This window comes from Tetrahymena thermophila (genome assembly GCF_000189635.1).
Source record: "Tetrahymena thermophila SB210 genomic scaffold scf_8254369, whole genome shotgun sequence".
NCBI lineage: Eukaryota > Ciliophora > Oligohymenophorea > Hymenostomatida > Tetrahymenidae > Tetrahymena > Tetrahymena thermophila.
Genome location: NW_002476153.1, coordinates 1 through 144,179, shown reverse-complemented (window position 1 = coordinate 144,179; position 144,179 = coordinate 1). Strand labels below are relative to the sequence as shown.

General features: G+C 22.7%; 36 protein-coding genes across 36 annotated transcripts; 10 read left to right on the top strand and 26 right to left on the bottom strand. All coding sequences in view use genetic code 6, as the record gives it.

Moving 5' to 3' along the window:
• Positions 1-2,874: 2,874 nt before the first annotated feature.
• On the bottom strand, positions 2,875-3,372 carry TTHERM_000993029 (hypothetical protein; the record flags this gene model as incomplete). The annotated part of the gene is made up of 1 exon (XM_012800285.1): positions 2,875-3,372. The coding sequence occupies one exon, from the start codon at positions 3,370-3,372 to the stop codon at positions 2,875-2,877; it is 498 nt and encodes a 165-aa protein (XP_012655739.1).
• A 1,567-nt stretch (positions 3,373-4,939) lies between these two features.
• On the top strand, positions 4,940-9,144 carry TTHERM_00993000 (cyclic nucleotide-binding domain protein; the record flags this gene model as incomplete). The annotated part of the gene is made up of 4 exons (XM_001030962.2): positions 4,940-5,521; positions 6,553-7,390; positions 7,513-8,066; positions 8,218-9,144. 4 exons carry the CDS (start codon positions 4,940-4,942, stop codon positions 9,142-9,144), a joined length of 2,901 nt encoding a protein of 966 aa, XP_001030962.2.
• Positions 9,145-9,711: 567 nt separating this feature from the next.
• Positions 9,712-21,287, bottom strand: TTHERM_00992990 (MIR domain protein; the record flags this gene model as incomplete). The annotated part of the gene is made up of 12 exons (XM_001030961.2): positions 9,712-10,977; positions 11,033-12,031; positions 12,082-12,235; positions 12,293-12,748; positions 12,804-13,799; positions 13,870-15,848; positions 15,910-17,592; positions 17,649-17,792; positions 17,846-18,356; positions 18,438-18,817; positions 18,905-19,210; positions 19,260-21,287. The coding sequence occupies 12 exons, from the start codon at positions 21,285-21,287 to the stop codon at positions 9,712-9,714; spliced, it is 10,902 nt and encodes a 3,633-aa protein (XP_001030961.2).
• A 1,928-nt stretch (positions 21,288-23,215) lies between these two features.
• On the bottom strand, positions 23,216-25,844 carry TTHERM_00992980 (Serine/Threonine kinase; the record flags this gene model as incomplete). Its single annotated transcript, XM_001030960.3, has 2 exons — positions 23,216-24,121; positions 24,180-25,844. 2 exons carry the CDS (start codon positions 25,842-25,844, stop codon positions 23,216-23,218), a joined length of 2,571 nt encoding a protein of 856 aa, XP_001030960.2.
• Positions 25,845-26,939: 1,095 nt separating this feature from the next.
• TTHERM_00992960 (polo kinase) lies at positions 26,940-31,690 on the bottom strand (the record flags this gene model as incomplete). Its single annotated transcript, XM_001030958.2, has 9 exons — positions 26,940-27,187; positions 27,241-27,309; positions 27,370-28,175; positions 28,246-29,776; positions 29,890-30,226; positions 30,710-30,826; positions 31,221-31,328; positions 31,451-31,539; positions 31,657-31,690. The coding sequence occupies 9 exons, from the start codon at positions 31,688-31,690 to the stop codon at positions 26,940-26,942; spliced, it is 3,339 nt and encodes a 1,112-aa protein (XP_001030958.2).
• Positions 31,691-33,715: 2,025 nt separating this feature from the next.
• On the bottom strand, positions 33,716-34,509 carry TTHERM_00992950 (hypothetical protein; the record flags this gene model as incomplete). Its single annotated transcript, XM_001030957.2, has 4 exons — positions 33,716-33,886; positions 33,941-34,149; positions 34,273-34,446; positions 34,503-34,509. 4 exons carry the CDS (start codon positions 34,507-34,509, stop codon positions 33,716-33,718), a joined length of 561 nt encoding a protein of 186 aa, XP_001030957.2.
• Positions 34,510-34,960: 451 nt separating this feature from the next.
• Positions 34,961-39,259, bottom strand: TTHERM_00992940 (hypothetical protein; the record flags this gene model as incomplete). The annotated part of the gene is made up of 8 exons (XM_001030956.2): positions 34,961-35,198; positions 35,254-35,327; positions 35,532-35,834; positions 35,889-36,181; positions 36,420-37,164; positions 37,219-37,677; positions 37,759-39,143; positions 39,208-39,259. The coding sequence occupies 8 exons, from the start codon at positions 39,257-39,259 to the stop codon at positions 34,961-34,963; spliced, it is 3,549 nt and encodes a 1,182-aa protein (XP_001030956.2).
• A 508-nt stretch (positions 39,260-39,767) lies between these two features.
• TTHERM_00992930 (transmembrane protein, putative) lies at positions 39,768-41,411 on the bottom strand (the record flags this gene model as incomplete). The annotated part of the gene is made up of 2 exons (XM_001030955.2): positions 39,768-41,322; positions 41,404-41,411. The coding sequence occupies 2 exons, from the start codon at positions 41,409-41,411 to the stop codon at positions 39,768-39,770; spliced, it is 1,563 nt and encodes a 520-aa protein (XP_001030955.2).
• A 788-nt stretch (positions 41,412-42,199) lies between these two features.
• TTHERM_00992920 (START domain protein) lies at positions 42,200-44,545 on the bottom strand (the record flags this gene model as incomplete). Its single annotated transcript, XM_001030954.3, has 1 exon — positions 42,200-44,545. One exon carries the CDS (start codon positions 44,543-44,545, stop codon positions 42,200-42,202), a length of 2,346 nt encoding a protein of 781 aa, XP_001030954.1.
• A 1,628-nt stretch (positions 44,546-46,173) lies between these two features.
• On the bottom strand, positions 46,174-46,521 carry TTHERM_000992891 (hypothetical protein; the record flags this gene model as incomplete). The annotated part of the gene is made up of 1 exon (XM_012800284.1): positions 46,174-46,521. The coding sequence occupies one exon, from the start codon at positions 46,519-46,521 to the stop codon at positions 46,174-46,176; it is 348 nt and encodes a 115-aa protein (XP_012655738.1).
• A 1,695-nt stretch (positions 46,522-48,216) lies between these two features.
• On the bottom strand, positions 48,217-51,346 carry TTHERM_00992890 (ATP-dependent metalloprotease ftsh protein; the record flags this gene model as incomplete). The annotated part of the gene is made up of 12 exons (XM_001030952.3): positions 48,217-48,363; positions 48,421-48,581; positions 48,641-48,767; positions 48,824-49,032; positions 49,093-49,231; positions 49,293-50,032; positions 50,129-50,331; positions 50,393-50,525; positions 50,643-50,700; positions 50,880-51,106; positions 51,197-51,257; positions 51,326-51,346. The coding sequence occupies 12 exons, from the start codon at positions 51,344-51,346 to the stop codon at positions 48,217-48,219; spliced, it is 2,226 nt and encodes a 741-aa protein (XP_001030952.2).
• Positions 51,347-52,463: 1,117 nt separating this feature from the next.
• Positions 52,464-53,468, top strand: TTHERM_00992880 (hypothetical protein; the record flags this gene model as incomplete). The annotated part of the gene is made up of 1 exon (XM_001030951.2): positions 52,464-53,468. Exon 1 carries the CDS (start codon positions 52,542-52,544, stop codon positions 53,466-53,468), a length of 927 nt encoding a protein of 308 aa, XP_001030951.1. The 5' UTR covers positions 52,464-52,541.
• A 1,048-nt stretch (positions 53,469-54,516) lies between these two features.
• TTHERM_000992843 (hypothetical protein) lies at positions 54,517-54,936 on the top strand (the record flags this gene model as incomplete). Its single annotated transcript, XM_012800283.1, has 1 exon — positions 54,517-54,936. The coding sequence occupies one exon, from the start codon at positions 54,517-54,519 to the stop codon at positions 54,934-54,936; it is 420 nt and encodes a 139-aa protein (XP_012655737.1).
• An 878-nt stretch (positions 54,937-55,814) lies between these two features.
• On the top strand, positions 55,815-56,821 carry TTHERM_000992841 (transmembrane protein, putative; the record flags this gene model as incomplete). The annotated part of the gene is made up of 3 exons (XM_012800282.1): positions 55,815-55,968; positions 56,269-56,289; positions 56,352-56,821. 3 exons carry the CDS (start codon positions 55,815-55,817, stop codon positions 56,819-56,821), a joined length of 645 nt encoding a protein of 214 aa, XP_012655736.1.
• Positions 56,822-65,524: 8,703 nt separating this feature from the next.
• Positions 65,525-66,904, bottom strand: TTHERM_00992840 (hypothetical protein; the record flags this gene model as incomplete). The annotated part of the gene is made up of 1 exon (XM_001030947.4): positions 65,525-66,904. The coding sequence occupies exon 1, from the start codon at positions 66,782-66,784 to the stop codon at positions 65,525-65,527; it is 1,260 nt and encodes a 419-aa protein (XP_001030947.3). The 5' UTR covers positions 66,785-66,904.
• A 9,208-nt stretch (positions 66,905-76,112) lies between these two features.
• On the bottom strand, positions 76,113-79,049 carry TTHERM_00992830 (histone deacetylation protein RXT3; the record flags this gene model as incomplete). The annotated part of the gene is made up of 4 exons (XM_001030946.2): positions 76,113-76,577; positions 77,331-77,749; positions 77,920-78,618; positions 78,734-79,049. The coding sequence occupies 4 exons, from the start codon at positions 79,047-79,049 to the stop codon at positions 76,113-76,115; spliced, it is 1,899 nt and encodes a 632-aa protein (XP_001030946.2).
• Positions 79,050-79,532: 483 nt separating this feature from the next.
• TTHERM_00992820 (Sec23/Sec24 zinc finger protein) lies at positions 79,533-83,536 on the bottom strand (the record flags this gene model as incomplete). The annotated part of the gene is made up of 13 exons (XM_001030945.2): positions 79,533-79,635; positions 79,693-79,761; positions 79,815-79,882; positions 79,945-80,017; positions 80,070-80,322; positions 80,375-80,450; positions 80,512-80,604; positions 80,661-80,810; positions 80,967-81,036; positions 81,087-81,949; positions 82,010-82,163; positions 82,300-82,565; positions 82,676-83,536. The coding sequence occupies 13 exons, from the start codon at positions 83,534-83,536 to the stop codon at positions 79,533-79,535; spliced, it is 3,099 nt and encodes a 1,032-aa protein (XP_001030945.2).
• A 678-nt stretch (positions 83,537-84,214) lies between these two features.
• Positions 84,215-85,766, bottom strand: TTHERM_000992819 (Sec23/Sec24 zinc finger protein; the record flags this gene model as incomplete). Its single annotated transcript, XM_012800281.1, has 3 exons — positions 84,215-84,978; positions 85,040-85,165; positions 85,256-85,766. 3 exons carry the CDS (start codon positions 85,764-85,766, stop codon positions 84,215-84,217), a joined length of 1,401 nt encoding a protein of 466 aa, XP_012655735.1.
• A 652-nt stretch (positions 85,767-86,418) lies between these two features.
• On the bottom strand, positions 86,419-93,917 carry TTHERM_00992810 (hypothetical protein; the record flags this gene model as incomplete). Its single annotated transcript, XM_001030944.2, has 9 exons — positions 86,419-89,465; positions 89,521-89,937; positions 89,993-91,729; positions 91,863-92,477; positions 92,539-92,834; positions 92,894-93,134; positions 93,328-93,651; positions 93,717-93,761; positions 93,821-93,917. 9 exons carry the CDS (start codon positions 93,915-93,917, stop codon positions 86,419-86,421), a joined length of 6,819 nt encoding a protein of 2,272 aa, XP_001030944.2.
• Positions 93,918-94,510: 593 nt separating this feature from the next.
• On the top strand, positions 94,511-94,953 carry TTHERM_00992800 (transmembrane protein, putative; the record flags this gene model as incomplete). Its single annotated transcript, XM_001030943.1, has 3 exons — positions 94,511-94,583; positions 94,748-94,807; positions 94,865-94,953. The coding sequence occupies 3 exons, from the start codon at positions 94,511-94,513 to the stop codon at positions 94,951-94,953; spliced, it is 222 nt and encodes a 73-aa protein (XP_001030943.1).
• Positions 94,954-95,612: 659 nt separating this feature from the next.
• TTHERM_00992790 (hypothetical protein) lies at positions 95,613-97,992 on the bottom strand (the record flags this gene model as incomplete). Its single annotated transcript, XM_001030942.2, has 3 exons — positions 96,317-97,992; positions 95,794-96,261; positions 95,613-95,733 (listed from the first exon to the last, which is right to left on the bottom strand). The coding sequence occupies exons 1-3, from the start codon at positions 97,909-97,911 to the stop codon at positions 95,613-95,615; spliced, it is 2,184 nt and encodes a 727-aa protein (XP_001030942.1). The 5' UTR covers positions 97,912-97,992.
• A 1,761-nt stretch (positions 97,993-99,753) lies between these two features.
• On the bottom strand, positions 99,754-102,463 carry TTHERM_00992780 (hypothetical protein; the record flags this gene model as incomplete). The annotated part of the gene is made up of 4 exons (XM_001030941.4): positions 99,754-99,858; positions 99,954-100,064; positions 100,678-100,881; positions 102,047-102,463. 4 exons carry the CDS (start codon positions 102,461-102,463, stop codon positions 99,754-99,756), a joined length of 837 nt encoding a protein of 278 aa, XP_001030941.4.
• Positions 102,464-103,688: 1,225 nt separating this feature from the next.
• TTHERM_00992770 (hypothetical protein) lies at positions 103,689-106,550 on the bottom strand. Its single transcript, XM_001030940.2, has 7 exons — positions 106,502-106,550; positions 106,142-106,427; positions 105,456-105,985; positions 105,137-105,358; positions 104,894-105,081; positions 104,169-104,597; positions 103,689-104,083 (listed from the first exon to the last, which is right to left on the bottom strand). The coding sequence occupies exons 2-7, from the start codon at positions 106,419-106,421 to the stop codon at positions 103,909-103,911; spliced, it is 1,824 nt and encodes a 607-aa protein (XP_001030940.2). The 5' UTR covers positions 106,422-106,427; positions 106,502-106,550; the 3' UTR covers positions 103,689-103,908.
• A 1,453-nt stretch (positions 106,551-108,003) lies between these two features.
• TTHERM_00992760 (40S ribosomal protein S20) lies at positions 108,004-108,516 on the bottom strand (the record flags this gene model as incomplete). The annotated part of the gene is made up of 1 exon (XM_001030939.3): positions 108,004-108,516. One exon carries the CDS (start codon positions 108,514-108,516, stop codon positions 108,004-108,006), a length of 513 nt encoding a protein of 170 aa, XP_001030939.2.
• A 988-nt stretch (positions 108,517-109,504) lies between these two features.
• On the bottom strand, positions 109,505-112,219 carry TTHERM_00992750 (hypothetical protein; the record flags this gene model as incomplete). The annotated part of the gene is made up of 1 exon (XM_001030938.1): positions 109,505-112,219. One exon carries the CDS (start codon positions 112,217-112,219, stop codon positions 109,505-109,507), a length of 2,715 nt encoding a protein of 904 aa, XP_001030938.1.
• A 1,168-nt stretch (positions 112,220-113,387) lies between these two features.
• On the top strand, positions 113,388-114,032 carry TTHERM_00992740 (Rpb7p/Rpc25p/MJ0397 family SHS2 protein; the record flags this gene model as incomplete). The annotated part of the gene is made up of 1 exon (XM_001030937.3): positions 113,388-114,032. The coding sequence occupies one exon, from the start codon at positions 113,388-113,390 to the stop codon at positions 114,030-114,032; it is 645 nt and encodes a 214-aa protein (XP_001030937.1).
• Positions 114,033-115,013: 981 nt separating this feature from the next.
• On the top strand, positions 115,014-116,203 carry TTHERM_00992730 (hypothetical protein; the record flags this gene model as incomplete). The annotated part of the gene is made up of 2 exons (XM_001030936.3): positions 115,014-115,677; positions 115,728-116,203. 2 exons carry the CDS (start codon positions 115,014-115,016, stop codon positions 116,201-116,203), a joined length of 1,140 nt encoding a protein of 379 aa, XP_001030936.3.
• A 298-nt stretch (positions 116,204-116,501) lies between these two features.
• Positions 116,502-118,279, top strand: TTHERM_000992712 (hypothetical protein; the record flags this gene model as incomplete). Its single annotated transcript, XM_012800280.1, has 4 exons — positions 116,502-116,763; positions 116,851-116,886; positions 117,243-117,381; positions 118,111-118,279. 4 exons carry the CDS (start codon positions 116,502-116,504, stop codon positions 118,277-118,279), a joined length of 606 nt encoding a protein of 201 aa, XP_012655734.1.
• An 830-nt stretch (positions 118,280-119,109) lies between these two features.
• On the bottom strand, positions 119,110-120,956 carry TTHERM_00992710 (Serine/Threonine kinase domain protein; the record flags this gene model as incomplete). The annotated part of the gene is made up of 5 exons (XM_001030934.2): positions 119,110-119,307; positions 119,369-119,522; positions 119,585-119,977; positions 120,076-120,247; positions 120,305-120,956. The coding sequence occupies 5 exons, from the start codon at positions 120,954-120,956 to the stop codon at positions 119,110-119,112; spliced, it is 1,569 nt and encodes a 522-aa protein (XP_001030934.2).
• A 624-nt stretch (positions 120,957-121,580) lies between these two features.
• Positions 121,581-123,198, top strand: TTHERM_00992690 (transmembrane protein, putative). Its single transcript, XM_001030932.2, has 7 exons — positions 121,581-121,874; positions 122,062-122,140; positions 122,197-122,275; positions 122,346-122,399; positions 122,527-122,636; positions 122,717-122,807; positions 122,869-123,198. The coding sequence occupies exons 1-7, from the start codon at positions 121,756-121,758 to the stop codon at positions 123,093-123,095; spliced, it is 759 nt and encodes a 252-aa protein (XP_001030932.2). The 5' UTR covers positions 121,581-121,755; the 3' UTR covers positions 123,096-123,198.
• Positions 123,199-123,886: 688 nt separating this feature from the next.
• TTHERM_00992680 (hypothetical protein) lies at positions 123,887-127,699 on the top strand (the record flags this gene model as incomplete). Its single annotated transcript, XM_001030931.2, has 1 exon — positions 123,887-127,699. The coding sequence occupies exon 1, from the start codon at positions 124,004-124,006 to the stop codon at positions 127,697-127,699; it is 3,696 nt and encodes a 1,231-aa protein (XP_001030931.1). The 5' UTR covers positions 123,887-124,003.
• Positions 127,700-128,801: 1,102 nt separating this feature from the next.
• Positions 128,802-129,944, bottom strand: TTHERM_000992671 (hypothetical protein; the record flags this gene model as incomplete). Its single annotated transcript, XM_012800279.1, has 1 exon — positions 128,802-129,944. The coding sequence occupies one exon, from the start codon at positions 129,942-129,944 to the stop codon at positions 128,802-128,804; it is 1,143 nt and encodes a 380-aa protein (XP_012655733.1).
• A 420-nt stretch (positions 129,945-130,364) lies between these two features.
• TTHERM_00992670 (ABC transporter family protein) lies at positions 130,365-132,800 on the bottom strand (the record flags this gene model as incomplete). Its single annotated transcript, XM_001030930.2, has 2 exons — positions 130,365-131,852; positions 131,982-132,800. 2 exons carry the CDS (start codon positions 132,798-132,800, stop codon positions 130,365-130,367), a joined length of 2,307 nt encoding a protein of 768 aa, XP_001030930.2.
• Positions 132,801-133,815: 1,015 nt separating this feature from the next.
• On the bottom strand, positions 133,816-136,303 carry TTHERM_00992660 (ABC transporter family protein; the record flags this gene model as incomplete). Its single annotated transcript, XM_001030929.2, has 2 exons — positions 135,449-136,303; positions 133,816-135,297 (listed from the first exon to the last, which is right to left on the bottom strand). The coding sequence occupies exons 1-2, from the start codon at positions 136,265-136,267 to the stop codon at positions 133,816-133,818; spliced, it is 2,301 nt and encodes a 766-aa protein (XP_001030929.2). The 5' UTR covers positions 136,268-136,303.
• A 1,114-nt stretch (positions 136,304-137,417) lies between these two features.
• TTHERM_00992650 (ABC transporter family protein) lies at positions 137,418-139,866 on the bottom strand (the record flags this gene model as incomplete). The annotated part of the gene is made up of 2 exons (XM_001030928.2): positions 137,418-138,899; positions 139,189-139,866. 2 exons carry the CDS (start codon positions 139,864-139,866, stop codon positions 137,418-137,420), a joined length of 2,160 nt encoding a protein of 719 aa, XP_001030928.2.
• A 1,644-nt stretch (positions 139,867-141,510) lies between these two features.
• On the bottom strand, positions 141,511-143,980 carry TTHERM_00992640 (ABC transporter family protein; the record flags this gene model as incomplete). The annotated part of the gene is made up of 2 exons (XM_001030927.3): positions 141,511-143,007; positions 143,303-143,980. The coding sequence occupies 2 exons, from the start codon at positions 143,978-143,980 to the stop codon at positions 141,511-141,513; spliced, it is 2,175 nt and encodes a 724-aa protein (XP_001030927.3).
• Between the last annotated feature and the right edge of the window lie 199 nt (positions 143,981-144,179).

The following is a 144,179-nucleotide window of genomic DNA, read 5'->3' as shown; positions in this document are numbered from 1 at the left end:
ATATCAAAAGTGAAGAGCAAATATTATGGCTAACAATATTTTTAAGTTGTTTCTTTAACAAATTTAAATGGTTAGTTAATCTTCTTTTTATTGATAATTTAAAATCAAAAATTTTAAATAAACCTTATTTACAAGCAATATTTTATTATTTCTATCATACAATATCATTTATTTTCTATGCTAAATTTATGTAAATTTTCAAGCTTTACAAGTACTATTTTTAACAAAAAATTAAAAAAAAATAATTTCCTAAATTAATAAAGTATTAATATTTTATATTTAGAAAATTAGAAATTTTTCATCAAATTTAAATGGAAATTTAGAATAATTAAAATTATTTAATAAATAAAATATAATCAAAATTAAATTAGAAAAATTTATCAAATGATAAAATTATTTAAAGTGTTTTTTTGTTGAACAGCATTTTTATTTATCAATTTTCTAATTTTTTTTAGTTATTATTAAAATTTAAATTTTCTTTTCTATTAATCTCATCAATATTTTAACAAAGATATCTAACAATTTTATTAAGATTATTCTAAAAATTATTTTATTAAATTTTTTTGATATATTATAAGAGTACTTAATTTAATGCTTTTTTTAATTATGATGAAATTAATTTAGATTTGTTTAAAAATTTTTGATGGTTTGGATTGATAAAGTTGAGGTAATTACTGTTTTAAACGTAGGATGCTATTAATGAACCAACTTTTAGGTAAATAAAATAAATTATTAAAGGAAGAAAATATAAGAATTTTTGATGTAAAAAATAATTTTAAAGTATTTGATATATTATTTGATGAAAATTAAAAGTATATCATATAATTTGATTGCTATTAATATACATAAATTGAGCATATTATTTAAAAATCTATTAAGTATACTAAACAATTCATATATTTTGTTTGGTAGGTGAGTAGGAATAGGGAAAGCTAAATAAATTAAGTATTTTTTTTATATGAATTATAATTAGGTTTAATACCTGAATTAATTATGATTTATATTTGATAATTCATACTACCCAAAACAATTTGAAGCCAGAAATTAAAAAGTATTTACAAATTACCATGAATGTTAAATCTTATTTAAACTTTTCTAATCATTAATGAAAATTGGAATTCATTAAATGCCAGATAATTAGATTAAATTATGGTTGAAATTTGAGCCTATTTTTATTTTCCCCAATCACCTTATAATTTTTTTTAATTACAATGTTATTTCTATAAGATTTAAGCTTTAGTTGTGAATAATTTTAGGCTCCTTCTCTATTAAAAGTTTGTTTATTATTAAATATTTTAATATAGAAAAGAATAAATTTATAAACTAATTACCTTTTAATTCAATTTACTAAACTAGGTAAATAAGAGAAAGTAATATTTTATGAGTAGACATTTTAATTGTTTTTGTTTATATTTTAAAAAATAGATTGGAGATTGTTTGATTGAAGCAAACGATTTTGTAGCTTAACTTATTTATTTTAATTTTGTGTCTGCCTTATTGGTATAATCATATTTTATATTTTCAAATGAAAGAAAAAGTTAACATTTTTTAGATTGAATAACTTTATTTTAGATGATTATTCCTAATAAAAATTGTGTAAGGAAAAAAAAATTTACACTTCTCCTATAAAATTCTGACAAGAAATATAATTAATTACCTGCAATTTTTTAGGTCTTAAAAACAAACTATTTTTTTTAAAAATGAATCCAGTTTATTTCTTTAATCATTAGAAAATTTTTATAAAAATAATAGAATATAAAACAAGCTATTAAAATTTATAAATTTTTAAAAGTAACTCTCATACTTTATGGAGGAAATTTGTTTGGCTTAGAAATAAAAAATTTATATTAAAAATATATGAAGGTAATTCTATCATTTTTTTGCCATGGTTAATTGAAATGAAATATTATCAAATGTTGTATTCACTTTTTGGAAGAAATCTAGAACATATAAATAAACAATTTTCAATTTAATAATGATTTCTTAATTTATTTATTTATTAATAATGAAAAGTGGTTTTTTGCTATATTTTAAACATTTTATTTATCATAAATGTTGCAAGTAAACTTTGATTTACTTATCAAACAAAATGGAAAAAAAAGTAAATTTTAAGCAAATTTATTAATATTTATTTCATGTATTTAAAAATTAATAGATGCCTGAGTAAATTTGCTTTTAACTAAACTTAGTCAATTTACTTTTTAATCAGTGATTTTAATCATTCGTGAGTATCATAATAAATTTAATCGTGCATTAATGCATTAAATAAATGGAAAGAAAAATACAAATTAACTTAAACACACTCAATTAAAATTAGAAGCAAATATTATTCTCATAAAAATGTGATTTGATTTGATTTGTTTAGATTCCATAAAATCAGCAAATAAGCGTGAATGCTTATTAAGATTATTAGCCTTAGAAACCAAGACAGATAGATAATTAAACAAAATTTTAATTTATAAGCAAAATGATTGAATCAGTGATAATATAAAATAAAAACAACAAAAAAAAATAATAATTATTACAAAAATAAACAATAAGAAAATCTCTTAGGATTAAAAGCTAAAAAAACATTCAAATCGCTCTCTCATACATAAAAAAATTCTTAATTAATTAGACTAGTTTAATATTTATTTGTTAAAGTGACAAACTATTTGAAGATGTATCAATGTAACTTATCATAAACCAAATAATATTATTCATCTGATGATTGTTCAGTTTCGCGTGATGAAATAAACTCCAACAATTCATTAGCCAACAGCTCGTTAAGTTCACTCAACACGTTATAATTTCATTTAGTTTTTGAAGGATAAAATAAAAGTCTAGTAGTATTACCTTAAGAGAAAAAGAAATAAATAAGAAAACCAAACAACATCATATCAACTAAAAAATAGCAAAAAGCGCAAACCAATAAATATCAAAATGAAAATCCATCTAAATACTTAAAGCATAAAGAAGATTCCTAAAAAAATAGTAAGGTTAGCAATGATCAAGAAGGTATTTTTGATATACAAGCTTCGAACTAAGAGTATTAAGATCAGCAATTTAAGGTGTCTAACCAACTAAAAAAAAGTGTATCTATAGCCTTAATACCTTACCAAATAAGGTCTAAACAGAAATTTTAACTTTCATCTTGTTAAATAATTAATATGGATTGGTTTACATATGATCCTTATTAAATATTCGATCTAGAACATTATTCTGAATTTAATCCTATTGAAAAAGTAATTTATCATAAGAAGTAAGGTGTCTTTGAAATGTGTTAAAATTTCTTGTAGAGTCAGCCAGATAACTTAGAGTATATAACTAAAATCTTAGATTCAGTGAGTTCTTAGGATGCTCATATTTTGGCATCATTGATTAGATAGTCATTATAAAAAGGTATTTAGTATAACAAAGATATGAAATTTGATATCAAGCATTTAGAATAGTCAAAGTCAAGGACCCTTGAATATATAGAGTAATTAGACAGCTAAAAAATCTTTACATACTAATTATTGTATTTAAATCCTTCAGATAATTAGCTTATAAAAATAGTTTAAGGGTATTCAGATGGGTTTATTAAAATGATGGGAGCTACAAAATCTACTTTCTCTAGTTATGTGATGAAGCATAGAGGTTTTGAGCCATTTAGCGGGAAATCGCGATTAGATACTGTAATTATGGTACTAGCAAAAGAATTAGGAATTAATCCAAATTATGAGTTTTAAAATTAAGCAAATATAAAAACCTTTGATGATTATATCATATCTTTAACTCCAACCATCAATATTTAATATTTAGGATTAAGCTTTGCAGTTGTCGTTAGTAATTTTGATATAAATGTTAACCAGCTACTAAAACTTGAAGGTATTAGGAAAAAAAACAATTAATAACTCCTTTTCTAGTAGGATTTTCGTTATCAATGTTAAGCATAAAATTTTATGGAAAAATTTTATTAAGAATCAAATTGACTATGAAAAAATCCAACAATCTTAAAAATAAACAAACTATTTTAAATTTTGCTTTTCAATTTATAGTCTACTTACTAACTAAATATCTAAGCTTTAAATACTAATTTTCAATTTTTACACATTAAATCAATAACGATTAACTTAAATTTTAAAATAAAAACACCTTTATAGTCCTTAAACTAAAAAATATACTGCCAATACAATCTAGATTATATATTTTCATTTTATTCCAATATATTCTAGAATTTAATTTACTTTAATCCTACCTCTCCGCACAAATATATAAAAATATGGTATGATAAACAAAAATTAATTAACTAATATACAAAATTAGAATATTTATTTTTATATATCAACTGCATTCATACTCTATAAAATAATTTAATTACGTTTAATAAAAGATATCAATTTATTTTTATAAATAAGTCATTGATTTAAAAAATACTTAAATTAACACAAATACAATTTAGTTTTCGCTTTTTTTGACAATTGATTTTTATGATTCTAATAAAGCATAGATACCCTTCTTATATAAAAATATAAAATTTAATTTATCATCTTCATCATATTACAAAATTAAAATAAAATTATTAATTTATGATAAAATAAATTATAACTACACCAGTTATTAGGTTAGCAGAGTTTTTTTAAAAATTATGTGAAGTAATTATCAATATATATTTATTTATGATTGTATATAGAAATATATGTATGGATATAAATATACATGTTTGAATCACAAATTTTTTTGATAAATTTTTACTTCTTTTTAATAATAATAAACAAAGTATAGAGTTATTTAGTAGAATTAAAAATCAAGTGATAAATTACTAATAATTTCATTCATAAATATAAACATCCGTTTTTAAATTTTGAAAATGCTAAAAAAACAAATTTAAAATAACTAAGGCTCTTTAAGAAGTGGAGCTGAAAATATGCGAAGTAATTTTATGAAGTGCAATTACGATTAAGAGGATATATTATAGATGCCTTATAAACAAGAAGATACAATTTATCAGCTAACAAAAACTAATAAAAATTCTACTTAAAGGTAAAGAAGTGTACAAGAAGAACGTTATGATAATTACATTGAAAATGATGTTGAATCTTTTGTTGCTTACTAAGATGAATTAGGTAAAACTTAAGAAAGTAAAGTATTCAGCAAATATCATAGATAAGATGGAAATGATAACTCACATATTTATAATGATGATGCTTCGATATCACCAAATATAAGTTGTGTTTAATCATTTAAATAATCTAAAAAATAAAAATAAAGTGATTAATAAGATGATAAATCTGTTTTAAGTTAAACTTATAATTCAAATTGCAACTCAAACGAAATGAATGAAGCCATTAAAATAAAATTTCCTTCATAAAAAGAACACAACAAGAGCGATTTTATATTTTCTCCAAATCTCCCTCAAGCAGACAGTCCTATTACACTGTAACAAAGCAACAGCATAAATGCAGCAAGCTTTAGAAAATGTGATGACACTGAACTCGAGAGAGACTCAGCTGGATTCATTGGAGCATGGAAAAAAAAACCATTAATAATAATAACATAAGTAAAATAGTTCATTATACAAATTAAAAAATACAGTTAAGCTCTCAAATTCTAGCAAATGAAAATAAATCAATTTAAGCTACTTAAAGATAATGCATCAGATTTTCAATATTATTAAATGAATGAATATATTTTAAGTAAAAAAAATAAATACTCTACTTGGGATTTTAAAATGTATTTTTATTCCAAGAGATGGAATTAATTCTTACAAAAAAGAGACAAATTAAGGTAATTTATTCAAATATTTAAATCTGGAGTTATTGAACCTTCATCACTAAAAAAATTAATTTGGGAGATTTTCCTATTTATATCCATCTTGTGGTAAATAATATATATACCCTTTTAGATTTCTTTTTAAAACAACTAAGAAACAAATTTCTTCAGCACTCTTTTATAGCTTTAATTACCAGTAATCTTATATTTAGATATACTATTTAATTCTTTACAAGCATACTACTCAAAAGGAAAGCTTATATTTAACAGGACTAAAATTTTTTAGCATTACATAAAGAAAGGTATTGTTTTATAATTTTAAAAAAGACTTTTTAGAATAAAATCTATTTTATATAAAAATAAGCAGTGTTTTTAAATAATTTATTATAAATTAAAAAATAGGCAATTTTTTTATTGATTTAGTTGTGGCAACTATATTTTTAATTAACTCTTTTATTAAAATTCAATATCTGAACTATTTTATATTTGCTAAAATATTTCGTCTCAAGTCTATACTACGAAGCTTTGAAGAAAGAGTGAATTTAAGATATAAATACTCGAGCTTGGTAGATCTTTCAAATCTAATATTTTATGTATTATTTATAGCTCATTATTGTGGTTGCTTTTTTTTCTTAATTGCTGTAATAGAAAATATTTATGATATTTAACAAACATGGGTAGATTTTTATAATTTAAGTAAATAATTCTATTAAAAATTAAATATCTTTTAACACAACTAAATTATATTATGATTATGAAATTCCTTTTTTAAAGTTTAATTTGATTTGATTTATAATTAAATAATAATGGTTTCTTAAGGTTTACTTTGATTTTATTTTTTTAGGAACAGCAACTATTTAAGAACAGTATATTACATCAATTTATTGGGCAGTTATAACTATGATAACATTGGGTTATGGAGATTACGTACCCAAAACTAGTTATGAAAGAGTTTTTGTAATTTTTATCACTCTTATTAGTTGTGGTGTGTTTGCTTACAGTATAAATCAAATAGGTACTATTGTAACCAATATAACAAAGAAAAAATCTTAGTTTTAGTAAAAAATGGCATAAATTAGTGGCTATTTAAATGAAAGAGGTATTAAAAATAACATGATAATGAAAATCAAAGAAAACTTTGCTTATTTGCAGAGAGAAACAGAAAAAGATATGGAAGTTCACAATATTATTTAGACTTAGTTATGTAAATCTTTAAGAAAAGAAGTATTTAGAGAAATGTATATTTAGATCCTAAAAGGGTGTAAAGCTTTCAATCTTAATTATAGTGAATAGTTTTTGCTAAATTTGGCGCCTTTACTCAAAGAAAAAAAATTTTCTCCTGAAGAAATAATTTATGAATAAGACAACCCAAATTTAAATCTGTATTTTATAGTCAAGGGAGAGGTTTAACTCTTTTTGGATATGGGTGGGAAAAAAAGATAAATTAAAATACTATCAAAAAATGATGTATTTGGAGAATAACCTTTCTTTAGTTAAGCAACTTCTAATCATTCAGCCTCTTCAGTTAATGTAGTTAAAGTAGTTTATGTCAACTTATAGGACTTTTTAAGTGTCATCAAGTCCTATTAAAAAGATTTTGAAACATATTGCATGATGAAAGATAAGCTAAATTTATATTCTACTTCGAAAAGATTAGGTAACTAACTAACTAAATAACTAAATAACTATCTAATTATAACTTATTTTTTGACTAAATATTTATTGAAATTAAAATTTATCATTACAACTTTAAAATATAATAAATATAAAAATTATTAGGTTTAAAATGCTATAGCTGTGGCTAGTTTTAGCATCTTATAAAAGACTGCCCTTTCGTAAATTACATTCCAAATAAGGATAAAATTCTAATCAACTACAAAGCTGAAACAATATAAGAAAGGAATTCATAAAATCAAGAATTTAGAAAAAAAATAATGAAACATGATAAAGCTACATAAATTTAAAAATAAATTCAAGAAGAAATTGTTAATTTTTTGATAGAAAAAAATCTATATGAAAATTTAAATGAGTTGTTACAAATACTCAAAAATCAGGAAATTGTATTTGATCAAAAAAATGAAGATAAAGAATAAAAGACTTAGTCTTCTCATAAATCTCTTTAGGTATTATATCCAAAAATGAATAATGAATTTGGAACAGAAAATATTATTTAGGAAAATAACTCTCCAAATAAACCTCATATTTCACCTACTATACAGGGATCTTAATATGTAATATAGTAATAGTAGTAGAGAAAAATTAAAAGGACATAAACTTCTCAAATTGGTAGATCAGATTCTTTGGCTTTCTTAGGAGCCTCTTCATCAAAATTAGTAATTTTATTGAAATAATTTTTTGCAATATTAATGAAAAATTATATAAATGTTTATTTACAACCAAATCATAGACTATTATAAAAAATTTTACTTTTTAAAAAACTTTATAAATCGTTTAAATAAAATTTTTTTAATTAATATGGTTTAGCTCTCTGATTATATTCGTTACCCTACTTTAGAAAAAGGAGAAAGTAGAAAAAGCAATAAACACACTTCATTTCTTAATAGTTAGATGTTAAGAGAATCAAGCAGAAAAATAATTTTAGAAGAAATAAAGGAAAGTTAAAAATTGATATAATTAAGTGTATAATCTAACCAAAATAGCTAAAATACAAATAGTAATATTTCAAATAGCATATTAAATAATCAATCTTTATAAAGTCCTTATAACAGCAATATATAATATAACTAATAATCTTAATAGTTAACCTTTACTCAACAGAGTTAAAATAACTCAATATATGCTTATGGACCAAACTCAAATAGTATTTCTGTTAATAATTCCTAAAGCTATAATCAAATATAGTTCTAACCATAGCTTGATTAAATAAATAAAAATGTTTAAAATGACAGCAAATAAAAAAATGACTCTTAATCGATTAAAAATTATAAAAAAATATCCAGCATCACATCTTTGAGTCAAAAAAACAAGTAACAAAACAGTTTTTAAAACGAAAAAATAAAATAAAAAGAAAAAAAAGAAGATCAAATGCTAAAAGCAGTTAATTAACTAAGCTAGATATCAAATCCTTTTAACGTTTAAAGCCTACTGTATAATTAAGCGATTTAATTAACTTAATGGTCTAGCTTAGAGCTAAATAATTTTGAAAAAATGAATATCTATTAAGTTTTTTTCCCACATAATAACTACTCGATTACAATAGAAAACTATAACTATTATATAAAAAAGTACAAGTTTTTATAAAGAATGAACAGCTCTGTAATAAAAAAAGAAAAAATTAAATAACTAAGATTATCTATCTTTTTAAGCAAAGGAAATTAGAAGTTATTAACTCAAAATTCTTAAAAAACTAGAACAAAGAGCAAAAGCTAATATTATTCAAAAAATAACTGAAAAAAAATAATTTTTTTAAATATAAAATCAATAATTTATTTACTTATAAATTTTTATTTACATTTTTATTAAGAAGAAATATATTTATTTAAGGGTATCTATCTGTCTTAATGTCTAATTAATTACTAATATTCTCTTTTTACTTTTTAAAAATTTTTTTGATAAAAATTTTGTCCTAAATAAATTTCCGAATTAATAACTAAGATGTAACAATTTCTTTAAGGATAATAGTTAATTAAAACTGAGAAAGTTCAATCAAAAAAAAAACTAAATTATTAAAAAAATTAATAAATAAATTAAAAAACCTCACTTTGTATCACATAATTAGTAAATTTCTAAAATAACATTAAATTCTGTTAACAATAAATAAATTATTAATTTATAAAAAATGCAAATTTAAGGATTGTAAATTTAATAAATAAATTTTATTTTTTAATTTAGTTTGATAAAATAGTTTGTGATATAAAAAAAATAATAAATTTAAATTTTTGATTATAAGAAATTTATTACAAAATAAATAATTTTGAAAGACTATCTTTAATTATTAAAATAAATTGTATAATTTATTCATTATTCATCTTCACTTTCGCATCTATTCATTAAATTAGTTAGTTTTTATGCTACTTAACTAGTATTTTGATTAATAGATGGTTTTTAAATTTCTTAACTAGCTTCAACTGATTAACTTGACAATAAGCTTGTGTTTAATTATTTTTTTTGGTCTTCTTCTTCTATAATTTCAGCACTTTACTCTTTTTATGGTACCCATAGAGAATGGGATCTTTTAGGCGTCCTAATTGGCTATGGTAGTTTCTTTGATGTGCTTTGAAGCATTTTAGTACTGAAAAGCATAGAATTACTTTCCTGTGTATTTTAAAATAGATTAAGCTACTTCAAGTCTTGTTATTATTCCATTTTTAAAATTCTTTTGTTACTTACTTTGGTATTTTTTAATATCTCTTGTAAAATTATACTCAATTTAGATTCCATATTTACTATTTTTTTATTGAGGTTATCAATTTCTTCATTTGTTTCTTAATTTTAGTTAACAGATAGTGATCTATTTAATGGGAACCAGGAAATATCTTTGATTTTAACTTTTTAGTATATCTCTGATTCTGCTCCTAGCATATAGTTACGATTCTTTTCTTTTAAATAAGAAATATAGAATATATAATTCCATAAGTTATGTTCAACATCGATATGATGCTAGAACCCTTAATTATGTGGAGAAACTTTATCTATAATTGCACGATCTATGCTACAAATTAAACATGAGTCTTTTTTATTTCTCTTTTTTTAATCTTCTTCATCTCTTAATAAACCAAAAGTATCTATGATAATACCAGTAACTATACTAAATAAGAGTGTAATTATAATAAAAAAGTAGAGGAAATTCCATAAACTAAGCCAGTCTAAACTATAATTTGCTCCATAATATTCTAGGAAATCATCAGGACCATTAGGCGCAAAGAAAGAAGTTATACCTCCATCATTTTTGTACATATAATCAAAAATTACACTATAGCATGTTAATAAATTATCACAAAGAGTATTAAATTGATCCACAAAGAAGTAAAAGGCCGTTAAGCTGAACATATAAGTGCAGATAAAAAATAAGAACATAGTTAATAAAATGGACTCGCGAGGTCTCCATACAGCATGCAAAACGCTCCTAAGCATGGGAAATCTCCAAAAAACATCAAAAAGCAGGAGTGCAAGGAAAAACTCATTAAATAACCCAAGCAGAGCTAATGCGAAATAAATCGAAAAATATAAAAGTTCAGTATCCTTAAATATATAGCCTACTCTTATTTTCAAGTTTCTTAATTTCTAAATAAAAATTTTTAATTTATGAGAAAAATATAAAAATTAAAATAAATTTTACTGTTTTGTAATCAGTTCTAATCACATTTTAATGAAGAGTATGTTCGTTGATAGAAAATTTTTTAAGATCCATTTATTAAATTTTCTCAATACTTTTTTTATGGGTTAGAGGGATCTTCTTGAGGAGGAAAAAGAATAGCACAAGAGAAGCAAGAGTAATTTAAAATAGCTAAAGGAATAACTAAAAATCTCGATCCTATCCAATAAATCTGAAATAGAAATCATGTTCTCCAGGTATATGCTTTAATGTAAGGATTATGTAAATATTCTAAGCTATACATATAAAATAAGATAAATTTTTCCACAAATCAAGGTTATTCGAAAGAATAGTAATAGATTAATTTTTTTCTAATTTAGCTTTGAATAGATGCTCAAATTTTAGACGTTCTATCAAGCGATCAGCATATTTCACTATTGATTCTACTTTTGTATGAGGAGAATAAAAATTTAAATGTCTTGTAACTTTCGATTTTAGTGCATTAGTCAAACTAAAGCAGTGAGGGTATTTGGGGAACGATATTTTACATAATTTATTTTCTTATACTATTTCAATTTAGCCTGTATATTTTGAAAAAAACTCAAGTGACTTTTGTTTTAATTTATCAACACCGGAGCTTATTTTTTCTTAATTCATTTTATTTGAGAGGACTTTTCTTCTAAAAATAAAACTATAAATTTTGGTAAAGAGCTTAGCAAAATCTTGCAATAAATTCTATAATTATGAAAAAATGTTTTTCTTAGACTGTATTTAAAAAACCAATGCTTCTCTTTTTGCAATTTCATTGTAAATATTTTCTATTTCATTATTTCCAGCTTAATTCAAAATAAAACGAAGTATCCTAAAAATTTTAAATCCACTATCGATGATAAAAGAATCCTTTAAACTTTCTCTTAATTTTAGTTCTTTGTTTGTTGTTTTATCTAGCTCATTTCTAATTTATTTTACATCTTTGATCTAAAATAAATCAAAGTCATAATACTTATCTTCACCATAAAGAATCTAAAAAAGACAGTAAGTTCAAATAAATATAATAAAATTAAAAAATTTACCTCATATTTTTCATAGATCCAAGCTAAGTTTACTTTAAGCAAATTGGGAGGTATATCAGACATAATTCTTCTTGTGATAATTTTATTTTCACCATCCATAAGAGACTCTAAACAACTTATGCATTTGTTTTTTATCATCGACAACATCCAAACACTATATTTAATTTACCATTTTTAAAAAATTCTCAAAACAATAATCTTTAATTTTTACCCATAGTTAGATGGATGATCTTCTCTGAATATTTATGATAGCTACTGAGAATATAATGGACAGAATTCATATGCACTTTGAATAAGTTATTTTTATCTCTCTGTAAGCTTTTCCTTAAAGAGCGAAATATTATTTTGAATTACATTTACCTCTTAGGTGCTTTGATTAATTATCTAAATGATACTTTATTCCTAATTCAAGAAAATCTCACTAGAGTTTTACTTTTTATAAACTTTAGTAAACTATTCATAGCTGTCATTAAGTTTTAGAATATAGGTTGCAATCTCAAGGAACTTACTTTCTGCTAATTCTATTTAATTTTCTATACAGGGTCCTTGAATTAGCAGGATGAGAGTTTCTAAAGCCATAACAGCTTTATCGCAAGTGACTGCATCCGTGTAGTAAGATTATCCATCTTTGAATTTTGATTAAGAAAAACTTCTTCCACCCATATATCTTTTTTATTAAAATACGCATTTATATTTAAATTTTATTAAATGAATATTCTTACGCTTCGACTAGATCAACAATATGGTTCAGTATGTTATGATTTGTTTTTGATCTGTACTAATTCAGTAGATATCTCTACATTTTAGTATAACAGTTTGCTATTAGCAGTTGTAAGAACCTCAATATTTTTTAAATAGAAAATTTTCTGTGCTTGTTATAGGAGAATTTCAAAGATTTGCATTCTGCTTCAATCTTTTAAGAGATACTCAGATTCTCAAAGGCTTAAAAGTGAATTTCTTGCCTAATAATTTCAATTATTTTAGCTAAAAATATTTCTATATTAGGTTCTGATGTCATTTACTGGTAAATACTCTCTTGAATAGCAAAATTAGCACAATTAATACCTTGGATCATTCTTATTCCTAAACTGATAAAGCTCTTAAATAATTTACCGATTTCATTTTTTTAGCAAAAGAATTAAATCATGGCTTTGATAATACCATTCTAATTTAAGAAGTTCTACATATAAATTAATTCCTCATTTGTTGTACAGCTATCTAGTATATCACAAAGTAATTAAATAGTATCAATCAATACATCATCTTCAGGTAATATTATACTGTCATCATCTTCCAAATTATCAATAGCATTTTTCACAAAATTGACTAATTTTTTGAGAAAATTTTGCAAAGACAAATTATTAGATCTATGACTATCTCTTAGTGCATGGACTAAGTGATTTCTTTCTTAAATAATAAGATTTTAGTTTACAAAGTCAGAAGTTAATAAATGCAAGATAATATTAGCGACTTCTTGTCTAATTCTTTATTCTTCCCCTTAATAAATAAATTATCCATCTAAAGGTTAGATAATTCCTTGTATCCTACTATCTTATATTATGCGAGACTTGAACTCTAGTTTGGATTATTTTTCAAATTAGTTTTATTTCTTTGAATTTCTTTCTTTCTAGTACCTTTAAATTTCTTGCTTACAATCGAACTAAAAGTCTATGTTTACCTTAAATATCTCTTGGAATTCAATCAAAACAGGTAAAATCCTTCAATTAAAAAATAAAAATTTTATATCAAATAAATAAAATTTATTTATAAAAAAATTAAAAACTTTACATTTCTTTTTATTTTTTGTAAATTTCTTCTGTTATTTCGTACTCACAAAAAACTGCAACTTCTTTAGCAAAGGAGGCAAATGCCTCATAATCTTATCTATTATTAACATTCGCTTATTATGAATCATATCCTAAAAAACACTTGAATGTATCCATAACAAATGGTATCAAACACTAAAATAGATATCTTATATAATCTGTTTAAACGAGCATAATTATTTCCTCAATCATCTATGTTTAGGGATCTAAGTAATAGATTTCACTTTCTTTTCTTTCTTCATATATAGCTTAAACGTTAATTTCCTTTTTCTCTAAGTCTTTTTATGATATTTAAAATTTATTGCTTGATTAAGAAGAAAATATTTAAGCGTCATGTTTTCCTTCTTCTTCTGAATTAGTATCACAAGCGTAATTTATATTGAATTTCATTTAGCTTGTCCTGTGGAAAGTTTTAATAATGTCATTTTCTTGGTTTTAATCATCTTTCTTGTTTTCCCCAAATTCAGATATCACTTCAATTTTTTCATCCTTTTTGTCATCCGACGATTACTGGTTTATATTATTTTATTCGCTTTGGTCTTTGTCTTCCACTAATAAAGAATTGGATGGACGTATAATGTTTTTGCTCAAAAAGCTATTATTTCTTGAGTTCGATTAAAAGGAAGAATTTTACTTTTAAACATTCTAAAGATACAAAATTTTTTCTTTGCCAGTTCTAGCATTCATAGCTTCACTGTAGCTTACTAGCATACTGTCTTTAATTTAAAAGAGCTTTTTAGTTTCTTTCTTCAAAAATTATATCAAAAATTCATTTTTATTTAATTTGGCTGAATTTTTTTCATTTGATAACCAAACTTACTTAACGAATTCCATTAATGTAGTCTTAAAATAAGTAAAGAGTATCGTTTGATCAATTACCTTATCAAATATATCATCTAAAGAAAGCAATTTATAAATATAATTTATATTGATTAATTTGTTGAATATGTAACGAGTCTTTGTAGGATTAAGACTATATTTTAATATTTAATTAGCTATTTCAATACTCTTTTAGTTATATAAAAAAGGGAGATCATCTACTTTATATGACTTCTCAATATACTGTGTGTTATCGCCTGAAAGTAGATCTATAACATTTTAATCTATGTTAAATTCATACTGGCCAGGTAATGATTGTACTTAAATATTTGATTATGAATACCCTTACTACTTGTTAACAATGCTTTGTTAAATTGAATTCTCTTGTTATATGTTTATTATGGTCTTTTAACCATTAAAATCCATTAAATTCTCTGCATTTGTTTTTTTGAGAGGAGATTGCTCTAAATTACTATTCTTAGTTATTAATTTAAGACCAAAGAAATTAGTAAATTCTTCACTCTCCAATAAACACTTAACAAGTTTATCAATATTTTAATAAGCAGGTTCATCGTGATCTTAAATTAAATATTCAAAAAATTTAATAATTTCTAAGTTATTATTTAATCCATTTTTGTAAATTTTAGTGATATATTTCTAAATTTGCTCAGGTGTTATGCTATTGCAGATCTTTTTATTATCCTTCATAATTTCTCTTAATAGCTTATACTAACCGATATCAAATTAACCAACATTTTATAGAAACAGCTCAAAGTATTTGAATAGTACTTTCTAGTTAAATTTATTTCCCTTTACAAACAAGAACAAAAAATTATAACAACTTTCATACATTTTAATAATCATTTATTGATCTTCTAATTAATTAGCTGAGTCTTTATCAATTTAATTTATATTTTAAATCATTATATTTCCTTCTCTTATTATACTTAGAATATTTTTATGCATTTTTAAATTTCTTAGCATCTGCTGCCTACAAAAGAAGATTTAGTCTTCTTTAATTAGATCGCTAAGTTGCTTTTTTGAAACTAAGCATTTTTCTTTCTAATCATATTCTGCAGCCTCATAAAAAGCTAAATTAATTTATTACATTAACATATTTATCTATTTTTATATAAAAATTAGTAAATTAATCAAATCTAAATTAAATAAAATAAATAAAAACCTCTCCAAATGCAGTTTTCTAAGAAACAATAGCTTTCATATCGTTTCTAAACCAGAGTTCCTGCATTTCTGATATGAATTAGGTCTTTATATTTAAAAATTTTAGGTACTTAAATACATAATATTCCTTTTCATTCATGATTATTTGTAGTTTCTTGAGCTATCTAATAATATTTTTTCTTTAAGAAAAATTTGCAAACAAATTCTTTAAAATTAAGTGGCTTGTTTCAATATTTGAAGAACCCAAACTAACAAAATTTTGTAAAATAATATTAAAGAATGAGTTATTTTTAAGCATATCATCAAACGTTATGTATTTTGATAATACCTCAACATCTTTTTTTGAAGAATCTCTTAAATTGCTCATTTACTTAAGCATGCTTAAGTAATACTTAGGACTGTTATTAAAATTCATAACACTTTTATTTCTATCTTATTTTTAACTACTTTATGCAGGGTTTTGCTAATTTGAATTATTATCGATAGTATATGATTATACATTTTATAATTTTGGCAAATAATTAGATAATCGATTTTATATCATATTTTTAATGTAAAGATCGAAATCCATTTTGCTTGTGCATTCAGATGGGCGCTAAAACTTTTAGAAAACTAAAGTTATGAATTCAACTATTTATCTCAAATTGCTGTCAATTTATATTGATTAGTAAAATAAAAGAGTTTAAAGAACTTCTTAAATGATCATAAGCTTCCACTTCTCTTGATCATGCAAAGCTTTCTTGTGTTCTTTATTTCTAATGTAAACATTTCTTAATTTCTCAAGTATTGGAACCTTTGTTTAAGTCTATAAAATAAATAATAGTGACTAAATAATTTGAAAAAATTCCTCTTCTTCCTTCTCAAAATAATCAAAAATAATCATCATTCTCGCCAATTTTACAACATAATAGCTTAGCATATCACTCTTTAGTTATCCATGCTCATTATAAATCTAACATCTTAGGTAGTTAACTACAAATTACTTCATTTCCTATTAGTTGGTCATAGAATCTTTTTATATAAAGTTGTTGAGAGAAAACTCGTGAAATACAGCAGAATTACTATTATCTTATTCGTTATTGAAAATGGATTTATATTACGGTCTGATGTTTTTAGTTAAATTATTTTGATTTTAATCTTTTATCTAACTTGGTTTTTTAATTTCATTTTCATCCACTTCTTCAATTTACACACTTTCTTCATTCATTTTTTATGACTAGAATCGCTTTCTACCTCCTAAAAGGCTCTTTTATAAATCCTATTTGGTTTCATTAATTTAACTTTTATTTTAAAAAAGATCACTTTAGAACCTTTAGCTTCGACTTAATACTCTTTTGCTGCCTTGTTCATCTAAATCATACTAAATAAACTCAGAACCAATAGATATATTTAAATTTTGGTTTTGATTGTTTTCATTTTGTTAAGGCTCTTAGTTTACATCAATGTTGTAGCATATACTATTATTAATATTTGGATTACTTTATTTTTTGGGTTTAGTTTTATTGTGTTTGATTGAATTTAAAGTCTTTGTGTAACAAGGTCTTTAAACCTTATTTCGAGGACAACTATCAAAATGAAGATTAATCAGCAAATTAAGCAATATAGCTCTCAGTTCTGTTTTAATGTTTTAATTTGTTATATAATGGGTTAAAGCTTAAGCAGTTATTTAATCTTGTAAAAGGAGCTTTATATTTTATGTGTTATTTTAATATACAATTAAATGATAAAATAGTTGCTTACTTTATTTTGGTAGTTTCTTCCCTTACATAAATTAGCATAAAGCCCTAGTTATTTAACTAAAAACTTATACTCATTAGACTGAACTTTACTTTTTTCAAAGTAAATCTATTCTTTATCTAAAAATTCCTTAAGCTCATAAGTTTTCTATTTTTAAAATTAAAATTTCTTTACTAGCTTAATAAAAAATGTGAATTTACTTTGTAGATTTAAATAAAAATTTTCTTTTCTTTGCATTAAATTTGAATGATCATTTTTTATAAATTTTTAGAAGAAACGGGGTCCTCATTTGCCAATAATTCCTAACCTATAATAAGCTGGTTAATGTTGAGAGCTTCTCCTTTACAGATGCACATGATATTCATAACATCCATAAAGTTTGCCCAATAATTATTGCTATTTTAGAAAACTTGTTCATATTTCTTGAAAAAAACATTCACTAAAGTATTCTTTTTTTTATTCACTTATTAAATTTACTAGTTATTATTATCCAACCCATTTTGTGATTTCCAATCAGCTGATAAAAATCTATTATGATTACCTTTTTAAAATTGTTTTAAATTGAGCTTTTGCAATGTTCTTGATATAGTATTTTTCACTTCAGATAGAGTATGATAATTCTTAGTGTGAATCATATTTAAAAGTTTTTCGTTATTTTTTAAGATAGATATAATTGCATTTGTTGCACCAATTGAATATCCAACGTGGTTTCTAGAAAAAAAAAATAATAAATTATTTTTGAAACAAAATATTTTTAATATTTGATAATTCAAAATTAAAAAGTAATTTTACTTGAAAAATGTAAAATAATTAAAAGTGTTTATTGAAATCCCACTGTTGTTTTTGCAAAGAGTTATTATGAGAAAGTAAATCAGTTTAGAAAGCTTTTTAAAGGTTTCATAGAGCTAAATCTATTCATCTTTTTAATCTATTTTGGACTTAAATTATTTAATTTGTGTACCTCTTCTTCCACTGCAAACAGAAAGAAATGATTATTGGTTTGACTACGCTTTTGATTCTAAATTATTAAAATCATCTTCACTTTTTTTCATAGACTAGAGGATATCTTAAATTTTTTTGTCTGATTAGTATCCCCACATTGCTTTCAATAAATTAACAGAATACTCTAATATACCTCTTTTGCTTGATAAGTTCTACTTTTCACTATTAGGCTATTAATAAATAAATAAAATTAATTTGATAGCATTTTTTTTGGTAAATAATTTGATAGCATTTTTTTTGGTAAATAATTTGCTTACTTTGTATTTTCGGAAAATCGAATTATCAAATGTTACATCTTAGCTGAATTCAATGTCTAAAAGATATTTAATTTAATGCTAAATAGAGAGGCTGAGTAAGCTAGTAAATTCAATGAAGTAAGGGTTTGTAAATTAAAATATGTTTTTCTATGAAGTTTCATCCTTTTTATCACTTATAAGAGCATAGTATTTGATGAGAGGAATTGCTGATGAAATAAGTTCAAAAGTACTTGTTAAATAATTGCTCTCAATTAATTCTAACTCTTCAATTTACTAAAATCTTAACACATCTCCTTCACAATAATTCTGTTAAATAATTTATTTAAATATATTTTAAATCAAATAAAAATTGTACCTCTTTCAGGACTATTTATTTCATATCAATCTTTTCATTTTCTTCAGAGGTTATTTCAGTTTTTTTTTTATCCTAACTGAGTTACTTTATTGAACTTATCTGAATTTTAGGTAAAAAATTTTAATCAATTATGCTTTAAGTCATTGAGCTATAAAAAGAGTTTCTTTTTGGAGTTTCTAAAACTGGCTAAGCATCATTATATTGCCTATTCTAATCATATTACTGTTTATTTATATCTATTTCGTTATAAAGTTAAGCTGAAAGAGTTTAATTGGTTTCACTGTGTACTATCCTAAATAGGGAATTTATTTTGATTAAATTAAAATTTTCTAAGTTTTAATACACCTAGCCTTCTTCTCCTTATAATTCTACATGCTAATATTCCTAACAAAAGTGAAAATGACATTCTGATTCATCACTTATAGATGTTTTTAGCTTAATCTATCTTGTTTTTTTTTTACCAATAGTTTACTCTTTAATATGGAGGAAAACATTTTTATTTAAACATTTTAAAACTACTTTCTCCTCCCATCTTATGAAACCGCCATCAAGAGGATTCAGAGGATTAATAATCTTCCAAAGCGTATTAGACTTATTGAAGTTTTAATCATCTGTAGGTTTACACAATATAACTTCATCTTTTTTTTGTCTCATTTAATTATTTATTATTTGATTATTTTTTTAAAACATTTGATTTGACCTAAATCCAGTAGAGCTTATTTTATTATCATTTTAATGGATTTCATTATCATCTTCATCATCTATTTCTTAAACTATATTAGATTCCTCATTGATCTCAGTTGATTTGAACTTAATAAGCTAATTATCCTCATACTAGAAGAATGATTCAGTTTCAATATGAAAAATCTTCACAACATCACCATATCTTAAAAATAATTATTCATTCTCATTATTCATATTACTTATTCCTTTTTATGTTCCCTTTATTTTTTGGAAGTAACTTAAATTTTATCTATAAGGCTCAATATGTAAACAAGTTTTTTAGTTAGGGGAAAAAAAGAAATCTCCAAAAAAGCATGTGTAGTTTGTGAATTTAGGACTAACAAAAGATCCTCCTCCAGGAGCTATATAGTTTGAAGAATTAACATATTACATGGCTTCATCAATAACAAGATAGATATCTTTATTACTGGCAGTTGCAAAAGGGACAGCTTAAATATATATAAATGAATTGTAGTAAACAGTTTTAGTTTAAACTACTTAGCTTTTAAATGACGGCGAAATTTTAAAGAGAGAGGGTTTTGAACTCAGAATAAGAGAATAATATTCTAAGTCTTCTTCTACTAGGTACAAAAATTTGTTAGATCTTTTATGTCTAAGAATGAAATTTTGATTAAAGCCTAGTGTTACCTAATTTTCGTAATGCTCTTCACCACTATTTAAGTATGTCTACTCATCACTACCCCTATTTTTATTTGTTTTAGCTTTAAGTTAAAAATATTCATCACTTTACATATTTTATTGATTCATTTTTAGCACTCCATCTTTACTTTAATTAGAGTCATATTACATGTAAGAGTCAGCGCCAACTCTATTTTAAGAATAGCTTTCAAATTACTAAGCTTATAAATTCTTATTTAAGCTATCTTAAGTATCATAATTATTCTTCTAATTGAACAGGGAGGGACTAGTTATGCTTTAAGTATTTACTAGAGTTTTATTTTTGTTGAAATTTTAATTTTTATCAGATAGGTCAGATTGATTATCCTAGTATCTGTTTTATTTGCTAAAATATTATATTGGATTACAAATTTCAAATATTGAACCATCAATATCAGTTAAATTATCTCCTGTATCTTCATAGTCTATACACTTAATGCAAGATGGATAAAATCCTTCTGAATGCATATACTTTTTACTTCCTATTCCTTCTACTTTAATGCAAATAAGATCACCAAAATATATAGGTTGCTACTACAAAGTTTATAGCTATAATACACCTTCTTAGAGCTATTAATTCAAAAAAGGGTCATTTTAATTAATTTGTGGATCCCTATTTTGTTGCATATTGAATTAGCCTTTAAAAAAGTTATGTTTAATAATGAGTTTTTGTACTACTATATTTTGTCTTAATCTTTATCTTTGTGTAATACTTTTTTTATAAAAATTAATGTTAAAGTTAGTGTTATTGTCAATGATATTATATTAGATAAAGAATTTCTAATGAAATAAGTAAATGAGTGATTAACTTAATTTGTCATCATCTGGTAGAGAGAGTAAGAAGATAACAAATTAAATCTTAATTTATGTAATTTTTACAAAAATCGATTCCTTTCATTATAATAAAATAATATTGATCATAAACATACAATATTATCCAAGAAAGGGAAGTAAGCCGAAATTATTAAAAAAAAGAAATTATATAAATTATTTACACATTTTGGAACAAAAATAAATAAAACAGATAAAATTATAAAATTTTTCAATAGGTTTTATAAATATTTGAATTTATTAGATTTACCATAAATTTATATAATTATTTTAATTTTAATTAAGGAATATTAAATATTTTACACAGATATTTTATATTTATCATCTTAGTTACAAAAAAAAATTTGTTAGCAATTAATGGTTTGTGTGAAAAACAACTAAGCTTCTAAATATATTTTTAATTTTCATATATTTTGAAATATAAATTTGTATTCTTCTTTAGATTACACTTTATTAAAGGAATTTAAGAAAGAAAAAATTGTTTCTAAATATTTTTAATTTACTTTTTCTTGATAAGGTAATTGAATAATAAATAAATAAATAAATAGACTTACAAATGTAAAACTAAATTTAAAGTATTTTACAATAATCAAAAATATAAAACAAATTTATTTTGAAATAAAATTAAAATTATTACTCATTTTTAGTTGATTAATACATCATAAGTGAAGGTAGATATTCGGATATTTATTTATTTATTTATGAAAAATAAGTTGTTGTTTAAAATTGGTTTTTTTAAAAATATGATAATTTTATTAATCTAAACCAATTAATATTTATTAAAATATTTTTATTTATTTTAAAATTAAATGAAAATGAATTTTAAATTTTGAAGAAAATTAAGTTACAGATTGAAAGTAACTTGACAGAATTATTTAAAATACTATTCAAAATATTATAGATGTATCTTTCCTTATTAATAATATAATAAAAGATTTATTTCTTGGGAAGTATCAAATTTACTGCAATAATATATAAGATATATAGAGAAAATTTGAAGTTTGCAAAAATATTGAATCTTCTTTTTAATTTTATTTTTAATAAATAAAAAACATTTATTTAACTCACTAATTTAGTTAAAATCTAAATTATATTTGATAAATTTTTTCAAGAAATGAGAAAATAATTATAATCAATTTTAGAATTTATTTTATCATAATCTATTTCATAAATCATATCTAAAAGTTAAATTAAATTGATTTTTTTTAAATTTAAAAAAATCATTAATAAATAATGCTAATTTTAAGGAATTATTATTATTAAATTAAAAAAGATAAAGAAATTGACAAACTCTAAATTAAAAAGATTAACTAATTTTTTCTGTTTAGCTATAAGATTTAATCTTTTTAATATATCTCAAAATATAGTATTTGAACTTTTTATTTTTGTGTTGTAAAGATAAACAAATATTTCTATTAAATTATATATGCAATAGTTTGCCATTTTAGTGTTATTTAAAGAGTTTAAACTTAAATTATAGAGTATGTATATATACGATTAAAATTCAATTTTTTAGATAGATAATCATAATATTTAAAATTTAGTATTTAATTGTTTATTCTTATTTTTATAAGATTTATAAATGGTACCATAAGTTTTTGATTCATCGTTCTTCAAATTATGTCATATCCCAATACCAAATTTTTGAAAATAATGAATTTTTTTTATGGATTCCTCGATTTTCGTTTAGACTTTTGAAACAAGACTTTACAGTAATTGAATGCTCATACAACTAATAAAGCAGTAGTGTGATTACACCCTATAGAGGCTTACAATATATCCTCACAAGGAGAAATGGCTGCCATTTGGAAATTTTTAATTTCTTTATCTCTTACACCTAGACTGTAAAATATATTTTACCCATTTACATACAATTTTATATTATTATTATTGTTTTAAATTAATAGACTTGAATAAGTGTTTGTGTAAAATTTATCAAATTTGGTAACTAATTAAGGTTTTTAAGTTAGGCTGCTTAGTTCTTCGTTTTGATCTTTAGGTAGGCTTAAATTAATTTTACAGGCTTGAACATCAAAGGGTAAAGTAGTATTCCCACCCCATTTTATTAAAATCTACTCTCCTGAAGTTTTATTCTGCATGATTGCACAATTTTAAGTATCTGAGCAGAAGATTTTCTTAAAAGAATAATTTGAACTATTATTTGGAATAACAGGAATGGGATTAGCAAAGTTACGAACCTCTTTATAATATGTACTTGAACATATTTTAGACCCATAGTTATCACCCCATCCGTAACAGGTATTCTTTTCTGTAATAAATAAACAATGGTCCTTTCCACACGAGAATGAAATAATTTTTTCATCAAAATCTATTTTCCTTGGAATAAGTTAATTTACTCCTAAGTTGCACATATTAATAGTGTTATTATATAGGTCTTTGATAGGTTCACCTTGTAAGGCTTACTTTTAGCCAAATGTGTAGATGGTTCCATCACAACTTTGACAAACAGTAAAGTTATCACCACATTGCACATTTACAATAAATATTTTGTCAGAATGCAAATGGTCAATTCTCTTTGGTTCTACATATGATATGTAATTTTAGTGACCAAGTTAACCATATTTATTTTTTCCCCATGAGTAAACTTTGCCATCTATAGTGACTCCTACCTATTTAATAAATAAATAAATAATTATATATTCAATATATATAATAAGTATTAATTACGTAATGAGATTTCCCTTGAGCTATTTTTGTGAACACTAGAGGATGCTAAACAGGCATAAATGGTTAATTAATTAACTCCTTACTTGTTTCTTCTTTGAGTTTATCAATATTGCATTCGCTTATTCCTTCATTGAAACATAAAATGTTGCCCCATTAAATGACTTATCCATTTTTTAAAAGGATCAATGCAGATTTACCAAAATCAATTGATTAGATTTCAATTTATTTAAACAATTCGCTATCAGGAGAAAGGAATTTTTTAAGAGCTTGCTAACTTTAACTATAATTAGATTAGAATAAATCACAATCAGAAAAATAGTCAGTGTAAATAAGCTCACAAGAGCCAGTCAGTAGCAAACGTGTTTTCTTCTAAATGATTTTTGGCATATTTAATCTGAAAATGTGGGTTATTTAGCTTTCTAAATAGTCATCTGGTGATTCATTCTTCCAAGACAAAGCAGTTATAGCAATTTAAAAGTAAGATGTTTCTTCGTCAAATCCTAAAATGTATGACTAACATACTTGTTTTAAGTCTATCTCAATAGTACTCGATTTAGAGGAGCATAAAAATTGCTTTTCAATAGTTTAATAGATTTCTCCTAAACAAATTTTATTTTTAAGTTGCTCATCTGAAATTTCAATATCAGTATTTTTCTTTTTCTCTTTAATTAAGTAAACCTTGTAAGTTTATATTGGAAAACTATTCTAATCTGGCTCATGAACTTTTAATTCTAAGACATAATTATTAGACATTTTTATAATTTCATACCCTTTTACACTTTCTGCAGGGAGGTATAGAGACTACATAATTTCTTCTTTTGTCATATCTTTTTGCTCTTCTTCTACTTCTTATAGTATTTCTTTTTTATCTTTCTTAATTTCTTTAGTTTCAAATTATTTCTTTATGATATCAGCTAAATCTTCTTCTTCTTCTTACTTATTTGCTGCTACTTTGTTTTTATTTTTTTTATTATTAGTGTTACTACTAGATTTATTGCTATCTGTATTTTTAGCTTTAGTGTTATTACTTTTGTTACTACTTTCTTAAACTTTTTAGGATGAGCTTTTGTTCTTTTGTTAGTTTTTCTAAGAATCAACAGCTTCAGGATTTTCATTATTAGGTGCTATTTGTATTTATTGTGAATTTTAATTTTATGCCAAAAGATTTAATTCTTATTAATTATTTGGCTAATTTGAAGTTTTGCTCTCATTTCTAGAAATTTCAATCAATTCAGCAATAGTTTTTCCATGGGATTCAGGACGGGCAATGATGATATCTTTTGTATTATCTTTGTACTGAAGTTCTAATTCTTTTGAAGCATTGATAAAAATATCTTTTGAAAATGAAGATATCTTATCCTTGTAGCATTATAGTAGCCATTTATTTTTACTATTTTTAAGCTCATTTAACAATTTTTTAATATAACTTTCTAAATCATTGTCTACTTAATTAGCTTCATTCTCCTTTTAGGATTTTTAGTCTTGAAATAATTTTTTGTCTTCTAAATTTTAGTATGTTATAGCCTTATTAATTTTTCTCCTCAGCGAAGAAATTTCATCCTCTATTTCAGTTTTCTTCTTTTCTAAGTCAAAAAACTCTTTTGTTAAATTGAATTTAATGCTTGAATTCTATGCTTAAGCTTCAACCTATACCTATTGCGACATTTCTTTTTTATTTTTTACTTAACTAAGAATTATAAAATTGTTTAATTTTTTAACTTTAATAAAAATAAAGGAGCTATTAGGATATTATTTAAAGACAAATTTTTATCAAAAATATGAGACATTGAATTAATAAATAAAAATATTTTTATTTTTAATTAATTAAATAAATAAATAAAATACTTTTATTTTATATATTCCTAATCATAAATAAACATAAAGTCCATAAAATAAATTTTATTATTTGGAAATTTTGTTCTATCATATATTATTCAATAATATAACAATAATAATAATAATAATAATCTATTATAAAAAACACTCTAATCAAATTAAATAATACAAAAAACCATTCATATTTTCATTTGATTAGAAAATTAATAAAATTAATAAAAAATCTTGATAAAGAAATAGTAGAAAGAAAGTTAATCTAATTTCTAAGTGTTTTTTTATATTTTTGCCATTAAAAACTCTTTATTTTCAATACTAAAGGAATAATTAAAAGAATTTTACATATCTATTATTTCTTAAGTAAATCTAAATAAATATTTTGAGATGGAGACACATTTAAGCATTAAAATATCTTATCTATCTTAATAATAAACTTTATTAACACCAAAATAAAACAATTCAAAATACTTTTATTAAAATTTGCAAAGTCAAATAAAAATTAAAATATATTTTTGAATTTGATAATATAGTTAACAGAGAGAAAGCTATTATTAATTATAAAAGATCAGATGAATTGGTTTATGCCATAAGAATTGAGAATGAATAATTATAACAATAGACATATGAGTAAAATATAATTACATTTATTAATATATATATTATTTATTAATTATTAGGGCAAGTAATAAAAACCATTTAGGTATAATCTATACATTCTTTAACCATAATTTAGTATCTTTTTAAGTAATATTATAAAACTTAAAATCGATAGATATATTTATTTATTTTTTGTTTGATTGATTGATGATTTTTTTCTTTATTATGATTTCATTTAATCTACTTTATATAATAAAATCTATTATGTACAATTAATTTTTCTTTAATTAAAGAAATTTTTATATTGGATTTCTATTAATGTTTTTTTGCTCAATTTTCAGTTTTACGTGAACTCATTACATAGTTATTAAAATTATTTAGATTAGAAAGAGAGCTGGTAGCAGTAGGATTCATAGAATTCATTCTACCAATAGTAGAGTTACTCTTTAATAGGTTTTAAATATTTGAAGGCTGTCCAAGGCATTTACCTTCAGTGCTATTTATAATATTAGAATTAGTAGCTAAAGATTCCTTCTTGTTTGCACTATTGCTACTTGCGAATCCATTTAACTCATAACCTAAATTAATTAAATTTAAAATAAGTTAGAAATTTTATTGTATAAAGAATTACCATTAATTGAAGGCTTTTAATTTTACAAGCTCTGCTGTTTGTTAAGTAGCAATACATTAACATTTTCATCTATTTAAAATACAAAATTTGTTAAAAATTTATTTTATTTATAGTTTTTAATTTATTTACTCTAGGTGTAATTATTATAAATAGGATTAGACTATTGATTTTGCATATATATAGAGTTAGTTACAGAAGAGAGTGGCACATTTTTAGAGTAGTGGAGATTCTCTCTAGTCGAAGGCTTTTAAGAAGGTTAAATTTAAGAAGAACTATTATTATTTGCATATTAAGTTGTAGTTGCAGTTGGGTAAAGACTTGCACTAGAGCAAGAATTTGGATTAATTGATTAGTTCTTAGAATGGTTTTTCTCTTTACCATCTTAATTTTAATTTATTAATCCAATTGGATTAGTAATAGTAGAAGTAGGATCTTAAACAGAAATATTTTCATTATTCTATTGTTCACCTTTGCTTTACACATTACCACTAAGCATATGAGTTAATATATCTTTGGTGTATGTAAGACGCTTTGACATTTCTTTGTTTTATGACTCCATAGCAGTGCTAAGAGGAAAGGTTTCTCTTTATTTCTTCCTATTAACATAAGTTACAGCACGAAGCTCACTACTCAAGATAATTTCAGAGCTGTCCTAAAAAATAACTTAAACTACTTTATTGCTCAAACGGAAAAGGATAGCATTTTTTGTACGTAGCCATTTCTTAACATATATTTTAGAAGATTTAGGTTCACCACTAGCCTCATTCTATGGCATTTTTATAGAATCTGCTTTCTTGTCTTCTCCTTCTAAAAAACTACGGAAATGCTATAACAAAGTCAATTTCTTTTAAAGAGATTCAGGATAATCCTTAAGTGTATATTCTGCCCCAAAGTCTTATTTGGAAGAAGAATTTCTCTCGATGTAATCAAATTATCTTTATTTTAAAAGGAAATGTAAGTAAGTCTATGAATTTAAATTTATTTAAAAAAAAAATAATTAATTACTCTGTTTTTGGATTAAGAATAATCTTAGTTGAGTCGTTAAAGAAAACACCTGCTTAGCCATTATTTAATAGATAGCCTAAACCGTATTTTGAAGAGTAGTCTACCCATTTTGAAACCCAAATATCAGGACCTTAGATTTGAACTTCATTAGAGCTTACTGGAGCTTAGAAGTAAGAGCCACTATTATTAAAGTTAAGGGCAGTAGTTCCACTAGAAGGAGCTTATTCAACTTTTGTGAAACCATATGCTTAAAGGAGACTTGAAGTAGGTTATGTATGCATTTTTTCAGATTTAGCACGAGTATAGTTAGAATTTCCAGATCTAATATTGTTTGAGCTAGAATATTTTTCAATTGAGTTTCTGTTAAATACTGCATTTGTAGATTATTATGAAGGATAATTTTTATTTTGAGATAAGTAATTCTGATTACTGATAGAGCTAGCTCCTCCGCTGAGATTATTTAAGTTAGTAGAAATCAAATTAGTATTTGAGTTAATTGCGGCAGAACTTTAATTATAAGCAAAATTAGCTATGCTTGTACTATTATTAATATTCTTAATATTAGCTTGGCTTTAAACAGAATTTAAAGCTGCTTAACTTTGAGGATGACTAGCTTGAGAAGTATATTTTTAATTTGTTAAGCAACTATTCTTACTATAATCTTCTGATTTGTGTTAATTAGAATTTTGTACCTATGGCTAGGCTTTTTGGCTGCATTCATCCATTTTTTGAATATAATTATCTGTTTTCTAACTGTTGAGGTTACTGTTTTCGACTAATTAAGTGTTTGTACTTTGACTTTTAGCAAAATTGAGTATTCCCAAATTTAAATTATTTGTGATAGTGGTACCTTCACTTTATGGATTTAAACTAGAACTTTTTTGGAAGCATTATTCTTTTGCTACACTTCCATTTAACCCATAGGTGTTCTTATTTGTTTACAAAAAGTTGTCTATTTTTTAGTTATTAACGTTATTAGTATCAAAATTCTTTTAGCCATACTAACTATTACATAAACCTGAACTGCTACTTGTTTAAGCTCCACCTGTACGGTAAGTATTAATATAGTCTTTTCTCTCTTTTAAACCCATCTACTATTAAGATTTTACATTTTAAGGATTATAGGAAGTTTGGGTTGCAAAACGTGTAAAACCATTTCCATTAATAGGAGTTGTGTTGTCAAATTTTTTAGGTGAGCTATTCTTATTCTCTACTTAATAATTTGTAGATTTTTGATTGGTAGATAAAGAAATTTGTGTTGAAGGTAAGAATTAGCGAGTATATGAGGCACTTGGAGGGCAAGCAAGAGTGCTTACAGGTAGCAGTTTAGGAATTGATCCACCTGTTTTGAAAAAATCGTCATTAAATAATTCATTAATAGTGGGTCTCTTCGAAGGATCAGTCGTGAGAATCTTTTTTATCATATTTTTGGCAGCAGATGAAATTTGAATTTATTCTGGGAAGGAGTATTCATTTGTTCTGATTTTCTTGTAGGTAGATTTTACGTCGTTTGTTTCAAAAGGTGGTTTACCTAATAAATAAAAATATTTCATAATTTAGATTTGAAAACTCTTGAAAAAAACATTAAGATTGATCTTTAAATATTAAAATTGTAATTTGCTTTTTATATAAAATACTTTTTACCTATTAGTAAAGTATATGCAATAACACCGAAAGACCAAACGTCGACTTCATATGAGTGACCTGTTTCTTTCGCTTCTAAAATTTCAGGAGCTATATAATTAGGAGTACCGCAAATAGTGCGTTTTCTTTCTCCATCATATTCTAGTTTTGTAGCCAATCCAAAATCTCCTAGTTTAATTTCCATCTTATCAGATAAAAATAAATTTCCTAATTTGAGATCACGATGTATCACTCTGTTATCATGTAAGTATTTGATTGAATAAAGAATCTGCAATAAATAGCATTAAACTTCTAATTCAGTCAATCTCTTTCTTCTCCTGATAAGTTCATTCATTGTCTTTTAATACATATTATTATAATTAGTTAATTAATTAATCAACTGTGTTTGATTTCAATCATTTTTTATAATTTATAGATTAAATGATTCATAAATATCCTTCAAATATTCTTTTATATATAAGTTGATTATTCGTTTATAAACTATCTTAGTTTATTTTTTATAAACAATTCGACTAATTTAAAATAAAAACTATTTCTGTGTTTAGCAAGTTTTTTCTTATTTTTTAATGAAAATCAGATAAATTCTTTTTTTTTTTCTTGCGCTTTTATCACTATTGTGTAATTTAATAACTTGAGACTTAATTATGTTTGTTAACTGATTATTTTATTGATGTAGTAAAATTCAAAAATTAATATTAAAAAATTTGAAGAAATTGAAATACAAAATAATAGTAATAAAAATATTTCCTGTGTAAAAAGAAATAATAAAAATAATTTTTTTCATATAATCATTATGAAATTGAGAAATGTAAACATTTACCTGATTTGTACACATCTCTAACAATATGTAGACATTTTCTTAGTCCTCAAAAAAATGTTAAAATTTCACTATATTTCTATGGTTTAAAGACTTGTGGATTCTTATTTCGCTCATTAACTTTATAAATTAAAAAATAATATTAAAAGATATCATAAAATCAAAATCATTTTAAAAGAATTGAAATTTTTAATGTTTGGGAATATTATTTTAAAGCGAATATAAAATTTAGTCTAAGCTAGCTTGAATAAACTATGATTTAATGCTATCAAATAAATCAAGTGATCTATTCAATTTAATTTTGATTGATTGATTGATTGACTTTATTATTTATGAGAATGTTTTTTTCTGTGTTTCTGTCTGTTTATTTGATTTTTAATTTCAAAATTCAATAAGAAATAACAACGTAATTTTAATTAATTGGTAAGTATTAATAGATCATAAATAGACTAGCAATCCCTACTAAATTTCATTCTGATTTGTAAATTATCAATAAAATAAAATAATTTATCACTTTTTAGCGAGCACGGCTCTTAGTTAAAGAGCTCTTAGGAATAACCTTAGCAGCTAATACTTATTTTCTTTCTAAATTTGTAAATTCATAGCACTTTGCAAAACCACCCTTTTTATTTTATGAATTTATTAATAGTAAAAATTTACAAACATTTAAACAAAGGAATTATAAGCTGTAATTTAGATTAAAGTTGAATCATATTGAATTAATAGATAGTATATATGCTTTACTTTTCCCAAAAAGCGACCCTTTGAGTATCTTCTGATTACTCCTTAATCCTTAATAACTTCTTCTACTATTACCATGCTCTCAGTGTGGCCTAATTTTCAAAATATTTTAATTTTAAATAACAAGTAAACTAATAATCCTTGCAAATATAAATTAAATATGCATTAGTTTTGAATGAAAAAATATATAATAAATGCTAGTAGCTTACCTGGCTCAGCTGAACTTCTACGATTACTTGCCATTTCTATATAGATATTTCTTTTTTGCTGCTTTTAAGCTAATAGATTGTTAAACGTGCACTTGCTCTGCTATACTTTTATTTATCTTTGCAGAATAACAACACTTATCTCTCTGCAATGCTTTCTTTTATTTTTCTTTCTTTTTTAATACTTTCAAAAAAGAGTTATTATTTAATATTGATTGTTAATAAATTATTTATATTTTCCTTTTTCTTATTTCATTTGTTTTTTTTACATAGAGTGTTTAATCCTGATTTGGTTGTTATGGTTAACCAAATTAAATAGTATTATGGATTTTTTAATCAAATTAGTATTAAGCAGCCATTTAATATTTTAACGATATAGCAAATTTAATTCAAAAAAAAAACTTTGTAAATTATATAAAACATGAAAAATAAGAAAATGTTAACGATCCGCAATTTATATCTTTTGCAAATCTATCTATAGTCATAAAGACAGACACATTATAAATTCAAATTATTTTAATAAATAGTCCTGATGTATTCATTTAATAATTAGGCTAATTAACAATTACTTACTTTAAATTTTAGATAAATTATTTGATTATATTATTTAAGAGATTTTTTATATCAAATAAGTCAATTGATTTTTAAAGAAAGATAAATTATTTTTATATTTGATTTCAAGTTTTTTTTATAAAATCTAAAATTAATTCTATAAACTATTTACTATTTTTCAAAAGCAATTTATTGAGTAAATATTTAAATAATTTTATCAATAAAAGATTTTCAAAATTTATAAATAAATTTAACCTATTTTTTATTTTATTTGTTTTAATTTTTTAGTTTTATAAAATGTTTAATATTTTATCGAAAGCAAATAAAACTATAATAATAATAAAACAGAACTTAGCTTATTTCAATTATATAACAAAAATTCAATACATTAATAATACTTAAATTAAATTACAAAGAAGTTATAATTTAGGATAAAATAATCATTATTTAAAGTTAAAGTGTTTTTATAAAATATTATTATTTGAATTTTTATGATTTTAAATCCCTTTATTGTTTATTATATAGTAGAATTCTTAGATATTTCTTGAATATTTGATACTAATTAATAAGTGGAATTTAAAATTAATCTTAATTAAACCATATTAAAAATTTTTTAAAAACCGGCCTTAATATATGAACCTTTACCATATATATAAATCTATTTTAATTCTTTAAAACAAAACTAATATTTAGCATTATTAAGTCCTGATATGAAAAGGATTGATATTCTTTCAAATGATCAAAGGGTAAGAATCATTGAATTTATGAAAATATCTAAAGTTAGCGGCTATAATAATAATAAATTACAAAAATTTTTTATAAGTTTAGATTTAATATAAAATAATTTATTTTCTGATTATAAATTTTTTTATGAGTTTAAATTTCATATTAAAATAAAAGTTAATAAGAAAAAATAAATTAAAAGACAATAAAAACAAAAAAGATTATTAATAATTTTTAAAATTAATATTTAGAAAATTAACAAATCATGGAATAAATTTTACAAAATATTTTTTATTCATTCAAGTTTATTTAATAGAAAAAGATATTTAATTGGTTGATATTTTAATAGTATAAATGATTATTTAATATTGTGCAAAAAGAATAATGAAGATTTGTAGTAATATAAAATACTATGATAAATAAGAACAGAAATTATTTCTTTTATTTTTTTTTTTTAAAATAAAAATATTTTGAACTAAATACAACCATTATAAATAATAAAAAATTACAAATTGAATAAAATCATTAATAATTTATATAAATTGTTTTTATGTAATAAATTTATTTGATTTTATAAAAATTGATTTGTCTATAAATTAATTTGCATACTAAAATTTTTTTATTTTTTTTAAGAACTATTTAGTTGGTTGGTAAAGGAATTTTTTTTAAATTATAAAATTTTTGAAATCTCTTTTGTAATTTAATTATAATTTTGTTAAGGAAGTTATTTTAAAAGTGAGGTTGTTGTTAAATTTTTATGTACATAAATATGAGTTTCTTATTAAAATCAATTCAATTCCTCAGTCTATTTGAGAATTTTTTACTTGAAGTAATTCATGCCTGAACTTTTACTAGTATACATATTTTTAACGCTCTAGTTATAAACTTCTATTAATTCTTTTTACTCTCCTTCAGTAAAAAGTAAATTATCAGCCTTTTTATTACTAACTTACTTTTTCTATTTTAAAAATATAATTATAAATAAAAAAGTTTTTATATTTTCTTTTCTTACATCAAATTTTTAATTTATGGCAGTAACTTATCTATTAATATTAGAGACTAATTATTCAGTTTATTTATGCTCGTCTACAAGTAGTTTTTCTATAGAGTTTATAATATTATTTAATTTAGCACTTTATGGATTAAAGAAATTTCTTGGTGAAACAGTCTAAGAGATTTGAGTTTTGGATTGGCTGCTTTTGAAATCAAGCTAAAAAGTATCTATTTTTAGTCAAGAATAATATATAAATAAATAGAATTTTAATATAAATTAATTTTTAGTAGATTTTGTCAAAAATTATTAAAAAATAAATAAATAGAATCTTTATAATAATTAATTTTTACTTGATTTTGTATAAGCTGGTTTATTATTCGGGCAAAAATTGCTTTTTCCAAGGTTATTTTAATTTTTGGTTTTTAATAGAGACGGAGACTCAGATTTTGCCTATCTTACTTTTTATCTATTTTCTAAAGAAGCCTCAGTGCAAATCGATGAAAAAGAAAGATCGTTCATATTTCCTAATTAGAAAAAGTCAAGTTAGTATATGTATTTGTAAGTAATTTTATATATTTACTTTTCATTTTAGAAAAATAAAAACTCTTGATTTTTTAGTCTTATTTATTTATTATTTATTTATTTTTTATTTTTTTTATTGTTTTTTCAATTTTTTAATTATTATTTGATTATTATTAATCCTTAACATTTAGAAGAAATCAAAAAGGGGATTGAAGCTGTAAATCAAGTTTGACTGAGAAGTTATTTATTTATTTGTTTGTTTGTTTGTTTAAAAATTTATCAATCTAAATTTTGGTAAACAAACAATATAATCATAGTAAAATAGAAAAAATAAATCTAAAGTTAAGAAGAACCTGATTACATTTTTTTATAATAATCATATTGGTATAAAAAGAGATTTTAGACATTAATATATAAATTTTATATAAAATAAACACTATTATTGTATATATATATATAAGTTAGGTTCAAATTTAATTGCATTTCTTAATTAGTTTTCTATCAAAAATAAATTTCTCAGTTTTAGTTTTAAATCTTCAAATTACGCTTCATAATGTCATCAAACATATTTGCCTTTTGCATACTATTCTAAGGCTAATATATTTGACTAATTTAGCTATTTATGAGTCCATTTTAATAGGAAAGCTGGTTTTATGTGTTAAATTAGCTGTAATTATTACTATTAAATAAATGCGGATATTTTTTTCTTATAGGCTGAATTATGTCCCAGCTTACGCTGCTACTACTTTAAGATCTATTTATTATAAAAAAATTAATAAATTCTATTAAATAACTATTTTAAATAAAACCTTGTGTGACCTATTTGTTTCTAAATAAATATCTGACCTCCTGATTAATTCATTCTTTCTACGAGATAACAAATCTAAATTCAAATAAAAAATATTTCAATATTTTTGAAATCATTATTTGATTTCTTCAAAAATAAAAATTTTATTTGAGCTTTGAGCTTTTTTAAATGTGGTTATAATTTAATTTAGTTATAATTTTATCTAAAAGCCACATTCTGGAATTTATTTATTTTTTTAAAACTCACTCAATTTTTAGTTTATAAATTTTTAAAAAATACTTTTTCTATTTCATTTGGTTAAGGATCGGAATAAGGAACTTCAAAAGCGCATAAGGCTATAGCTTCTATAAAGAGATGCTAATCAATTACAGGTTTTTCATTATAATTAGATGAATTTTGTAGTTAGATTTATGCCATTTCAGTGGTATTGTAAATTTATGCCAGCGTGTTAAATATTTTGAGCAACCTAGATTTTGGAATTATATCAGGGAAGATGCCAAAATCTTTGCAAAATTTAACAAATTTATCAAAATCTATCGTGTTTTTATTTTGTGAGTAGTACTTGAAATAAACCATCATTGTCTATTATATTAAATAAATTAATCAAAGATATATATTTTTTTTTTTTTTTTTTACTTTGTGAATCATTCCAAGTAATTCAACAATCTCTTAGTCTTTTAATATCTCCATGAGTATAGAAACGTGTTCGTTTTAAGTTGAAGAGTGAACTGATTTACTTATGCTGCTTGAGTTGTTTTTTTTATTGTCATTTGAATTTACTTCTCTTTCTAACACAGGTAAAATATTATTTTAGAGTAATTAGCTCAATCCTTCTTAAAGGCTTATCTCTTTGTACAATTTTTAGGCTACCATCTCCAAAGAAACTAAAAATTATTCAAAATCTAATCTCTGCTGTTATTTGATGGTATCTATTTTTAAAATAAATGAAAAAGATATTTAATGGAATGTGTATCAAAAGTATTATCTTAACTTCTATTGCTATTAAATAAGCTTAAATTTTAATATAAACTATAACATATGATTATAAAATTAATTATTAAAAAAATTTTTTGATATGTAACCTGTAAAACTTTCAAGATTTCTTTTGTTAAGATGTAAATTTGAAATTTGATTAAAAGTAATCAACATAGATAATTAATTAATTACCTTATTTATTTAAATCTGATTATGAAGCTTAGTTAAAAGTTTAAGCTGAGCGCTTTTTACTCGCCTTAATAAATATCAAATCAATATCACAGCCAGTTAAATATCTATTATTATCTTCAGAGCAAGCTTAAAGCGAGTTTTGATTTTGCATTACACTTCCTTAATTTTAAATAGTATTAATGTTAATGATATTAGCCTCTCTCATTAACTTAGTGTATTTTGAGGATTTCATCCACTAAGTATTCATTGCATCGCCAAAACTGCAATATGACTAAAAGATTGTAAGTAAACGATCTGAAAACTGGTCTATTAGTTAAATATTTTCAACACATTAGATATCTGCTAAACCCAAAGGATTTTTGAATAGCTTGTAATTTTGCATATTTTGAATATGAGCAATCATGACTTATCTTTGTTGTTCATTCAATTTTTAAGAATAATTTGTAAATCCCATAGGAGAATAGTTTCTTACACATTGTTATTACATTTCAGTAAGTCCGTTGGCAGATTATCTTAGACGGAGATCACTTCTACTTCTAGTGACTCTACTAGAAGTTTATGATTGTACTGAACTATTTTCTTAGTTAGTTTGTAAATTAGATAATGTATCTGTCACATTATTTGAGTTGTTTGATGGCTATTACAAATTTAATGAATATTATCCACCAATATTATTGTTAAAAGCTAATTAACTATTTAAGCTTGAAATTTGACAACTTCCAATAATGCTTCCATTACTCAGCATCTATTTATAATAAGATAATAATTATAATAAATTATTTTATTTTTAAATGTTTACTCTATTCAGAACCTTTTTTTTTATTATGAGCGATTAGTGAGATAAATTCTTTTTGTCAAGATTTAAAAAGCCAGCAGATAATTCCATTCTCTCAAGAAGGAAAGCTAATTTTTCTGCAATTGTCCTATTAGCTCCTTCAGCAGGTTATTCAAGCTAGTTGAATAAATTTGAATAGCAAACATTTGCTATTCTTATTAAATATATTGCATATTTCCAAAAAGTAAAGCACTGTCCTTAGTCTTCTGAGAGGAACCCTGATAAATTAGTAAGTTGAGGATTTCTGCATAGATTATCAATTTGCGTATCTAGTATCTCTCTAAAAAGTAAAAATGCAGATGACTTTGTTATCAAATTAGGACAGATATCATATTCCTTTAAAAACTAAAAAATAGCTGTTTCAGATTTCTGTTTAACTTAGGCTTCATTTCCTCTATTTTTCCACTCAAAGGGGAAATAATGCTTTCAATATTATTAAAATAAATTTATTAAACAATTAAATAAAAACTCAAAAATAAAAATATTATTTTTTTTATAAATTACCTGATAAATTAATTGTATAACTGGTGTGATTTCCTTTAAAATAAATAAAGGTCCTTCGTCAATAGGCTCTTTGAATTTTACCTCATCTTCTCCAAGATCAGTTTCTGCCATAATATTGTCATATAAAGGCAAGAAGTGGTTCTGAAGGATCATTTATAAAGCCTGAGCATCTGTATATTAAGGGAATTTTAAGATAGCTATTTTAGCTATGAGTGTTAGAAAAGTATCGAAATCCATATTGTGTTTATTATGATTTTCTTTAACAAACATTAAATCGAGTCTGTTTTGTGTTAGAATAACATTATCTTTCAATTATGCATCTGACATCATTTTGTGGAATTTATTTGACTTGAGGTAATTGACGTTTATTCTATCTCCAAAAGAAACGTAAAATGTAAATACTGTTCTAAGTTTATTTTTTAGCTCTACTAGCTATTTTTCTTCCTGTGACATACTTTTTACTTGCTTTTGAACCTTTGTCGGAGTTTTACTTCTTGATTTATTTTAAATTTTTTGATACTCTCCAATTTTATTTTAATATGAGTTGCGAATAAAATTAGCAGTTGAATTATTAAAATTATTTTCATCGCTTTTCTAAATAATTTTATTTTACTTGAACTATTGTTAATTAGGCCATTGCTACAAGCTTGGTTTAGCATTTTTTAGATTTATATCGTTTTTTTATTAATTTTTGTAAGTTTATTTATTTTATGAATTCCCACCTTCACTTTATCTCTCATTACTAGTTAGTAGAGCAAACTATTAAATTGAATCATCTTTTTGACTGTTAGATATACTAATACTACCTCTTGAAATAGGTTCATTATATATTTATTATTTGCTTGATTAATTTCTCTAAATTTATTCAAATTAGTTTTACTGAATGTTATTTGAAGAAGGCATCTTATTCATTATGTTAGTAAAATTTTTTTCTGCAAGAACTATCCTGCAATTTTCATTGTTGTTTTGTTAATTATATATTTCCTATTCATCTTTTATGTTTTACTTCTAATTATATGAATATTATTATTGCTAAGAAAAGCTTGAGAAAATTGGGGAATAATCCTCATTTTCATCTTATTCAACATGAGGCTAAATAAGATAGTTGTGCTAATCATACTACCTAATACGCTAAAACTCATGTTCAGATGTTAAATGCTAATTAAATTAATTTTCTTTATTATTTTTCATTTATTCTTAATAATAATCTTATTCTTCCTCATTTTACTAATAAGCCTATTGTTAATTAGCATCTAGATTATCTACCTAATTATATTCATTTTTATCACTGAGGAAAGCTTCTTGTTAATCGTTTAGCTCTTACTATATTATTTAGCCAATCTCTTCTTCGTTGTATCCTTGCTATTTTAAAAGCTCACAATATGCTTTACCATAATAATAAATGCAATAAATATAATTAATTTATTTATAAATATTGTAAATTTCTACCTTAAAGATTATCTATGTTATTTGTAATTTAAGAATCTTATTCCATTATCATAGTGTATAGAAACAAACTAGAATATTATTTTTAATGTCTATTATCCTGCTTTGTATTTTTACGTTAAATACTAATTTAAAGGACTTTCTTTGTTTATTTTTAATTAATTTAAATCCGAATTTTGTAGTATTCAAATTTAATTGAAAATTTGATTGTTTGCTTTTTCTTTAATCAATAAATAGCAAGCTAACAACTTTATAAGTAACGATCAAATTATTATTATATAAAAAATGTATGTTTATTTTGCGATTGTGAATCTATTCAAAAATCTATTTAATTTTTTTTTGGCTTTTAAAGAGAAATATTAGAAAATTAAATTTGATACAGATAAATAAAAATATTATTAATATATCATATATCACTTGATAGAATTTAATAAAGTTAGAAACTATTTATTAATTATAATATTTTTTATATATTTTTTTAGAATAATTAATTCAGAAATTTCTTTATATTTTGTTTGCTAATTAGCATTTATTGGGATTTCAAAAATGATTTTTATTTAAACTCATTTAGGATCAAAATCAATTATATTTATAATTAGCTTCTTTGTAGCAAGCATTATGTGTTTAGAGTTTTAAATTTTGGATATATGTAAAAGATTCTGACCTCCTGGTATTTTGAAAAAAGACTTAATGCTTAATTTGTACTAATTATTTTTCCAAAATAATTTTTTTAGTAAGTTTTTATTATTTTAAGTTGAATTTTCCTAAATTTCACAAATATAGTAGTCGTCATTTTTATTAATTATAAAGTAGTCTTAAGTAAGAGGATAAGCAGTTGCAAATAAGTGGAAGATATCTAATTTAAATTTTAGCTCAAGATTGTTGCTATTTAATAAGTAGATATTTAAGTTTGTGCTGACTAACAAAGATTTTTTGTAGTAGAAGAATTCTTAAATCTCATCACATATAAATTCAAAATAATTGTTATTAAAAGTAGAATTTTTTTATTATTGTTATTGATATTTTTTAAAATTCATAAAAATTTCTTCACTATCAGAGATATAATCTTCATTTAATTCATCATTAAGAGTATTTTAATCTTTAATATTTCTAGTAGATTAGACTTAAATTTTTTTATTTACATTTTAATCAAAGTCAACTTGAAATAGCTATAGTTTGTCTGCATATTAAATATAGTTAGTTTTCACTACAAGTTTATTAAAATTGTAGAATATAAATTGGGTGAAGTTATGAATTTAAAGCTTTCCAATATTAAGATAACAGGATGTAATTTAGGAAGAATCCATTATTGAAAATTTTCTTAAGCAAAATGTTTGGATATTTGTTTCTTCGCTGTAACTCTCACATAAATAGAGGATTGACATTGAATGGCTATCGTAAACTACATGCTTTTAGCTTAAATCATCATTAATCAATTAACAACCTATTTATTTAAACCCTCTTAGAGCAAGAGTATAGAGCTTGTATTTGTTGTTATCATCTTACTTTATGTATATTAGAATTTATCTTTAATCATCATTAAAAAGATGTAATATTTATTTCTTTCTTTGCAAACACTAAGGAGGAGTTTGAAATAGCTTTTATCCACTTAGCATGTCAAATATCATGAGATTAGCTTTTTTAGCCATGACTAAATGCCTTCCTTATATTTTACCTATATAAAGCAATTTGTCTGTCTTACTTTTATTACTATTTATGGTGTTAAGCTTGACTTAACATATTTACATATTGTTACTAAATATATATCGCAAATAGCTTATTACAGTGACGTATTAGTAGAGAATAAATTAAAAAGCAAGTCTAAACTAATAATCAGCAGCAAAGTATATGAGGAAGCCTATTATATAAGAAACGCTATAAACGAAAGCAAAAGGTCTATAATCGTGACTTTTTAAATTTGAAAGGTTTAATATCATTATTGGCATAGTAATAAATGCAAAAAATTCGAAGCTTACAACCTTTATAATTATGTTTGTAATTGGACATATCAGGTCAATACAAAAAATCCACATTAAAATGAGCGAAATAAACACAAAATTTGGAAATTTCCTTTCACCTAAAAAATTTCCGACAAAGTGAGGAATAAAAACAGCAAACCTTATATAATCTTAATATGTTGTGACCTCTACCTTATATTTTTTTTGCATCCAAATAAAAATTATGTAGATTATCGTTTACACAATCATTTTTTTTGATGATTAAAATTATGATTTTAAGAAAATGATCTTCTTTAAGAGAATCGATGACTAGATTTTTCTTATGTAACCTAAAGGTTAAATAAATTTTTGATCTTAAATATAGAGTTAATTAATGTTTGCAAAAAAGTATTCTGTTTGTTTATCTTTGGTTAATATTTGGAATGTTTGTTGTTATGTTTTAGTTCTATCTGATATAAATATTATGTATTATATTTGTTAATATTTTTACCTATTAAAAAATTTCAACAAAAAGATAAATCAAAAAAAGTTTTCTAAAATATTTTTTTTTTCAATTTATTATTTTCGTTATCTAAAAAGATAAATTTTATGTTTAGAACTCTTAATGAAACGAACATTTTCCATTCATTATTTAGCTAAGCAAGCCTCTTTTTTTTAAATGCAGAGCTCATATCAAAAATTTGCTTTCCAAGAAAGGTTAAGCAAACACAAATATTATATGATTAATTTATATCTACGTAATATATGACGATGATCTATTAATATAGAGATCAACAAATTTCAATGAAAAATCAAATCAAAATCCTTAAATTACCTAAGAAATTCTTTAATACCTTTGTATAATTTAGAAATATTTTCCAAAAATCTTCAAATTTAAAAACAATTAAAAAAGTAAAGAGTTAGAAAATATTTTGAAAATAATAAATAAGAAACAATAAAAATAATAAATGAAATATCTAATACAGACATCCTTAATAACTAATTTAGCTTTTAGTTTATTGTTTAATGCATATTTTTTTAAACAATTATAATTAAATTCATTTTTTTTCAATAGATTTTTTAAGCTTGACTGAATTCATTGATTATTTTTTAGCAACCATATCTTTTATGCTTTATGCTATACTGCCATTTAAATTACTACAAGTTATGTAGATACATTTGCTTTAAGTAGGTGAAATAGGTTCTACTAACCAGCCACCTATTTTTAAGGTAGCACGAACAGGTTTTGAAACTTCGGGAACAGAGGGATGATCTACAGAAGTAGCCAATAAATAGTGTATATCTCCTATTTTTAAACTAATTTAAAGAAGACAAAAGTCTCTATCAGAGACTGGGAAAATGCCTTTAAAAACATTGTGTTCAATACGACAATTTTCACTTAAAGCTTAAACTTCTTTACCCTCTTTAAACATTTCATCCCAAGATTTTCTTTTACTTGCATCTTAAATGAAATCAACGATTTCTTAAGCTGATTTCATGATTTTAACTTCTCCTCTTGACATAACATTGCCTGTTTCTTCATCTATTTTGGTATGAGTTTAATATTCTGCCTTTATGTCATTATCTTTCCATTTATTTTTTGGGTCCAAAGGAGCTATATTTTTCATCAAATCTATAAGTTCCTTAATCTTTTTGTTATATTTTTATCCAGCTTCACCTTCCAATAATTGAGGTTCTTGATTAGAATTTTATGGAGCATCTACTTTAGATTCCTCTTCATCTTATTATTCTTCTTTCTAAACTTTTTTATTTTCTTAGCCACTCTAACTAGCAATGTTTACATTTTTATTCTAAACAATTTTGTTTTCTTAGGTATTGCTTTTTGGCTATTCTATTTCTACAGGTTATTGTTGTGAGTTATCTCTTTAAGTTCCAAACCCTAAACTCTAGCTATAATAGGCAAACAATGGACTAAAGGGATTTCTCTTGAGTTACTTGAGATAAAAATTGATTCCATAAAGCAAAAGAGGAGAATTAGGATTATTATTCATATCAGAGATTTTTGTATAAGGAGAATAAAAATAATACTTCACATTTGTGCCATCTTCTATTTAAGAATTGCAAGGTATTTAGAATATGCGCAAGAAATTGTGAGTAGTTGATTCTTCAGTTAAGTAAACGACATCCTTATCTCTTATTACATTCTAAATGAATACTTCTGGATCACGTCTGTAAAAGGTTGTTATGTATTCATTTGAGTTTGAAAGAGGTTTTAGTTCGCATTTTTGAACATTCATTTGCCATTCTTTGCGTTTCTCAAAGTTTTTTGTTAAAACAAAGAGTATTTCATTTGGATTGTGAGGGAAAAAGTACTCTGCTATGCATCCCTGTTTAATTTATTTCATCTTCTTTTTTTAGCTTTAATAAGTCATTTCATTCAGCTTTCTTGCAAATAGTGGAACCAAAATAAAGTTAATCATAACTAATATAGTTATAATTAAGTTCTTTGTGTCTAAAATCTGCAAGCTTTGGTAAACAAGCAGAGAAATAATAACTGTAACAAAAGTCAGTAGCATCTTCATTTGAGGTGAATCAAAGTATTAATTCATTAACTAAGTGAAGAACCTTTCCTAATCATTAGGAGAACTGCTTGAATTATTTTTGCTATATTACTGTTTACAAATAGAATTTACTGCTGATTCGCTACAATATAGTCTTATGTTCTTGTCAATATCGCTAAGAATTTTACAATCTTTGAAGTTATCTAAGGCAGTTTGTAAATTTTTTTCTAATGCAATATTTGACCCACTTCCTCCTTGCTTATTTGTTAAAAATTCATTGTCAAAAATATAAGGGTTAGACTTACAAGTGTCATTTTGTATATAAACAAATTTGATATTTTAAGAATCATTAATTAACTAATCGCCTCTGATTCTATCATTTTACCTTTGATTGCCATTATTTAATTTTAGATTAGTAGACGATGATACGACACTGTCTATATCAGATCTTTCATATAAATTAGTATTTTAACTATTTTGCTAATTTTGCTATAACTGCATAGAAGAGAGTATATCGTTTCCATTATTTCTTCCATTAATAATTAAATTTTAAGGATTTTAGCTTTGATTTTATGAATAAAAGTTTAATTTGATTAACCAATTACGATGATCTTAATTATTGTCACACCTTATAAGTAATCTTTGAGATTATTATTGCTTGGAGGTAACGAATTAAATTATGTTTTCATTATCTGAGGTTTACATCTCATTCGATTTCGAACCATATAATGCAAACACTCCTCTAGGTTTTGTGTCTCCTTTGTTGTAGTAATAGTAAAAATTTCCATTAATTATCTCGGCATAACGAATTACCCAAAACATCTTTCGCTTTATCTGCAAATAGCCAGCTATTTCAGGTTCCTACACAGACATTTACCTCATTTTGCTAATTTTTTCCTATTTTATTTATTTTCTCTTGATAGATTGATAAGAATAAATAATTAATCTTTTAAATTGTTGATTAAGATCAAATTGATATTTTTTTTACTGTAAATTAAAAATAATGATAAAATATATCTGAATTTTACTTGGGAGAGATATATATTATATAAAAGATAATCGACGTCAAATATATTTAAATTCTTACATTTATTAATTTATAATTTAGCAATGAATTATTCGATTATATGAACATTCATCTTTTGTAATAAATTAGATCAAATGTACGTATATTGAGTCATATAAATAAGTATTAGAAATTCAAATTGCCATCCATTAAATATAATAATGTCAAAATATCTATAAATAGAAAAAAATATTTTTATTTTCTCATAAATACATTTTGTTAATATTATAAATAGCAAAATTTTAGATTTGCTAAAGTCAATAAAATAATTTAGCACTTAAATTAATTATCTTCATCATCTTATCAAACTTTTTTTTTACTTATTTGTAAATTACTTTAAAAATAATCACTTGTTTTAAGGTAAATTCCACAAAAAATAATAAGTAAATATTTGAGAAATTTTTAATTTTGTTTACAGCTGATTTTAAAATTTATAAAACGAATTAATTAATATTTGGCAAATATCAAATTCCCTTACATCTTGAAAATAATCTACTATTCAAAATTTAAATAATTCCATATTTAAATCTTTGATGGAAATTGAGTTGTTTGGAATTGAAAATCTAAATATAAATTTAATAACAAATACTGTAGATCCTCCTTTATATAATTTTTAATCTTTATCCTTAGTTTTTGAAGTTTATATTTCATTAATTAAATAAAATATTTTCAAAAAAATATTTTTTACTTCAAAATATATAAAATTAAGTAATTATTTTTATTAAAATTCAAATGAAGTTTATAATTAAATAATTTAATTTTATTTTAGTGATAAGTCAATGTAGATATATAAGTTACATGTTTATTTTTAAAATGCAATTTTGAAACTCTATTTGAAATTTTATAATTATTTTATAATTATTTAATAATTTTAATTCAAAAGTATTAAATATACCAATTTTTATTTAACATTAAAATCAATTAAGGTCTGATTATAATTTAAAATCCATAATAAAATAAATTCAATTATAACATAAAAAGTTAAATAATTGATAATATCTTAAATATATCAATAAATAATTTAAGACTTTACAAAATATAAAAATTCATTATTTTTATTAATCAAGCAATATTTAAATATCTATGGGAATACTAAGTGCTTATTGCATTGACTAATAGCTTGTATGATTTACATGTTTACTATTTTATATATCAGATTACTATTGCTTAGAGTCTTTTTCATAACTTGCAATTGCTTATTTCAAATTATCAATAACAATTAATAAGTTATTTGTAAAAGAACATAGCTACTACTATTTGATCTTCAAATTATTGTTTGATGCTTCACTTTCTTTTAATTTATTTTCTAGTTTTTAAATTGTTTGATTTTATTATATTTTCTCTATCTAATGTTTCTCATCTGATTATTTTTTATTTTTATGCATTTGTAGCTACAAAATATTTATTTAGTCAGATTATAACTTAAATTTTTCTTATAAACTATTCAATTCTACCATGAATTAGTTTTTTTAATTTTAATAAATTTAAATCTCTTATTTAAGCTTGGCAATTTCTTTGTTTTCTTAATATGAACCTCTTTTTACTGTAAATTTTTCAAAATTTTGATATGATGTTGATTGTGCCTCAGAAAATAATTAACTTTGTTAACACGAATAAAAAGAACTATTGTTATCAATATTTTATATCTTTTTTGTGAGTAAATTACAGATATCTTAATAGCATAGTGATTTAGAGTCTGAGTGAATGCTACTTACCATTTATTTAATTGAGCTATCATTACAAAATATTAAAGATTTTAAATCTTAAAAAATATCTTATTTTACTCTTTCATACTAATTTTTTATACTTTAAGAGTCTGTCAAAATCAATAGATTAAGAATTTATATTAAGTTTTTTACAAATTCTATAACACTACCTCTTTTTTCTATGCTTTTAATTTTTTAGCCTTCATATATTGAAACAAATTTTTTTATATCAAGACTTATCTGTGTTTAGTCTTAGTATTCATCTACTAGATTACTTTTTTGTTCTCTTGTTTAATCGCTTTCTTGCTCTATGCAATTAAGATATTTTATATTTCTCTTAAATAATTTTGTGTTTATAGTTTTTATTTATCCCAGGTTTGAGTATGAAGTAGAAGTATGAGAATCAAAATCTTTGTTGCTTAATTTCAAAAAATTTTCTGATTGATTTAGTTCAGTTTTACTCAGTGAACATTATTCACTATTTTTCATAGATACTATTGCATTTATTCTACTTTTATTGCAATACTGTTTTAGAGCATCTTGATTTCTTTAAATTAAATTAATATCAGAAATTACATAGGAGTTAGATAATTAATCATTTTAGCCTTTAGGTATTAACAGTGGAGATAACTTTACTTGATTCCTATTCTTTTTAGGACTGTAGCTTCTTGAGATCTAAAATTTAGTAGGTATTTCAATATTTTTAGTTTCAAAATTTTTTAATTCCTATAAGTTCATTTTTTAATTTATCAATGACTTTATATTCTCCTCTAAATTTTATCATAAAATTAAGAATGAAAGTTATTAAACAAATTAAAAATGTAATCAAGGTGGTATAGTAATAAAATCAAACAAAATAGCTTAAAATTATAAATATAAATATTACTTAAGATGAAGTGGCCGAGCGGTCTAAGGCGGTAGATTAAGGCTCTATTCCGAAAGGGCGCGAGTTCGAATCTCGCCTTCATCAGATTTTTTTTTTAATTATAATTCATTTTTTTAAAACTATTGAAACACAATAAAATGCTAAAATAAATATTAATTTAAATATGTTTTGCCTCTAAATATTTAAAAGTGATTATCATTCAAATAATATTTTAGAAATATTTCTTTTAAACTATTTAAAAAAAAGAAGTTTATATTCATCAATTCAAGTGATGGGTGGATGTAAAAATAAAATAAACTGAACTTTAAACTATTAATTGTAAAAAATACTTATTAAATTGTATTAATATAATAATTTAAAAAAAAATAACTTGATAGCAAAATAAAAAAATTAGATTTTAAAGCATCTATTGATGCAGTTTAATAAGCTGAAAGTAAAAATAAAATTCAAAAAATTTATAGCAGAAGATATTTATTTGATAGTAAAATGATTTAAAATTTTTTTAGGATTACTTAATATTAAACTGAAATTCAATAAAGTTATATTTAGTTGCATAAGAACCTTATTTTTTATAAGATTACTTAATGATAAAGTAAAAAACTGTGTTTTAAAGTTGTATGACGAAAACAAAAATAAAATAAACTAAAATTAAAAAAAGTAATTGTAAAAGGCATTTATTTAATTATATAAAATTAATATTTTTATAAAGATTACTTTATTATAAAATACAACTAGCAACAAACAGAATAATTAACTTATTAACTAACAAACCAAACAAGTAAGAGAATAGGTATTTAGACCAATTAAATAATATATTTAAATATTTATAAATTATTTTTAGATTAAAATTTATTATTAACTTTTACATTTAGCCAAAATTTTTCATTATATAAACTCATTTTTTCTCAATTTTTTTTCCTTTAAAAACTATTTCTTTGACTTATTGTGCATCTAAAGTTTCATGCTCAATAAGCTCTTTAGCTAAGTCTTGTAATTATCTTTCATTTTGTTTCAATAATTTTTTAACCCTTTCATAAGAGTCCTAAAAAATAATATATTTAATAAATAAAAACTAAATAGAAATTTGAAATAGATTTACTTTCAAAATTTTTTATACTTCTTTATCCAAAATATAATTGTATTTATCACTTGTTTTAATTCCATTTGTTTAAGAAATCAATGTTAAATTTTCATCCATTCCCAACTCTCTAACATATGCATATGCCATTTCAGTAGCTTTTTACAAATCACTGCTACATCCTTTTAATTTTTCATAAAAATAAAACATTAAATAAATAATAGATATTAAATTTGTAAACCTGTTGTAATTTCTTAATTTCCATAATATATTTCTTCTGCTACTCTTCCTCCCATAGCAACATCAATACTAGCCAACATACCTTTTTTAGTATAGTTCAACTGGTCTGTTTCAGGAACAAAGGATGTCTTATTTTAAATATTTTAATTATAATAACTGCTTAAAATTTCTTAAGGTAACTTACAAATCCCAAAGCACCTCCCCTTGGTAGAATGGTTACTTTATGTAAAGGAGTTGTTTCTTTTGTTAATAGGGCAGTGATGGTGTGTCCTCCTTCGTGATAGGCGGTTTTCAATTTATCTGCATCTGTTACAAACATGTTTTTTCTTCCTATACCCATTGATATTCTATCAAGTGCAAAATCAAAATCAAGCTTATTTGAAACTTACCTATCTATTTTTAGCAAAAGATAATTAATTAACTTAAATCGTAAATAGTCAATAAAAAATATACTATGTTTTATAGCATTTAGTATTGAAATATTAACCATATTTGCAATATCTGCACCAGTAAATCCAGATGTTTACTTAGCTAATTCTTTACTCATGACAGTTTAATCAGTTTTAATTCTTTTTAGATAATAATCGAAGAGCTGTTGATTTTTTTAACAAATAATTAATAAAGTTTCACAAATTAAAAAATTATTTTTTTACTTATTCTCTGCCTCTTATATCAGGATAAGGCACGTTTATAGTTTTATCAAATCTGCCTGGTCTTTTTATAGCAGGATCTATGGATTTTTCAAAATTGGTAGCACCAATAACTATAACATTATCTCTCTCTCTAAAACCATCCATTTCAGCAAGAATCTGATTAACAGTATCTCTGCTATGGGATTAATCAAGAGCACTTCTCTTTCCACAAACAGAATCAATTTCATCAATAAAAATAATTGAAGGAGCTGTCTACCTAGCTTTTTTAAATAATTCCCTAACTCTTGATGCTCCCACTCCAACGAACATTTCATCGAATTCTGAACCTGATTTATAGTAAAAAGAGCAACCGGCTTCACCTGCTAATGCTCTGGCCAAAAGAGTTTTACCAGTACCAGGAGGGCCTACCAATAAAATACCTTTAGGCAATTTGGCTCCAGCATCTTAATATTTTTTAGGGTTTTTGAGGTAATCCACTAATTCAGTAAGTTCTTCTTTAAATTCATCAATACCAATTACGTCTGTGAATCTGGTTGGAATATTCTTTTCTTCTTAAATATCTGAGCTTCTATCAAATATTCTAGACATAAATCCACTATTTTTTTTAGCTTATTGTGCTTTCTTAGAGTCGTCAACAGCTGCAACATTATTTTACTTTGGTTCTACAGTTGGTTCTTTTGGAGGTGGAGTAGGATCAACTCCTTTTTTCTTTAAGTTTGACTCCTTCGTTACTTCTGTGTCTTTTTAGTAAGTAAGTAAGTAAGTAAGTAAGTAAGTAATAATAGAGTGTAAAATAGAAAATACGAGATAGAAAAATCATTAATTTAATAAATTACCATCTCCTAATAAAGCTAAAAAGAGCTTTTTAACTGTTTTTGCAATATCATTTTAATCTTTTTTATCCTTATTTCCTACATCGCTATCATCCTCTAACTCGCTAACCGAAAATTAAAACAACCTGCTGATAGCCATAAATACAGTAAAACCAACAACACAAACAATAAATGTATTTCCACCTTATCTTAATAGCTAAAAGAATCTATTTTTTTTTTTTAATTATTAGTTCCTTCAAGAAAAATCTAATTTAAAAACTTTTTTACCCTGATTTTTTCTAATTTGCATAGAGAATCTTGCTTGGTGAATTAAACCCTACTTAAACTTATGCATATCCATATTATTGAATAATCTTTTAACATATCTCTGAATCTATATTCCAGCTGTGTTATAATGGCTCTATTAATAAAAATAATTGCGATTTGTTTAAAATAACTTGAATGGATACTCATAATTGCTATTTCTAAACTTTACTAGAAAAAATACTCACTATATTATAATATATATATATATTACTTGTATAATTTTCATACAGCTCAACTACTTTATGGTATCTCCCTTATCTGTTTAGTTCCTATTTTATAAAACATAAATACTCATTTTTTAAATTTAAGAAATATTTTTCTGTAAAGCATAATATTATTTTCAAATGAGTTTTAATATAAAATAAAAGATTTATAATCCTTAAAGATTTTTAAGTTTCATCATGAACTAATAATTTTAAATTAATATCTAATATGCTTCTATTCATACCTTGAAGTAATGATAGTGATTTTCAGCCATTAATATGTTATCATAAAATTTTTTTTAAAGAGCCTAAAGGTTAAAATCTTGCTAATACTAAAATGCTTTCTATGGATTTATTCTTAGAAGTTGCTAGTAGGTGTTTTGATCAAAAACTGGATTTGGAATTTTCACTTATGCTTGGAGGATTTCATCATTAGGGAATTAAGTATATTTAGAATAACTAAAGCATTATCCTTTTTAATTAAAATAATTTCATAAATACCGACTGCATATTGAGCAAGAAAAAAGATTAAAAATTTTTCTTTCTTTTAAAGATATTTTACTTGGATTTTTTGCAAAGAAATTTTTGATTCCATAAGAAGCTATTGATTTATTTAAAATCCTCTATTTTAAGTTAAAAGTAACAAAATATTTTTAAAATTGAGATAGTCACAAAAATTTAAGCTGCATACATATTTATATAAACTATTCATGGGAAAAAATGAAACTTGTTTTCTAATTTAAATGTTTGTTATTGGAAGCTTATAGATCTAAATTCTCTTTATATATGTTATTCTTCTACCTAAATTTTTTCTTTTTTATAATTAATCAAAGAATCTTGTTTAAAATATAAGTAAAAAAAATTAATGAATAATTAAAGCAATTTATTTGTTTATTATTTGTTTATCATACTCAAAAAGAATATTTTGCAAATCATTTTCAAAATACGTACTATATTTTCAGTCTTATTTTACTAACCCATAAAGATTCCTACTTAAATTTTAAAATGAAAAAATATTTACAAAAGGTTTAAACTTATAATATATTAATTTAATTGCTTTTATAACAAAAATATTATTATCCTAAAGTTTTTATCCTTCTTAAAATATTCTAAAAAATCAATTAGATTTAAATAAATTACGTAAAATAGATTTTTCAAGAAAAAGAAATCACTAAATTTAATTAAAATCTGTAAAGTTTATTATTTAAATTTTTTATGTCAATAGAGAGCATCTGATATCATTAAAGCATCTAAAATTAATATTCTATCAATGATTAATAAAAGTCATTTCTAGTTTCAATTCATTTTTTTTATTGATAAAAAATTCATTCTATTCTTTTTTTAAATTATTTCCAATAAAAGTTTATTTATCTTTCATCATTTTTATTAAAAAATATTAATTAGACACAAACACAAAATATTTTAAAATTATTTTTTAAAGATCATTCATTATTAATTTAACAAAGATTATAAATTTTCTATTATTCATAAAGATATAGTAAAAATGTAATTTCCCTATTTGATTGAAGAAAATTAAATTAGAAAAAATTTTATTTTACAATATCTAAAGCATTTCAAGAAATTTTAAATATGCTAGTATAAAATTTTAACAAAATTAAATATATTTTTTATTAAAATATATTGCAAGTTAACTCGACATATTAGTAAGATATGAAACAATTATAAAACTAAAAAATAAATATTCTAGAAATTAATTCAAAATAATCAATAATTTACTTATCCCATTCTTTTTTTCTAATCATCAGAAAGATTGAACACAGATTTTTCTTAAAAATAGCATTGAAAATTTTTATTATATTAATAATAAACAACTAAATATTAGCATATAAAAAGCAATTGAGCAAAAAGTTACTAAGTTAATAAAAACAATTAGAATATAATTAAACATGGGATTTTGGACTGATAAAGATAAATAAGAAAACTAAAATAGTTAAGGATAGAACTTTTAATAGGATAGTTAGTTCTTTTCTAACCAATTTAGTACATTTAGACAATGCAAAAATGATCCTAATGATAAGAAGTTTTTGATATGCAAAAATATTACTTAAGAATATAAAGATGGCTAATTTGAAACAAAAGAAAGCGAAGAAGAAAGAATTCCAGCTGATTAATTCTATAATAATATGTCAAATCCATTTTAGGGTATAAGTCCATTTTTTGGAATTATGGATAGTTTACTAAATAACACTTTCAATTCAATCAAGCATGATTTCGAAAGTTTAGAAAATAATATGCAATAGTAAAAAGATGATGGTTTCTTTGGTAGAATCAAATCTTTCTTTAACGATGATACTTTCTAAAAAGACGTATAAAACTATTATAAATCCTTTTAGAGTAATTTACAAAGAGATTCGAACAATAATTAACAGGAAAATAATCCTTAGCAATTGTTTAAGCAAACTTTTTCTAGAAGTTCAAGTTCTAGAAGTTGTAAATAGGATCCTGAAGATGAATAATTTTTAATTTGCACTACAACAACTAAAAAAAATATCGATGGATAAGAATCAACTGAAGTTAATGAAGAACGTGTCCCTAAAAGGTAAAATTTCAACTAAAACAGTGTTGAAGACATTTTTAAAGAAATAAATGTTCCTGGCTTATTCTTTTAATCGCCATTATTTATGCCATTTCCTAATATGGGCCAAAATGTAGATCCTTTCGCAGCAAATTCTAATTTTAATAACTAAAGCTAAGAATAAAGATAAAATGATAATTTTTCTAGAAATTCAAGATAGAATTCTGAGAATAATTATAAATATCCTCAATATGAAGAAAAGAAACCCAAACAACAAAGTGGTATTTATGATCTCTGATAATAAATAAACATACTAATTTTAATTAAAAATAAAATAAATTTTAAAATATAAAGATAAAAAATATACTAAACGAATACCATTATAATTCTTAATTTGTGAATAATTTATATAAATTTGTTTTTGTTTTCATTAAATTAATTTTAAATAATTAACTAGCTAATTCATATGACATATTTTATGTTTTTATCTAAGTTTGATTTTTAAAAATTTCTAAGTATTTGAAATACCTTAAATATTGAATAATATAAATTCATTTTTAAACTTTTAAAAATACGATTTACTTATTAAAATTGGATAAAAATAAATGAATTAAAGCAATGATCTAATAATTAAATTATTATGCATATCAACAAATAAGTAATTAGACATATCATTGGTTTAAATCAATAACTAAAAATAAAATTTTTTTCTATTAAAGTTATATTGAAATAAGTAAGAGGATATAAATTTGAAGTATTTTTAATTTTATTATAATTTCTATCTGATAGTACAATTATATAATAATTTAGAGTCTTTAATGTTGGGATTAATTAATGGTTAGATAAATTATACATATTTTAATGATTACCAAATAATAGATAGCGATTTAAATCTGATATTATTATTTTTAAATGTAAATATCTTTTAATTACTTTAAAAAATAATCTATTTTATATTAATTATCAACATTTTAAAATCTTCTTACAGATTTCAATTTTAAAATGATTAAAATGAATAATATTGTTGTAGGTAGTTATTTATTTGTATTAATAAAATCCATCGTTTAAAAAATTATTTGCTTTCAAATCTCTGAAAAAAATATGTTTAACATAAATTTTTAGAAAAATAATAAACATTAAATTTAATAAAAATTTGTGCTGGTTTTATGGTTAAATTAATAATATTGGATCGCTTTTTTAAAAGAAAAAAAAGTATACTACTATTACATTTTATGGAAAATTTTTATTATTTTTTATTTGATATTTTAAAATAAACAAATTTATTTATAAATATAGTTATTATTAATTTACTAAGACCAATTCCATAATAAAAAAGTAATTTGTGAATGCTTTTAGCACACATCAATCATTAAAAGTGTGGAAGAATATTTCTTTATTGTATTTCTTATTGTGTCAAATATGCGGTTGCAAATGAATGGAAGGAAATATAAACCAGCTAACGAGATATTAATCAGTTAAATGATGCAAATTTAAAGGTCAGTAAATAAAATATCGTGCATACATAGCTAGTTAATATTGTAATTTTGAAGTAATTAAATAAAAAGAATCTTGATTATATGAAAAAACTGACTTTTAAGTTAGATAAAGATTAAATTTCTGAAGTTAATTAAAAAATGAGAATTCCATATTTTTTTAATGCCAAAATTTTTAAAATTTTATAAAAATCTATGTAGGAAAATTAACATAAAAAATATTTTCAATTCGGACTATATAAATAATAGCAAATTCAATAATATTAACTCTGAAATAATGATGTGTTACTAGTAGTTAGAGGAAATAGACGAAATATTAATATATAAATGGTGACAAATAAAATTTATTTTAATTTTATCAAATTTACTAAAGAAGGATTGAAATATAATTTAAGAGCCAGCTCTTTGTGTTTGAGGTTAAACGTAAAAGTAAAGAAATAATAATACATGACATCATATGATAATGAAAATAAATGAATGCTATTGATTTATAACTAAATCTAAAAATGCATCATCTTCCGATGTCTATAAAATTAAATGATTATTATAAAATACTCTTTGAAGGAAGAAAACAAATTATATTTAATTTTTGTATTGGTAAATTACTTATTTTCGTATACAGATATTATAAGTAATTGATTTGGATATTACGTATAAAGTAGCTTCTTCAATTTATGTTGATTATAAGGGAAAAATATAAATTAAGTTATGATAAAAAATTATAACCTATATACATAAATAGATTTAAAATCTATGAGCAATATAATTTCTTAGAATTTTTCATTTTGTTATGTTATCCTAAGTATCAACTTCAAAAAGCTACTCTTACTTTTTTCATATTGAATTTTTAGATTAATAATTATTTTGCTTGAATTGATGAATATAACTAACAAACAAGCTATCTATTTGTTAATATTTTTTCCTAATAGACAAGAGAGGAAAAATCAATAAGGTGTTAAACCCAAAATAAATACAAGGGAAAAAAGCTCATAATACATTTTAAAATCGTTTTTTAACAGTTGCATAAAAAAATGAAAGAGATTTGAATTGAATTTTTACCTTAGAAGGCAGTGATAATAATTATTAATGTTACAATTTATATATATTCAAATACACAAAATAATATAGAAGTAAGAGTACGGACAGAGTTAATGATAAATTAAATAGAAGTAAAATTTAATATAGTGATTTTATTGCTTATGAAAATTTATTTTTTTTGTTTATTAAGTCCTGCAATTTATTTTATTATTGTCTATTCAGGCTTAAATATTGAAACAATAGAAATTTTTATTTCCTATGAGACTTGTATAAGTTTTTTTCAAAATCTTTGTTAATTCGTATGTATTTTAAGAAGCTTTGAGAAGATAATATTTGAGGTCTTTGTTGTAGAGAACTCCTGAATACATTTTAAAAATTTGTTAAATATGAGTTTATGTCTGCTCACATGCTTATATGCAGGCTGATAAGTATATTACTTCATGCTCAGACAAGAAGATTTAATATTTTTATCAATCTCAAAATGCTAATTAATTACATCAACTATTTTAATTAATTTTATTTAAGTGACTCATTATAATAAGTTGAATTTTATTTATTTATAAATAGATTAGATTAGATTGCTTATGGGTAAATAGATTGTCAATTATTTCCTCAATTGTAATCATTATTAAAAACGAAATTATTGCAAGGGAAGTTTTTTCCATAGAATCCCATGAATTAGCCTTAGTATGGCTTTGAGTAGTCATCTTCATAGAAGTATGGCTCTTCTCCTTATCTATGTTCTAATGATTCATTGAAGTCGCTGTTGAGTAGGGCTTGGGGTTCTTAAGCATACTCATCAAATAAATCATCTTCTGAGAAGTAAGGATTGATATTTTCTGAACAATTATAATAATTATAATTATTATTGAAATTAATATTGGAATTATTATATTATATTTCATTATTGTTTTAATTAATTAAGCCTTAATAATTGTTATTGTTATAATTATTATTAATGCTGTTGTTGGCATTATTCATATTGCTATTCATGTTATTATTGTTATTGTTAACATAATAGAACATTTAATTTTAGAATTATTAATTAGGGTTTGGTTCATATTTTTATTATTAAATTGGTTATTTTTATTATTTTACTGGATTGAAAGCAGCTTATTGAGGATAAGATTAAATCTACTAAACTTGTTCAACAGGATTTTAATATCCTTAGTTGTCTTCAATCTTAGCAATATCACTTGATGGCTGAGAACCTTCTTCAGCATATTCTTCATCGTCCTCTTATTCTTCAGAGTTTTCATCTTTTTCTGATGATATTCTTTGATAGTCATATATGTTTTCTTGCATGTATTCTTCCTTTATTTCAACTTTTTCCTTAATGCTCTTGTCTTTAATCTAGCAATTTAAGTTTGCATTGCTGCTATTACTGAAGCTGCTTTGAGAAGATTAGTGGAAGAGAGGATAAGAACCTTAAGAGGATTGATAAGTGGATAAAGAGTTGGATTAGCTAGAGAGCTATTACATTTAGGGATTGCTGTAGAATTGAGGCTTAGCACTGATTTCACAAACAATAGTTTGGTTTGGAGATGATTCAATTAAAGCATTCTAATTATTACCAACAAGCATGTTAATGATAATTTAATTATTCTTTTAGTTCTGTTAATAATCGAATTCAAGCTCCTTTTATTTTAAGACAAGCATACGTTTTTTGTAATAACTTGTATTGTTTTTACTGTATTTGGGTAATTTTATTTTCTTTAAGGGACGTTCAGGGAAAGCACTCTACCACATTCCGTTAAAGTTCTTTATGTTATTGTTAACTGAGTGTTCTAAAAGCAAGAAAGCAACAAGCTTCTTCCACATTTGTGAGTTAAAATTGGATGAGGAGTGAGCTGTATCTTCCTAAATAATTTAGCAGAGCTTACGCTTGTATTCACTGTAACGATTCTTTTCCTTTAATTCACTAGTGTATATGTTCAAAATTCCCATATACTTAGGTAGGATACGATCTTTTTCTAATTTAAGCTTGTTTTTCAATATAACATGAATTTCACGATAGACTTAAAGATTGTAGTCTTACATAAGAAGAGGAGCTATGTAGTCCTCTAAAAAATAGTTCATCACAGTGTCTTAGAAACGTTTGTTTATGTAGTTGTAATCTTTGTTTAAGTTGACGATCCAACTGAGGATAGATTCTTTGATTTCCATTTTGATTGACTGACTAACTGGTTTTTTTTATTTATTTATGTATTTAATTTTTTTTATTTTTTGAAGGAAATGAGTGATAGGAATTAATTAATTAAATAGTTTGTTTGTTTGCTTGTTAGTGAATTATTTTTATGATTTATCTTTTTATTTATTTATTTTTTGATTAATTATTATTTGTTGAATTGCGCTTGTCTTGAAATTATATATAGTTTAAGAAAGTGGGAGCTAATTTATTTATTTTGATAGAAATCCAATATTTTTAGGGTTGTATCTTTTCTTAATTAATTATTGCTTACTGAAAATAAATAAATCAATGAATTCATATAATATATATATATATATATTAATATCTGATATTACTTAACATCTTGTCTAATTATTTTGATTTCATTAATCAAGTCAACCTAAAAATATGATCTGATAGAATGTTTGATCATCTTATACCCAAATTTAATGAATTATAATCAAATTATTTATGTTTTGCTATTTTTTCTATTTTAGCGCTATATTAATAATAAGTATATCAGTTTAACTAACAGAAAAGTCTTAAGCAAAAAAATAGATAAGATATAATTTTGTTTTGAAAGTTGCATTGAAATTTATATTAAATATTCAAAAAAATTTAGCCTTATTCGACTGATCCTCCTAAGCTAAGCCTGATGCCAATCGAAGGTGCCAATTATATTTCATTTTGTTTATGTATTAGTTAGAAACAATTGAGTACCATTTTGTTTATATTAAGTAATTATTTAGGAAATAAACTTACAATTTACAATATACCCTATCAATCAGATTAGAACTACTAAGAAACAAACTATTTGAAATCTCGATATAAATCATATTTAAAAAAAAAATCATATCTTAGTGAGAAACAGGTACTATGTAGATCATATTTGAATATGTAAAAAAAATCATTTTTCAGATAAAGTGAAATAGGCTGCTTATATAAAATGGAAGAAAAAAAAACATTAAAGGCTTTGTAAAAAGCTTTAATCAAGCTATTTATTAATCCTTTGATTAAATTCTATCAGAATCTTAAAAGACAGAGGTAAAATTGAAATTTCAGCCTATTCTCCCCATTGAAAATATTAAATTTTTAAATTTAAAAAAAAATAACCTAAGATAGCCTAACATTACGGTTTCTCTTGATTTAATTGATTAATCATTTATGTACAAATTTAAAATTAAGGGAATTTCATATGATATTTATCAAAATGTTTACCTCAATAATATACTTTTGCATGTTAAAAAAATGATACACTTCTTTATTAATTTAAATATCTCAAAACACTACTTGCTATGTAGCCAAATTAATATGCATGCTCATTAGTTGATTATTAAAAATAGAAAGAAAGCCTAAGTTAATTTAACAATAATATATATTTGTAGATTAAACTAACTTTCTCATCTTATTAGCAATTTTGCATGGATTAATTCAAATTTTTATTACAAAATTATTGCTTTAAGACTAATTTAAAATAAAAATATAAATAGAAATTATACTATTATAAAATATAAGGCTGAGAAGCCATTTTATATTAATTTTGATTGCTCTTTTATTAAATAAAAGCTTTGGAATTAATGTATTCATGGATTTAACTACCCAAATTTTTAATTTTTCATGTAAATAAATGCTAAAGTAAAAATATCAAACAATTTATTAAATTTATCGATACATCATCTTTTTTTAATTTGAAAGTCTTTAATTCATATTATCAATTTTATCAAATGAAAATCAATCATAATCTCTTTATTTCAAAGATGGAATATATCATATTTTATGTTTGAAATAATATTCGAAATAAGTATGCTGAAAAATTTAGAAACATCAAAATATTTAAATTTCTTATTATTCTATTGTAGATTAGTACAGTTTTATTAAAATTTGAATAAAGTAATTCTGAAAGTAAACTTATATTTAAATATAAAACAATTCACCTATTTACATATTTATAATTTAAATATTTAGCCTTAATATGCTCTCATGCAATGTATTGCAACAATCATCTTAACTCCCAATTAACTTTTTAGACCTATTGATTTAATTTATAATTTGTTTGGTCAATTTATATAATGTTACTATAAAAACGACTTGGTGATGCAAAATAGTGAATATGAAACGCTAGTTTTGAGACTATATATTTTTCAAATAAATTTCCTGTGAATAAATAAATACATATTTAAAATGAGATGATACTAATCAACTATCCATATTTGTACTACTTTTAATTGTAATTTTTGTCTAATACCTAAAGTACAAAAATTTTGCATAATAAAAAATGTTGATCCGAAGAGTTTTATTTGCTATATTTTTTATAAAATCTTTGTAAAGCTTAGACATTTTTACTATATTAAATTCTATTTTCGATTGTGAATTTGTTTTAACTATATACAATTTAACTAATTAATTTTAAGAGAATACAAACGTGAAATTATTATTGTTATTATTACTAACCATATTCTTTCTTATCTCAAGTGTTAGGGTAAAATAATTTAATCATAGAATTAGTTTATTCCATGGCTTTAAAACTATTTTATTTGGAATACTTTTAAAATTAAGATTAAAAATTTATTTATATTTGTGATGTTAATAATAAATCTTTAATATTAGGTATAAATTCTATTTTCATCAAATTACAGATTGAGTTTTAGTTATCAAAATTTAATAGATAGATTTTGTTAAACAATTATTTTGTATTTAGATAAAGCTATTTAATTGGTTATAACTTATATTTTTACTAAAATTTTCATTCAGATATTTACTATTTCAATATTAAAAAAGCAAATAAAATCACATAAAAATTATAAATTTTTTTCTAATGTGAATGATGTATTTAACTAAAATATATTTTTAATTAATTTCTGCTATTAATCTAAATCTCATCTATTTGTAATGCAAAATCAATCTTACATATATTTTATTTTATTATACTAATTTTATCATTATATTGAAAAGGTCAGGTCTTTTTTCTTATTTCTTTGATAATAAAATAAATACATATTATTTTTGTGAATTAGCTATTTTTCAAAATCTTAAAATAAAATTCAAATTTAATGCAGAGCAAAAAATATATATTTAATTTATGATAGTTAGCATTTTAAATTCTAAAAAATAACTAATAATAATTAATTTTTATAAATTATTCAAGTTATTTTAGATTTTATATCATCTAAATCTGTGAGTTAAAAGAATCTCCTTTATAACTTATTAGCAAAATTATAAAATTTTTACTACAAATTTTTCTCTAGTTTTCTCAATAATGATAGAAAATTGTTAAGATATAATTTTCTTCATGCATTTATTAATTATGGCGAAATCATCTTCAATTTGAATTTCTGTTTCCATATCTAATACTATTTAATTTGAAAGAATTAAAATCTTAATATTAAATTGATTTTAATTATATAGCATAATTTATAATTATTTTTTACTTATTTTGATATTTTGTTGAAAAAAATTTTAAAACAAATAAGATAATTTTTTTTAACTTTTCTTTTTATATTTAAAATTAAAAGCAAAAAATAAAAATAAACAACATTGTAATTTATTAAATTTATATTGTAAAGCATTTATTTTTTTTTTAAATAGCATGTTTTTGTTGTTCATAAAAAATATGGTAGTTATGTGTTATAACAAATACTAATTTAAACTTTTAAATTTTATATTTTACATTTTTATAAAATTGTTTTTCAAAAAATTAAATTTCACAAATAATATTTTTTATGATTAAATTACTTAATCTTTCTTTCTTTAGAATAATATCACAATTTAGTTTAAAAACTGATTATTAATATGATTTTTTATTTTTTAAATCAAATTAAATGCAAAACAAATTTTTAGTATAATAAAATTAAATTATTTTTATAATGTATTTATTTATCTTAAAATATGTTATGAATGATGAGGTGTATTTCTTTTGTTAACTTTGAAGAGCCCTAAAAAATATTTATTATAGTAATTATGCTAATATAATTAGTTAGTTAACAATTATTGCAATTATAATATTATTATAATAAAAGAAAATAGTATTTGTTATCTTTAACTAATTCAAATTATAATTTAAAATGTGTAGTTATTAACATTTTTATTATTTCAAAATAAATGAAGAGGGTATTTTTATTTATGAAAAATAGCTAAATTAAATAAGTTCTTTAAAAGTATTTAAACTGTTAATTAAGTTATATTTTCACCTATAAAAGCTAAAAGTTAAAAAATAAATATTTAAAAGCTTATTTATATTATACTTTATCATATATGTCTAAAAACTCTCAAAAATATTTATCAAATATTTTAATTAGACAAATTTTTATCTATCTATAAAATAATAATAATATGTTAAGTTTAATTTGAATTTTTTATTTGATAAAATAATTAGTGCAATTAATTTTTTTATTGTTAAAGTAAGAGTAATTAGTTTCAAAATAAATATATGAGTTTATCATTTTTAAAATAAAAATTTTAAAACCATTTGTGTTAAAAAATAAATTCATTAATATATTTAAAATAATATTTTAATTCATTTTGATATGGAATTATTTTTTTGATCATAACTTAAACAATCGTTAATTTTTTAGTAATTTATGAATGAAAGTTAATAAATGCTATTGCAAAAGTAATTAAAGTAAGTTCTTTATTAAATTATTAATAATAATTTTTGTAAAAGTTTCACAGTTTTATAATTTTGAAAAAATTAAAACAGTGTTTTAAAAAATTGTACACTCATTTTTTGAAGTTTATATTTTCTATAATATTAATCAATGATTATTCTAAATTCTAAATATAATTATGTTTAACTAACTAATTTAAAATTCTAGTTTTTCTATTGTTTATTTTAAATAATAAATTTTATTGTATAAATTTTAAGTCAAAATAGTTACAGGTTTTAAAAATATCTATATTATATGTTTATTTATTTATAAAAAAATAATAATTTTCTTAACAAGAAAAATTATACTTAACTGTAAGTCAATTTTTATACAAACAAAAACTAATAGTTTTATATCATAATATAGTGAAACCTCTCTAAACTGGGTAACTAGAGATAAAACTCATCTTATAAGGGTTTCCAGTTTTACAAACTTTATTGTAGTTTTTAATTATTAAATCATGTTTTATTTTGAAATAATCTACTTAACCTATTTAATATAATTTTAAAAAAATTTATAACTAATCACTTAAAAAATTATTAAAATTAGATAATTTTGTTGAAAAAATATAAAATATTTAGTATTAATTTTTATTCAATCAGATAAATACTGATAAAAACACATTTTTTATTACATTTAAGTTTGATACTTATTATATTTCAAGTAATCATTTTTGCTGTTTAAAAACTAATATATACATATTTTTTTAAAAATAAAAGCTAATTAAACTAAATTATTATTAAATTTAACAATAAAATGAGGTATAAAGTTCAAATAAATTGCTTATAGGATATTTATCTTTCTTTTAAAGAAAATATTCTATTTTCTTACTAATAAAAAAATTAATTTTTCTATTTTTATTTTCATATGTTGAAACCTTATTAATGGCTTTTTCAAAAGAAATGTTTTCGAATCAAGGAGCCAAAATTGCAATATCTATGGATTATATTACATGTTTGATATTGCTTAAATCATTTTAAATATAAAAAATAATTTTTTAAGCTTTTAAACATAATTATGAAATTCGTTTGAAAGAAAACTAAATCTAAATATTTTCGCCTGTTTTTTTGTATTTTGATTGCAATTTTAACTTATTCTTCGTGTTACAAAAAATGATACTTTTTTAGACATCTGAAACTCTATTAAAGTTTATTTATAACATTTTTTAATTGGATTTAGCTCTGCGTATATAAAATGAGACAAATAAATGATAGATTTGTCGGAAAATTTATTTGATAAGAAGATATTCATTTTCTTATTTTTAATTAATTAATTTCATTTTTTTACTAGATAATTCTATATTACTCTGCAAATTTCAAATTGTGTATTTTTTAAAATAAACTGATATAAAAAGCAGATTCACTAATTAATCAGAAATTTCATTTCTTTTTTTATAGAAGAATGTTTTTTAGTCAACTAAAAGAGTGTATAAACAAGTAATAAATTTTAAAGAAAAAATTGAAAAAAATTGAAGGAAATTTTGAAAAAAATTGAAGGACATTTAAAAATAAATTAGTTTTTTTTATATTTGAAAAATTTTTTAAAGTTTAGCTACAAAATTAATTTGAATGTTTTTAAATTTTATTATAAATGGATGGAACTTTTATGTAGTTGTATGTAATAAACCAAATATATTTAAATAATTTGTAAAGAATAAATTTAAAAATATAATATAAATATATTCTTTGGATAATAAGTATAATTTTTAAGTTAATACTCATGAGTATCCATTTATTTATAGAAAATAAAGCAACATATTTCAATTTATATGCATTAAAAAGCTCATCCAAATTTAACCCGATTTTTAAATCGATTATTTATTAAAATAAAAAATTAACTTTTATCATCGCAAAAGCAAACTCAGACATACAACTTTTTAAAGTAAAGTCAATTATTTTTATATTTTAAAAATATTTCTTAATCCCAATACATGCTAGCTTGTAAAAGAGCTATTTGAACTTATATATGGTCAATTTTATAATTAAATTTCAAGAATGTGCAAGAGTATTTTTTGTAAATAATTAAATAAGAATATAGAACTTTTGTTTTAAATGTAAATTAAAAACTAATTTGATATTGAGTAGGTAATGATAAAAATAAATAACAAACTTTTCAAGTTATTGTTTTGAAAGCGATCACTTGATTTAACACTACTTTTTCTCTTTGTTTAAAAATACTTAATAAAAAACTTAGTAATGTTATTTTTAATATTTACAATATTTTGATGATTTTGGCGCATTTTAACTCAAAATTTTATGTAAGATTAATTAATTATTTAGTAGCTTGAATTTGGTTTTGCTTTCGGATGGAAAACATTAAGAAATAATGATTGTAAGGTAGAAATAATACTAATGTAAATGTGTGTAATCAAAAATAATCACTTCTATCTGAATATATCAGAAAAGGTGTAAATAGGTCTTTGAAGTCAAATAAAAAATTACTCTGCAAAGCATGAGCTTAGAAACAATAAATTTCAAATATAAGTTAATTAAAAATTTATGATTGTAAACTGAAAGATGTTTGAATGAGTTAATATGAAGAATAAATAAAATGATTGCAATTTTTCTATATTATTGATAGAATTGCGCTTGCAAATTTTACATTTAAATTGGAAAAAAAGAATATAGAAAAAAAACTTAAATTAAATTATCGAAAATTTTAAAAGGAATTAGAGATTTAAATAAATTTTGTTTGATTTTACTGTTAAAATAATACAAATGATTAATTAATATTGATTGATAAAATATACACAAATGCTAATAATTAAGACAATTAAAAATTTATTTACTTAATTAATTGTTTATAAAGTTTGATTAGTTTCGATTAATTATTTTGATTTGAATGAAAAAATTTAAATGAATTAGTTTGTTTGTTTGTTTGTTTGATTGTTTATTAGGTATATTAGTGAGGGAAAAGAATAAGAAGATAAGAAGGAGAATAATTATTATAATAGGCGTGTTTAAATATATATATTTCATTTTTCCTAAGATTATTCATTATTAGATTTAATTCAAACTGTTCCAACAACTTTAGGCAATTGTTATGCTAATAACAAATTAAATTACTTTTACTACTCAACTAACATCATTTGTTGTTAGTACTACTACTGTAATAATTATTGCTATTATTAGTGTTAGAGAGCAATCATTTGTTGTTAGTTGATCATGATGTGTTGGGGATTTATAAATATAGCTTATTATCCAAAAGGAGATACTACTCCTTGGAACAAGTTATTATTTGATTGGTTTATTATTTATACTGGAGGGATGGTAACTATTTTTTATCCTTAAAGCAAGAATTGAGAAGGTTAAGGAGGAATTACTTATTGTAGTGGAATTTAAGGTTGGAAAGCATATATAGAAATATTCTGATTATTAGAAGCGAAGCGCACCTCTTTTGAATCTTACAAATTGTTTGAAGTGTGGGATATTGAATCTGATGCTGTTTCGAAGTTATTAGTGTAAATAGAAGTGCTTTCACAAAAAGATTTTTATTGAGGTTGATTGTTGGCATTGATCATTTTTAAGTTGTTTTTGTTCATATTGGAATTCTTGACTGTAGAATTACAAGTAGTGAGAGAACTGTCAGCAAATTCTTATTTGACTAAGAGCTTTTGCTTCTCCTATTTTTCATTAGTTTAGGAAATAGATGAGTCTTAATCATAAGAACTATCCTACTATTTTAGGCAAGATTTTTATGATTAATTTTGCATATTTTATGCTTTTTAAGAATTTGAATAGGATGTTTTAGAATTAGGTCTTCTCTTTCTAAAAATCTTTTAATCAAGGAAAAGGCTATTCCAAATATCAAAAATAGATGTTAAGCTGCGATCAAAACTATGAGCTAGCACAAACAAGCCAAAAGCTTTCTTCCAAGCGTGGGAGATATATTCTTGTGATTCAGGATCGAACGAATTTTCTTAGAGTGCAACGTTTTTTAAGAGCTGGCGGTATTCATTTATAAGATCGAACCCTTTGTGAACATCAAAGTAGATATTCATCATAATCATGTATTTAGTACCTTTATATCCACGCTCTCCGGCAAGTGAGGTTAAGTAACGACGAACTTCTCTATTGGATTATTTGTCGAATTAATCACGTAAGTAGAATGAACCATAATCTTCCAAAAAATAGTTCATGATAGCATTTTGGAAATGCTTGTTAATGTAGTAACGGTTTTTGATTTTTTCATCAAGGATTTTAAGGATAGAAGTCTTGATTTAGTTAAGGCTTTCTTCAGGTATTAGCTCAAGGACTTAAGAAAGAATCATTTGAAGGGAATTTAATATTTTTGTTAAATAGTGATAATTTATTTATTTATGAGTTAATTAGTTGCTGAAAGTTTTTATTAAATTTTTTTAGCTTAGATTATAATTTTTTTTTTTTAATTAAATTATATCGTTTAGGTTTCAACCCATTAATAGAAACTAGTTCGATAGATAAACAAAGTAAACTATATGATGCATTTATTCCTATTTCTAGATTAATTTGATTTTTTTTAATTACTGTCAAAACTTAGTTTTTGAATAACTTACTTTGTTGAACCTTATATCATAATTTATCTATGCCTTCATAGAAGCATATTTATTTCATGTCGCAGAATTGCTATTCAGAATAAAGCTGACTTATTCATCAGGAACTTTAAAAACCTTAAAATTTTAAGAAGAAATACTTCTAATTTATGTTTTTTTAATGCTTCAAAAACTGACGGGTAAAAGGAAAAAAATAGATTTGCATCAGTCATATTATCTTTATTTAAATTTTTCTAGCTGCTCTTGATTTGAATCCTCAGGATGACTTTGCAATTAATTTCTATCTATCTATTTATTTATTTTACAATATTAAAGTTTTAATAAGATCATAAATCTAAAGGGGTAATTAGAAATAAACAATTCAATCAATCAAAAGAGTTTAATAATTCTATACACACTATTAATTTGTTAAATTTGATAGCAGTTTCAGCTTGTATTATTAAATATCTCAATTAAATAATAAAGCGCCTAAAATACTGAAATAAAATGTTTATATTTTTCACTCGCTATAAAATTTTGCTTAGATGTGAATAAATTGATGAATTTAGAAAGAATTCAAAATATTATATGAATCGAATCATTTGCCATTAAAAGGCCAATGAGACAATTAAGAAAATAAGCTATTTATCTTACCCTTCAAAGTTATCAATAGAAAAATCAAATCAGTTGCTGCTTGCTTTAATATGAACCTATTTAAGTTTTGCATAGAGAAAATAAATAGTATTAATCTTAAATCAATCCAGACAAAGATCTTACAATGTTTTTAATGAAATTTTATCTGATTACAAACAAGATAGAATCTTATAGGCTGGGAAAAGGATTATAGCTTTTAATTAAAATATAAACCTTTAGAATCTTAGAATGTATTTTTCTTCTTAATTATTAAATTTATGTGAGCATTCACTAAGAGAAAGTAGTAATATTACTGTTTTACCATCAATAGATAAATAAATATAAAGATACACATTTTAAATTCCCACCCCTTTTTTATTTGATCATTTCTATAAATATTTTGAGTTCAAAAGCATAAAAAAGGATATCGCTATTAATGCTTACTCATTCACTCTTAAAATTCAGTCTATATCTATTTGTATTTAAATTTGTACCCTAATACCTGAGCAACATAAGAAATTAGCTAGTATATGGCTGTACTTTAGGTATTTAAAAGCTTCTATGCTTTCTTAATAGAACTGTTTAATGAAATAATCACTTATTTATTTATAACTATTCAAAATTAATTACTCCTTTTTGTACAGTGATTCACAAAAATTACACTTAATTAATTTGTTAATGCAATTTTAGGTTTATCTTTATTGGCTTACAATTTAACTGATAATTTAAAAGTTTCATAGAATATAAAGTAAAAAGAATATTATTTTTTCACTGTCGAACAATAATTCATATTTAGTCATTCTTTAGTTAAAATATGAAGATATTTATTTAATTTTTTATTCTTGTAGATATTAGCGCTTTTTCTTATTTTTGGCTTTTGTGTAAATTCTTCAAGAATGGATAGATTACACATAACTGAATTGATTTATTTATTTAGAAGTGTTGCATAAAATTAACTTTAGAAAGAGTTTATTTAGTTTTATTTTTTTATAAATAATACTCAAAATTAAAGGTTAAATATTTTTTATATGCAACTAAATTTATTTTGTTATAAAACTTTTCAATCAACAATCGCATAGAAAATTTATAATTTTATAAATTGATGACTTAAAACTATTATGAAATACAAATAATTATTAATTCTTATCATCCTTATACAGATTTAAAGGGAATTTAATCAAAAATTTTTTTAAACCGCTGTTTGCTTATTATAAAAACAAATTATTAAATTATTGATTTATTTTAGAACAAAATCATAAAAAACTAACCACTTTTTTAAAATTATTTTTAGGTAATATTGTTGAAATATATGAAAATTTATAACCAAATTTCCTTTTATTTGATAACTTTTTAGTTTTTAAATTTGATAATAACTTTTTAAATTATGCATAGCTAGTTAAATAAAATTGATATATTGATAAGATTCGATAATAAAAGTAAATTTTTTTTCAGAAATCAAATTTGATATTTTCGGAAGATCAATTTATAATATTTAAATATTTTTTTTGTTTGTTAAATCCATAGCCAAAATTTAGGATTTCTACTTTGGCAAAAACCGTTTTTTTATTATATTTTCAAAGAATTTAAATTAGCTATCTATGTTAAAATTAAAACATTTCGAACAACATAAAAATAGTAAAAATGAAGCAAAATAAAAGCAATGATAAGTGCTGAACTTCAAGTTGAAAGTATTATAAAGTAATAAAACCTAAAGTTATTTTACTATTTTGCATCAATTCAGCTATTTGATAAGTTTAAATATTTAACTAGATAGTTGCTTAAACTTAAATCAAATCAATTAACAGAGTGATTTTTTTGATAAATATGTAAATGTCCTGAAATTTACATGTAAATTTCTTTATTCTGATAAATTCTCTAGTTTATTGAGCTATTGCCTTTTTTGATTTGTAAAGTCTTTTAATCTTTTGTTTTTTATCCTGAATTAAAAAAGCTGCAATCCCTAACACTTATATAACTAATTAATTAGTTGCTTATTATTTACCTTACCCATTACCCCTTTTAAAATATAATAAATAATAAAACATAAGGTCTTTTCTAATTATTTATTCTGTAAAATAACTGAGCAAATAAACGAGTTTTTTAAATAAAAAATAAAACATATTAATAATAGAAACAAACTAAATAAAACCTTACAAAATAGATTATTTTTTTGTTTATTCATTTAAAAAAATACTTATTCTTGTTTTTTTGTTAAGTTTATTACTAACTCTTGCTTAAGTAATCAAATAATTTCGTATAGAGTAAAATAGTCTATAACTCTGTAAAGAAATTCTATAAATTGAAAGAAAGAAATATCTTCTTGACTATTAATAAAATCAATTATTGATTTCAATATTACTAAATAATTCTATAAAACTTTGATAAAGATTTTAGATAATTTTAATAGTTTCAGTAAGATAAGTATATACAAAAGATTAAACAATTTGTTAATGCTTATAAAAATACAATTTTTTAGGTTTAATAAGCCTCCATTTCGTACCTTCCTTCATTCTCCGTTATGTACTAATTTAAACCTTAAAAATCAAAGATTTTTATCAGTTTATAATTTAAATTAGTATCACTTTATAGATTACATAAATTATTTATAAGTTAAATGTTACATTTCTGATAAAAAATTGGTATTTTCTGAAAATTAAAGATTTAAACAATAAAGTTTAAAATACTTTAAAGAAACAAATTTTGTATTTTATGTTACAATTATTTTTTCATAATGAAAATTAAATTACTTTTCCCCATTAATTAATCACTAAATGAATTAAATATTTTGTAGTATTAAATATAAGTCGCAGTATTATGAGCTTAAATTTACTATTTGAATTCATGAAATATAAAATTAGTGATTCGAGCACGATTTATAATTTATTATCACTTATTTTAGACAATACAATTCATCTTCTTGGTTCATTAAAAACAAATTTAATTATACTTTAAACTAAAATTAATAATATTTTTTTACAATAAAGAATTTGCACTTTTAGAAATAGAGATTATTGACATTACTTTAAAAAAATAAAACTACATATATTATGTAGAACCAAAAGCAAGCTAAAAAATACTGCATGTGAACAAAGATAATTAATAAAGAAAAATCTCGAAGCTTAATTATATTAAAACTAGAAAATTACTTCTATAAAAGAGTAGAACGCTTTTAAATTGGCTATTTTAATTAACTGAGGTGACACTTAAAAAGTAATTTCAGTATAATAAATTCTTACACAGGAAATTTTTACATAACTTAGTAAAATATTAAGCGTAAATTTCAAGAGGGAATTAAAGACGCTTATTTTCTATAAAAGTAAGATAGAAATCAAATATTTGAAAATGGGAAATTATCTTTTTCTTCAAATAGAAAAATTAAAAATTTTTGTGATAACTTTTTTATCAATTATTAATTTGATTTTTACAAAATATGATACATTTGTTATTATTTTACTTATTATATCTCCAAATGATTAAATTTTCTTTTTACATTACATAAATTTATATATAGTATATATCCTTGATCAATCTCAAGAGTCTATTTGATTTTTCAATGTTTTAACTAGTTAATTCCAAAGAATTTTGTAATATTTTGTAATGTAAAAAGTTACGCTTCTTAAGATAGATACCCTCTAAAATACATTTTACTATTTTTCTTTTTTTAAAATGTTTTTGAATATATTTATTTAATCCTTTTAGTGCCATCTTAAAAAAAAAGGTCTAATTATCTAATTTAGCTCACTTATTACATATAAAATTAGGTTTCATTCTCTTTAAGGATTACACAAAATCTTATTATTTATGGTAACACTGTTTTCAAATATTATTTAGAAATATCTATACTCAAATTTACAATAATCAAGAATTAGATTAAATTTTAATCTTATCTTCGTTTATCCCAAAATATGAGTAAGTATCTCATTAATCTATTTTTTATAAAATCAGTCAAATATATTCAAATTATTGCTTTTTAAATGTCCGTGCTCATATCTTTATCTTTAGGTAACATATATTTTGATAGTAAGATATAGAGCAAGGGGAATTTACTAATTTGAAAACATAATCAGAAAAGCTTTTGAAATAAATTAATAATTAGTTAATTAAGAACCATAAATTGAATAAAGTTTTGTAGTCCCCACACAATCAATCTTAATTTGCTTAATAATAATCTAAATCGCATCATATATTTTCAATTAGTTTAGTCTTAACTCAAAAAGATCTAATAAAGCATTTTTTATTTATAGAACTATTATTGTTGTTGTTAAAAATAAACTTTTTAGTCTAAATTTGTAATAGAATACCTTTCATTTAAATAATTTTTTTTAATTGAGCAACTCTGTTGCTAAATTATTGCAAAAATTATAATTTTATTTTCTTCAAGAAATAAGTAATAAAACGCAAGAATTAACTAGCTCGTTAATATAGAAAATTTTATTTAGGAGCAGTAAAAGTAAATATAACACTTGTTTTTTTACATGATTCTCTATATAAAAAATTGAATGTAAAAAGTTAATTTTTAATTTTTTGAATGAATAAAAAAAGAAAGAAAGAAAGAAAGAAGTTTTTTTTCTATCCAAATTTTTTTATTTATATTTTTTTTGACTTTGTTAGAAATATTTGCAAACAATAGCTATAAAAAAAAATTTAAACAAAACTCATGCTTATCTGGAGCAAATTTTTAGATAATCACAATAATACTAATTTAATTTTATATAAATAGATTTATATTTATGTGTAAACTAACTATTCTCAGCGGCTGATAAATTTTTCTATTCTTTGTTTTTCACTGTATTCGAAATCTTCATTTATTCAATAAACACTTTTTATTCTCTATGAAACTATAATTTTGTAGGATGGATTCATCTTCTAAACTATTTGAATATCTCACATCAAAATATTTGCTTCACAAAAACCCAAATTATAATTTTTTCAAATGAAAAACATAAGAAAAAAATGAACATTTAAGAGAAAATAATTCATTAAAAGTGTTATTGAATTAAAATACTTTATAAAATGAGTGCCATATATTTGATATTTTACTTTCACACATTTATTTTGATATATTATTCTTCACTACTTTTTTTTTTGTGCCTATTTAAATTGGGATAATTTTTTCATTTGCTTCTCTTGTACAAAAATTATCTGTGAATATTTTAAACAATATCTCCCTTGCTTTAGCATTCCTTCTAATATCATTATTAGATGATAACACTTCAATCAGTTCAATATTATAGATAAGTGATTTCTCATAATTTTTGTATTTTCGTTTGAAAAATTAAACTAATTTATCATAGCTACTTTTCTTTCTTTTTTCTAAAATATTTTTAAAGAGAATTAAACCTTGTAAAATGTCGATTTATTTATTTAAAATTATAAAATAAGCAAGTTTGTGCAAGAAGGTACTATGTGAATATCTCACTCACTTAGCTTTTTGCTATTCAAAGGTGCAAAATCGAACGTAAAAAGTATTCAAAAAAAATTAGACAGTAAAGAAAAATGAAAGAAAATACAAAACGAAAAAATAGATGTTTATGAAGCCAATTGCACAGATTATTAAAAATATTTTTATTGAATTTAGTGAGTTATCTGTACAAACTTAGAAATTAAAGCTCCTTTTTATTGATATATAGTAGATTATTTAGGTGTAAATTTCTTTTATCAAATGCAAAAGTGTTATCCTTACTAATAATTAGTAAGTTGGAAACTTCTTTTAGCAGTGAATTTAGATAACTGGATTGAATTAATTTGATGGAAAAATATCTTGAATACAAAATATTTAAGTTATTTTTTTTTTCAGTAAAGAAATAGTACTGAGCAGAGTCTTCCACAAGACGCCTGGCTATTGAGAAAAGAGGTAGTGTAAACTAGATGATTTAAAATTCTAATTTAACCTTTATCTTATAAATTTTGTTTCTCTATTTAGTTTTTTTTTAAGTCTACCCAGTATACTTTGTGAATTTTTATGGTAATAATATTAAGACGGCTCTTTCTTTCTTCTAAATTATTATCGTTATCAATCAGTGAATGATAAAATCTATTAAATAAACACAGTAGCTGAGAGTTGAAGTAAAATTTTCACATTGAAAGAGAATATAGCTTCAATAAATATCACAGTCAGTTAGCCAAAGTCGAAGTTATTATTTTGCCTTCAAGTAATCTTTCTTATAAAAATACAAAAAATTCTTAACAACTCAACGAATTTACTATATTATATCAATATTAAAGTAAAATATCTTATCTTCCTCTTAACACATAGCTACCTAACTACCTAAAAATCTATTTATTTATCGATCTTCTCGCATTCTTTCTTTGAATAATATTTCACAAAAAATTCTTTGAATACATAAATTCGATATTCTTTAATCGAAATTCAAAGCAGATGAGTAAAGCTTATCCTAAAGAAGGATTCTTTCAAGATCACAATTATAACTTGGTAATACGATTTCGTTATCGAATAACACAATTATAAATTTTCAATTGAAACTAATCTTAATCTTAATTCAAAATTTCATTTTTAGCTAAAAAAATTTGCGTTTTATATTTATGATGAACTTAAAGGAGGAAAACTAGACATGAAATAATTTTATTAAATAATAAATAGTGGAATTAGGGAAAATAAAAACTTTAAATGAATACTTACTTACATATAACTGATGTAAACTAATTAAAAATTAAATAAATAATGTTTTTTGACAGAATATTTCTTGTGTTTTCTAGGGTATTTAGACGAATATATACAAATTATTTATTAAAGACAGACACAGAGATTGTTAAATAATTTGATCAATTTTCCTTACGAATATTATTTTAAGAAAATTTTGTCTTTAGGTACATAAAATTCACTAATTAGTATAAATAAAAATATTAATATTTTCCCATGATTATTATTATCATCAATTAAACATATTGCATTTTTTTTCTAGTAATAGTTCTATATATGTTTTCTTATTACTATGATCAAGAAAAATGATCTATATAAAAATAATTGATTTACTCCTTCATAGAGGATCATGCATTTGTTTGAGATATTATAAAATCCTCATTTTCTATATTATTCTGTGTCCTTTCAAATTAACATTTTTAGATGGAAAAAGAAAGTAACATATTTATCTTTTATACATTCATGTTTTGTTATTTAACATTCTATTCTTCTTTATTCAGTGGTATTTGAAATCATCGTGCTTATATGATGCACTTTTCAATCAAATTTTGTAACCTTATAAATTAAAAATAAATAATTTAAAAATCCACACTCATTTAAAAGATAGGAGAAACATCTTTATTTTGTATATTATTGCTAGGAAGAAAAATGTAATGCTAAAATATGAATTGATTTCGTACAATATTACCATACAATTTTTTAATTCATTTTAAAAATATGCAAGCTTGTAAAAGTAGTACAAAATTTTTAAGTTTAAAAAAATTTGTGAAAAAATTAACGTAACAAATATAACCAAGTTTTATCATAGAAGAAAATAGTTTTTAATAAAAAGAATAATGTAAAATACAAGGATAATATGGAAAATTGAGTAAAGAAAAAAATAGTACAAAAATTAAGATTTGGCTTTAATCTAAAAATTTATGGAAAACAAATAAAAATTAATTATTAAAAATTCGATCTAACTAATTAAAATCAATCAAATTAATACAATTCAATCTAATCCAATCCAGATAGCAGCGTTCGTTCGTTATTCTCGTCAGAAAATTTAATTGAGTCATTCAAAAGAGAAAAATTTTTAAAAAACCATTCACTTTATCAATATTTTTTTATTTTATTTTATCATTTTTATTTTTTGAGAAGGAAAAGGTTTCAAAGCCCAAAAGCTTTAAAATTTAGTTTTAAATGAAAATATTTAAGTTAATTTATTACATTATCAAATACTAAAACTTGAAACTCTCAAAGACTAAATATGTCAAATTATCTATTTAATTTCCTTTTTTAATGCAAATAAAAGAGGATGATAATGCAGTTTTCGATTTATTAAAAATATCTAACACCGGCTTATAAAAAGTACAAAAATTAATTAAATTTGATGTAACTCAAGTATCGAACGAAATATGGATATGTACATATATAACATAGTAAACAATTTATAAAAAAACAAATAAAATTTGATGCATAAATTCGAATTATCTAAAAAATATATTTGTCAAATATTCACACAAATTTATATAAATTGAGATCCTCATAATTTTGAACATGTAAAAATTAAATAAATTTAAATTTTTTGGCTAGCTAAATTATTTTTTTCTAGTCAATAATATGATGGAAAACTAACTAGCCTTTAGTTTAATTTTCAAATTAACCAGCTCTCTTGGCACACTGTTATAAAAAAATAAAATAAATTAAAGTAAGTGAGCTGTTTGTATATATTTATTTTGTTTTTATTTATTGATTTATCTGTTTATTAAATGTTGATTCTATTTCTCTAATGTAGGAACTTCATTCAATCAATCAATCTACTTAATTCTTTATGTAAAATTTAAAGCATTTTAAATTTTTAATTTCTATGTCTTTAATTATTAAAACATTAGAACCCCATTTAAAATCACTCCAGTCTAAGTCTGTGTGTATGAGCTCAACCATATTTGAAGAAAGAGGAATGCTTTGTTTTTGCATCTCTTCATTATCAAACTGTTGAGGATCTTTCACTCTAGAAAGCTTATAAGCATCGAATTCATTCACTAAATTCATTTCACCTTCAGGCACTCTACTAATTTCGTATCTATCTTAATCATTTTCTATGTAGAGAGCATGTGTTTAAAGTTTATGACTCATCCAATCTTTCGATTCATCACTTTTATCACAAAAGTTGACAATGCTATACTTATATGCTGGGTCATTACTCAAATTGAATATTATATTTACTTCAGGGATAGGCAAAATATTTCTAGGCTAAAGGACGAAGTTTGGTTTAATCTTTTAATAAAAATAGATTTTTAAATTTGTTTGCTGTTTTTTAAAGTAAAAATAATAGACAAGCAGTTTAAAAAGTTAAAATAACTAGCCAATCATATTTTGGTTGCACTAAAAGCTAAAACTAAACACAAAATTAAATTTATAGAGCAAGTAAAGGTCAGCGCTCTTTTTTTTTGCTAGTTAAAAAATAACAAACAGCTCAACTCAAAAATTTAGGTTTAAAATCTAGTTAATCTATTATTGATATGATTAATTCTAATAAGAACAAAAAAATAAGATAGCGTAAAATTCATAAACAGCTTTGAATTAATGGTCAGCTAGGGTTTTAAAAAAATTTTTTAAAAACTTGATAAATTGGTGACATATTTATTTCATTAAAAACCACTGAACTATTTTTATTAGATAAATCAATCAATTTTTCTAAATCAATATTTTTAAATTATTGGATTATCTTGACTTTAATATAGAAACTAAGTTAAAAAATATATTGATAAATTTTAACTAAATATAGCTAAAATGGTTAGTTGTTAGTGATAGTGATAAATGCATAGTAGCATTTTTTAATATAATATGATAAATTTTTTATATTCCTTGTTTGTTTTTCAAAGTTTGTCTTAAAATATTTATTTTTTTTAATTTATAGAAAAATAAAACTCTAATTTTGAAAAAAATTAGAAACTTTTTATCATAATGATGATTCTACAAATGGCTTGTCTATCACAATTATTTTGCAAAAAATTTTCATAATTTTACTTTCTTTCTACCAACAGGGGTACACATCAAAGCAGCGTTTCTATTTAGATCCTCTTACGAACCAAGGGTTGTAATGAAATTGCATGAGTTTGGCTTTATTGTGTATCCTTGATAAGCTTTATTTGAACGAGAGGTGATGTTATTCTTTTCCTGGCTGATATATGTTTTTCTGTTTTTACTAACTGTGAAAGTTACTTATACTCCTGCGTATTTAGAATCCTTCAAAAGTTCAGGTTAATCAAACTTTACAAATCCATGATGTATTAAAATGCAAACAATATCAGAGTCGCTTGTATAATTTTCACTTCCCCATATATTTCTAGAAAGGTACTACTTATTGAAACGATGTATGTACTCTTTAGATACTCTAACTTCTATTGTTTAATTTAATTGCTCACTAAGATCGGGTAACTTAACACCTAATTATTTATAATAGATTTTTAAATAAAATTTTATAAATAATTTAGTAGATCTTTATTATAATTTTGATAATATAGCTTAATTATAATCTTTAATATCTAGTTTATTTATTTATTTACTTATGTATTAATTTATTTATTTATTATTCATAAAGTTATTAATCGTTTACCTTCCTTGTATAAGTAAAATTTAGATGATAGTTTCTTTGTAGGTTTAGGAGCTTGCTATTAAGTTGCTGTGCTTTAAGATGCTTATGGCGTTTGGTTAGTTGGAGTTGTAGCTTGATTTCCGTTTGATAAAGAATTATTTTGGGTAGCTTGTTGTATTTAGCTAGTCTTTGGCTAATCTTCTTCTAGCTATCTTTGTGCCATATTTCTTTTTTAATTTAATTTCTAATTCTATGCTTATGATGGTTCTTAAGACTACTTGTTAGCATTTGAAGTTTACTAGTTTGCAGATTTAGATATATTTTATTTGCTACTACTACTGGTGGGTGCTTAATTGTTATTTTACTTAGATGCATTAAGGTGCTATGAATTACTACTACTATTTGCTTTGCCTTTTTGCTAGGTTTTTTTTTAAGAAGCTGAGTTAGATTACTATTAACCTTTTTTCTTTATATTCGAGTTAGCACCTTAGCTTTTATCATTTTCTTTGCTATCTTTTTAATTATTACCACCTTCTTATCCTTCTTCTTCATCTTCCTTGTCTTCGTCTTCTTTATCTTCATCATTCTCTTCATCACTTTCCTTTTGTTGATTATGAGTATGATTATTATTATTGGCTTCTTCATCAATATTTGCCTCATCAACTTCTTCCTATTCATCTGCTGGCTATTCCTCCTCCATATCTACATTTGGTTCTTCTTCTTTTAGATAATAAAGTCATAAAAAATTATTTTATTTTAAAATTTCTAATATCTCATATTAGGCCGGGAAAAATAAAGAGTAAATAAATTTATGAATAAAAGTTATTATTCTTACTTTTTTTATTATGTTCAGACTCAGCAGCATCTTAAGAAGATTATTTTTCAGTAGGTTTATTTTCAGAAGTTTTTGTTAATTATGGGGTAAGTGATTATTTTTCTTTTTCAGCTGCTTCAGGCTAGCTTCCTTCTTCATTATTTCCCTATTTATTGGAACCCTTATCTTTTGATTCCTTTTACTACTTACTAAAAGCGTTATTTTTTTATGGAGAATTATTATCAGATTTCTTGATTGGCTACTCTTCTAAAAATGATAAGTTGCTTGATACAGAGGATTCGTATTCTATTTCTTCCATTTCACTTTATTTACTCATCTGTATGTAATACTACTTTAAATATTTATGAACACTTTTTACTTTACTTTATTAATCAAAATTACTACAAAATGATATTTTTTTTATAAAATTAATTATTTTCAATCAATTAATTAATTCAAGTTAAATATTATAAATCAAATGATAGATTTGCCAAAATATGAAGTGCTTTTAATATGAATATCTATCAAGCTGCTACTTAAATATTATCTGATTAAATGTACCAAAAACGAGATAACTCTCATAATTTATATAACTAAAACATTTTACATATAAATATTTGATATAAAAGTGATATTTGCATAATAATTTTTTTTAAATAAAATTCATAATTGAAATTTTTTATAAGCCATTTTGTTATTTCAATAAAAACTTATGGTGATAAAAAATAAATTTTTAAGCTGTTAATTTTTCATTTGAGCTTGTTTTTTTTAAATATAATAAAAGATTGTTGATCCACTCATTGAATTAAAGGTAATTCCTTCAATTAATTTATTTTAAAAGCTCGTCAACAAACTCTTCGTAGCTCTTATTATAGCCTTTTTAGAACGATTCGTATTTATCCTCAATTAATTTATAATAAAACCTAAATAAAAATAATATTTTTATTCAAATATTTGTTATTTTATTTATAAATTTATACTCAAATTCTCTTGGGTCACCTTAATCTGTAATTATAATACTGAAATCTACATAAGATCTTGTCTTGATACTTTATTTATTTATATTACATTAATAAATTTACATTCAAATTAATAAATTTACTAAGATAGACTGTTTAAAAGTATCATTACTTTTTCAGATACCGAAGATGTATTTTTATAAAATTCATCCTTTTTATTTTTTTAAATATAAATTAATTTAAATAATTTATTATTTATTTTCAAAAAAATACCTTAGTTTTTTTCTTTATTTCGGTTAAATCTGTAGTATTAAAGACAGATTTTAAGGTATCTTACTGTACATTCCTATTAAGTAAATATAATTTTAGCTATTCAGAAGAAAAAGAAATATTCTTACGCTGAAATAATGAAAATAATAAATTCTTTTCCAAAATCTCCTAATATAATTTCTTTATCATAAATACTTTAATAGCTCAAACTTAGAGATTTAGGAAAGACATATTGTCCTTTTTCATCATATACTTTAGAGTTTTTGATTTCCTCTAAGTCAAATATGATTGGCACAAATTATGAATCTAACTCAGTTGGACTCATTCGTTAATAGGAAATTATCTAATTTAATGCACTATCTAATCCTTAAGGAATATCTTCTATTTTGTAATAAATAAATATTTTACTTGATTTATTATGAATTTAAATTACTTTATAGAAAATTCTTCTGCTTAAACAACCCTAAGATGCTTAAAATAACTATTTCCATACATGGGAGTAAAGCTGCCTTTATAATTAATAAATTAATTTCAATCTAAAAAAACAGAATAAAATAGTTAGTTAGTTACTCTGTTACATTACAATTAAATAGATATTAATAATCTAAGCTACTGAGTTACATATGTTTCAAATTGCTTGCTATCTCCTATCTTGTGAATTATCTGTTTATATTGAATATATCTCATATAACTTTATAATTTAATAAAGTCTTTTTTACTTATTCCAAGTATAGTTTAGAGTAATAAGTCATTAATATCTTTGGGTTTATACTTTAAAATATGTTCAAATGATTATTCGTCAAAGGCAATATAAAATTATGAACTCTCATAATCCTCTGCTGTTTAGTGTTTGTAAAAAGAAGACAACTCTATTTAAATTTATGATAAAATAAACTGAATATTGTATTTAATTTTTTTCAAAAAGTGAATAATTAAGTCTAAGATAATAAAATTTAAATTATATTTTTAGATTTAATTGAAAATTATTCCAAATAAATAATTGATATAATAATGAGCTAATTTACCTAAAAGCAGAAATAATTTATTTTATTTTATTGTATTTCATTTTAAACTTCTAAAATAATATGAGTTTTCCTATAAATAAAAATAAGATTTGATTATTTTAATTTTAAAAATAAAATTACACATCGCAGTTCATATTTAGCAAATTATATGTATCTGTCCTCAAGCTAGTATTACCCATACAATTAGAAATTGACCACCCATTTGAGCATCTAAGTCTTAAAACTGATTCGAAACTTTACTTAATAGTAATTGATTCTGCTAGGTCACTTTGATACTTTTTATTTTAGATGTCAGCTGGGGAAATATCATAAATTTCTCCATTTGTTTCTTTAGTTATTTTATAAACAAAGGATACTATATCCCTAGATAACATAGATTTCTAATAAAATATGCAAGGAGTAATAAAAGTGTCTTCGAACTTATTTTATATTGAAAATATTGTATAATTTTTATTAACTGGAGCTTGAACATTCAGACTAGAATGAAAAATAAATAACTTTCCACCTGTAAATTTAATATGATCTAAACTAAATTCAAGTGCTTTAAAAAATATATTCTAATTTTATTTTGCTGCTTGCTTTTAACTACTAGATTCACTATCAAAATTTTTATATTTCTATTCGTACATTATTTCAATTTAATCTAATAAAGTAAAAAGATGCTTTTCACAATCTGAAAAGCTGTTAACTATGTCATCTGGAAAAGGATATTCGTAATCTAATTTTTAATGTTTAGGCTCTATTGCTTATTTAACAATTGGATCTTACTTGGGTTTTATATTTTCTATAAGTTTAGTAAAGAAACCTTTCTCACCCTTTTCTTCTTAATTTTCTGTAGTTTATTCATTTAAATGAAACAAAGTATCTTTGTTTAAGATATCCATTTATTCCTCTAAATCTTTATACACAAATATTTATGGATTTTTCAATCTACTGCTTATGTTGAACAAGTGTAGTTCATTATCATATCCTATAATTCCTATCTTTTTAAATTATATATTTAAAATAATTAGGAATTAACTAAAATTATATTTTATAAAAACCTTAATATGTGATTTATTTGATTGCATTGTTTTCGACATTAGAGCGCTTCTTATTCCTTCACAAGTACTCCTTAAAAACCCATTGCTAACAGATTACTGACTAACATCTATCATAAACCAATACACTACTTCTAGATCTCTCTTCACTCTATACCTGTTAAAATTAAAATAATAAATTTAGTTTACGATTAAAATGTAAGCTAAGATTTCAATCTTTGATAACTTTTTCATTTAAAACATCATTTTTAATTCAACATTGTTCAAAAATTATAAACAAAATTTAATTTTACTTGCTAGGAAGCAATATATCGTAAGAACCATGTTAGAGTTCTGGCCTGACAGCTCTGATATTAAAAATTTAATCTTTGTATACTTTTGGTACTGGCTGCATATTAAAACACATATTGCATTTCCATTTGCATAAACTTTCTAAAATTTCACAGAAAGGATTAATTATTGTCTAGCATGCTTAACATCTAGGTACATCTTCTTCATTCATGTATGGAGTTAAGTATAATTAATTTTTCTTAAGCTTAAAATTGACTGTATCTAAGCACTGTTTGTTTATTTATTTATTTAAAAATGCTAAATAACAACCCAGATAAAACAACAAATAATAATACTATTTATTTTCCAGTATTAAAAATTTAAATAACTTAAAATTACTTCAGGCTCATGAAAAGGAGCTAGTGATATTGCTAAAGGTATGCGGCACTCGTTCTAAATTTTATTATTTATAGGAAAATAATTGCTACTGCTCTAAATACACTCTGGAGAACTATTATAATCTCTAGAATCTCTTTATTTATTTTTATTTTTAGATTAATCTAATAGTTTTTAATGTTTTAGCTTAGCTTCTTCTTGCTCTCTCCTTTTTTATAAATTATATTATTGTTCTTTCTCTTCCTATTCTTTTGAGATTCCATAAATTTCTCTTTCTATTTCAGAATAATGAACATTTTAAACATTATTGCTGAATTGATTGTTGTCATCGATATCCTCTTAAGAGTCAGACAGATCGTACTCATTTTAATTTCTTATTTGATTGGCTTGCTAATATTGAGGTTTTATTACATTATTGTAATACTATTTGCTTTGCTAAATTTAATTTTGCTAGTTACTGCTTGCTTATTGATAAGATTATTCTTATTGCCTATTATAAACATTTTGCTATTATAAATGATCATAGTTGTATTAACTTTGTGCTTAATTATAATTATTTTTTTAATAGCTGTTATGGCCTCCATTCTATAAATCCTAAATATTGCTTTACATTTAGTTACTATGAGATTAACCATTTAATTCATATTCATTAGAATCGTTCATAATATCCCCAAGCTTTTACTCATCATAAGAATTGTTTACTTGCTATTAATATTAGTCGTAATCGTTTTCCTAATTAAAACCATCATAATCATCGTTTTCATCTCTTAGATAATTGTCAGTTGCACTTGTATTTTAAAGCTATGAGTTTGAAAGATGATTTTTTTCTTCTCCTCTTTTAATTATTTTTTAATGAACACTCATATTGACTTATTTAATATTCGCTAATAATTAATAAAACTCTATTCTTCTCCTACTTTCTTCAAAATCTAATTATATATTATATAAATTATTTTCAATGATTTTTATTAAATTTCAAATCACCTTGCTATAAAAATATAAACTTGATGTGTTTTATCAAAAGTAAGGATTACATATTATTTAAATAATTACGTTAATTAAGAAGATAAATGCATTTTTTTAGTTTAATTCGCTACTCCTTCAACAAATTTTAAAAATATTTATTTATTATCATTTAATGAATAGGATTACTTCTAAAAAATATTTTTATTCTAAAGTTAAATTATAATAAAAAACTGCAACAAAAAAAAAATAAACATTTAAAAAGTAAATAAAAAATTTGCTTAAAAACACCATTAAAATTACAGCTTTTCTAAGCCATTAATAGCAATAATAACTCTTTTTAATTAAAATGGATTATTAATTAATAAATTATAAAATGAAGAAAAGTTAGTTAATTAGACTAAAGATTTAAAAAAGTCTAGTTGGTTTCTATAATAAAAAAAACAAAATTTAATAAATAATTTTGTAAATTAGAGATAGTAGAATTAATCGATTTTCAATAATTACTTATAATTTTTTGAATTGATAAATTTGAAATAAAATTCAAAGATAATATGTAAATAAATATTAATTTTAAAATCAACTTGAGCTGTTTGTTATATGTTTATTAAAAAGTTAATGGTTAAGAGCTTTTAACTTTTGATTTTCAAGAATAATTTCTTAAATTTATTCAGGAGTGTAGCTGACGGAAGATGTGGCTGATGATTTTATAATAGAAGCTGATGCTGCTCCTCCAAGTAAGAATTTAGTGGTTTACAAGAAAGAAGATGCAGTGAGTTTTTCTTTTTTTGATTTTTTAATTGCTTTTTATATCGAAGGCATTATAAATCTATGTTCCTTAGCATTTTCGCTGATGTTGACAGATTCACCTTCTTCGTATCTGTGGAAAGCTTTAAATGAAATCATTTTTTTAGCATGACTAAGTGGGTTCTTTTAATCAAACTCTTTAGGTCTTCTAAATATGCACATATTATTAATGCTTTTATTAAACATATTCATGGTTTTTATGATTTGGCCATCGAAATCCCAAAAAACTAAGAGACCATCTTTACTTGATGATATGATTTATTTGGCTTCTTCGTAGAGCTTAACGTTTGTTACTTCACTGTTATGTCCTTTAAATACAATGTGCTTATTCATTCTTTATCTCTCTATATTAGGGGTTTCAGTGACTTCATCAAGATCGATCTTATAAGCAAAATTATCATTAACTTTAATTTTATAAAGGTTATTATTCTTGCAGCCAATAATGACGTACTCTTCTTAACTATCTATCTCGATACAATTTATTTCACTTTCTACACTAAATTATCCAAGCTTGTTTCCTTTGCTTAAATCCCAGACTATTAATTACCATTAAAATAATATTTAATCATTTTGCTCATTCATAAAATTAAATTGTACCTATAACTGTTTTATCTGATCCTGCTGTGTATAGTTTTCCTAAAACACCTCTGCTTTATCTCATGCAATTAATTTTTTCACTGTGACCAATTAAAGTATATCTAGCCTTTAACTCTACTTTATTATCTATATTATTTAAAAGAGTTTTAAAATTAATATTTAAGTGACAAGTTATAAAGAAATATTTTTGATTTTTATTTAAAATTATATATTTACTGTTTAAGTCAAGCTTCATTTTTGATGATGATGCTAATAGTGAAGATAACAAATATATCTAGCATATTCCATCTTCTCCTGCAGAAATAATCAAACCATCATCATTTGAAAATTGTAAACATGTAATTTTCTTCTAATGGGCTTTGTATTTTTTAATAAGATCTCCTGAAAATGTTTCCCAAATATAAACAAAACCAGTAATGCTGGCTGCAGCAAAATAAAACTCTGAGTTGCTTATTGCAGTTGCAGTAATTTTTTCTGTGCAACTTACACGAAGGAAAACCTTTTTAGAGTTAATGTTCCACATATTTAAAATAGTTTTTTAATTTTAGAATCCAATAATGTGACCCATTTTAGGTGCAACACATAAAGTATTTTTAGCTATTTAAGATGATTCATCAGAGTACTATTCTAAAATTCCCCTAGTTTTAGGATCAATCAAAGTAATCTAATTCATATCTTCGACTGAAACTAATATGACTTCGCTTGATGGTTTAATAACTTCTTCCATTTCTATATATTCTTGTGCAACTTTTCAGAATTATAATAAATATTATCAATTATTTACTTTTTTAATTCGTTCTTATATAAATTTAGATCAATAATTAACTTTTAGCAGGAAATATTAATCAAAAGCAACAATATCCTTGATAGAATTTCACATTTCATTTTGAACCTTATTTGCTATTTATTATTCCTGGTAGATATTCCTCTAAAGTATTTTCTTTTAAAGAATAAATTTGATTTTAAAAGATCTTAAAATATAAATAAAATTTGCTAAGTAGAATCATCTAACAATAAACCATTTCCTAATTTCAATTTATTTTTTTTAAATTATCTTATTATAATATAATTCAGAAGATATTATTAAAATAAAGTGATATTTAAATGGTTTTTCAAGTAAAGTAAAATAAATTATTCGAGTTTTGAGCAACTAGTCTTTGAATATATCCTGTAATAAGAAATATAAGTAAACATTTTGGCTTTGATTTATAAATTTATTTGGAAGCAGACAAACTGATATTAAATTATTATTTATATTTTGAGACAAAACAAGTATATAATTTATATAAAATAGCAAAACATTTTGTAGATTGATTTATTTTATCCTTATGGAATATTTCATATTTAAAACAAACAAAATTGATAAAATAACTAAAAAGTCAATTCATATTACAATTTTTAGTTTAATCCATTTTTTACCTCAGTAGTTAAGCCCTAGTCTATGCATTTAATTAAGGTCTTGCATTGACTGACTATTACAAAGGAGTTTACTGCAAAAATGAAGAAGATTATCCACCAGTATTTTACTAATTTTTGAACTAATTTATCTATTTTTCGAATTCAGACATATTATCAGTCTATTGTTATTAGTTATTGTTGTTATATGAGTTTTGAACATATTTTTATTTATATAATTTATAATATTCATCGTTAGTTAGAGGCTTATTAGATGGTTAGTTTTAATAAATTTCCTAAATAATTTGCTAAGCCTAGTTTGGATCTTAATTATTGTTACCCATTCTAGTGTTTTATTCCCCCATATTATTATTTTAAGTTTCATTGTTGTTATTAATAATTTTAGGAGCAAAAATATTATTTTTTTATACCAAATTTTAATTATTATTTTGGTTATTCAAAGAATTGTTGTTATTCTAATTATTCTAAAAAATATTGTTATTTTAATTATTCTAAAGGATATTGTTTTTATTTTAAAATATGTTGTTGTTATTTTGGTTATTCTAAAAGTTATTATTATTATTGTTTTGATTATTCTGAAACAAATTGTTGTTACTGTTGTTTTAATTACTTTACAAATTACTTTGATTATTCTAAAAAATATTATTATTATTATTATTATTCTAGTTATTTTGCATCATGTTAGAATTTTAATTATTCTATAAATTATTGTTATTTTAGTTGTTTCCCTAATTATTGTTAGAAGTATTCTAAAAAATATTATTGTTTTGATTATTTTAAATAGATACATTGCTCTATCTATTTTAGAAGATGCTACTATTTAAGTTCTAGTTATTTTAGAAAATACCACCACCTTATTAATTTATTTGTTAATTTTATTGTTAAGACTTGTTAAAAATATTATTATTATTATTATCTGCTTGATTTTAAGTGTTTATTTGTTATCCGTTATTTCTATTTTATCCAAAAATGTTAACAACTTATCCTTATTGGTTGTTATTTTATTGTTAAGCACTATTTGTGGTTTATTAATTATTCTTATTTTGAATAAAAATATTGTTTGTTTGATTATTTTATTAGCCTTAAAATATATTATTTGCATTAGAGTTATTTTATTTGTTTTGGAAAATATTATTATTGCTATTGTTATTTCCACTTTCATTATTTTTTTAGAATATGTTAATATTTTGATTGCTTTATTATTAGCTTTAATTTTATTGATTTCCACTTTAACCTTATTGAAGAACATTTTAGTTGTTCTTAGCAAATATGTTAACTTATTTGTTATTCATACTTAAAGGTTGATTTACCTATTATTGTTAAATCACTTGGTTATTCTACTAGTTCATCTGTTAATTTTATTAAAATGTATTTTAATTATTGCTTGAATTATCTGCTTTTTAGAAAATATTTGATTAATTTTAAGTATTTAGACTATTGCTATTTGTATTTTAATTGTTCATGTTAGCAATACTGTTACTTTATAGAGATTAATTATTACTTTTGAAGATATTTATTTGTTAAGTGTTACTATTTGTATTTTCTTGAGTGTTATTGTTGGGTGTATTTTATTTGGCAAATATATTAATAGAGGGTTGTCCTGATTAATTTTAATTTGCTTAATTCATATTATTAGTTATTAATTAAGTTGATATTTGCTTATTTTACTGCTACTAATTTTACAATTAAATTTATTAGTTAGGTTTCTGATTTTGATTTATTTGGTTATTTTAGTTCTTCTAAAAGATATTTACTGGTTGCTGTTATTAATTTTAAATGTAAAGTTAAGGCTAACTATTTGATTTGTTTAGAATATTTTAACCTTAAATATTTTATTGTAATTAGTTATTGTTTTAAAATATAGACTAAGAATTGCTTTTTGATTATAAAGCTATCATTGATTAGTTTTTAATCAACTATTACTAAGAAAGCTAACCATATTTTTCTTAATATCTTTGTTCAGCTTCTTTATATCTATTTAATTTGTAATTAAGATACCTATTCATCTTAATTTAAGGATCATCATCCAAGCTTACAAGGATAGATGAAAAATCAGATCTTTAGCTTTATTTAAAGTAATAGAATTCATTTATATCTCTTTCTTACTCACTTTATTGCTGTAAATAACCAGAATCCTAGCTGTTTACTTCCTCTTAATTATCCTATTCGTTCTCTTGGAAGTCTTCATAAAAATTTTATGTTTTGTATTTTAGTTAAATTACAGTTTTCTTTGAGTTCTTCTTGAGAAAGTTAAACATCTACATGCTTTATTTATTTTAAATTCTATCCACTCCAAATTTAGAAATGCTAAGTAATTCTTTTTTCTCGATTAACCTTTTTTTATCTTAGTTTTCTTCTTTCTTTGATTCATTCTTTTCAAATTCTGAAATCTATAATTCTATTCCAAAATCTAATACTTTATTTACTCTTCCTAACGTTGGCAAATCATTTTCTTTAGTAAAAGCTTTAATTTGTTTGGTTTTTTGTAAATAATCTATTTCTTCATCTTCTGATACTTCATCAAATTTAAGATTTCTAAAATCTAAGTTCGGTTTTTTATCTCCTTAAATATTTTTTTATGGAGTGTTGTCCTCTTTTTTTATTTCGGTTTCTCCTTCGTATTCCTACTTCAATTCTGAACATTTTTCTTATTTTATAGACGAAATTCCATGATCAAATGCATTTTCCCTTTTTTAAACACTTTTTGCATTACTTTTTATAGAGCTTAAAAAATCTTTGTAAATAGAGCTTTGATTTTCAAAAAGAGAAAAATGCTATTGGTTTTTTTTCTTTACAGTTGTTTAAAATAAAGTTTCTTCATCATCAAAATTATAGCCTTTCTTAATAGCACTAAGACATAAAAAATCAATCTATTTTAGTAATTCATTAGGCTTAATTTGATTGATTTCATCAAAACTTATTCTCTTGATATCTTGATCAATAACTTTTATCTCTTCAATTTTATTAATAATTTTATTTTTCAAAAACTCAACAAAAAGCTTCTCTCGGTCTATTTTTGTTTAATTAAATTTAAGAAAACTAAAATAAATAATTATGTAATTTACATTAGTATGGAAGCTTTAAATACATTTTTATTTGCAAGGAATCTAATTTCTGTGCTTCTTACTAATTATAATCTCCTGTTTTCAAACCTTTACTACTTGTTTCCAGAATTTGCTCTAGCCTATTTAGAAAGCAGCTCATTAAATAAATTTTTTTATCAAATATATCTGTTTTAAAATTGTAATTGTTTCTAAAATATTTAATTTAATTTAAGTCCAACTTATACTATCCCTACTATTACTTTATTACATGTCTAATGCTTTGAGGATACTCAAATATCTTTTAAAAATAGTTTATTGGCAAATTTAAATTTTGAACTGTGTTAATTAAAATAATTTCTAGCTTTTGAATTCCACTTTCAAATAATAATTTAATATCTGAGTCAATAAAACAGTAGTTTTTGTTTATTTCACTCACAGCTAATTTAATAAAATTGAATTAATATAAAAATTAAATTACTTAATAGAAAATTACTTTGCAACAAAGGGCCAGTCACAGGAAATATCTTGGTGTTATCAATATTTTTGAGATGTTCAAGTTTTTTTTCTAACCACCTTACAATCTTAAACTTTTATATTGTAATTTAGTCATATTAAGATAAAATCTATTATTAAAGTTAGTTTTTCTACTTAATTGTGTTATTCTATAGAGAAATAGTAGGATTTTAGTTATTTAGAAGAGATATCTTCGTTTAAGTTTCAAAAATTGATTATTAGCCTAAATTATTTGAATTACTATTTTAAAAAATGCTACTTTTGTTGTTGTTGTTGTTGTTATTATTTTATTATAAAATTTGTTAATTCTAATTTTAAAATATATTATTTGAATTTCCTTATTGTTGTTATTATTATTATTATTGTAAACTTATCTATTTCTATTGCTGTTACTATTAAATCTATTGATTTTACTATTATTAAGCTTATTGGTTTTGCTGTTATAGTTGCAATTGATTACCTAATTATTGTATAGAATTTTACTTAGGACCATTTTTTAAATCTTAGTTTGTTGAATTTCTTTAAGTTTATTGTTAGGTATTAACTTATTGCTATTGATTATTAGTGTTCTCTATTTATTATTCGTTTGTATTATTTATGCCGAATGTTATCTATTTTTATAATTTCAAATCTGGTAAGGCAATTTAATTGTTATTTGATCCCTATATCTATTAATTTTAATTTTCGAATATATTTAATTTATTTTTTTATCCTGTGCTATTCGCTTCTTAACTTTAAGAAAGCTAGGTCTCTTCTTTGATAGGAATTAGAGGATTTTATCTAACAATGTTTATTGTTTTTTAATTTAATATATTTATCTAAGTTTAATGTATCTATTATTAATTTTCTTCTGTGTACTCTTCATAATATTAGGTTTGATAATTATTATTTTGACTTTGCTATTCTTTCTAATTATTTTTGATTTACTAGTTATTCTATATATCTTAGAATAACGAGGATTTACTGCTATTTTAAGTTTATTTTTGCATTTAAGGATTTTACTTTGAACTATTGCCAAATAAATTAATAGCACTCTAGGATTAACTTTGTAAGCTTTACTTTTAAGGAGGTGCAAATAAGGAAGTAACATTTATTTACTGTTGTTTCTCTTGGTTATTAGAAGAATTATTTTGCAGAGACTATTAATTTTATTGTTATAAACTACTCTGCTATTAATTATTTTGATTAAATATTTATGATGGAGGTTGATTTAATTTTTATTAATCTACTATATTTTGCTAACTTTAGTTGTTAGTTTTATTACCAAAAATATTAACGCCTCCATTATTTTATTGGCTTTACAAAGATTTATTTTAAAAAATATTATCTGTATTTTAATTGCTCTTAATCTAGCCTTATTAGTTATTTGATTATTAATTTTTGTTGCCAAATATGTTAACTTATACTGTATTTTATGGTTAATTCTATTAAACTCTTGTTTGTTACATTTACTGCTCTTACATATATTTTTACTTTAGCTCGTTTTGTTAAAATATATTCAAATTATTATTTAAATTCTTTGGCTAAGGCAAATTACCCATATTATTTGCTATCTCTGAATTTTCTTATCCTTAATTAATCTTTATTCCAGGCAAACCATTCTATTAAATCTTTTAAAAGATGTTTAAAGGAGTTTATTATTAGCTTTAAGGTTGTTATTAATTTTATCTATTAGCAAATATGTTTTAACTCATTTAATTTGAAATATTCTAGCTTTCTTTTAAAAAAAAATATTTAGTAAATCTTTTAATAATTTAATAATAATGAAAATTCATTAGAAAACAAAATCTCCCCACAATTCAAAATGCTTATATTAATAATTTGCTCATTTAATTAATTAAATAAATTACCTTTTTATTAAATATTTTGATTTGACGAAAACCCGCTGAAATTTGAAATTTATTAGCCAGGCTACATCTGATTTTAGCCTATTACAAATTCTTAATTATTGTTATTATTCTATAAACCAACTTAATAGTTATTTGTGATTTGATCTTCTACAATAGCATTCATGCTATTATTATTATTACTATCATTGGTATTTTGCTTGCCTTTTAGGCTGTTTTTAATGTTAAACATTTTTCGATTATGGTCTTGTGTTTTACTAAAATTTCTCTAATTTTATGTCATATCGAAGCTATCTCTATCATTTGCTTTTCTCCTTTCTTCTTCAGCATTGCTATATAAATCATCTCCCTCATTGAACTAAAGCTTCTTTTATAAAGTATTTTGTTTCAATAATTAATTTTTTGCTAAAACTCTACCCAAAGAATACATATTAGTAAATACAATAAAAGAAGGTTCTATTTCAGTATTATTATAATAAGGTTCTTCATCGATTCTAGTCTCTATGAGGCATACACCTTTTATTGTGGCATCTTATTTTCTTAAGGATTATGAGCATGGTAGTGTAAATTAATATTGAGTATCATATGGATTTTTAGCTAAATTAAACTCTAATTTATCTGCATAAATATAATAATATAATTATCATTAAGTACATTTTTGAATTAAAACGCAATATACATTAATCAATAGCATATATTAAATCTACAGACGAAGAATAATTATCTGTGATATAGTGAAACATTCCATCTCTAGAACTTGTGATGGTAAAAGCAAATTCTTTAAGCTAATTAGCATCTTATGGGAGTCTGCTGTTTTATAAAATTTAAAACTCACCAATAACTCTTTCACCACCTATCTATTTAAAAAATCTAATGATCCTAACCCATTTGTAATTTGACTAAAAATTTAATCCTGCAACAAGAAAAACAGATTCACTCAACTATTTTAAGAATTTTATGTATTCTTGATCTTTGCTGTATATAAAAATTAACTATTTTACTATTAAGAAACAATATTTAATAAAAATAATTACAGAAATCCACGAAATGAGTATTTTTAAGAGTAGGACCAACTCACTGCTCCATTTTCATTAATGTCAATATCTAAAGTGTTAAAATTATTGTGACAGTCTATATAAAACAGTTAGCTACTATTTTCTAAACAACTAAAGCAGGCTGTTAAAACACCTTCTTTTTAAATTAGCTTTTGGGCTTCTAAAATTACTATGCATAACCATAATGCCCCTTTATCGTCTATGTAAATTAACATTGTATCTAGATTTTAAAGTTAAGATAAATTTTACCATCCATTAAATTTATAGCTGTTTATTCAATTTTTTTTTTTTTGATTTATTAAAATTCAAATTTTTAAGTAGAAATAAGTGAGCAAGGCTTTTTTGAAAATACCATTTGTTTAACTTAAATAGACACAAAGACAAATATTATTATTTCTATTAAATTTTTTTACTTTTTGAAGGACTAAATGCTGTATCTTAAAAGCTAGAAAACTCCATATATAAAATACTGTTGCTGTTGGTCACTGTTTCGAACTCTGAGAAATATGTTTGATTATCTGATATCAAAGTTTTTACTTCAAATATTTTTATGGAGTTATCATTACAAACTGCCAATAACCTTTCATTTGGTGAGAACTTTACAAAGTTTATTACCTCAGATCCTCTTTTGTTCTCATCGCTGCTTATATCTATTTTAAAACACTTACCCTTTTTTTATTTCTATCCGTTTACTCCTAGTTTATGGCTTATCCAAGTTGAATCAGCTAAATATAAATCTAATATTTATATTTATTTTTAAAGTTATAAGTATTTAAGTTAATCAAAATAAGCATAATTTTACTTTTGTTGCGGGCATATGCTAAAAAGCAAAAGGTTGGTGCAAAGTCTATATCGTTATAAAGATATTTTAAGATTTAAATTCATTTAATATGTTAGAAAATTTACCAACGAGAGAACAAAACTTTGAATTAAAGCATGTCCCCGAATATTCTAAACTATAATATTCTGCAAGAGAAAATAAAATTTAAGGATTATCATTCATTTACATTTTATTAAAAATAAAAAATATTTTCCTTTCTAAAGCTCTATAAAAATTGAATTATTCTAACTTAAATCTTTAAAAATATTTATTTGGTTGATTATTGACAGAAAATCTAATTAATTAATTTATAAATATTATTTATTCTATCTATACAGCAAGGATACTAATTATCAATATTAATCAAACAACATATTTATTTTTATATATAGATTAAAAGATAGTGAGAGCTATATATTTTTTTTATAAATATTTTTCTATTTATTTCTATTATAATTTACAGCAATTTTATAAAAATTTTATTTAAAAGAGGACTTAGAAAATGAAAGAGATGAGTGAATGAATTTTTTCTTTCTTATTTATGTATTCATTATAAGAAAATCAATTGAATGTATGCTAATATATTTTACTTGATTAAATTATATTAAAAAAATTACTAAAATCTTGAATGAAATTTAGTTTGTATATTTATTTGGGAAAAGTAACATTATGAATATCTAGAAATCGGGCAATAAATATATTTAATTAATTAAAATAGATCTGAATAATTAAAAGGCTAAGATATATCCTAAAGCATATATTATAGTAAAATAGAAATGAATCTTCCTTGGTTTGTTAGATGGGGTACTGATGTTGCCCTCTTCTTTATCCCTGCTTATACTTTTGCTAGTAAGGATGATTTTTTCAAAGAAATATTAGCATTATATTATTTTTAGTAAATTGAAAATAGGCTATATTAGGATTTTAAATTGAAAAATATTATCTTTTGACAGATATTGCAATAAATATCTTTTCTGAATTCAAAATTTACTAATGAATTTTTTTAAAAATAGACTACCCAACTACCTTTTTTGTTTTTGCTGCTGAAAAGAGAAGACAAAGAAGAAGAAAAGGTATATAGATATTATTAAAATAATAATTTAGGCAATTTTTCGATTTAAAAAAAATAGATTTCAGTGATGTTAAATTAAGAGATGATGCAGCTTTTAGCGTTGATTAAGTAAAGCAATTATAGACTAAGCTTCACCTTAAATAATGATTAATTTAAGCAAATTAAAGTTTAAAAATACTTGCTTTAATGCTATCAATATTGATGAATGAATTAGTAATAAAAGTTGATGTATAAGTTATGTTAGAATTTTTGTTATTGGATTATTGTTGTATTCGTAGCAAAATTATGCATTCACATCGCTTTGGTTAAAATGAAATTTAAACTAAATAAGATAAGTACATTAGTATTGTTTAAAATACACTTTTGCAATTATGATAGATTTTATAAAATTTTCCTATTCTAAAAAATGGAACAGTTCATTTAAACATTTTATTGTTTTTTTTCTTAGGAAAGTATAGATTTATATAAACATTTTTTTTGCATTTAATTATAAATAAAAGTAATAATAAAATGCACTCAACCATGTTATAAGTAAATTTTAATAATATTAAATATAAATTATTCAATAAAAATCATCATTTTTTCAATAGCTTAAAAAATATTTCTTTAAAAATAAAATAAATTTTTTATTCAAATTTTAAGCTTAGAATAATTTATTTTGAGTATGAAAATGAATTTAAATGATAGGATTATTTTCAAAATAAACTTTTATGATAAATTACATATTTAATTAAGTGGCAAGTATATATATATATATATGTACAATATTAAATTATTTAAAAAAAATGGTTTTTTTATATTAGAGGTCACTTTTGAGCATCATTTGATAGATTGTTAATACGATCATTATCTAAAATTTTTTTCTTTTGATTTTAAATAGAAACAATTACCCTGTCTTATATTTTTTCTATTAAATCATCTATTTTCCTATTTTAAAAATGTTAATTTTTCATTTTCAAGTAAAAAAGAAATCTAACTAAATTTTACTTTTTTTGATTTAAATCAGACTTTTGAATAGAATCAATTTGCTTAAACATAGAATTTATTTTTTCCAGAATCTTTTGTTATTCAATTTATTCTGTCATTTTATTTTCTACATTTAGTTTTGGATTATAAAACGAGTTTCTTTAACTTATGTTCAGATCTTCTGTTTTAAGTATTTTATTACCTGATTAAAAATTATCGACATGTATTTTTTGGTTGTTTAAAGTGTTCTTGAAATTATTTAATTTGGCAGATCCTATTTTTGTAAATTATTTTTCTCTTTTTTCGATTCTTGATGAGAATTGAGACACTTTTGAGTTTTCGTTTTTTTTCATTTAGCTTAAAAAATTAGTGGAATTTAAATCTGAAGTATTTATAAGTTTGTTATTTGGACTAAAAAGTTAATTGTATGAGTTATTCTAGACTTAGCCTAATTTATTTTGTTAAGGTTCCGAATTGAATAAAATATTCCTGATTTATAAAAAACCATAGATTAAAAAAATGGATTAAAATGTAAAGAATTTACTTAGAGATTTGTTTATTTGGAGACTCAAAATTCATAGAAGGCACTTGTAAAAACTGAGACTTAATATCACTTAATTATGTAAAGTCCTCATTTCTCTAATTTCCAGCAGATTATTCAAAGACTTAGGATTACAAAGTCTGTGAAGGAAAAAAGTAATTTTAAATATGTTTTTTTTCTTACTTTTATGGAGAAGCAGAAGGAGATGTTTTTATCTTATTATTTTAATATATTTTGTTAGGAGAAAGTAACTAAGATTAAAATTTTTGAGGAGATGATATAGAGGCTTAAGATTATGTTCGTTAGAAGAAGTTTTTGATAAATTCGATGTCATCAAATTGCTTTTCCTAATCTATTTTAGTTTAGCTATTTCGCTTACTTGGTAATATTTGTTAAAAATTTGTTTCAGCTGGTAATATAATAGATTATCTTGAAATTGCTTAGCTTAAACCACTTTTTTATATTTTGATGTCTAATAGCTTTTGGTTTTTAACATACTCTTCATTAATATGTTTGATATAGTTATTCATTGATTCCTTATCTTATAGCTTTCCTTGCAATATAAACTCATCCTTCTTAGTAAATATGGTAGGCACATCTTTTTTTTATTGTAATTGATCTTAGTTAATCTGCTAAGCTATTCCTCTAAGCATATACTTTCCGTCTTTTAAGTTAGAATAATTCAAATATTTTTTTAATGCCTTATCTTCCCATAAATCTATAACATGCATAGAACCTTTAAGCTCTAGATTATTGACTTTCTATATAAGAGGATTCAAGAATGGATTATCATCTCTTTCATAAGATTTAAAACTGAATTTAGTAAATGTTTACTTTCTTGATTCTAATGATTCAATAAAATTTTTATATTGTATTTTTTTTTCTTTATTTTTTTATTTTATAAACTCTTTTTTCTCCTCAGCTTTTTGCTAGTAATAAGGTACTTAAGCTTAGAATGAAGTCCTAGTCATTTATTTTGTTTTAGGTTTTACTTTTAATTCTTCATTTATAGGTGTAGATATACCTTAATTAGAGTTATTTTATTAATCCTAACTATTTTAACTTGAAACGGCAGTTTAAAATCCATAAGCATTAGAAACAGGAGTAACTTGATCTCCTTAATCAGAGATAATTATTTTTAATTTATCTTGAGCTTATTTACCAAGCTGATTTTATAAAATACTTCTATTATAAATTTATTTTTGATCATTAGATTCCTATTATTTCTAATTATATATTCTTTAAGTTAATAATGAATCTAATGACTTTCTTTAGCTAATATCACCATAAGAAAAAAGATTTTAAATATTTTTTATTTTTTGAAATCCTTAACTTGTTTAATTCTAAGAAAATTGTTTTTATTGCGATGTTGATTAATCATTTAATAAGTTTTTTTAAAAATTTTAAGATCTTTTTAGCTTTACTGGTACTCCTTCTTTCTAAATATCAAAATAATTTTAGTCATTTTACCTAACATCTTCTTCAGTATGTAAAGTATCCTACTTAGGATATGTTAGTTAATTCAACGACTATCGTTTTAATTTAGCATATTCCTTCTGGTAATTCTGATTAGCCTTCTAAGCTAGACTATGACTCATCTAATTTCCACTTTTTTTGAGAATAAAGTTGCTTGAATATGAAGTAAATTAATTATATCTTTTTATCTTTTTTTTAATTGCTATTGAAATGAGAATTAAAGAATTCTATTCAATAAACTAATGGCCATAGATTTAATTAACAAGAAAACGAACATTATTACTATGAATTCTAAATCTTTTACTTAAAGAAGAATTTTTTTTTTATAGAATGAAAATATTACATATATGATTTAAAAGATCAAAATGAAATTACTTTAAATTAACAGCAAAAATCTATAATTACAGCAATATCTATTTGTTTTAAACAAAATTATATTAGATATAAATTATTTAATTATTATTATACCGAAAAGATCGAAACTAAATTACTTTTATTAACAAGCAAATCAACAAAAAAATTAAAGTAATAACTATTTATTTTTCATAAAAATAAATAAAATAGATATCGATTTTTAAAATTTTATTACATCAGCTTTCATTTTAAACAAATTTCTTCTAAAATATTTTTTCATTTTTATCGAATAAGTAGCGAAATTTTTTTTAATTTTAAACTAGATTGTAATTTAAATAAAATTAATTAGAGTAAATAAATATTTATTGAATAAAAATTAATTTAATTAAAAAAACAAATTAAATAACTTAATTAAAGTAGGTTCTCTTTTAAATGCAAGAAATAATGTAAATTATACAATTAATAAATTATATTTTTAATTAAATTTCAAATTGTTTGTTAATCTATTTGAGTTAATATTTTATCTATTTCAAGTTATGAAATTGAAAGATATGTAATAGATTCACTTTTAACAAGAAAAAAAAATGGAATGGTAACATAAATTTAAAGGCAGTACATTAATTGACTAAGGTTATTGAATTATAAAGAAGTGATTGAAATGAATACATGATATATAAATATAAAATGAGCTGGTAATAATAGTTATATCAATTAATTTTAATCAAATAATTTTTTGTTTTATTGTTTGCTATTTAATATATATTGTATTTGAATGATTGGTTGACATAATAGAAATTTCGATGAATGCTTACTTGCTTGTATGAAGAAATGGTATATTTAATGAATAACTAAGCAAATTAATAAATAAGAAGGAAGTATTTTGTTTTGAATGAAGCGTGAGCACTTATAAATGTGAAAACAAAATGAAAATTAAAACATGTAATCATAATGCAGTACCTCTAAAGATAGGATAGTAATAAATATTTGTTTTTTAAATCAATAAACATTTATTTTTATTGAGAGTTTGTGTATTTTTTTGTTTTATAAACTATAATTGAGGTAGATCAAAATGACATATACTAATTATTCATTTTCTTTAACTTCTTAGAAATGCTTTATCTAAGAAATTGAGGGCTATAAAAATTAATAGGGTTAATAAATAATAGATTTGTTATTTTTGTTGGTTTGGTTGGTTGGTTGGTTGGTTTTTTGTTGTTTGTTTGTTTGTTTGTTTTATGTATATTGTGTTTTTTATTTGAATAAAGATGTATTTGTTGGTTATTTATTTAATTTGAAAGACATTACTATATTTTAATTGATATAAGTTTTTATTATCACTCATTATTAAGTGAATGTTTGATTGTTTGTTTTTATTATTTGATTGAATTTTATGGTTATGAGAATTTGTTCACATTTTTATATAGAATTGTAATTTATTGATTTATTAGTCTTCTATCAGGGGATTCAATTTAGGAAACATGATAAGATTGATTATTTATTTATTTGTTTGTAATGCTTGCTTGCTTGTTTATAGATTTAAATATTTAACAATTTTAGAGAATCACGAGAAAATAGAAGTCTTTTTTTCAATAATCAGGGAAAATTTATATTCAATAAGCATTTTCTTCTTCTATTGCTTCCAAAAGAGATTTGTGAACATGATTGATTGCGTTATTAACTTGTTCATTATCACTTTCTTTGTCATCATCAGATTCCTTTTAATAAAATTAAATTTTAGTTAATTCTGAATAGCATAATTTTAAACTTGCGAATTTTCTAACTCATAAAAAATTAAATTAAAAAATATTACATTTTATACAATGCTTTCTTAGAATTTTTAGGGTATCTTTAAGTCCTATTCATTGAAGCAGTAAATTCTAAAGGTTTTCTTTCTCTTTAAGTTTTAGAATCTCAAGATATTCTTTTTAAATAAAATAATATTAAATTAAAGTCATTTATATTTTTTGCCAATCAAAGTAAATTGAAATAAAAATCTTCATATCAATATCCACTTTTGCGGCGCCATGATACCACTTGTTAATATTTTATGAGAAGGTATTTGAAAGATGTTTTAAATTTAGTGGTAGAATGACAATGACTATCACTCTTAATTAAGAGTTTACATCATCATATAAAATGAAATTAGCTCAGATAGGTTCAAGTGGGGATGATTAGGTATGGGGGAAAGAAGTTAAAAAATTTAAAGTGCAATAAAAATAATCTAACAAACTCTATTGAAGTTTAAATTATTGAAGAAGACCGCATTTTAAATCAATAGATAGAAAATTGTATACTATTTAAGTTAATTGCTTTTATGAGCGCCAATAAAAAATTTAGAATTGGTAGTCAGCTAATCAAAAGAATTTTAATTAGTCTCTTTTCTTTTGCGTAAATAAATGCAAATAACAAAATCACTTGAAGAAAATAAAGGTTAAAGTTGAGTGATGGGTGAAAAGAAATTCCATGAAGTAAATGAGGAAAGGATATTCCTTTCTATTTTGGCAAATTTAAAAGTATGTGAAATGAATAAGTACATAATCATATGTTGAAACTTCATTAGATTCTTCTTTATCTTCTAAGAACTCAGTAGCAGTTCTAAGAGAGCGGGAAGATCTGAGCTTTCCGCTTTTAGCTTACTTGGAGCTCTTTGAACTCTTTGATATAGACTTGTTGCAATATCTAAATGAGGCAGTGGATTCATTATCAGAGAATAAATAATCATCTTGATCACTGTATCCCTTTAATATTATGTAAAGAAAACAATTTAATACTTAAATAATGTAAAATAAATGAAGATTCTAAAGAAATGAATGTCTATCTATCTATATGAATAGAAGACTAGCCAATGATCTTACTTATATATTCTAAAGTAATAGAAAGAATAATTAAATTTGGGGGCATTCATATTAAATCGGTCAAAATTTTAGAAATAACAAATTCATTTAAATGAAGGGGAAAATTAAACTATGACCCTCTTCTTAATACTAACAGCACTTGGAATCAATTAAAAAAATATCTATCTAAAACATGACAAGTGAAAGAAAAATGTAAGAAGTTAAAAAATATGGAAATTAATTATTGCTTTTTCACAATAAGAATGAAAATCTATTTCTTATTTCGAAAATAGAAAGTACGCCAATCAAAATAAATTAACTTTTAATGCCTTCAATTTTAAAAATCAAATTTATATTATTTAAATTATTTATTTTATTTAAATGTTATATTTAAATAATTTTTAAAGGCAGTTAGGCATGCAAGCTATTCTTGTATTATGATTTTAAACTACAATCTAGCTGCTGTAATACAATATCAAGTTGTCTAAAAAAAATAGATAATTTAAAAGCAGGTTGAGCAGAAAAGTTCATTCAATTTAATTTTTTGAAAAGGGGGAGTTTAATAAAAGAATCTCAAAAAATTTTGATTCTAATTGCTTGCTTATAAATGAAACTTTTAGCTTGAGTTTAGTTTTTCTATTATTTTTTATCAATAAGAGAAATTGAGTATTAGCTGATTTGCGCATGTCTTTCTTAATTTTCACCATATTATTTACTAAAGAGTAAATAAATTCAATGAAGCAGAAATGGCTGCTCGCTCAATCAATTATTGTATACTTAACAAATTAAATGAATAAATAATAGTTGTTATTGATTTCTTATTAAAAACAAGAAATTATTTAAATTATATATATGTGTGAATGGTGAATAAAAGTTCTTTGTAAATTTTCAAAGACTCTTTAAAAAGTAAATAGATGCCCTTATTTGCATAGAAAGTTATTGCAAATATACTAACAAATAAAAAAGTAAGATCAACAAGCCTTCTTGCGCTTGCCAAAATTTAAAGAATAAGGCAATGAAGTATTGGGAAAAGATGAGGAAAAGAGAAAAAAAGAAAGAATGATCGTACCCCATTAGAGGCCTAAATGGATGTTTGATCGAAGTTTTCAAAATTTTCAGATAGGGCTTAGCTCAAAGACTCTTCATAATCCTCAAGATAATTTTGTGATGAGATTTTCTTGTTAGATTATCTTGAAGCCTCTTCTAAGTTGAATATCTGGGATTGGGAGCGGGTGATTCTGGAGCAAGTTTGCACCATGTTTTTTTAGGACAAAGCTTTCTTAACCATTTTAGTTTGATTTTGTTGAGTATATGTAGGGTAAACAGGAAATAAAAAGGAAATGAAGAAATTTAATTTCCCTCTTTCTTTTGGTTTTGTTATTTTTTATTTGTTTTAATAATTATTTGCTTTATACCTTTTTTACTATGCCAGACTCGTCCGCTTTTAAAGACAGACCGCCCATGCTATACATAGCGTGGATTGCATATATCTTAGTAATGTCTATACTTTATTTAATTTGGCTCAAAATTAGTTAATTTACTCATGCTTTGTCTCCATCTATTATGATTATTTTATTTTTTTCGCCATTTTTATTCCTTTAAATACAAACTACAAAACAACATCTCTCATAGTCTAAGCCCTCCAATAATTCTACTTTAATTCCTAATTGAAGGATTTCCAAAAGATTACTTCTACTTAGTCCTAAATCTCATCCTACATCTCAATTACTATTTTATTCAATAAAAATATTTTATTAGTATAATTTTCCAATTTTTATTGCCATGCATTTCTTCATCATATATCTCATTTATGTTAATTGCGCGTTGCTTGATATATTTAAACAGGTTCCCTCCCGCTTAATAGCTGCCCCATTCCTTTCGGCGCCCATATAATAAATATGAAATCTTGTTTCGAAAATTTTCTTTAGAAAAAAAGAATTTTTGAAAACTAAAAGGATAGGATGGAATATGAAAATTCTTTCTATGGAATTCTTCCTTTTTGTAGTTTAGATGGCTTGTAACAATAGAGGTATCAAATTTAAGTAGGGTGGGATCTTTATTTACTAGTCTGCGGTCAGATTTTTGTTTTGATAGCAAATTTATAATTTAATTTAACAAGAAAAGGAGAAAAAGATACGCTTTTATTTCTTTCTATCTAAATGACTTACTACTTCAAATTAATTTTTTACCGCTGCTCTATAAAAGATTAGCTTTCTCAATAAATTTTTTAATTGAATTTAATTAAGTTAAAATTAAAATTTTATAATATCTTCAAAATCTTTTTAAACTAAAATATTCTTTTGCCTTTTTCATTCATTAGTTGCTCTATTTTTTACTTTTAAAATAAAAATTTCAAATTTAAATTTTATTTTATAAATTGAATGATTATAATCATTCTTAATTAAAGCTATCACATAACCTGTTTTAATGGACAGACATGCATTTAAAAATGTTAGATAAAATTTCTAATCTAGTCCATTAATCAAAGGTTCGCTCTTCTATTTCGTATTTGAATAAGCGCTGTTCAGAATTTTAGGTTATTAACCCATTTTTAATTTAACATTTCTTGTCAGTTAGAAATTAATTTATTTTTTGTGTAAAAAATATTAGCTTAAAATAAATTATTTATGCTAACAAAAAAAATTATTTTTGTTATGCTTGTGTTTTAGCATACACTAATTTATATTTTTTAAAGAAAATAAAAAAGAATTGCAAATCTGAAATTTAATTCTAAAAAAATAACGATTACGAAGAATAAGATTGATGACTTATGTTAAAAGTTATTAATTTTTGAATGCTTAATTATAATTATGGCGATATAAATTATTTAGTCTTTTTAAAATGCTCTAACAGATTTATTAATATTATTATAATTTTTAATGGGAGTACTTTATTTTTTTAACAAATTTTAATTTATCACTCTAAGCGAAATCAACATAAGTTTAAGGTCTTAAGAGCAAAGCACCTTTCTTATCCTTTTTACTTAACCCATTATTAGCTGGGGTTTAAAAAGCTATTTGGGTGAAGTTATTATTAATATTGATTTTTAAAGTACTCATAATCGCTTAAATTTTATCTGTTTCTTAGTTCAGTGGGAAGCAACAACCTATGGAAAAGAAAGTTATAAAAATTAAATTAAATTTTAACATTTAAATTTTATAAATAAATGAAAGTGATGATGAATAAATTACCTGTTTGTCTTAAAATAGCTTGAATACAAAGAGAATTTATTTAAAAAGTCTATGTCGCTATCATATTTTGAGTAGTCAATTTTTGGGTTGACTTCACTTAGCTCCAACATTTATTCATGGAAATTAGTGGTTTACTTGCTTCCTTATTTAAAATCTTAGCCGTCATATTCTATGAGGAAATATTTTAGAATATTTAGTAAATGGCCATTACCAACGAACATAACAAATTTATCAGCTTCATTATTTGTTTGCATGAATTTGATAGTCTGCTTAACTATGTGTTTTTCTCTTAATGAAAAATTGTAATCAGTTTCACCGCACGCGTTTATAATATCATAAGGACCTCTTTTTACTCCCTGAGTGCAAGAAGGGCATCCAGATTTATATACTTTAATTGCCCAATCAATCTATTCATTTATGCCTACAATCCTAATAAAATTTAAATTACAATAAAAAATAATTTAAATTAAAAATTTTAATTTTATTTTTAAAAGAAAAATAAAATATAAACAAATATTTCAATTTTAAATTTATTATTTTAATTTTGCTTTTGAATAAAAATGAGGTTGTTTTATTAAAATGTGTAAGAAATAAATTTTAAATTTTTTATTTTTATTTAAACAAAAATAATTTTTTACTATTTTAGAAATATTTTTTATATTTTTAGTTTTAAAAAAAAAAATCAAATTATTAAATTTATTAAAAAATTGCTGAAAACTAATTACTTGAAGATGTCGAATTACTATTTAATTTAATCATTTGTTTATCCTGTAATTTAATAGTAAATTTCGTCTTCAATAGAGAGATCAGCAAGAAGAATTTTGCTCTCATTTTACTTATCCCTCTTGATTTAATTGTAAACGAAAGTAGCAAATTCTTAAGGTTTGGCTAGCCCATCTTCTTAAGCATAAATCTATAAGAATTCCAAAAATTATTTAGTAATTTATATAATACTAAAAAAAAATTACAATTCTCTCAACATCATTTAATCTATAGTAGTTTTTTTACTATAATAAGTAAGAATCTATGTAAAACCTTGAAATATCTCCCATTAAAATAGGAATTTTTTAATAATGCTTAAGTAATTTGTCTGGCTAGTTACTGTCTTTAAAACCAACTGCACCTGTGTAAGTAGGACCTCCGAACAGCATTTATTTCAACTTGACATCTCTGTTTGTTTCTCCTTCGTCCTGTTATAAATAGTTTGTAAAATTAATAAATAAATAGGCTAATCTATTTAGGAATTTTCTATAAAAAAGTAGAAAAAAGAATGTTTAAAATATTTACTAAAGTATCTTGAAATTCAGAATATTGCATAGGTGGTTATTCCAATATAAAATGACGAGCCGATTTATCTTTAAGTAAAAGTTCTTTCATCTTTAAAATTGAATGATAGTCTCCATGCTCTACTCCGTATATGATAAGATTCTTCTTTGAGTCATTTAATGTTATAGAAACACGATCATCCTCTTTACTAAAAACTACACTAATTCCTTTTGGGATTTCTATTTTCATTTACTATATCATGTTTTTTGTATGCAATTAGTTCATAATTTTTAACCTTTGCATTTTATAGTCAACTTCATTTTCGAGTGAACAATTGAAATTTATCGGAATGAATTTTGCAGATTACATAAATATATATTCTATACTCTTTAAATCTTAGTAGTCATATAAGTAGAAGAAGTTTCTAAAGTATTCAGAAAGAAATTTGAGAAGTTGAGTTTCATCTCCTTCTATCTAAGAGCATAATGCAAGTAAAACTTTGTAAGCAACTTATGAATTAACTTCTTTCTCAATTTTTTACATGATAGACTCTATATAAATGATAATAATAACTCATAAGCAAGAAAAAAATTTAATAAATGCAAACATCTTTAATTTTAATATCCAAAAAAAGTAAATTCATTATTTTTTTAAATGCAAACAGCTTGAATTATTTTAAAAACTATATCTTGGTGTCAAAATTTTACTTTTTATTGTTTGGTGTAAATCATAATTTTCAATAGAAAGGTTAGACATATTTTATAAAATTTGTGCATTTGTTTATACACTAGCTTAAGGACTCATTTTGATGAATAAATCAATATTTTATGTAAAAATATTTTTGAAATGGCTGATTATTTTTTTTCTCTCAATACAAGTAGGTAGCTCATCTTTCTTTCTTTTAGAGAAAAACTTCTATGACAAATTTTGAAGTTTATAACTCTATAAAAATAATTTCCTGTATGCTACAGAATGAAGAGATATCATAATATTCTTTTGAAGTAGTATTTTGAAAAATTTGTTAACTTTGAATGACAAGTCAATATAATTTATTAATTAATCTATACTTTGTAGTATTGGTTATTTTTAATTGGTATCAGAAGTAGTAGATGATAATAATAATCAAAATACCAAAATAGTATCAAAATTACTCCTAATTTCATCTTACTAAAATAAATGCATATTTCTTTTTAATTTTAAAAGCTAAACATATTTCAATTAATTTTTATACAATCTAAAATATTTTATATTTTTCAATTGATTTATATAATTAAATACTAATTTTATATTAAAACCCTCCCAAACATAAAATTTCAACTAAAAAATTAGTTATTACAAAAAGTAAAATAATAAAATTCATATTTTTATTTTTAAAATAATCATTAGATTTAAAAAATCCTCCAAATTTTTTATATAAAAAATAATTTAAATTCTTAAAAATAATTAATTTGAAACAAAAAAATGAATCATTTATTTTAAAATATTAATTGAAATTAAAAGCAAACTAAAATAATAATATTTTAAAGAATTATCTCATAAAACATTTAATTTAATTAAAATAAAGTTAAAGGATATATTTGTATCTATCTATCTTTCTATGAAGCATATCTTTTAGGCAATAAATATTGGATTTCAATTATTGTTTGATTTTTATACTTGTAAAAAAAGTGAATTATTTTTAAATTTAGGTTTGAATGAAAGAAGATGATATTAAATTGGTTTAAAGTTTTTAAGATATTTGAATATTTTTAAGGAGATAACAAGTGAATTTTCAATTATGAATTATGCTAAAAAAACCCCTAGAAAATAATTGAAGTAAATAACAGCATGACATTGAAAATATATTTGTTGTTTTTGTGTTTGTTTGTGAGAGTTTGAGCTTAAAGTATTATATGTTAATTAAGTTGACTGCATTTACTGATAGTTTGAAAACCACAACAATTATATTGCCTTTTTAAAATATATTTATTTAGTTTGTTAATACAGTGTTTGCAAAGTATATATCATGCTTATAATATAGAAATAAGCTAAATAATGTTAATGATAAAACACAGTGTTAAAAATAGAATAAATTGAAGTTAGCTGGAAGTTTAAATACTACAAAAACGTTACTTTTATATTAGATAAAAATTTACTCTTCATAATAATAATAATGATGTGAAAACTATGTAATTATAATTTAATGATAATAAGCTTTTTGTTAGGAGCGGAGAGTTGATAGGTGAGTGAGTTATAAGAGGTAACTCTATCTGAAAGAGAAGAACTAACTCTATCTACTTTCAGAAACCAATTATAGCAACCCATTTCTTTTCTTAAAAGATATCTCGCTTTTCTGTTTTGTTTATAAATATTATGCTTTTATGTTCTACACTTATATTTTGCGAGAATTAATTGCATTATTGCATTAATATTCGACCGCTATGCTAAGCTTACTTAAGAAATTGCTATATAAATACTTTTCCACTTGCTTTTCATTATTATTTCTTTACGTACATTTAGCATTAGAATAAATTTTTTAATTTGTTGCTAATATTTATTATAGTGAGTAATTAAGCAATCATCAATCCTCTCATTAGTCGGCAGTCATGGTAAGTTCGATTTCAACACCGGGGTCGATTCTGAAGTTGGTGATGGTCTTAACATCAGGAACGTTGCAAGTAAGATCAATAATTCTCTTGTAGATTCTCATTTCGAATCTGTCCCAGGTCTTAGAACCTTCACCACAAGGAGACTTTCTGACGGTGATGACGAGAGTCTTAGTGGGCATTCTGACGGGTCCCTTAACTTCGACTTATTCAGTCTTCTTGGCTCTGGAGACGATTTCAGAGGTGGCCTTTTCAACAGACTTTAAGTTCTTGCAAGTCAAGGTGATTCTAACTCTAACCTTCTTAACTTCTTCTTCTCCCTTCTTGGTTTCCTTAGTAGCGTCCATCTTTATATTAATTTTTTAGATTTTGTCTTTTATTAATTTAATTTTTTCTTTTTCTTTTTTAATTTAGCTTCTGCCTATTTTTTCTTTTCTTTTTTAGCTTAATTTACCTTTTGTTAATTTCATTATCTTTTCTTCTTTTTCTGTCTTCATCTAATTTTATTTTTCTCTTGTGTTTTATCATTGGCCTTCATCTTAAACTCTTAGTATCAATGAAATTGCATTCATATTCTATTTATACCATTTATTTTATTATTACTAATCCACAAATAAATGCATAAACAAGTGCAATCAATCATTCATAAAATTTACTTTCATTTTTGCATTTTGCAGCTTCAAACAAAAAAAATATTATATCATCAGCTGAAATCTCAAAATATTTCATAGGCTTCATATTTAATGCTGCTGCATAAACATATCCTTTTTTATCTTTACTTCAAATAAATTTCAATTTTAAATACCATTTTTATTTTAGAATAATTATTTATGAGAAAACTTTAATTTAATTTAAAAATTATTTTAATTCATTTTTGAATAACAAACTTCATTAGAATTTAATTTATTTTCTTTTTGTTTCATTTAAAAATTATTTTCCACTTAAGCTAGATAAAATTAAGAAATATCTTTTTATTCCCTAAAATTACTAATTAAATTATCTTAAAAATATAAAATATCTAATATGATAAAAATAAAAAATATATTTTATCTAAAATTCAAAAAATTAGTAAATTATTTGGTTATGTATTTATTTATTTATGCATGAATGAATGAGTTTAAGTAAGTAATTAAGATATATTTATTGATAAACAAAGTAATTTAATCATTATAATATTTTTTGTTTTATTATGGTTTTATTTTAAAAATAATTTATTTTATTTTATTAACTAGATAGATATTTTAATTATTGATAACTTATTTGTATTTCTTAAATGAGTCTTTAATTGATTATTAATTTAGTGCTACTAAAATATTTGTGAAAGTAAATTTATTTTTTATTGGTCTAATTTGAACATGTTTTCGTAGATAAAAATTTGATAATTTTATGTTGAAGTAAATTATTATTGATTCGGTTATTTTCTTTAAATAAATAAATATTTATTTTTTATTAATTATTATTAAAATATTTAAAATTTATTTATAATCAATAGAACTGGCTTAAGTCTAGTAAGAATTAGTTTTAAGAGATATTATTGGTTTGCAAATCTATAGAACATTCTACTCTATTTGTTAGAGAATTTGATTTATAAAATTATTTTAGACTAGGGTGGATGCAGATGTAACACATAGCAAGTCTTTTTTTTACTTATTTTATCAATTTTATGATTATTATATCTTAAAATAATAAATCTTTAACCTATTCCTTATTTGCTTTAGGGTTTAAATATGATAAAAGTTATGTGAAATCAGGTGATTACATGTGTAACAGATTTTTTGCTTACACTATTGTTTTAATAAATAGAGCTACTGTTTAGTTACCTTACCCAACATATTGGCGTATGGATTGCTTAACAGGAGACTAATTGAATACATTTTTGTATTCACAAAATTTAATAAGATTAGGAGCAGAAATCACTTAATAAAATATGGGCTCTTTTGTCTTGTAATTTACTTTAAAAGAAATTAAATTTTACATCTTGCTTATGATGTTAAATAGTTTATGATCATCGTATAAAGAAATTAATATCTTTTTTTCTATCTCTAATTAGAGCTTCTTAATAGTACTTTAATTATATTACATTAAAGATATTAAATTTTGAAATTAGTTTTCTTGAGTTAAAGTGAATTGCAAATTCACCTAAACAAGATTTTAAGCAGCTTTAATTATAGATAAGTTGCTATTAAAATAATTAGCACCAGTTTCGTCTCTCATCATAATCTTACGGATCTTTTTAACTTCAAAGTTTTTCAAAAATCCATTTAGGTAATTCTTTGAAAGCTAAGATCTTAGTTCGTTTTAGCTTCCTAGCATGTATTGATTACTAACGCTTCCATTATTATTATTATTGTTGTTGTTGTTGTTGTTGTTATTTAAATTGAAACTCATTTAAGGGTTGAAACTGCTAAATGACTAATGCATTTCAGCTCCGAATTACGATAATCTATGTGAAGGAATATTTCCTGTTGAAATACTTTGTGTTATTTGATGGTTATTTATAAAGTTTTATATTGTCTCATCATGGTTAAGCTTTTTGTTTTATCCAAGTTTTTTAGGTGATATCTCTTAAACTGATGCATACTAGTTCATATTTGTACTAGCCTTTGTCCCCATTATTTCATCATCGAAATGGTTCGAGGTTGATAACTAGAATCTTGCTGTATTATTTTCTTATGTATTGTGGTCGGATGGAGAAACATGTATTCCAAAATTAATCACTTTAAGCTTGTTCATATTAATAGTTGAATTTGTACCTGATTGGTAGCATGAAGATAAAAAGTAGTTTAGCATTTAAACTTGATAATTTGCAGCATCTTAGCATACATGCATTTTGAATGCCATTTTTTTAAGTTTTGCTAAAGTTATCCCTTTGAAAACTTTATTAAGAAGCGTTTCAAAAATAAGAGTGCAATCAGTGTTAATAAAAGAAAATTTTATTGATTCTAGTTATATAAATTAAGGTACTTGCTATTGTTAGCATAAATTCATTCCAATCGAAGCTAAAGACGTTGCAGAAGCTTGCTGATAATACCTTTCTGCTAGCTGCTTTCCAATTACTGAACATAATAAACGCTCATAAAATAGTTTGCTCTATTCATGATTATCAAAAAGTAAGTTATTAAAAACAAATTTCACTTTATAAAGATTTATCAACGAGCAAATTGCCATCTAAAAGTCATCTGTCAAATTAAAAGTTGTATCAATTCTAAATGAAAGTTCTTGAATGTCCCTAAATCTAACTATTAGCATACCTAAAAAATCTGTGTTTGATGAGCTCTGGATGTGAAGAGATAGCTTTTAAATTTAGCTCCATTGTTCTAAGTTGCTTAGAAAGCTGATGTCGTTTAACAAAATCTCATTCATTACAATAGTAAGTTTTTTAAAGAATAAGGATGTGTTATTATTGCTCGCTTTTTCTTGTAAATTCTATTGATAAAATTAAGAAGCAGAAATTCTTCTTTTAGTGCCTGTGTTAATAATCAAATTGCTGCTAATAATTTTCTAAATATCGTATAAATCTTTTAAATAGTAAATATCCTGAACTTCATTTGCATTTAAAGATGGTACTACTTGCAATTATGGTAGTAAAAACTATGTCCTCGGAAGGCGAAATACTAAAAATTGTCTTTTTTTTTTAGATTTTTATTTTTTGGCAAGAGCACTAGCTTAGTGTTACTGGCTTTATATTTTCAAACTTTATCTTTAAGTTACGCTGGAAGGTGATCCTTCTATACCCCCACTTGCGAAACTTTATATCATATGGGTATAGTAGTTGCCATTACTATTTCTTTTATGCATTATGACTTCATCAGGTGTTTTACTTGTCAATAGTTATTCACTCAAAAAATAGTTATTTGAAAATTCTTAGTCTACATCATGGGGTTTAGAAATTTAAGAGAGCTAAGCCTACTCTATCAACGAAATTGATTATATTTCCATATTATATCTTTAATTTATCAAATTTTGTATATTCTAAGAAATTCCATTAAGCTCCATAATCATTTAAGTTAACTGCATTTCTTCTCCATCACTATCATCATTATCTTGTTAAAGACCATCACCTTTTTATGAGCGAGTTTAGTCCTTCTACCTTATATTACTTTAATTATAAATTTGCTGTGGGGTTTTAGAAGAATCAATAGCTACGCTCAAAATCATTTGATCTTACTGCTGACAAAATTAAGAAACACAAGCTCCCATTTACACAAAAAAATGAAAGTATTCTATTCAGAATAAAATTCAGTTCTCAATCTTATCTGATTATATAAAATAAGCTATGTATTTATTACCCTATCAATCTATCAATGTACTTTATTGGTTTGGTATTCAGTGTTTTAAATTTAGTAAAATATTTTGTATCAATCACTAATAAATAAAGTTTGGACGAATAAATCTTTATTGGAATTTAAATGTATTAAAAATGAGTTATTTGTAATATTAAGTTATAGTCCTGAAGTGTTTCTTCTTATTAATATTTTGACTATTATTGTTTTTTTATAGAAGTAATTAAATAATTATTAAATATGTGATAACTAAACAATTTATTATTTATGTTTTTTTTTGGTTTTTTCAAAACAAAAAGAGTTCTTATTTTTTATTCCTAGCTTATACTAACACTAACGAGATATTTTATCATATTTCATTGATTAAAAATCCTAATTTATTAGCATAAAATGCAATAACTAACAATATATATATTACTTTTTTTGAAAATAAAAATATTTTATCTTAATTTTTTATATAAATAGTTTTTAGTTATGAATATATTTAGCATATTTCTAGATAATTTGATATCCTAATGTAGCTCAATATTATAAAACTTTTAAAATAAATGAAGTAGATAAAAATAAAAATATATTTTAGAATTTTTGTCAATAAATTAAAATTATTATTTTATTTTTTGTAAACAAATTAAAAAAAATATTAATATGCTTTCAAAATTAAATGCTTTGAGAGAATTAATAGCAAGATAAAAATCATAGGTAATTAAAATCTAAAAAAGTTTTTCAAGCTAATAAAGACAAAAAGTGAAGAAATATTTGACAAATATGAATGAATAATGTCTCTTCGCATATAATTTTATATATCAAATTAACATGAAAAGAGATTTCTACTATCTTCATTTATTTTATAAAAAGAAGATTATCAATGAATGAATGAATTCACTAATTGAATAGAATGAATGAGAAGATTTTTTTTCTTATTGGCCAAGAAATGAATGCTTTACTTAAATGATAAATATTTCATTGTATATAAATTAGTTTAGTATATTATATTTTATACTTAAAACCAAAAAAAAATAAAAATAGCTAGATTAGTTATTAGTCGAATTAAAAGATAAAAAAAACTAAATTAAATAGTATTAAAAATGGAAGTAGAAGAAGGTGCTTCATCTCAAGCTTAAATTGAAAAGAAAAAGTGCGAAGAATTGATTCCTCTTTATCCTTGTGATTTGCGTAACTTGAAGAACTCCCTTAAAAATTTTGTGCAAAAGAAGCTATTTAAATGGGATCAAAAGCATCAAGGCATCGTTCTTTAATGCAAAAATATTAAAAAGTCATCTGAAAAGGCTTCCATTCATGATGAATCTCCAGTAATTTTTGTTCCTTGCTCATATCGTTTGAAGGTACTTTAGATTAAATAAGGCGATGTCTTCCTAGGATAAGTTACCCAAACTTTCAACACTCACATCAGTTTATAGCTTTTCGGCCTATTTAATGTATTAATATATGCAGATGATATATCCGATAAGATTTTAAAGTTAAACGATGATAGCGAATGGGTAGATGCCAAAGAAAATACAGTGATTGAAGTCAGTGACGATATTTAATTTGAAGTTAAAACAGTAGATTTATAGGAGTTTGGAGATTTTATGCTTATTGGTTCATTAAAAAATACAAAGAAAAACGGACCATATTCATCTATAAAAGACAAATACAAAGTTATGGACCATACAAAAATCTAGGAACTTGTCGAGAAAAGTCTTAGCAAATACAGCAATTTGAAGGAATGAGGGAAAGTTAAATATACTTTCACTTATCTATTCAAACCTTGCAAATAAATGATTTTAGAAATATATATAAAGAAATATCTTAGTAAACTAGTTATTATAAAGAGCAAGCAGCAGCATTGACATCAACTTAGAAAATAATTAAAACTTTATTAAGAAAATCTTAATTATTGATAATAATTGAGCAAATGATATTAATAAGTAGAAAATAAAAATAAGATTGAAATAAATGCAATAATTTCATACTTCTCCTTTAAAGATTCCTTTAATTTTAATTTATTAATTAATTAATAATATCTACCATCTATAAATATCATCATATACATAACTATTTCTGTACAGTGAGTGAGTGTCTCTTTTAAATTTTTAATGTTCAAAATTTCAAAATATTAATATATCTTATAAACTCAAAACATAAAAATAACATTTCTTAAAAAATAAAGAGCCTTAATAGCTATCAAATTTTATATTTGAAATCATTTAGTATTTTATAAATTTAATTTTAAAAAAATTCTTAATAAAATATATTGCACCATCAAGTTTATCGTTGTTGTTGTTGTTGTTTAAAATTCCCAAATGTTTCCTGTATATATGTTTATATTTCTTTTTTACATTTTAAAACATATATTTTACTATTTTTTCCAATAAATCATGCTCATTTTATCAATTTTTAGCATATAAGTAAGCTTTAAATAATAGGATAATGCAATTTTAGTTATTCATGAAATATTTATGATCAATGTTAAAAACTATTTATTTTTTTGTGTATGTTTATCATAATTCTATCGAAAGGTAAACTGATATTTAATTTAAATTCTATTATTTAGTCAATGTAAAAATTAATTCACAATTCATATCTTTATTTAATAAAAACTAGAGTTTTGATTATTATTTTTTAATACTCTATTGCTTGATTTATCAACTTAAAATTAGGAATAAAATATATTCTAATTTATCTTAATATATTGTTTTATCTCTGCTAAAATGGAAAAAAATGTTAGGATATAGGAAGCTGTTGTTTTAAATTAAAATTATTTATGTTTATTAGTGAATTTTAAAGGAATTTAAATATGGAGATTTAACGAAGAAAGTAATGATGAGCCTTATTATTAATGTGTAAAAACAATCTAAAAGAATGCTTGCTCAGCATTGAGCTATTCGAATATAATTAAAAGATTGCTATTTGTTACATGTTAAATAAAAATTGAATCTTACTATCTGAATTGCGATGATAGTTAAAATATTTCAATTAAGCATTAAAGAAGCGTTTAATTAATTGCAAACTAAAATGAACAAAATTTAAACTAAATTCAAAAGATACAACAAATTAGCTAAAAAGGAAGTAGTTTTATTTTGATAGAATTAGGCTAAAAAATAATTTTGCTCAACAACAATTTTAAAATGATAAGAAGTTTAAACATAAATAAAAAATCAATAATTTCAACTTCAATCCTTTCTTTTGAAGATAGATTTTAATCTTCTTAATATTTAAGGTATTACAATTACTTAAGTAAATCAAGTAAATCTATAGTAATTACTGGTTAGTCAAGGTATTTTATATTATGGGATATTTATAAGGGAACAGAAATCAAAGCTGTCAATGCTCATTAATCGGATGTATGCTAAATAAAATATTTAAGATTAAAAGGTAAATTATTCATCTCAATATACTTTTAAAAACTATATAAAATTATAAAGGAAAATGGGATATGTTAGCTACATCAGCCAGAAGAGATAATGAAATAAAAATTTGGGAACTCACTAGCTTGTAATGTATATCAACCCTAAAATAGAGCACGATAAAATATCTCCTTGACTATAATTCTTAATTAAAATATTTACTTGCATATAGTATTCTCTTTGGTAAAAAGACAAATTATACTACTTTAGAGATATGGAAAATTAACTAAATTTCATAAAAATAACTGATTATTAAGCCTTTAGATAAGCTTATAAAGGTAAAAGATATTTAAGTTGATTAAGAGCAAGGTTTTATATTAAAAAATTAGAATTTAAATGATTATCCTATAAATAAGAATTATACTAACATTTTGAAAGAGTATTTCAATGAAAATATATCTTAAATAATATTTCATGGAGATGATAAAATTTTAGTTGTTTTCTTGACTGGTAATTACATAATCTAAAAAGTATAAATAGAATAAGAAAAGTGACAAAATAAATTTTATTTACCATTCATGTATTTTATTTTTTTGTAAAAATTATTCAATTGTATGCAAAAATAAATAAATTAAATAATTTATTTTAAATTAAAAAATTTTTTGTTTTTTGAAAAAATAATTTTAAAATAGAATAACTGGCTTAAGGTTAATTTAAAAAAAAAAATTTAATAATTCAAAAAAAATAAATTAGCAATGTATGATGAAAAAAAATGGTTGCCTAAAATACAAAGAGAGAGACATAGAATCAAGTATCTTTTGAAGTGTTAAAGATTTTTTGACTAAGTGTTAAATGAATCTGATAGATATGGTACCTATAATAGAATAAAAGTAAATGAATGAAAAAAGGATAAAAGGAAAAAGAAGGGAGGATTAAGATATAAATTCAAAGGCCAAAAAATTAATTAATAGGAATCGAAGGAATCAAAATAAAAAGAGTCAATTAAAGTTAAAATACAAAAAAATTAAAAAAGAAAGAAAACAAAATTTTCATAAAGACATTAATATTTATCAAAAATGGCTAAGACTTCAACTTCTCCTGTTGCTCCCACCAGGTATGAAACATAATAGGATTATTTAAAATATTTCAGCGCAATCACATGACTACAAAGTTAACATTTTTTTATCATAATAATAAATAGACTCTGGGTTAAGGCTGCTTTCACTGGTTTCAGAAGGTAAATTATCATTTTCTTCAATGTTTCTTGCTTCATTTAAAATCAACTTCCTCAAAGCACAAAATTGAGACTCAAAAAAATTTTAAGTCACTACCCAAAACTATTCAAGCAATTAATAAATGATTTAATGCGATCATTAATGAAAGCTAATAGAGCATTTTAACCATAAAAGTATCATTTGCCATCATTTTAAGCAAATAAAATTAGGGAACAGCTGATATATTTTAAATTGGTTAAATATGCACAAACAATATCGATATTATATATCAATATAAATTGCTTTTTGTGGATGAAATGATAAAATGAAGAAAATAAATAATATTTTACTAAATTTTCTTTTTATTTAAATTAAATAGATCCAAGCACACCTAAAACTCCAACCAAGCTCTCCTTAAGCTCTAAAACGTCAACACCAAGGAAGATGTTGCTTTCTATCAAGGAAAGAGAGTTGTTTACATTTACAAGGGTCAAAAGAAGAACGGTTCTAACTACAGAGTAATTAAAAAATATTTTATTGACAAAAAACTCAATTCTCTTGAAACTATTCATAAAATATTTTAATCCAAACCTTCATCTAAAGATTCGCCCTTATGATTAAAGAAACAAATTTAAAGACAGGCAAGTCATATTAAAAAAAAAACTTTATAGGATAAACAAAATTCATTAAATAGGAAAGCCTATAATTACTAAGATAAATATATTTAAAGGTGTTATAATAATTCCAAACTCTTTTAATAAAGTAGCTGATAGAAGCTTAAGATAGCAAATGTGTTTAAATTGAGTAAATAGCGCTTGGAATAAATAGCAAAGGATGAAAATATTTTTCATAAACTAGAAATCATAAGAAATGGGAAGAAAAAAAAAATTAAATTAAAAAAATGTTACAATAAATAATCTAATTTATATGATAAAAAAAATTAACTCTCTATCTACTTCACTTTCCAGTAGCCTGATAGTTCTAACTTGAATAAATAAATACTAATGAAAAATAAAATTTATCAGCAATAAATAAACTCACACTTTGTAAAAGATATTGAAATTTTATCTAAAAAATGAAGATAGTTAATAAATATATCTTTTTATCTATCTATCTAATTATTTTTATATGAATGGATAATATGTAAATCGAATAATTTTAAGAGAAATAAATGGTGTTTAATTTAAACATAAATAAATAAATATTTTTTTTAATTTATATTAATTTCTAAATTCTTAAAATATTAGACCATCTGGGGTAGAATTGGTAAGGCTCACGGTAACAACGGTGTTGCTGTTGCTAGATTTGCTCACAACCTCCCCCCTCAAGCTATTGGTTCCGTCCTTAGAGTTATGCTCTATCCTAACAGAGCTTGAGCTTGATATTAAAAATATAAATTTCCTACTTTAATTATGATAGTAAAAAAAAATAATAAATATATCATATACTATTAATTTGTATTTACGTATATCTTGCATTGAAGAAGCTTATTTAAACTGTTTATAAATCTAATCAAATTAAATTTCATCTAATTCATTTCCTTCAACTATATATTTGTTTATATATATAAATCGCAATACTAAAAAAGTATTTTTAAAAATGAATGAATGCACTTGCTTGCTGACACAAAAAATCAAATTTATTTGTTATTTATTGCAAATCCAAAATGAGGAAATATTGTAAATTTTCGTTTATTTTGATCCTTTAAATTTTATCAAGCAATCATTTAGCCTCATTGAAATACTAATTTATATGCTCAAAGTTACAATTTTCTTTTAAGGAAACTAAAATCTTTGCAATAAGTTAATAAAATTGTTTAAATTACTTTTAAAACTTTTCAAATCAAAGAAAACATTTTTAATTTAATGATGAAGGAAATATTCTTGAATATGATTTTATTTACAACTATGCACTTTTTACTCTAATAATAAATACTAATAATTACTTATGTATATATGTAGCTAGCTAGTATTTAGGTATATTTACATTATAAAACTGGAATATTTGGATTGGTTTATTGATTTCAATCAAATTTAAATTATATTTTTTTAAAATATTTTTAATTAGCAAATTAGTTTTTAATTAGTGAACTGTTTATTTATTTATTTAATTGATTGATTATTTATTTTTCTTTATTTAATTAGGAATATTTATTTTTTATTAAAAGAATTTAATTATTATCAGATTTATTATATTTTATTATAAAGAAGTATTAATTAAAGTTTTTTTTCATTTTTTTACTCAGCTCAAAAATCAGCAAATAGTTTTTAGATTTCTTTTGTAGGGTTTTCTTATTTATCCTTTGATTCTGGGTATTTTTCAAAGTAGCTTACATCATCTATTGATTTTAGCTAAGGTATCCAAGGTGAGGGTATTTGTTTATGATATATTTTATCCCAATTCACTCCCTTAAACCATTTATGATTTTTAATAGAATTTCCATCCTAATCAATAACATTAGATAATATTTACTTTAAATAAAGCTAAAATTAAAATTTATATTACGTCTTAGCATCCTAATCTACTCTCTATGTTTGGATTCAAGAGTTTTCTTACCAAATCTTTGGCTCTTAGAGAAAAGAATTCAGGAAAGTTAATTACAGAATTAACTATTTTTTGATAGATTCCCATCGGATCACAATCGTAAAATGGTGGGTGACTAAATAAAAAAATAAAAAAATATTTATTTTAAAAACTATAAAAAGCAAGAATATTTTTTACCCTGAAAGCATTTCAAAAATTAAAACTCCTAAGGCCCACCAGTCAACTGATTTTCCATAACCTGTCTTAGCACCCTATATGATTTCAGGTGCTAAATACTCTGGCGTACCACAAAGAGTATATGTTCTGGCTGAATCCATAATCTTTGCAAAACCAAAATCAGCTATTTTTACATGTCCTTCCTTATCAATAAGTAAATTTTCTGGTTTTAAATCTCTATAAACAATATTCTAACTATGTAAATACTACAAAGCTAAGTAAATTTCAGTAATGTAAAAGAGTGAAATGTCATTTGAAAATCGCCCTTCTTTTCTCAATCTAGAAAATATTTCCCCTCCACTTACAAATTCAAACAGCATATATATGTATATTTCATCCTAAAATGTTCCTTTCCTAATTATTTTAAATTTAAATCAAAACAAATCTAATAGATAAATTAGTATCACAAAAAAGTAAATAGATTTATTTAATTTTAATCATTTATTTTTTACAATTCTACCAAGAAAGGATGTTTTATTTATGATAGTATTTTTTTTTCAGATTTGATGTGCTCTACTTATTTTAGTTTAACAATTTCTATTTTCTTCATCATTTTTAAAGCAAATACATCCTTCTCATTTCCTTTTAGTTTAGCAAGTTTAACTCTGCCAAAAGAGCCAGTTCCTTTTAATACAAATAATATATATGAACAAATAGCTCTTATAAATATTTTAATTTTACCTAAAGTTGTTTTGATATTAAACTAATTTAAATTTAATGTATCATTCTATTCCTTCTTTATAATTTATGCTTGATTTTGGTTATTTTTTTGTTTTTAAGTATACGCATATTAGATATTCTGCTTTGCCTAAAATTCTATCTACTCCAATGGGTTTTTTTACGTTGGGTAATAGTCGCTGTTTTTTTCAAAGTTTTTATTGAATTCATTTTTATTTAAATCATTACAGTAATCGTTTTCTTTATCATCAAAATCTTCAAAACATTAAAATTGAATTTTGTTCATCTTTTAATTTTAAGCATTTTAATTGTTATTTAATATAGCATTCTCATTCATTTTAATCTAATTAAAGTATTATTCATTTTCTTCTCCATTATCATCTTCATCCTCCTCATCTTCATCATACTAATAATCATCTTCATCACTATCTTATTCGTTTTGCTATGCATCCAAAAAATCAATATTTTCTGAAGAACTACTTTCTTTTTCAAAAGGTACAATGTAATTAAATGGATTTATGCTATCTTAAAATATGTCATTCTTTATTTTAGTTTGATTCTCAGCAATTTTCTAATTTAAGCTTAGATTTTCTATTTAATTGTCTCTTTCTATTTTAAGATAACTTAATTTATAAACAAGCTCTTCCCAATTCATTTTATTATTATTGTGATACTTTGTGTCTTAGAAGCTCTATTTATGTATTTATATATATATATCTTTGCTTTTTTTTAAAAAAAACCAACAACTAACTTTGATTAAACTAATTAATATAGGCAAAATCTTTGAATAAATGAATAAAGCTATCTCAAAAAAAAAAATTCAAAATTGAATAGTTTTTTATGTTTTTTTTATCTAATTCTTAAATGACAACAATTTAAAAAATACTTATTAAAATCAACAAATTATTTTTATAAAGTAGGACTAAAAATATTTAAATAACTTCTTACTGATTAAATATCAACATAGACATGCTAATTTGAGAGGTTAATTTTTTAATCAATTAAGTTTCTAAAATATTTAATAAATTGTTTTAACTAATTAATTACATATTTTAGCATATAATATTAAAAAATTTAACAAATTAAATATTTTAAGGATTTTTTGTATGTAAAAAGCTCTTTATTGGGTAAGACATAAATTATGATATTTATTTAAAAATAAACAAAATTTTTATCTAAAAAAAATAAGTAAATAAAATGATTTTTTTAATTAAAATATATTTAAATTAATAATGAAAATAGAATTTAATATATTAGGATAGGTAAAAATATTAATAAATATAGGAAGAGTAAGATATTATTTTTCTAGAAAGAGTTTTTAAGATATCGATAGATACGAATAGACTTAAATCAATAATTAAATATTGAAATTGTCTTAAGTTAAATATATTTGTAATCATATAATTTTTTAGAGACCAAGCGCAAGACCCATTTAAATATTAAAGCAAACATAAATGATAAGATAAGTAGCTTTTAAGTAAATACAGCTTTTGAATTAAATCAACAAAGCTCATTTTAGCAGATTTGAAAAAGTTGTTTATAAGGAATCTCCAAGCACAGTTATTGACTATAGGTATCTATTATTAGGAACATTATCATATTTATAATAGGTTTAAATAATAACTGATCGAATAAGCAGAATCAATAGTTAAAAAAACATAATAAAAAAGAAAAAGAAGATGAAAAGAATTTATTATTCTAAATATTTATGGAACTAAGATCATAAAGCAAACCATTTATTTTATTTTGTTATAAAACAGCAAATTGATTTACAATCCTACTGAAAAATTAAAATTCTAAAAAGATGGAAAATGTCTCTTATATTTTTATACACCTAGAGTAAAATATAAACAATTTGTTTAAATTTAGGATATGTTATTAATCAATAAGTATAGGTTTACACTCATACATTTCATAGAGCAAAATATTTTGTCCCTTTCTACTATATTTGCACATTGATAGGAAATAATCCTTGTAAATAATGAATTCTTAATTTAAACAACTAAAATGTTTCAAATATTTATGCTTATTTTAATTAAAATAGTGTATTTGACAATGCCTGCATCAATGCCTCTTTATTTTGTTGCTCAGTGTTTCTGTACTCAAAAATTCATTAAATATTAATTTATTTGATAAGCTATTGCTAAAAAGTAGCTTTGCTTATTAAAAACACTTATTATTAATTTAATACAATGCTCACTATTTTTATTGATAATTATATAAAGTGATATCTAGAATGCTTTCTCAACAAGCTAATTTGAGAAGAATTCCCTAAGAAATATACCTTCTTGAAGATGGTGAAACTATAGAAGTTGTTTGGCTTAAGCAATTCTACGTAAATATTTAAAAATAATATTTAATAATTTTTTTAAACATAAATTTAAATAATTATTTTTATTTAATACATATTAAAAGAGAAAACTAAAAGGTGATCCAACCACTCAAAATTTCCATATTACATAATTGTAAAATCCCTAAATTGGAGATTAGTTTAGACCTCTTGGTGGTAAAAAATATATTCTAAAATTAAATATAAATTAAAAATATATATTATAAAAAACCATTAGGTGATTTGTTCCCTAGCACTATGCCCTTTTAAGACATTTATCCTATGAAATATGCTTGGACAAAATATTACTTTACTCCTTAGCAATACTTTTTCATTCCTAAATATTGCAATTATGTTAACATGGAAGTGTTAGTCAACGTTTTTAACGGAAAAATAGTTAATACATCTAAAGATTATGTTGAGCACATTGATTATAAATTAAAAGATAAATATACTAATGTATGAAATTAATTAAATTCCTCATATTTTCTCTGTAATTCTTTTACTTATATTTCCCTTCATCGACTTTTCAAAAATTAAATTTAATTTTGCAGATTTTCAACTTGCACTCGTTTAGTAAATATTAGATTTTACTTTTTCTAATGCCTATTTTGCAAAGTAAAATTCTTGAATTTCCATTATTAAATACTCAACAAAGTTTTTGTTTGCTATAACTTTGATTAATTCTAATTTATTGAAAATATTTTAGTGTATATATTTACTTGTTTTATCTCATATTGTTTACTTTTTATTGAAGTATCTGATACATAAAACAAAAAAAACAACTTTTACTTTATAGAATTCGAAAAAATTCTTGAAACAAAATAATTTTATTAGATTTAAAGATCTAATCTGTTTGCTTATGAAGTAATTTAGCATTAAAATAATTTAAAAGTTGACTTTAAAACCTATTTTTTAACTTAAAAAAAATGCTTCGTTAGATTTCATTTGATATTAACTAATAAATAAGTTTCTGTTTAAAGTTCAAATTTGAATATAAGGTTTCCAGATTTCAATATTATTACAAATGCTTTTGTTAATGAATGCTTCGCTTTGATTTAAATATTTAAATAAATAAAAACAAATAAATAAATACACACATTCTTATTCATTTCACATTGGATGATTTGAAATTTGATTTGTTTTGTGTACAATAAATAAGCTAAAACAAGCATAAAATCAAAAAGTAGTATCTATCACTAATTTAAAAAATTTAGATAATTCAAAAATTTTATTTGTTTTTAACAAATCATCTAATAAATATTAAAAAAAAATCAAAATTAAAAATACCAACAAACATTTAGGAAAATCTAATTACAAAACGTAATAGAATAATATTATAGAGCAATTATTTAAATAGTAACAGTATACAGATGAGGAGAACTAGCAAAGAAAAATAAGAGGTAGATTTACTTAGCTGTTCCTACCTCAAAGTATAACGTAAAAGTAGTGATATGCAACCAAACATTTTAAGTAATTAAATAGAAAACCCTGTTTTGGAAAGTTGCAATTCAACAGAAGACTAATAAAGTTAAAAGCTCAAAGTAAATAAAGAAGCAACAGCCAGCAACAGTGATAATTATAATTAGGAGATTTAAAAATAAAAAAATGTGTTAGGAGTTATTTTATCTTCAAATTCAGATATTTAGGGAGAACTAAATTAAGATTTTCTTGTTGAAACTCCCACTAATTGTGACAGGCCTGTTGATGAAATAGAAAAATAATATAAAATGGAGTCTAAAAAGTATTATACTATGAGCTGTGTCAAGAAGAAAAATAAATTTTAAAAGAAAATCAATAAAAACAAGGAATGCAATACTGATGGTTAAATTAATAATAAAATTTTGGCTGATCAATTGTAGTTTAAAGGTTCTTATTTAGAAAATTACAATATTCAATAATTAAAAACATCATTTGATTAATAGTAATCATAAATAAACAAATCATCTTTTGAAGAATAAGAAGAAGAAGAGGAAGATTAACATGACTTCTCTTCTTCGTATTGTACTTCGAATAGCTCACAAGATGCTCCTTATGTCAGTGCGTTTAACATTCAATTCAGTCCTTAGAAGAAAAGGTTTTTAAATCTAGAAAATAGTGGCAATAAATACTTAGGATAGTATGAGAATGAATAGAGAGATTCTTATTTAGAAGATATTGAAAAATAAAAATAAGTAAATTATGAAATGTTAAATGAAGTTTACTAATAATTAGAAAAAGAAATAGAAATGGAGGAACAATCTTAGTTCAATCAGTAGTTGGAAATGAATGAGTTTGTTCAATAAATGAGAAAACATTTTAGTATGGAAAGAAATAAATAAAATGGAAATAATGCCAGCAGCAGATCATCATGCACTTCAAATTACTCCCAAGCTTCTAGTGTACATTAGATATGGGATAACAGTCCTCTTAGATAAAGAGGTATCGACACTGAGTCATGGGTGGACTTAAAAAGTTTAGATGAAGGATAGTTTAAAAAGTTTACACTTTTTCATTTGTATAAAGCTCGTTGTGCACAATTCGATGGATAAACAATAGCAAATAGTGCTGTAGTAGATATCATGAGAAGATTTATTCGCAACAAAAGAGTTTAAGATATTAGTGGCTATCCATGGTTTTCTTTTGATGATAAGTTTGATTATGTAAACATCGAAGAAGATTTAAAAAAAGATCCTTTGTGCAAGGTATTTTTAGAATATAGCAAACTCTATAAAAACCAAAGAGAAAAAAAAGATAAAGAAATAAATTTTTCACCATAATAATAAAAAGCTAACTAAGAGTAAACTTAGCAATAAAATTTAATGAATAAGTAATTTTAAGAAAGTGATATAAAATCATTTTAAAATTAAAATTCAAATGAAAAATCGAGCATTTAGTAGCAATAATAATAATAGAGGAAGTAGCCTAAAACAGAATTAAGAGACTCTTTATTAAATTCCTCAACTAATAAAAAGTTAAAATAAATTTTCATCACTGAAATGATCTAACCAAACGCCCCTCGCAATTAATACAAAGCTTTGAAGGAAAAAGAGCAAAATTACTAAGCCTGTGAAATACTTTAAACAGAGTATTCTTAGAATACTAATATGAAAGATACATGTGATAAAGTAGATTTAGAAAATATCTAAGCTATAACATAAACATCAGAAGAAAATACGAATGATAAAAATAATATTATTATAAATGGATTTTAAGATCAAAATATGCAATAAATTTTATCTGAAAATAAGAGTCCTTAATTCGCTTAGAACTTTTACCCTAATTTTACAATGGATGGAACTTTGATATCAAATGTTGTCTTAAATACTTAGTAAAATAATTAAAACTGTTCTTCTTTTATAGGTGCCATTTATAACAACCTTAACAAATGTGAAACAACTAATTCATATATAGCAGAGAATAATATTTTGAATCACTAGTAGTAATTGAACTAATCGTAACTTGAATTGAGTCCCGAATAAAACGAGTTAGACTACATATAGAGAAGGTAAAGATAAATTCTTGAAAAAATAACATCAACTCCTCTAAGGATAAACTAGCATTTAAAATCAAGCAAATTGGGTGTTAACGAAAACAATTAGACCATTAAAACAATTAAAAAGAATAACGAAAATCTGAAATAAAATGGCTTAGAATAATTCTACAATTTTAATAAAAAATAAAGTTTATCAAACAAAAAAGAAAGAAACTTGAGCTCTTCATCATCATTTAAAAATAACAAAAATAAACAAATGAAAAAAAAAGAAGAACCAAGGGCATATAGTTAAATGACACCAATCAAAAAAAATAAAAATAAAGAAAAAAACACTCAATATGATTAAAATTCTACTAAATCATAGAAAAAGAAGCAGACAATTTCTTCATCTTTGAATGGGCACTTAATCAAAAATGAAAGAACTTCACATTCCAAAATAAGCACCTAGTAAGAAAACTATTATGACCATAAAAGCAATATTAGTAAGAAGCAATAAAGTAATAGCAGCATGGCAAACGATCTTTCCTTTTCTAAAAATCACTACTTTACTCGTAATTCGGCAGATAGTATTTCAATTAGTAAGTAAAGATCAGTTTCTTAATAATAATCGAATACAAAAAATAAGAATTTGTACGGAAATAAACAACATGAAAATTTCAGAAATAGCAAGACTCCAAACAAAAAAGACTTGGAAAGCTCATACACTCTTGCTAAGAAAGATTTTACGAGCTATTTCAAGAAAGACTATGCTAAATATTATAGTAGACGTAGATTTGTTAGCAGCTCATGTGAAAAGATGCTGAGATTAAATACTAATTAAGCTTAGAATTGCAGTACTGTAAAGAAGAAATAATAAAATCAATCTCCTTAAATTAAAATGTAGAAATAGTAATCATGCTCAACATAGAAAATATCAAAGCAATATAATATTTTGAATTCAATCCTACAGAATTAAAAAATTAATGAAAATGAGCGTTCTAAGCTACTTTCAAATTATTTTTCCAACCACCTTAGATTATCAGCAGATGATTCGCGCTAAAAATTCGAAAATTTCCCAAAAAATATAGTAACATCAGAATTCAACATCGATGGGTATTTAAATTAAAATTTAGATCAAGAAATAATAGACTCTAATTTCACTTAATATAAACCTAACAATAATTTTTAATCATTTGGATCAAAAATAAATTCAAGGGTTCAATAAAACTACTCCTAAAGAAACTAAAACCTCTAGACTGAAAAAAGCTTTGAAAACTAAGAAAATATTTTAACAGAAAAAAACAGAACATAAAATGCTCATGAAAGCAGAAAAAGCTAGCATTAGTTATCATTTATAATTTAACAACTCAACAAAAACTAACAGCAGATGCTGGATTAAACTTTTTTGAACAAATAGAATGTAACAAAGGGTAGTACAATGTAATCAAAAGATTAATATGAATAAATTTTGTAAAAAAGCAACATTAATAATAACTGCTATAGTAATCATCTATCAGTAAACAGCAACAACCAAAAAAATAAGCTATTAGTTTATAAATCTTTAAAAAATAAATAGATTTTGAAACCTTACTAACAAAATTTATAATATATATGAAGTAATTTAAATTTAATTATATTTTGCTCTATAAAATTTACTCTATAATAGATTGATTGATCAATCGAGCAATCTATTAATTATTCTTTTTGAAACTGTGTAATTATATTATCATTATTATTAATAATTTTTCTTTATAGAGGATATAGATTTACAAACTTATATAAAAGAAATTTATCAGTGTATTTATTTATATTAAAGAGAGATTTATTTAATAGGTTTTTTGTTATTTGTATTTAGTATTAATAGGTAAGAGTTACGATTTGTCTATTTTTTATCTACTTTAATTAGCATTTTTGGTTTTATAAATTTCAAATTTAATTATTTTTAAATGTTGCTTTCACTTTTTAATTTACATCAAATTATTATTTTATGAAGCTAAATGATGAGTTGAGGAAAATATATAAAATAATTAATTTTTTATTATTTTTCAATTTTTTCATGCAGTAAAAATCTGATTATTTTTTGATTGACTTAATTAAATTTGTTTACACTTTTTATTTAGAAAAACATTACACTAAATATTATCTCTCTACTATTGAGTTAAAATGAAATTCTGATATTGATTTGAGTGTAACGCATAATTTTTTTTACAAAATAGAATTTACCAAATTTATAATAGACAAATGCCCATACCAATGAAACCTAAACTATATCATTTCAAAAATTAAATTTTTTTTTTTATTCGAATTTAATATTTAATTTGAAACTGCTTTATATTGAGCAATCGCATCTTTTTTTTAGTTTATTTCTAAATAAATTAATAAGAGGGTGAAAAAAAGTTATAAAATTTACAATAGTAATAAAAAAATATATTTTTAACATTTAATTTACAAAAATTTTATATATAATTTTTTGGAATTTGTAGATTCAGAAGGTATGATTAGATATTAAATTGTGAAAGTATTTATATTTTAAGTTATTAATTTATATTTCAAAAGCGAATTTTAATTAACTTTTTTCTTTACTTCTTATTAGAGTTTTAATAAATTTCCTTTGTTAGATGACCCGTTGCGTTAATATAAAGTCTTGTCAACTGTTCAATTTCGATAATTTTTATTAAGTTTAATTGCAGATATTAAATCTTGTTTCTTCATTAATTTCATATATTTTATGTATAATATTTGTTTATAAATTAATTCGCTTGCTCGTTACATTCTTCTAAGTCATATATTAAATACTTTTAATTTTTTTTATAATTTTCAGAAAGTAGAGCATTTATAATATTTGGGTTTATTGTGAATTTTTCAATAATACAAATATCAGGTAAGAAAATGCCTTTACTTATTTCGCAGGATGACAAATAAGCCTTTTTCGTTTCTAATAAGCAAGGGATAATATCCTCGTTTATCGTTAAAAGAGTGCTTTCGTAGACATAGTCATCGTACATAAAGTTTACACATAAATCTAATTATGTTTAAGGATCAATTAAATAGGGTAATCTCTACTTGAGCGCAAGTCTATCTAATAAGTTAATATTATCCAAAGAAGTTAACTTTAATAATTTTAAGGATTTTATAATCATCTATGCTTTGTAAGTCAGAGTCTCTGGGCACATTCTAAGTACAATTAAAACAAAATATTCATTATTATTAGCTATTAATTACTTAGCAATATCCTATGCCATACTAAACGACTTTTCAAAATTAGAATCTAATTTTTCTTTTAGATAGCTCGCTGAAAATATACTTTTAAGTTTTGTATTTAGCATATCAAGTTGTTAAAATTGTTACTAAGTATATTTGAGTGCATTAATCATTTTAAATGCAAATTAATTATTAATTTTTTCAAGTATTTTAATTGGTACACTGTAGTCAGTTATTCCAGTAATAGAATTATTGATATAATATACAGAATACTAATCGAATCTTTAAATTTTACATGTAGGTCTGTAATTCTACAAAAAATTAGATCTTTCTGACCAGTAGTCAGAGTCATCTAATTTACCTTAACCATCTAAATCAAAGATGAAATCAAAGGATAGGAAAAAGATATTGTAATTCTTGACAGTTTTCCATCTGATTTGAGAAACATTTTACATCAAATATTCTTTACAAACTAAGTCAGTGCAATTCATAGCATTCTTCTTTTTCTTTTAAATATTTTTCTTTCTGTGCATTAAAGACGTAGAAGATCCTCTTGATACTTTTTCTTAATTTGATTCAATATTTTCATTCAAAATAATTTGAAGTTCTTCTGAGTTGCTATCGCCATTTTCTTCTGCATCAAATAAAGGGAATTCCATTTTAATCAATAAAGTAGATAATTTATTTTTTTGGAAAGAAAATTACTAATGTCCTTTGTTATTTATTATTTTATTTACTTATTTTTTTGATATTTAATTAATTATAATAATTATTAATTATTCATTTGTATATTAATTTTTAATATTGAAAACTTGCAATATTTCATCAGATTTTTAAAGTATCAAAAATACCACCAATATTCAACCACTTTTCTAATTGAATTGACTTTTAAATCTCTCAAAATACAGAAAATTTTTATTGATAAATTTATGTTGCAGATTTTATTTACACGCACTATTTTATATTTTAAGTGTGATAAAAACTAATCAGATTCATTTATTATTTTTTTGAGAGTTATAATTATAAAATCTAAGAGAGATAAACACAAATTATGTAAATAAACAAATAAATAATTAATTTCATTTTTTATTATTATTATTAAATTAGGCTTTAGAATTACTAAAATACATAGGATTTAAATTTAAATCATGCTTATTTTAACTTTCATTATCTTCAGGAATCTAAAATTCTGATTCTATTTCTTATTAAGAATTGGCGTGAGAGCCTAGAAGTTATTTTTGAGTAACCAATTTTTCATTTCGTTTTTATTGCTCGATTTTGGATTGATTATTATTAATTTCTCCATATGACTGCAACATAGGTGTTTGATTTACCATTTAATTTGTATCACTAATTGATTTGTTTTAAGCACAACTATTTTAATTAAAAATTTTCAAATTTTCCTCTTATCCTTAAAGATTATTTTCTTAAGCAATCTTAAAGATGTTGACTAGATTTTAGTCAATATTCAACATTATCTTTTAATCTATTATATTTAGGCTCTTTTTTTTAGATATTTTAATGTATGCCTCATATGCATCTTAAAGCTTCTGAGATTCTGATCTTGTATCTTAATAAAATATATCTTTAAAGTTATTTTCATCCTATTTATCATTCTGTAACTTTTCGTTCAATACTTCTTAATCTGAGATTGTTGGTTTTGGTAAATACTCAAACAGTTTTATTTAATCATCATCCATCAGAATTCGTTTTAATTTATCTACTTCAATCAATTTTTTGATAACATTAAGTAAATCGATGTGATGATAAAGCTTATTTACACTATAATCAATTATTTTCTTTTTATTTCTTATCTCTTTGTTAAAAGGCCATAGATGCAGTTTTAGGTATTCGAAAAAGCTGATTTACATACAATTTGTTTCTTCATTTAACATTTTTTTTACTTCTTAATCAAATTTGGTAGCATCTATATTATCCTTATTTTTAGAGATATTTTCAGGTTATTTTATATTATTTCCTTTATTATTTGACGCATCTAAATTATTTTACTTTTTAGTTTTCCTCTAAACAATTTGACTTAGCTTAATTTAATTTTAAGTATACTACTTTTTTAATTAAAATGGTTTTTTATTTTTATTACTTTTTTCATCTACTTCTTTTGTTTAATTTCCTTAGAATACATTTTCTTATTATAAATTCGCTTGAATTAATTTAGAATCTTAATTATCACTCATTAGTTTGTCCACAGAAAAAAGTACTTAATTTTTTAACTCAAATTTGTTAGAGTTCTAATTTACAATTTATTGATTATTGTTAGGATCAAACAATTAATCATTATTCAATTTTTAAGTATCATTTTAATTTGATTAGTCCTTTTTTTGATTTTAATTTCTAAAATTAAATGCTTCATTAATAATAGAATTATTAAGGCTTATCTCTGAAAAATAAGAACATAAAAGAAAACCAAATGCTATCAAAGTCTAAGCAAATCCACCTATCTGAGAAATGATATCGCTTATTGTCTAATATTTTCTTTAAAATAAATTTTCTTTTGACTTTTCAAACCTAATAACAACTTGAAAGAAAAAATCACTCGATTAGATAGACTAATATTAAAAATAATAAAGTTAATAAACAATTAATTATTGATTAATATGAATACGTACAAAATCAATCTAGTTAGTGGATCAGAAAAATAATAATAGTTAATTAATTAAATAAATAAATTATATTACACTTATATCTTAAGTTGAGTATTGTGGATATCTAACTGTCTATATATCTGAAGTAATCCATCCAAAATCGCTTTCTACATAATCATTTCTGAAATACATATTTAAAACTTAGGGAGACTTATTTGAAGTTGTCCAATATAAATCACGATTGAAAAACACAAAAGGGTTATCTTTGATTACAGGATCAACTGTAATATCTGTGTAATACAAAGAAAAAAACCCACTTTTTAGATATTAATCAAGTATATCATTACTTTTACATCCAGAAACACATTAACTTACAGTTATTACAGCATAATTAAAAGACTACTAACCGTAATCACCTTCTAAGACTATTTATTCATCAGGATCTATACAATAAAGATTTTAATAATCTATGCTTTGAAATTTCTTCTGAGTGCTAGGATTTTAAAAGTTTTTTTAGTTGCATATTCCAACTTTTAATTACCTTTGAGTGTAATTTGAAGTTGGTAAACCTGTTTTAGGATCATTCACAGTTGTTTATGTGTATTAAGTTACTGAAACAGTATAAATCTATGGATCAATAAATTAATTATATTGGACAGGATCTTACATTCCAAAGGCAAATTGAGTATTTGTTTTATCGAAAACAAATTTTTCAGGAGAGTAAACCTATCTCTCTTTTTAAATAACATTTGGATTAGCTCTATTATAAACCTCCAACCATATAATAAAAAGTCTTATTATTATGATTGCTATTATTCCTAATGTTATGAATCCTCCTATTCTTGTTTGATACTTTTTCGAATTTTAGAAACAAAAAAGAATTTAACTTCCAAAAATGTCAAGGTTTTACATTATTTTTTATCTCAAATTAAAAATATATTTATCTTATTTTTCTTTTTATATTTAATATAAATGTTATTTATTTTATATGTTTTCAATCAAAATTGTGGTATAATTTATTGTTTTACCTTCCTTTGCTTAAAAATTTATTTGTTTCTAGTACCTCATAAATAAATATTTTTTCTTATGTCTTTTGATAATTTTACATTACATTTAATTAAAATCACTTCAAAAATAGAACAAAATAATAATAATTTAAATTAATGTGATTAATAAAAATATATGTTGCTTTTACATATTGCTATTGCTATGATGATGGCTATTTTATTATCAAATATAGAAAATTTAAGCTAACACTTTTTAGATTCAGTAAAATCATTGAAAAAACTAATTTTTATTTCTACAACACTTTATAATTTTTTTAATTAAAAATGTTTAACATCATATGAAAAAAATACTGTAAAAATGAGCAGCTCTACTGGCACTAACTAAATTATTTTTTATCCTAAATTTAGATAGTTTTTTATATTATAGAACTAAGTTTTTAATTTTGTTATTCTTCTGAGATGCTTATTTATTATGTAGCAAACAATAATATGAGTGATATAAAAGAAGGGGATATAATCTAATATTGAATTATTATTTACATTCGTTTTTTAAAAATTTTTAAATAAAACCTGAAGATCATAAATCATTAATAACTTTTCAGAAGAATTACTTACATAACTTTTATTACATAAAATTATACAATTAATAAACGCCTTTTAATCTAATATCTTTACATATGTATTTACTTTTTTATATATCTTCAATATACTAACTCTATTGTTTTTGCTGACAAGTTTTTGAAACATAGTACGTATATTATTTCTAAATTTTTTTGTATTTTAGTGCATCTGAAATCTAATAAAATAGATTTTTTAAATGCAGATTGATTTATTATTAAATCATTTAAAATTGATTAAGTTTTATATAAAAACAATTAAATATAAGTAAGATATATGCCAAATAAAATAAACAAATTGTTTCAGACATGTTAATTTTTTTATGATTTTGAATTAGTAAAATAATTTGAATTTAAATTTAATTCATGTTTTTGTTGATTCTGTTCATCATCTGGTATATAACTTTCTGATTTTATTTCATCTTTAGAGTTAATAATTGAAATGTTAAAAATATTATCCCTAAATGTAAGCTTTTAATTATGATTAATATTTTCTTTTTAATTTTAATTATCGTAATGCTCTGTTTCATTTTTAATCAGAGGATTTTAGCTTAAGATATTTTAAGATTTTTATAAATTAATTTCATTCATCTATTTGTTTTATTCAAAGCTGCTTACTATTTATTCTTTTTATTACATACTTTCTTCTGCAATGTTAAAAATTTAAACTAAATTTATATCTATATTTTACAATATTTTTAAATCTAAACCACTTGGCCGTTTTCTTTTAGATATTTTAACATAAGATTCAAATGCATCTTATAGTTTTTAAGACTCTGATCTTAAATCTTAGTAATAAATATCTTTATTTTGTTACTACTACTACTACTCCTAATCTTAATTTTACTGTTATAAAACATCTTATTCATAAATGGTAGGTTTAGGTAAATATTCAAATAACTTTATTTAGTCATCATCCATTAGCAATTTTTTTAGTTTATCAACTTCTAATAATTTTTATATAATATGTAGTAAATCAATATGATAATAGAGTTTATTGACACTAAAATCAATAATTTTCTTTTTCTTTTATATTTCCTTGTTGAAAGGCCAAAAACGAAATTTTAAATACTCTAAAAAGCTCATTTCCATAGTACCTCTTTCTTAATCCAGCATTTTTTTAATCTAATTTTCTAAATTTTCATTTTTTTTAGCTTACTTACTTTTGCTTGTTTGTTAAGGTAATTTTAATTTCTATTTTTATTCGCTTATATAACTTAACTCTAGACTTTAATTCCCCTTTTTTTACAATACCTTACTTAGTAAAATTTGGTTTTTAGTGTAACTTTTTTTTTATTAAGACTAATTTAATGGTTTAGTGCTCTAATTAGGGTGTAAGCTATTTTCAAAATTTTTTATATTTTGTTAATCTTAAACACATTTTTTAGATTCTTAAAATTATATATCTTAACCTGAAATTACTTGACTTTCGTTTTTTATCTGAGCTTTATTTTAGTTTTCTATATTGTCTTTAACTTCTTGATTTTCTTAATTAGAAAAATTAGCTTTTAAAGTTTTTAATTGCTAATTTTGTTATAAAAATGAATTTTTTTCTCTTAACAGTTTGAAATTAAAAGCATCATTTATTAGAGATTTATTTAAACTTAGTTCTGAGAAGTATGAGCACAAGAGAAATCCAAAACCAATTAAGGATTATGCAAACCCACCAATTTAAGATATTATATCAGTTATAGTCTAATATCTTCTCTAGTACAGATTTTCTTTTGATTTTTCAAATCTTAAAAGGACCTACAAAAAATAGTCAGTACCTTAAGTTTGAGAAGTCTATTAATTTTATTTATTAAAAATGTATAGAAAGAGAGTAAAATTGATACAAATTAAATTAATTTATCTATTCATCCACTCATAATCGAGCTTGTCTTAAAAATACTAAATCTTGAAAAAATACAATTTTTTTTAATAATTAAATAATTACGCTTATATCCTATGTTGAATATTAAGGATATCTATTTGTTTCTATATTTGAAGTAACCCAGCCAAAATCACTCTCAACATAGTCATTTCTAAAATACAAACTCAAATTTTAAGCTGTATTCGAAGAAGTAGCCCAATACAAATCTCTATTAAAGAAGACAAAAGGAAAATCTTTAATAACTGGATCTACTATAATATCTGCAAAGTAAATTGAAAAAGAGCCATTTAGTAAATAATAATCAAGCTTATCATCGCTTAAGCAATCACTTTTGCATTTACTTACTTTTATAACTACATAATTAAAAGTACCTTATCCAAAGTCTCCTTCGATAACAATTTATTCATCAGGATCTATACAGTATAGATTTTAATAATTTAAGCTTCTGAATTATTCTTAAGTATTAGGATTAGAAAAATAATCTGATTAACAAGGTCCTGATTTTATTTCTCTTTAAGAATATTTTGATACAGTTTTTCCAGTTTTTGAATCGACCAAATTCGTTTGAGTAATTTACAAAACTTAAATATTATAAATTTTTGGATCTATATACTAGTTGTATTCAGATGGTTCTTGCATTCCAAATGCAAATTATGTATTTGTTTTATCGAATACAAATTTTTATGGTGACAATACTTATCTCTCTTTTTAGATTACATTAGGGTTTGAACGTTAATAAACTTCCCACCATGTTGTAATTAATCTAATTATTATGATGGAAATTATTGCAAAAGTAATATACCCTCCTATTCTAGTTTAGTATCTCTTTTGCTTTTAAAAGCGAAAAAGAATTTAGCTTCCAAAAATGTCAATTTTATCCATTCTTTAAAATAATATATAAATAAATTATTTAATTATGTTTTTTGATTGCTTATTTAATTATTTAGACAGACTTTAAAAACAAACAAAAGGTTATTTAATTTAATTTTCTTATTGTCCATTTCAGTCTTTATTGAAAATAAAAAAGAGTAATACAAAATTTTAATTCTGGAATATAAAAACTCTACCAAATCTACCTGAAACAAAATTTTTTAGTGATAAGTATTTTAACAAATAGTGAATTTTTTAAAAGAAACTTATTTAATGACAAATATCTAATTATATAGTCTTTCATACATAAATAAATTGGTAATTTGGTTTGCATAATTTACATTTTATATTAAAAAACTGAATTTTCATTTATTTGATCAATAGAAATTTTTTTTAAATATACAAAAATTAGATATTTTAATATTATTTGGTTTTAAAGCTAATTAAATTAAGATGGGTCTTGCAGAAAAAAGCAACTAAGTATTTATTTTATTATTAACAAATTTTTATGGGGTAAAGACAAACACTCATTTTGATTAAAATATGATTGAAATTCAAATGATAAGAGTTTTTAATACTCTAATTATACATAGAAGTTATTTAATGGTTAATATTTTGGTTTTTGAATAAATCTAAATAAACCAAGTTAACCTTGCTCTCTGAAATTTTTACAACATCAGTATCAGTTATTTTCGTGCACATTTGATCTATATTTTATATTTAACAGAAACATTTTATATTTATTTAGAGAAAATATTAATTATGTGAGTAAATTAAAATTATTTCAATTTTAAATTACCATAAATCTTCTTTAAGGAAAACGAGTGGGTTGCGTGGTAAGAGCCTTAAAATTCTTGGATGAAAACCTCGATAAATCGAAAATTTTTTTAATTAGCAGGTTGCGAGTTAATGAGGTTTTAAGGTACATTATGTACAAGAAAGTTTATGTGGTTGACTAAAATTTTTTTCAAAATTTTAAATAAAAATGTTTAAATCAAATAATAAATTAGTATATTGAGATTTATTTTATAATGGGATTAAAATTTTTAAAAATAAAAGTTTTTATCACAAATAAACTTTAGTTTAACATTTTTATGCTTTATTTATGAACATGAAGAGCTAATATATTACTTTTTAATATAAAAGAATTAATTAGTTATTATCAAATAACTTTTTTAACATAGTTTTGAGGTTCACTAGTTTTAACATAGTTTATTTAATTTTAAATTTGGGCCTCTATTGGTATCTATTCTTCAATATCTATATTTTCAAAGTAGTTATCATCTAAATTTCTATCTATTGATATTGGACTGTTCAATTAGTTATAATACTAAGTTTCACTCTTTTATTTTTGTAAATCGTTTAAGTTAGCTTTGCTTTCTTAATTGTTGTTTTAAATTTCTCTCGTATTTTAGGGATTAGCTACTTATTAATCTATTTAAGAAACATCTCTTTGTTCTTAGTAATTGAATATATTTACAAGTTAAGGGTCTAAATGGTTTAGTATTTTCTTATCCATAGCTGATAAATCGCGTTTTAAAATACTCTAGTAAGATTAATAAGCATCTTACACTTTTTAAATCTCTGATCTATTATCTTAATAGAGAATGCTATATTTTTCTTATTATTCCTGTAAATCTTATTCATTTTATTTACCAAAAACTTCTTCATCAGAAATAACAGGTTTTGAGATATATTCAAAAAGTTAAATTTAATCTTTATCCATAATTAGTTATTTTAGTTTATCTACTTCTAACAATTTCTTGACGATATAAATTACATCTAAATGATAGTATAGCTTTTAGATACTGTAATCTATTATTTATTTTTTTCTTTTTACTGATCCAAATGGCCAAAAGAAATACTTGATATATTCCATTATACTCAATTCCATACTATTTTTTTCCTTGCGAAGAAGCTTTTTGAACTAATCGTTAGTTATTTCATCATTCTTTTTAGTTTATACATTTTCAAGTTTCGTATTCTAATAGCTTAACTAATCTTTTTAGTTTTAGCCTTGCCCTTCTGTAGTAGTGTTGGTTCTTTTTTTTATTATTTAACTCAAATAAGCTTGACTATTATTTCTTTTTAATTCATCTCCATTCTTTGGAGTTAACTTTTTGACTTAAATTTAAGAATTTTCTTAAAATTAAAGTTTGTCATTTGAAAAAAAATTTGGATTAAAGTCAATTTTATTAAAACTGGCTTTTTTACTCTTTTTGCTAGGCTATTCAGAAACTTAAAAAGGTTAATTATCTTTTATGTTAACTTTTAACTAACATTAATCTTAATTTTCAAAAACTACTTGCAAAGCCGGAGAATTGTTATTAATTTTTTTCTCATTATTATTATTATTAAGCTAAATTTATTAATTTAAATTTTAATTTACAAATCTCTCTTTTTTATTCTGTTAATTAATTTCTGTAATCTTAAAATCAAATGCATCATTAATAATTGATTTGTTAAGCATTAAATCTGACAAAGTTGTGCACAAAATAAAACCAATAGCTAACATAGATTATGCAAAACCTCCCATTTCAGAAATAACATTAGTAAGATTTTTATATTTTCTACTGTAAACATTTTCTTTCTATTTTTCAAACCTTAAAATGAGCTGTAAAAAGTAATCCACTCCAGATGTAAACTTTTGTTATAATTAACAGTAAAATATTAATAATAATTTTATCATACAGAGCAAATATTTTTATAAATGGTTTGCTCACTTTTAAAATGTCTATAAATTTGATTTTTTTGTCTTAAAATGCTCAATATTTAATATGAATAATTTAATTTTTGAACAATAAGAATAGTGAAAAGATAGAAAGATAGTAATTATTGATTAAAAATCCGAGTAAATTTATTCAAATAATTATTTGTGGTTTTTTTTGAGCAAAAAATTAAAAGAAAGGTACTAGATAAAAAAATAACATTACTGATAAATCTTAATAACTATAGCTGATATATCTTATTGTTTCAATGTCTGAAGTTACCCATCCATAATCGCTTTCTATGTAATTGTTTCTAAAATACATATTTAGATCTCTTGGAGACTATAAAGAAGTAGTCCAAAATAAATCTCTATTGTAAAATCTGAATGGCTCATCTTTAATCTCAGGATCAACAACAACATCTTAAAAATAAATTGCGAAGTACCCTTTCCCTAGAGTGGCTGTATTTCCACAACCTTGACCCACACAAGGATAAACCTAAATTACAAATTATTAAAAATTTGGCTATGAATAATCGCCTTCAATAATTTCTTCAAATTTAGGATCTATACAGTATAAGCTTTCATAGGGTAAACTTAAAAATCCTTCTTTAGTCTTCATATTTTGAAAGTGATCTTCAGTGCATCTTTATACAGTAACATTTGTTTACTAAAATTAGTATTATGGCTACCCTTAATCGTCATAGGTTGTAACCTTCGTAAGCTAATAAGCAACTATATTATATATTGTTGGGTCAATATAGTGATTGTATGTAACTCCATCCTACATTCCGAAAGCAAGAGGTAATGTTTTGGGATTCATTACAAACTTTTCAGGTGAATCTACTTATCTTTCTTTCTAAATCACAGTTGGATTTATTCTATTCTGAATATCATTAACCATAAAAATTAACCTAAAAAGTACAATAGCAGATATGGATACTGTGAAGAATACACCTAAAGAAGTAGAATATGACTTACTTCCTTAGAATCTAAATTATACCTAACTTCCAAAAATATCAAAACTTTTCATCTAAAACAAAAATTGCTGATTCTTTTTTATCTTTTTTAATTAATTTTTTTTTCTTTTTAATTAATAAAATTAAAATGTAATTAATATAAATAAGCGATTATTTTCTATGCATTAAATTTGTTTATCATAATACACCATAAATTTAAATTGCATCAATTTTTGTTATTCTTCTTATTTTCATGAGTAAATAAATTATTAATTATAGAATAAATCACACAAAAAATATGTTTTTCAAAAATTAAATTGTTTATCGATGCTTATTAACTGTTTGTTGAAACAATTAATTTTAATCCTTATCTAAATTATTCATTACCTAATTTTTTACTAAAAATTTGTTTTATTTCATAAATATTTATGTTAATTGATACTAAATATAAGTTAAGATACATATAATAAAGTAAATTCATGAATAAATTAGTTTTAATCTAATAATAAGGTAAATTTCAATGATTTTTTTCTGTAAAATTTTAATTCCTTTTCATCTAATTAATTCAAATTTTCCCTTATAATGCGCCTTCTTTTCTAAAGCAGTCAGTATATTCTTATTTAGTTTTTTATTTTTTGTTTACCTTAATTATTTAATATTGAATATTCGGTTAAAAGGCCAAAGATTACATAGACTAATAATATATTATCAAAATAGTCTACTATTTGCTAATATATTAACCAAGACAAAAATGTTGGACACTTACTCACATACTCTAAATCTTTCAACCATTATTAATATCATATTATATCCATATATACCGAAGCTTATTGTATAATTATAAATATTTAATTCAATGATTCAAATCCTCTTATTGCATTAGATTTATTCAAAACAATTATTATCAAAAACATAAATAAAATTTATTATTATATTTTTTAAAATTCATCAAAGATTTGAGTAAATAAAATAATCGTTAATTATTTATTTTTATAATTTATTAAATAAGAAAAATATACAAATTTTTATATTATTAATTTCTAAAAAAAACTCGAAAATATTGCAATTATAATGGATTTTCGATATAATGGAGGATCTACGGTAAATATAATTATCTATACAAATTATAGTGAGTGATGATATATTATAATTTACATACTGTTTTTATATCATATTAAAATAATTTCACAGCAAGTTTAATGGATCTTATAAAGAACATGGAAACTTTTTTTAACATAAAATATTTTATATTCATTAAGAGAAATCTTTACTGTGTTAATTAATTAAAATGTATTCATTGTTAAATTTATGAAGAAGATATTTTATATGGCATGATTTAAATTTTTTTAAAAAATTATTTATTTTTAAAATAATGATAATATATTAATTTACTATTTTATCTAAAAAATTTTAAATCAAATAATAAATTAGTTTATTGAGATTAGCTTTATAGTGGCTTAAAATTTTTGACGAAAATTTATTAGAATAAAAATTTTAATACAGATAAACTTTAGTTTAACATTTTTATCCTTTTATATACTAACATTTAGAGCTAAAATATTACTTTTTAATATAAAAGAATTTATTAGTCATTATTAAATAGTTTTCTTAATATTGATTTGAGGTTCATAGGCTTTAAAATAGTTTATTTTATTTTAAATTTGGGCCTCTATAGGTATCTATTCTTCAATATCTATATTTTCAAAGAAGTTATCATCTAAATTTCTATCTATTAGCATTGGACTGCTCAATTGGCTATGAAACTAAATTTCACTCTTTTATTTTTGTATATCGTTTAAGATAACTTTACTTTCTTAATTATTATTTTAATTTTCTCTCATATTTTAGGGGACTTATTAATCTATTTAAGAAACATCTCTTTTTTCTTAGTAATTGAATATGTTTACAAGTTAAGGGTCTAAATGGTTAAGTATTTTCTTATCCATAGCTGATAAATCACGTTTTAAAATACTCTAATAAGATTAATAAGCATCTTACACTTTTTAAATCTCTGATCTATTATCTTAATAAAGAATACTGTATTTTTCTTACTATTACTGTAAATTTTATACATTTTATTTACCAAAAACATCTTCATCAGAAATAACAGGTTTTGAGATATATTCAAAAAGCTAAATTTAATCTTTATCCATAATTAGTTATTTTAGTTTATCTACTTCTAACAATTTCTTGACTATGTAAATTACATCTAAATGATAGTATAGCTTTTAGATACTGTAATCTATTATTTATTTTTTTCTTTTTACTTATCCAAATGGCCAAAAGAAATACTTGATATATTCCATTATACTCAATTCCATACTATTTTTTTCCTTGCGAAGAAGCTTTTTGAACTAACCGTTAGTTATTTCATCATTCTTTTTAGTTTATACATTTTCAAGTTTAGCATTCTAATGGCTCAATTAATCTTTTTAGTTTTAGCCTTACCCTTCTGTAGTAGTGTTAGCTCTTTTTTTTATAATTTAACTCAAATATGCTTGGCTATTATTTCTTTTTAATTCATCTCCATTCTTTGTAGTTAACTTTTTGAGTTAAATTTAAGAATTGTCTTAAAATTAAAGTTTGTCATTTGAAAAAGAGTTTGGATTTAAGTCAATCTTACTAAAACTGGCTTTTTTACTCTTTTTACCAGATAATTCAGAAATTTAAAAAGGTTAATTATCTTTTATGTTAGCTTTTAACTAACACTAATCTTATTTTTCAAAAACTGCTGGCAAAGCTGGAGAATTGTTATTAATTTTTTTCTCATTATTATTATTATTAAGCTAAATTTATTAATTTTTATCCGTTTATCTAAAATTTTAATTTACAAATCTCTCTTTTTTATTCTGTTAATTAATTTCTGTAATCTTAAAATCAAATGCATCATTAATAATTGATTTGTTAAGCATTAAGTCTGACAGAGTTGTGCACAAAATAAAACCAATCGCTAACAAAGATTATGCAAAACCTCCCATTTCAGAAATAACATTAGTAAGATTTTTATATTTTCTACTGTAAATATTTTCTTTCTATTTTTCAAACCTTAAAATGAGCTGTAAAAAGTAATCCACTCCAGATGTAAACTTTAGTAATAATTAACAAATAATAATTAATAATTATTTTACCAAATCGAGTAAATATTTTATTAAAATGATTTGATCTCTTTTAAAATGTATATACATTTGATTTTTTTGTTTTAAAATGTTTAATATTTTAATATAGAATAACTTAATTTTTGAAAAATAAATAGTGAAAAGATAGAAAGATAGACAGTATTTATTGATTAAAAATCTGAGTAAATTTATTCAAATAATTATTTGTGGTTTGTCTTTGAGCAAACAATTAAAAGTAAGGTACTAGTTAAAAAAATAACATTACTGATAAATCTTAATAACTATAGCTGATATATCTTATTGTTTCAATATCTGAAGTTATCCACCCATAATCACTTTCTATGTAATTGTTTCTAAAATACATATTTAGATCTCTTGGAGACTATAAAGAGGTAGTCCAAAATAAATCCCTATTATAAAATCTGAATGGCTCATCTTTAATCTCAGGGTCAATAATTACATCTTAAAAATAAATTGCGAAGTATCCTTTGCCTAGAGATGTTGTATTTCCACAACCTTGACCCACACAAGGATAAACCTAAATTACAAATTATTAAAAATGTGGCTATGAATAATCGCCTTCAATAATTTCTTCAAATTTAGGATCTATACAGTATAAGTTTTCATAAGGTAAACTTAAAAATCCTTCTTTAGTCTTCATATTTTGAAAGTGATCTTCAGTGCATCTTTATACAGTAACATTTGTTTACTAAAAATAGTATTAAGGCTAGCCTTAATCATCGTATGTAGTAACCTTCGTAAGCTAATAAGCAACTATAGTATATATTGTTGGGTCAATATAATGATTGTATGTAACTCCATCCTACATTCCGAAAGCAAGAGGTAATGTTTTGGGATTCATTACAAACTTTTCAGGTGAATCTACTTATCTTTCTTTCTAAATCACAGTTGGATTTATTCTATTCTGAATATCATTAACCATAAAAATTAACCTAAAAAGGACAATAGCGCATATTGATAATGTAAAGAAGACACCTAAAGAAGTAGAATATGACTTACTTCCCTAAAATCTAAATTATACCTAACTTCCAAAAATATCAAAATTTTTCATCTAAAACAGAAATCGCTGATTTTTTTTTTTCTTTTTTAATTTAATTTTTTTTTTTTTTTATATTAATAAA